Source organism: Macaca thibetana, chromosome 7 (genome assembly GCF_024542745.1).
Source record: "Macaca thibetana thibetana isolate TM-01 chromosome 7, ASM2454274v1, whole genome shotgun sequence".
NCBI classification, from domain to species: Eukaryota; Metazoa; Chordata; class Mammalia; order Primates; family Cercopithecidae; genus Macaca; species Macaca thibetana.
Window position 1 is genome coordinate 78,878,913 of NC_065584.1, and position 118,151 is coordinate 78,997,063.

Genomic DNA, 118,151 nt, shown 5'->3' on the forward strand with positions numbered 1-118,151 from the left:
CCTGTCTTGTATTCCCCAGTTTCTATTGTTTCCATCTTTACGTCTATGGGTACCCAATGTTAAGCTCCCACTTATAAGTGAGAAGAGATGATATTTGATTTTCTGTTTTTCCATTAGTTTGCTTAGGATAATGGTCTCTAGCTGCATCCATGTTGCTGCAAAAGACGTGATTTTATTCTTTTTTTATGGCTGCATAGTATTCCAGGGTGTATATGTACCACAATTTCTTGGGGTTTTGTTGTTTGTTTGTTTGTTTAGATAGCGTCTCACTCAGTCACCCAGGCTGGAGTGCAGTGGCATGATCTCGGCTCACTGCAACCTCCGCCTCCTGGGTTCCAGCGATTCTCCCGCCTCAGTCTCTGGAGAAGCTGGCATTACAAGCTCGTGCCCTACGCCCAGCTAATTTTGTTTTTTGGGGGTTTTTTTTTGTTTGTATTTTTAGTAGACATGGGGTTTCACCATGTTAGCCAGGCTAGTCTTGAACTCCTGACCTGAAGTGATCCACCCATCTCAGCCTCCCAAAGTGCTGGGATTACAGGCGTGAGCCACAGCACCCAGTCTATGTACCACAATTCCTTAATTCACTCCACCACTGATGGGCACCTGGATTGATTCCATGTCTCTGCTATTGCCCCACATTTCTTTAATACTATACTCAATGATTTGTGGTGAATGTACTTCAAATCATCACCATAATATGCATTGACTAGTTGGTGTTTGTTACTATGTTATGGGGATACAAATGATGTATAACATATCAAACTTGCCTCCAATGTAAGCAGGAAAAAAAAAGTTAAACTTCTGGGAACAAAGTTGAAAGGATAGTCAGGTATTAAAATATCTTCAGCTGTCTGTAAGTGTTCCAGGAATAATATTTTTAAGTGCCTGTGCATCTTGAGTTAGTAATCATCTGAATGTTTTGCCCTTCCCCACTTCTGGTATTTTATTCCCAGTAAAGGTTAAAGTTATGCTGCTTGAGGAGGGAGAAGGGTACAAACGGTATCAGTTCCTTCCAGATGGGGAAATAGAAATCTCTTTCACCCATAGGGGAAGAAACTACAAAGGACAGACAGAATTAACGGAATGGCATGAGGTCAATCATCAGTGTCCTTTCTTAACATTCTCCCTTCTCCAAAGAATGGAAAGCTGAGAATGATACATTATGCAGTGTGTGTGTGTGTGTGTGTGTGTGTGTGTGTGTGTGTGTGTGTGTGTGGCGGGGTGAGGGGTGCATAGAGTATTTATTTGATTATATTCAGAACACTAGTTTGAAATTATTAATGACTTCAATTGATACAATATATTTTTTCATTGGAACTAACTAACCTTGATACAAATTGAATTGTATTCTTAAAACATTTGAGTTATTTTAGACAGGCAAATTCATTCGAGTTCCACTTTTGCCAAGTTTTTTTTTTTTTCAATTTTTTAAAATTATACTTTAAGTTCTAGGGTACATGTGCACAACGTGCAGGTTTGTTACATATGTATACATGTGCCATGTTGGTGTGCTGCACCCATTAACTTGTCATTTACATTATGTATATCCCCTAATGCTATCCCTCCCCTCTTCCCCTACCCCACAACAGGCCCCAGTGTGTGATGTTCCCTACTCTGTGTCCAAGTGTTCTCATTGTTCAATTCCCATCTATGGGTGAGAACATGCGGTGTTTGGTTTTTTGACCTTGCGATAGTTTGCTGGGAATGATGGCTTTCAGCTTCATCCATGCCCCTGCAAAGGACATGAACTCATCCTTTTTTGTGGCTGCATAGTATTCCATGGTGTATACATGCCACATTTTCTTAATCCAGTCTATCACTGATGGACATTTGGGTTGGTTCCAAGTCTTTGCTATTGTGAATAGCGCTGCAATAAACATGTGTGCATGTGTTTCAATTTTCTAAGAACAATTTTGGACTTACGGAAGAGTTGCAAAACACTACAGATAATTCTTGTACCTCCTTCACCTGCTTCCCATAATGCTCACATCTTTTGTAACTGTAGTGCAATTATTAAAACCAGGGGATTAAGCTAGGTGTGGTGGCTCACACCTGTACTCCTAGCACTTTGAGAGGCTAAGGCGGGCAGATCACTTAAGTTCAGGAGTTTGAGACCAGCCTGGGCAACATGGCGATACCCGTCTCTACTAAAAATACAAAAATTAGCCAGGCATGGGGGCATGTGCCTGTGGTCCCAGTTACTTAGGAGACTAAGATGGGAGGATCACTCAAACCTGGGAGGTCAAGGCTGCAGTGAGCCATGACTGTGTCACTGCAGTCTAGCCTGGGATATAGAGTGAGACCCTCTCTGAAAATTGAATAAATAAAACTAGGAGATTAACAATGATACCATATCATCAACTAATATATAGACCATATTAGAATTGTGCCAGTTTTCCACTCATATCCTTTCTTATGATCTAAGATCTGATCCAAGATTTCATATTGCATTTAGTTATCATGTCCCTTTAGGGCCCTTGATCTGTGTCAGTTCCTTAGTGTTGTTTTGTCTTTCATGCTTCTGACACTTTTGAAGAGTTCATACCAGATATTTTTTAGAATATCCCTCGATTTGTGTCAATCTGATGTTTTCTCATAATTAGATTGTGGTTATTCTTTTTTGGCAAAAATAAAACTGAAGTGATGTAATGCCATTCTCAGTACATCATATCATGAGACATATGATGTCATAATATCTCATTGCTAGTAATGTTAATGCTAATCACTTGACTAAATATTGTCTACCAGGTTTCTCTATTGTAATGCTAATATTTTCCCTTCACAATTAATAAATATCTTGTGAGAAAATACTTTGAAACTGTGTAAATATCCTGTTTCTCGTCACTCATAAATTTTACCATCTGCTGATGGTTTGAACAATATATATACAGACAGATAGATATGATATGTATTTCTGTGGTATTTGCTCAGTAGTGATTTTATTTTCGGTATTCCTTCCACATTATTAATTTATATTCTACTACAAAAGGGGCCTGTGCCTTCTCTCCCACTAATTTACTTTTTCATTTATATATTTATATCTATATGAAGTAATGATCTTTATTTTATTCTATGAGTCATAATCCAAATCTAGCATTATTTAAGTTGTTCCAAATTGGTCCAGCTATTACCATTGGGAGCTCTTTAAATTTTGTTCTTGTGGGCTTTTGAGATTCCTCTATCACTCAAACAAGTAAGTAAATATAATGTAAATAACAAGAGCCCTGTTTCTGACTGTCAGAGAATGAGGTTACAAATGAGAATGGGAAGAGACTAAAATGAACCCTGTAATGTTAAACTGGGGGAGAGTACAAGGGGGAGTAGTATGTGAGGTAATACCATGGTTTTAAAATAAGAGCTATACAGACATACATTCACAAAATGTTGTTTCTCCTCCAACCCTGTACCGTGTTTCCATTTCCCCTTACGTTCACCTCTTTCCCATCCGCCCCGATATGTGACTAACTTCATTGGTTTCTCTTTTATCCTTCTTATAGTTCTTTTCCACAAATGAGCAATACATATTATGTTCTACCTCCTTCTTTCTTAGATGAACACTCACATAGTATAGATGGTTTTGGATTTTGCTTTTTTCATATAACAATATATTCTGAAAATATACATAGCACTCAATTGTGTGCCATAGCTTATTTAATGACTTTTCTATATATGGATATTTAGGCTGCTTCCAATATTTTGTAATTATAATAAAGAAAATTTTGAGAGATTCCCAGTGAACGAATTTGTTCCTTGGTCCTCAGGTAGCCAAGGAAAACTATAAAGACCTTAGAGAAACTCCACATAAAACACAGCACCGAAGAGTATGGTGCCTCAAGAGCCACAAATTAATAATAATCTGTGGTGGTGGTGGAGCATCGGATTCCTTGGGGCCCATACCTGTTATGAATGACATCCAAAGTTCCACATGCACAACTGCTGGAAACACAAGTCGATAAAAGGAGAAGTGGGGCCACAGCAAAGACTATAGGTTGCAAGTATTTTATGACCGGAAGCAATGGCCACGTTAATAATCAACAGGTGCAGATTCCAGGATGATGTTCAAATGAGAGCAATCCCTCAGTGGACTTCAGTGAAAAAAGAAAAGAGTCCAAGTGGAATGCGGGTCCTCTCATTCCATGAAGAATAACCAGAAGACAGTTCAAAACACCTCCATCATAAGCTTTCCTCTGTAGCCATATACCAAATTGAAAAGGAGGTGAGAAAAGAAAGACCCTCTGAGGAATATTGGAAGAACTAACCCTGTTAGGGATTTCGATTTTGGAATTGACTGGATATTAGCTGACAAAGACTACTGTATTAATTACGTGTTCCTGTGCAACAAATTACCTCCAAACTCAGTGACTTATAACAACAACATTTATTTTCTCCAATATCTATAGGTCAGGAATTCAGGAACGGCTTAGCTTAGTGGTTCTGGCTCTGGGTTTTACATGGAATGGCAGGTAAGATTTTAGCCAGGGCTTCTATCATCTGAAGGCTTAATTGAGGCTTCAACATCTGCTTTAAAACTCATTCACATGGCTGTTGGCAGGAGGCCTCACTTCCTCACTAGTTATTGGGTAGAGGCCTCAGTTCCTTGCCACATGGGCCTCTCTATAGGGCTTTTTGAGTATGCTCATGACATGGCACTTGGCTTTCTTCAAAGTGAATGATACAGAGAAAGCGCAAAGAGGAAACTACAGTGCTTTTCTGTTTTAATTTCAGAAGATACACATTGTCAATTTCACCACATTCCTTTTGTTCGAAGCAAGTCACTAAGCCTACCTCAAGGGAAGAGAATCAGGCTCCATATTCTGAAGAAATAAGTATCAAAGAATATAGTAAATACTTTACACTCTCCACAACTGTTTTATACTGGAAGAGATGAACTATCTATAGCTGAAAAACTAAAACTTCTTTTGTTCATTAACAGTACTTGGACTCCAAAGCAAAATCAGTCCATAGTGAAAGAAATTACTTTTTAAAAAATGTGTTATGTATACATTGTCACCCTTAATACGAGGTAGATATGGAGCACTATGAGTTGAAGTGCTGAAAAAGACCACACACATTCTCAAATAACTTCTTCAAAGACTGAATTTATGCAACCTCCATAGGACCACGAATAGCATAACTTATTCCATTTTTTCCCACAAATAATATTGTAGAAAGATTTAAATTTTTATTTTCACAATTTTTGATTTCTACAGTAGAAAATAAGTTAGGTTTTGAAATAAACCTTCAGAGAAAGATACGGATTTAGGTACACCTTGGTTAGAATCTCATTTCTAGTTACTTACTACTTTTTTGTGAAAGTTTCTTTACACCTCAGTCTCCTTATTTGCAAATAGAGATGCGATTCTCCTGCCTCAGCCTCCCCAGTAGCTGGGATTACAGGAATGTGCCACCACACCCAGCTAATTTTTTTGTATTTTTAGTAGAGACGGGGTTTCACCATGTTGCCCAGGCTGGTCTTGAACTCCTGACCTCAGATGATCCACCCACCTTGGTCTCCCAAAGTGCTGGGATTACAGGCGTGAGCCACCGCACCCGGCCAAAGAGTTTTTATTTGGAAGTAAGATAGCCTGGGTTAAACTACTGGTTCTAAACTTCTTAGAAGTGTAAAATCAAGCAAATCAGTAAGTTTTCTGTGCCTCAGTCTTACCATCTGTATAATACAAATAATAGTACTTATCTTTCAGGGTTGTTGAGAAGATTAAATAAATTAAAACAGCAAAACAAATGCGAACCTGGAATATAGTATTAAACAGACATTTGCTTTTTTCACTAACATGATTATTACTATTACTATTACCATTATTGCTACATTCTTTTTGTTTTTGTTCTTTGGAGAAAAAAGAGTTCTGAAAGTTAAAAGAAAATACCATTATTAAAATTATACATATTTTAAAGTAATTTCCTGTGCTTTTTATGTGTTATTCTTTCTGAGTTATTTTAGTGTATTAGACACGAGGTCTTGCCCTGTCACTCGGGCTGGAGTGCAGTGGCATGATCATCGCTCAGTGCAGCCTCAAACTCCTGGGCTCAGCGGATCCTCCCCTCATCCTCCCAAGTAGCTAGAACAATGGGGACATGCCACAACCCCTGGCTGTAAGAAAAGATTTTATTTTCAACCCCTAGACACTTAAAAGGAAGAAGAATGTCAGGAAGAAGCCCAATGTTGTGGGTAGGTAAATTTCAGAGCTAGATGTCAAAAACGGACTTCAATATCTCTGAACCTGTATGTGGATGTGTAATTGTTACTCTGTTATTCATGCTGCGGCCAATTTGAATAGAATAGAAAGCCTTCGGGGGGAAAAAGAGAGACTTATAGTAACTACTGTGGCCTTGCCCAGAGGGATCACACACCCTGTGTCTCTAGTTTTCTCCCTTCAGTGTTCCCCACCCTCCTGTCATCTCTGGCAGGATCACTCCAAATGTGCTATGCCTTGCCTGGATTTTCGATTCGTTGCCCCATCACTTAGTTCCAGTGATCTGTGCAACCTTCCACAGGGGTTGAAGCTTCTGTTCTTAAGAGAACCTGCCAGGAGGCTGAGGAGCACTATGTAGCCATGAAAACTTGGAGACATCCTAGGAGCAATTACTCTACACTAGGGGAAAATAACACTTTTTTTTCATACTTTTTTTTTTTTTTTTTTTAGAAAGCTTGGTTCAACTGAGAACTTTACACAAAAACAAAATCAGCTTAAAATATGCATTGTCACTGAGAAAATATGGAACTTAAGCAGGGAAATTTTTAAAGTCACAACTTTTGGCAATGTAGTAGTAGTCTCTTCTGGTTGATGGAGGTCCAGTAATCTAAATATCAGCCCAGTCCGACTACAGCTTAGGGAAAAATCAGTCAAACTCTAAACAACACCTTTGCACCTGCCTGTGACCATAAGATGGTCACACGTACACAAATACTCAAATTGTTGCAAGAGCTTATTTAATTTTACACTTCATCTTTTCCTCAAAGTTCATCTTCTGGCGTTCTCAAGGAAGAGCTTCAGTTGTTTCCAGGAAGGGGTTTCACTTTATCTCTGCTCACCTCACAGAAATCAGAGACTCGTAAGCCATTTGAGGGCGATGGCACACCACCATTATGGATGCCATTCTCTTCTTTCTCAGGAAGATTCCCCCAGATCCCTCATGATATGAATTTTGTGCAGAAGTCTATGGCCAAGCGGGGATTCAGACATAGCCCTCTGTCCAATTCCAAGTAGAACTTTGGTAATATTATCAAGATGATAATGCTAGAAACTAATTTGTACTAAAATGTTAATGACTTCCATATAATAGTTCCATTGTAAATGAAGTAATGTAGTACTTTAATTCCATCTCAATAAGGGTATGATGAGATGTTTTCACTGAAAAGCCACTGCAGGAGATGCTATGGATGGTGTAGCTTTATGGAGCCCTTCAAAATGGAGAATTGATTTTAATGTGACAGAAATAATAAAGTATTACATGTCTTGACAAATAAAAAAATTATAAATATGGGAAGTTTTTTAAAAAGGAAAGGTTAAGACTCATGTTTGCCTCTTTTAATAATTTGACAACTTCTTGAGTAATCCCATAAACTCATGGTTTCTCTTTTATTCTAAGCTGTAACATGGGGTTATCAGTATTTGACTATTTTAGATGATAAATAATAACTTCAAATAATGGGTGTAAAGCAAAATGTTTCACAAAGGCATGGCAGCCTCCCATTTTTGCTGAAATTTTCTTTAGTAATGGAATAAATACCCTTTCTTATTTGCTTTCAGTTCTTACACAAGAAGGAAAATACTTGCACCTTCAACTATAATTTTCTTATACTCTGGAAAATCGTCATTGAACTAATATAAAGCACCCTGACTTTCACCTCTGTTCTATGGTGACTTAAAGTATTCCTTTGCTTTCAGGTATAGCTCTTTAAACTCCAAAGTAGTTACTATTTATCACATTCTAAGCTTGAGTCCCTTGAATAAAAAGGAGTTTCAATGAATTCAAAGGCAGAATCCCTCATCTCCGTTCTCCTAATCTGTAGTCTTGATACTCAGAAGAAAACTGAGACTCCACATTATCATTGAAAATATATGCTTTTCCTTAACTTCAAATGATATTAAAATAGCATATGACTCAGTTAAGCTCCCTGAAGGGTAGGGGAAAAGTTATATTCTTCAAGGAAATAGAAGGAGCAAAGGTTTCTCTGGTGTAACACGAGCTAACAACAGGAAAGTGACAGGCATAGAGGTACCCAATAAAGAAGGCTAATTTCACAATTAAAATAGAATTAGAAGCGAAGACCTGGTAGCCCAGTGACTAAAAGCTATTTTGTGAAAAATTATTAATGTTAATATCGAATAAAGTTTTCTTGGCGGTGATTCCTAGGTTATTAATTTTGGTACACTATAACTCTGCAATAGGTTTTTTACATCCTAGTCTAGAAGATGTTCTTTATGCAGTGAGCACAATGTTCCCAATTCATTTCTTACCCTTGCCGTGTTTGCCACTCATCATAGAAGACATTGTTCTCACTTTGAGACCTGTTTATGAAAATAAATAGATCTCTCAAACTAGAAATGGGCCTGCTTTAGGAATCGCACCATCTAGACATAAATCATCGTATATGATTTTGATGATTTTTTTTAAAAAGGCAATGTGGACGATGGTCTATTCTACTGTCTCAAATCAAGGACACCAATTTGAAGTGCTTCAAAATTTAAATAAGTATTTGAAATAAGTATTTCAAAATAAAAAAAAAAAAAAAAAAAAAGCAGAACTCTGTGGTTGGTGAGATGTGGTCCAGATGAGTGTGCTAACGGAATCATGTGTACCCTTTCCGTGAGGCCAAGCACTAGCTAAAATCTTCTTACCATCAACTTAACAACCTTCCACCAGTTCTGAGCCTTCTAAAAATATCAAGTTTTATCTTCGAGACATAACACAGATGTTTTTGAAAGTACAAAATAATATGTTTCATGACAACCTATAAAATCTATATTCTATAATTAGTGAGGTTGTCCTGCAAAATAGTTCATTTTTTAAATGTCTGCCTGTAAAATGGAATTCAGATTTTTAAAAATAATAATTCACTTTTCATTGGAATTTTTTTATTATTTTAATTTTTTAAAAGATATATCCCTTCTAAGCAAAAACTAAAAGTTTGGTATAAAATGATCTTGAAAACACAATGCCTTTGACTGCTTAAAGAGTCCTAAATTTTATTAGTAGGCTTTTAATCATTTAAAATGATAAAGAGAGTATCTTCTATTCATTTTCAATAGGACAAGGCAATATTAAAACGAGACCATTCCATCAGAGAAGCTTGATTATTTTCTCAGTGTTTTAAATTATGCATATGATTGGTGACACAAATACATGTTTAAGTGGTTGCAAATTTAAAAAATCAATATTCCCAAAGAACTAAAATTATGCCCAATCATAAATAACAAATTAATTCACCTGCATATTTTGATTTACAACTTACCCTATGAACATGAACATTTTATAAAAGAGAAATATCTTTTCACATCAACTTGTATTCATTATATTTCATACCAATATAGCTCAAATCAAACACAAGACTTTTCAAAGAGAAAAAAACTAGAACTATTCCTTGTTTTTTCTTTCCCAGATGATCTAGTGTGCGATGTGGACTGCCATGTTGCACCAAACCCACAGCAACCAGGACCCATTGTTCCCAAGGGAAGCATAGCCTATGCGGGAATGCAATGGTGTGCTCTGCAAGGAACGTGGAAAATAGCATGTCACTACTGTACGGTACACAACAGACAATTATGATTCAACTGTCCAAATTATAATCAGTTTGACAAATGTCCACAAGCGTCTTCATTCTATTTTATATTTTCCCTAAGACAAGGCAATCACACAACCAGACAATTCCATCAGGGAAGCTTGTTAGCTGCTTAGTCTGTTAAACCCTGGTTGCCATAGCATCTAGAGTTGAAAAAGCTGCAGATTGGCATGAAAAAGCATGTCGACAATTGCCCTGTCACAGCATGCAAGCCAGGTCTGCTCAAAGGCAGCACACTACAAGTTTTCTTTCCCAGTTTGCACTACCCCATGCTGTTTAATAATATCCATTTACTGGTATTGGGATTGATCTAGCGCAGTGTAAAATTCATGTCTAGTGAGACTTTGCTTTTCCCATGGAGTGAAATTCTTTAACAAATGGGAGTATGGCAATTAATTTAAAAATGTAATACTGTATATAATATAAGAAGTATATTTAGATTTAATTGAGAAACTGTCCAAAATTTTAATGCACAGTTCTTTAAAGAGCCAGTCTTACTTGGCAATTTTTCAGTTGACTTTGTAGTCATTTCTGAAGCCTAGTTAGTCATACTTTGGAGATGACAGACAGCATTCAAAATTCAGTAGTATATTTTTAAACATGTTTCAATCGTGACATAGTCATTTCTTCTTTATATGCATGGTATAATTTAATTAAGGATATACATTTCTAAAATAACTATAATTTAATTAAAGATTAATATCATGAACATTGAAATTATAGTCTAGAGAGCAATGTGCATCAGCTTTTTTTCCCAGAGGGATCATATACTTAATGGTGATAAATTACCATGTATTAATAAGAAAAAGTGGGTTTCTACCAAAGAGTATTCAAACCCCTGCCAACTCTCAGAATTATAGAGTGTATAGATTTTCAGTAAAGTATGTTTACAAACAACCAATGTTAAGTTATTAAACTATAAAAATATAAAAATATGTACATCTATTGTAAGACTTAAAAAATAATTTTTGCTTGGAAGTTTATACTCACATTATTCAGCCTTTCCTTCTTCCATTATCTCCTTCTATTCCAATATGTCACTTCAATTTAGGTTTTCTTTGATGCCACAAAGAAAAAAATCTGAAAGTACATCCACAAGAACACAATTAACCTAGCAAACATATAAGAATTTAAAATACAGATATTTTTCTACATTTTCTAAACCATTTTTTAATTTCCATTGATATCCATTGCTTTACCCTTCTAGTGTTACAAAACACTATTTTATTAAGTATGAGTGATCTCTTTTTTTTAATCTTACATGTGAAAAAACTTGATAGTTTATCATAATACAAGAAAGTGATGATATTATTTTTAAAATACTGAAATAATGATTATTTTTCAGGTTCCTGAACTATTGAAGACCTAGTCCAGTTTTTCTTCCTAAACAAGATTAACAAGTATTTTATATAGAATAATCAAAGCATAACACCTTGAGATTTATATATACATATACAGTACCTATATTCATATATACACATACAGATAGATACATATGAAAATAGTGTTACTGACTGGACCTCTTAAGACTATAAATTTAAATCCCTCATTTTCTAGGAATTCTCAAAAATCTCAAAATCTTGGTATGAAACTTGGTTCACATATGGTGTCCATGAATGTGTTTTCTTATACCACATCTTCCAGTTTAAAAAAAAAAAAAGGAGAAAAGCTGTTTACTTGTTAAAGGTCTTTTTATAAGCTTTGATGACTCAAAAACACCTTCGTTTTAACACATGAAATTTGGCAAAGAACTTAACCATGTTACCATTTGAAAGACTTTGATATTTGGAAAAAGAGAGAATTAAAAACAACAGAGATTGAGACTTAAGTTGGCTCTTGTGTATAGAACATAATTTTCTCAAGTATTTTTTTTTAGTAGAAGAATTTACTACGAAAACTTATCTGCCAGAATACCATAACATATCAAAGTCTTAGTTATCTTGAATGAACAATGATAAATATAGCTGCAAACTTTCCTTCAGTGTATTAAGTTAAAAAACAAAACAAAACACAAAACTCTTGGTAAAGAGATAACACATAAATGGATAAATATTTTTGTCAAGTAAAAAGCTTAATGAGATGTTGAGATAAAAATTACTCTTATTGTATTTTTTTAAAAAATTGTGTTTAAACTTTTTTGTTGTTTTTCCTTATTTCACACTCAGTACAATGCAATGCAGTCCTTCAAGTTGGACTGAAGGAGGTACCACCTCTTAACCAGCTTCAGGACATGTTCATTTTCCTACCGTTCTCAAAGCATTAAGTTTGAAGAACCTAAGAACTGGGTAGCATGGAAATGAGAGTTTATGCTTTAACTCAGAGTACCTTTGCTTTAGCCAGGATACCTCAAATCATCCTTGTAACCCAAATGCTTGTCTTTGTCTGTGATTCAGAAAACAAATGTTTGTCTTTATAACTGTGCTGTGTTAATATTATGCATTCCCAGCACATTTTTTAAAAAAATTAATTATGCATGAACTACGTTTTCTTTTTATACCTGATTTATTTCATGTTCATTTTTCTACTCTAAAATGGGAAATAAAATGATTCTTTCTGAGTTTCTTAGATTATTTTCATTGGCTATCATGATTACTTTTGGATATCCTCTACAAACATTCTTTCAGTCATTTTGACTATTCCCAAATTGTCAAATAGAAATTATACAAGAAAATGTTGATAAACCTAAGATTCCATAAAAAGATAAAACAACTTGACTTGTGGTACCAAATAGAAATGATTTTGCAATGTTGTTGTTTTCTTTCACAATACTCAGGGTAAACGACATAATAAAGATATAACACCATTTTATTTCTTAAAATAAATGTATCCCGTTAATTCCTCATGTGGAATGCTACCTTATACAAAACGTAGGTTTCATATAAACACATGCATTCTTGTGTAAGGTAGTTCTTGTTTTTCTGGGTGATCTTGCCTTATTCTGAAATTTTCTTCACCTGACTGAAAGCACATTAACTGCTAGATAGGCATCACACTGATGTCTCCATGCTGTAGCATACAGCCGTGAATTTGCTACGATCTGTTTAATCAGCAGTGTATTGATTTTCCGCAGCTTTCCTTCATTTTAGCCCCATAGCAGGCTTCTGTAATTTCCTTTGGACAAAGTGTAACCAAACTGTGCTAAGTGATGTTGATTTGCAGGCAAAAGTAAAGGGGTAAATATAAATTAACAAGCTATAAACATTTTACAAGTGGGGAGTCAATAAAAACAGTGTCTGCAGTTTCTTTTAAAAAAAATGATTTGAAGCAGATTGTTAACAAAGGTGTCCAAAGAAACTGACATGAGTCTGAGAATAATTTTTGCGCTTTGTGATTAAGAATTGATCAGTCTAAAAGCCTCGGATGCAACTGAATCACCCATAAGCTGCTGGCCTGAAAAGGCTCAGCAGGGGCTGGTATTTGTTTGTTAAACTCCCATGATTCCAAGTAGATAATTGGTCTGTGAAGTTCATGGCAGAATCTGAATTTGCTTTCTTGCTTCCCAGCTGGCTGAGCACTGGTTTATAGACTTCTGTGTACAAATTTAGCCAGCAGCAAACCTCACATCTTTAATATAAAAGGTGTTTTGTTGTGTTTTTCAGGTGCTGAGTGGAAAGCCCACACTCCAGAAGCTCATTAAAAGGGCCAAGTTACAGTACAGGTTTATTTCTGTCACAGCGTTTCTGAAAACAGTGACAAGGATTAATATGTTTCTTTAGTACTGGAAAAAGCCTGACACAATCCCTTGTGAATTTGATCATCTGTTTCATTGCCTGTATAAGATTCAATCTCCTATTATATCCTAAAGTTACAGCTGTAAACTAAGGCTGGTAAGAATTCATAAGCTGCTGCAGAAGCCTGCGGCAAAACTAATTGTTTTATTCAACAGTCGCTTGTTTATTTATTATTTATTTCATACTCCCCTCCTATAATTCTTTTCCACTCTTCTTCCTCTAAGTCAAGATTGTCTTGGTTCTTTGTCTGAATGCACAGAGAAAATACAGAAACGGGGAGCCCTGTTCCAGGAGCTCTCAAAAAAGTTGCTACAGATTAGTGTTTTGTGGAAATACTCACTCTAAATGTTTTATAAAAGTATTCTTACTCTCCTTTGATTGGCATGAAAATTCCTTGCTAAAAAGCAATATTTGCACAAATATTATAACCTTTGTTTTCTGTGTCATCATGTGACATTAAGCTTTATTTGCTAGTGGTTGCTATGTGTCTGACACATGATTTGCCATGTGCTACATGTAAATCACAGTGAAGTGCAAAGTATATTATAAAACAATTCTGTTTCACATCAAATTAGATAGGCAAATATCTATTTGCTATTTTCAAAAATTAAAGTGCAATATGCTATCCAGATACCATAAAACAAATAATATTTAACATTGAGAAACCTCTTTCTCTTTCCTTCTCCTCTCCCTCTTCCTTCTTCTCTCAAGTTAATTGTGGAGTAATGTTTATTCATTATCTTCCAGTTTTTGTTATTATGGGGAATTATATGCTGTATTAGAATTTTAGATACAAATATGTATATAAATGTGTACATTCAAAATTTCAAACTTTATGTAATTATAAAATAAGACACAAACAGAAAAATCCCTAATAATCCATAATATATTCTTTATGAATACTGGAAATTATTGCAAGAGTAGGCTGAAGAAGTACATGTTTGCCCCATTGGAAATTAGGCATTAAGCTTCCTTTACTCTTAACAGAAGTTGTGTGCCTAATTCCCTATGCACCACAGACATTTTAACTCATAATAACTGATTGTAAATACAGTATGAAACAAGCTAGAGTCTTATTTGCACCTGCCAATTTGCTGCCCTCAAGCAGTAAAAACAAAAACAAAATGGTAGCAAAAGAACTGCCAAGCAAAACACACTCTGCCCCTCATGTACACTCCGTTCTATTTCCACAAACAGAACCTTTTGCCTCATGTTTTCCATCAACAAAGTTAACTATGGAATTTCAAATAAACTTAAGGAAAAAGATATTTGCATGATAGGACTATAACAAAATAATTGTTAATATGGCCATCTCCTTCCAATGTGTCCCCTTAAAATAATGTTAGTGCTGTAAGTGCTTTATGGCACTTTTAATTATGAAGTAACACATACTCCATGAAATGTGTATGTTGCAATGGCAGCCACTTATTTTTACTGAATAGCCACAACATTTGCGCTCAATTCTGATCATACAATAAAAGCCATGTTATTCATTAAAAACAATATATCATAGATATTTTAAGGTTGGTTAAGTTGCATTCCCTGCTGTTTTTTCATTCCTTGAGCTTTCCTATCATACCACATTTACAGAAATAATGGCAGCCTAATTATGTTTCTATTTTTTTTTTAGAGCTTAAAGTCTTTGTTAACTTTTTAGTGAGGATTTCCCCACTACCTTGATTTAATAAAAATAATTTTTGCCAAATGGTAGACAGTCTTCTAGTCCTCTACTGTGGGTAGCAGTGATTTGCATTATTATTGCATATATTAGTTAACTTGCATCATTAAAATAGTAACATAAGGCATATAATAATGACTTGTAAACATAATGATATGCATAATTTGTGAATCAATAGCATTTTTTTCCAGTGAGCTCAATATATGTTATTTGATGTTGACCCCTATTCTTTTTTTATTTTCTTTTGAGAGGGAGTGTCACTCTGGTGCCCAGGCTGGAATGCAAATGCACGATCTCGGCTCACTGCTACCTCCGCCTCCCGGGTTCAAGAGATTGTCCTGCCTCAGCCTCTTTAGTAGCTGTGATTACAGGCACGCGCCACCACGTCTGGCCAATTTTTGGATTTTTAGTAGAGACGGGCTGTCAGTCACCATGGTGGTCAGACTGGTCTCAAAATTCTGACCTTGTGATCTGCCCGCCTCGGCCTCCCAAAGTGCTGGGATTACGGTGTGAGTAACCGCGCCCGGCCTGATGTTGACCCCTATTCTTAAAATATTCAGTGTACTAAGTACAAGAACCTTATACATCTTGATTAATATTTTAAGGTTTTTGAGAACAAATATTATTTTTATCACATAGAATAAAATTGAGGAAAACTTCATGGACAAATAATTGATGGCTAAGTCAAAATAAGAATTCGATACTCTTTAGACTTTACACCTTGATATTTCTTGCCAAAGTCTTGTGATTTCAAGAGCTGGTAGACTTGTGGAGATTTATGTTTTACTGGCTAGATGGTAGCATCCTGAGGACAGGGTGTCTTGTTTAACTTTTAACCCACATTAAACACATATTGAGTGTTCAGTAAATATGCACTAAAATAAATTAACTGAAACTTTCAGGACATAAATAGCCAATATATGGCATCTTAGCAGATTATACTAATTCTTGGCACTTATGGCAATGATGTTGATAGCTTTTCAGATTAGTATCACATTGCAGTCACAAATTCTTGCACATACTATATTGTGCCTTTAATGAAATATAAGATGAATAAGAATAAAAAACAGAATAGTAAGCAATGTCACATTACTCCTATATATATAAGGTTAGATATTTTAGGGGGGAAAGGATAAAAGTCTAAGCCTTTTGTGTGGTAAATATGTAAAGTTTAGAATCCTATGAAACATTCGTGAACATGAATATGGATATAAAAAGAATGCTATGTGATTGCTATAGATTTATGAGACAGTATTAATCAATTCATATCATTCCTTAAAGATTGCATGTGAAAATAAAAAGTTTCAATCATGTAACTATTTGATTTGAGTAAGTATGCAGCATGGCGTTATATTTACCACAGAAATGTATACTAAGAAAGAGACCAAGGCAGATACAGTTTGTTTAAACAAACTTTGAAGCTACCTCTATGTAGCTTTAGTCAGTTAAAAATAACCAAATGTTTCAAATTGCTAAGAGCCTCTTAAAGGACAAAATAACATTTTTTTTCACATTCAAACTAGAGCATCCACAAAACATCCTCATGGTTACTTTCGACTCTTCTTAGGGCTAGAAAATGTTTCCTATCAATGTCTGCTCTCAGATGTTAAATTCTAGAGTGGTAGGTATTAAATTATATTATGTAGGTGTATGATAAAAATCAGAGGCATATTTTTAAAAGAAGGACACAATTTATGCTAACAGTGTCAATCAAACACTTAAAACTACTGTTTATTTAGGATGATTAATGACTATCAAACATCTTTGTTGACTTCACTTTGCAGTTAAGTGGTGGTCTCAAGTTTATTTTGGTAATAAAGCACTGTTCTGGGAAATGAATTCAAGTCTTTAGTTCTCATCTGTTTAACCTTTAGATTTTTGTTAAGTGGAAATGATGCTTTGTTCCCTCAATTTCCTTTATTCTGCATTGTACTACACCTTTTCATTGAAACACATTCAAACCAGTGAATTGGATATGTACTGTAATGTACTAAAAGCTGTAGCTGCCCTTAGTTCAAGTAACTTCAGAAAGTTAAAATAAGTTAATGATTAATTGTCTGTGAATAAAGACTATTGCCGATCATAGTGTATTTTGCACATACCCTGAACAAAATGAACTATTTTTGCTTTTTCAGCTTGTTCTCATTCTTCCACTGTTTTTAAAGTTCTTTTATTCAATATCAAATACATAATGCTATACAGTTATTTTAGTCTTCATCCAAAGAATATACATTCCAATTAATATAAATGTCATCAGTATAGGTGATGAGCCTTGGGATTTATTTATTTATTTATTTATTTATTTATTTATTTTTATGTATTTTTTATTTTTTGAGGCGGGAGTTTAGTTCTTGTCATCCAGCTGGAGTGCAATGGCATGATCTCAGCTTATTGCAACCTTCGCCTCCCGGTTCAAGCGATTCTCCTGCCTCAGCTTCCCAAGTAGCTGGGATTACAGGCGTCGGCCACCATGCCTGGCTAAGTTTGTATTTTTAGTAGAGACAGGGTTTCACCATGTTGGTCAGGCTGGTCTCGAACTGCTGACCTCAGGTGATCCACCCGCCTTGGCAATATTTACATGGGTATACTTATACATTTTTTTTTTAAATGAAATATTGCACCATTGCCCGGGCTGGAGTGCAATGGTGTGATCTCAGCTTACTGCAACCTCCACCTCCCGGGTTTAAGTGATTCTCCTGCCTCAGCCTCCCAACTAGCTGGGATTACAGGCGCCCACCACCATGCCTGGCTAATTTCTTGTATTTTTAGGAGAGACAGGCTTTCACTGTGTTGGCCAGGCTGGTCTCAAACTCCTGACCTCATGATCCGCCCACCTTGGCCTCCCAAAGTGCTGGGATTACAGGTGTGAGCCACCGCACCCAGCCTACGTATACATTTATCTTGTAATAACAAATAATAATACCATGGATATGGTACTTACTTAGAATGAAACTATCCCATTATGTCCAAATCACAGATTGTTATTTTTGTTGAACTATTTGTTTATAAATTAAAAATGTGTTTATCTAATTGAGTCTTCTTACAGGAAGCTATTCCTTTGGGGAGAACATTATAACATCAGGTAGGAGATTTGCCCAAGTAACTTTCTCTCAGTTTTATGTAATCAACAATATTTATTATGCTCCTATTTCATAATAGGATACTATGTAGATATTATATAGAAATTGTCCATAAAAGGTGGGTGCAGTGCCAGATACCTGCCCACAAAGCATTTTAGTACGTATTGGAGAATGAGAATATACATCAAGACTTAGCTGAACACTTTTACTAACCGGAGTTATATGAGTACCAATAAAATACCAAGTGGAAGCACAATTAGAATCAGGTGGGATTAATCATGGAAAACTCTCCAGGAAAAAAAAAAAAAGTTTTAAGCCAGATTTTGAAGTAATTACTATTTGATGGGAAGGATAGGGACTAAATAAGCTCACCAGAAGGGAATTAAACGTCATTCAACAAATTTTGAATGTCTCCAATGTGCAAGGCACTATCCTCAGAGGCTCAGGGCTTCTTTGATACACAAAAGATACACACACTGTGCCTGCCCTCCTGATTTCTCCATCTAGCGATGGAAACGTACAGGCAAACAACAATGGCATATGTCAAGGCTCACAAGCAGAAACACAGGTAGTATTCTCAGAGAATGAAAAAAACTTGTTTGCCTACTCTAATGATTCCATATAGAAGAGTAAGAATCCATTTATGAAATGAGCAGGAGCAGATCACCAGATGACAGATGATGTTTAAAGCACACACATCAGCTAGAAACAGTTTCAGCCCTGAGAGCTATGAATCAAGAATTCCAAAATATCATCAATGTCCCAGGTTCCTTCCCTCTTTCTGCTCCATGATTCATAATGTAAAGCTCTAGAACTCATAATCACAATATGTCTTCAACCCACAATACAGTGCTGGGACTGAATTCCAGGCAAAAAAAAAAGGAAAGAGCAAGATATGACTGTGTTATTTTCTCATTCCCTTTTGAGGAGCTTTTATGAAAGGCACCCTGTGACTTCCTTTTATACCTCCTTGAACCATACTGTGCCACCTAACTGCAGGAAATACTGCCCTTGTTGTTTTTCACGGTCATATTGCCACACCTAACAAATTAGACTTACCTAGTAAGGAAGATGAGAATGAATATGAGATTGTGTTTACCAGGGTAGGGTTGAGAAGTTCTTATTTAGAAAGCACTGAAAGTAAGCAAGAAAGTGCTAAAGAAGCATTATGAACAGAATAATGGACAGAGTTTACGTTAATACTTGTATATAAGCTTTGGAAAAAAATGATTGGGCACAAGATTGGTTTTAGACTATTGAATTAAACAACAGAGGTATTTTTGATTCAAATAGTTGTGTATTGACTCTGAAAACGGCAAACCTGAGAGATGATCTGAGGAAACAATCCTCAATACTTGTGAATGAAGACATATGGAAGAATCAAAGGATATGTCTGTGCGTGTGTGTGTGTGTGTGTGTGTGTTTATAAGAGAGAGAAAGAAACAGAGACAGAGACAGATTACTTAAATTTTTGTTTAGTTAACAATCAACCAGTTTGAATCACAAAGACTGTAGTACAATTGTAGAGATAAAGAAATCAGACATCTTTGAAACAGAAAAAAGGTGAAAATGCTTGAATGGGAAAAAACACATGGGTAGTAGATTCCTTTTTTTTTTTTTTTTTTTTTTTTTGAGATGGAGTCTCACTCTGTTGCCCAGGCTGGAGTGCAGTGGCGAGATCTTGGCTCACTGCAACCTCCACCTCCCAAGTTCAAGTGATTCTCCTGCCTCCGCCTCCCAAGTAGCTGGGACTACAGGCCCATACCACTATGCCCAGATAATATTTGTATTTTTAGTAGAGACGGGGTTTTACTATGTTGGCCAGGCTGATCTCAAACTCCTGACTTCATGATGCGCCCGCCTCAGCCTCCCAAAATCCTGGGATTACAGGCGTGAGCCACCCCGGCCAGCCAATTCTCCTCTTTTATATTAAGTTTTGTAAGAGACTAGGATGGAAACATCTCCTCTGAGACTATAAAGATGGGTGTAGAAGTGGAAATATATTCTAAGAGGCCTGGACTTCCCTCCGGCAGACATGCATGCGCATGCACAGTCATACATCCTTCCCCATCTTAGCTGCCACTGCAGTCACTCGAACTAAAAATTTGAGTCCTCATTTCTTCCTTTCCTCAATACTCACATCCAATCAGCAGCAGTTCCTGTAAGCATTATTTGCAAAATATGTCTTGAATGTGACCACTTGTTATCCTCTGCACTGCTACCAACCTAGTTCAAGCCTTTTGCTAGGGTTACTACAACAGTATCTCACCTAATCACCCTATACTCTTATCCCTTACAATGTATTCTCCCCCTGACAACTAGAGTGATTTTCTTAGAGACTGTAAATCAGATTCTGATACTCACATGCTTAAAACTGTTAGACAGATTTCTACTGCAATTCGAGTTAAAACCTTCAGATTCCATATCATGGCCTACATAGTCATACAAGATCTGACCCCTCAGCACTGTTCCACACGTTCTCTTCTATTTATTTAGTACATTGAGATCACTCCTACCCGAGTACCTTTGCACTTACTGTTTGCCCTTCCTACAACACTCTTTTCCCAGACAATTATACCTATATAACTGGTTCCTTCTTTCTCAGGCCTTCAGAGACCAGCCCATCTCAAGTGGTTTCCTTCCCCCAAGTCATCATCCCTGTGTTATTGTCGACATCATAATTTTCACTAGCCAAAATGTGTTTTATCTATATCGTAGATTATGTCTACCCACTAGAATGTAAGCTCCATAAAGCGAGCACACTATCAGTCATTTGCACTATTGTTTCCCTGCACGTAAAGCAGCTCTTGCCTCATAATAAGCACTCAGTAAATACTTGTGGAATAAATAAATGCTTAGGATTGCTACTGGAAGATGTTCATAGCACTGTTTTTAAAATGAGGGAACTCTTTTGACTAGCTGATGAGAACCATGAACTGTTAATACTCTTTTGCAATAGCAAAACTAAGGCCGTAGCAGGAAAGCAATAACTAATTATAGGCTATTGGGACATGCATTCTTGCACAGAAAACAGAAGGTAGAGGAACAGGGCTACTGAAGTTTGAAATAGAAGGTCTATATAAAGGAATAATCAGATCAGGAACTGTAGTCTAGTAGAGTGACCATATAATCTGATTGTCTCAAGACAAAGTCTCGGTTTAAATCTATTGTCCCAACTTAATTATCAACCATGGCCCCTGGCATTCTCAACAGTGCTCCTGAGATGAAAAACTATATAGTCAATTTTAATCTAGGATGCTACAGAGCTATCCGTGGAGTTCCTACAAGCCAGTGAAAACGAAAGAAGATTCGCTGGTAGTTTTCTACCATGTTACTTGCTCCTCTGAAATACAGAAAAACTCAGAATGTTTTGCAAAGGCACAGGTCTCAAAGGGCTCAGCGTGGACATTTCCACCAGCTGCTTCGATGACTTTGCAATAAGCTATCATCTAGGGAACTCAGCCTGAGCTCCTGCTAAAGTATCTGGCATAAAAAAAAATTAACACTGCTACTTCTGATGCAAGAACAGCATGTACTTCCCTGAATCATCAAGTCAAACCAAAGATGGAAGGAGTCCCAGAATGCCAGCTGGGCTAAGCTCCTGCTTTAGGAAGCTAAATACGAAAAGTTGATCTGGTCTCTAAGGGCATTTCCTTAACACGCAGGTAAAATGGGCCATGTGAAGACTACATTATGGAAACAAACTATATAACTGTATGGCAGCTGTTTTACTGAATTTGTAAATATGGATCTAATAATTTTCCATTCAATTTCTGCAGCTTTCTTCAAACTCTGACTTTGGAGAGCAATATTTTGAAAACTAACATTTGACAGGTTGTCTCTGATAAACTCTATTAAAATTTCTGCTATTAGCAGAATTAGTGTTGTAGATAAAATGAACATGTACTTCCTTGGAGCTTTATGAATGTTAAATCACTTAATTTTTAAAAAGGTTCTAGGAAGTAGAGTCTTTTGCTATTCCAATTTTATAGATGAGAAATGTGGGCCTCAGTGAGATTTCAAAGATTAGGTAAATAGTAGAGTTAAAATCTAGGATTGGCAAACTACAAACCTGTGCGGAGTTGTTGTGCTCTATTCTTTAAATTATACTATCCACAGTGCTGTAAACAGGATGCCTTAAGTAACTGAAATAAAGAAAATATGAGCGCCGTACCCAGAGGGATTTTAGTCTGAATTCTTCCTACTAGTTAAAATAAACCAAATTTATACAATAAAAGATTAAAGAGATGTCTCACAATTTTTAATAGCATCATTTTAAAAAATCCCTTTAGCTTGTTTTAGCATTTAGCTGTCACAATTAGTAATCCCTCAAATCCCTTGTTACGTTATGACAGCAATAGTAATAATCATTGCAAACATGGACACACACACACACACACACACAGAGAGAGAGAGAGAGAGAGAGAGAGAGAGATGTTCCTCAACTTACGATGGAGTTATATCCCAATAAACCCAATTGTAAGTTGAAAATACTTAAGGCAAAAATACATTTAATACACCTGACCTACAAAACCTGAAAGCTTGGCCTAGCCTACCTTAAACGTGCTCAGAAAACTTACAATAGCCAATAGTCGGGCAAAATAATCTAACACAAAGCCTTTTATATTACAGGAGATATTCAACATTTAATTTATTTTATAAGAAATATTTATTATTATAAAATGTTTATTTTATCGTAAAATGCTGAATATCTCATGTAATTTATTGACTACTGTACTGAAAGTGAAAAACAAAATGGTTATGTGGGTGCTCAAAGTAAAGTTTCTACTGCATGAATATTGCTTTTGTACCGTCGTAACTTTGGAAAATTAAGTCAACCATTGTAAGTTGAAGATGCTCTGTCTGTGTATATGAGTGTGTGTGTGTCTGTGTGTGTGCATACACACTTATGTGCCAGGCTGTGTTCTAAGTGTGTCACATAAATTAAGCTCATTTAATTTTCTCAACTTGTCTCAATTTTTCAGATGAGAAAACTGAAGTACAAACAGAGAAAATAACTTGTCTAAGGTGACACATTTTGTGAGTGGCAAAGCTAAGATTCAAACCCAAATCTTCTGTCTCCATAATGTGTTTGTAACCACTATGTCTGCTCCCATGTTCCATATAAATTGATTGACAAGTGGCTTTCTTTCCCTTTCTGAGTTTTTTTGTTTGTTTGTTTCTGTTTTTTAAGAGAAATCGTTTAGAGATGGTGTTTAATAAATGGTGTTAGCAAAACTGACTAGCCATATGCAGAAAACTGAAACTGGACCCCTCCCTTACCCCTTATACAAAAATTAACTCAAGATGGATTAAAGACTTAAACATAAGACCTAAAACCATAAAAAAGTCATAGAAGAAAACCTAGGTAATACCATTCAGACCACAGGCATGGGCAAAGACTTCATGTGTAAAACACCAAAAGCAATGGCAACAAAAGCCAAAATTGACAAATGGTACGTAATTAAACTAAAGAGCTTCTGCACGGCAAAAGAAACTACCATCAGAGTGAACAGGCAACCTACGGAATGGGAGAAAAAGTGGAGGCTAATTTCCAGAATCCACAAAGAACTTAAATTTACAAGAAAAAAAAAAACAACAACAAAACACAACCCCATCAAAAAGTAGGCAAAGGATATGAACAGACACTTTTCAAAAGAAGACATTTATGCAGCCAACAAACATGAAAAAAGCTCATCATCAGTAGTCATTAGAGAAATGCAAATCAAAACCACAATGAGATACCATCTCATGCCAGTTAGAATGGCGATCATTAAAAAGTCAGGAAACAACAGATGCTGGAGAGGATGTGGAGAAATACGAACGCGTTACACTGTTGGTGGGAGTGTAAATTAGTTCAACCATTGTGGAAGACCGTGTGGCAATTTCTCAAGGATCTAGAACTAAAAATACCATTTGACCCCGCAATCCCATTATGGGTCCACTGGGTATATACCCAAAGGATTATAAATTGTTCTACTATAAAGACACATGCACACATATGTTTATTGAAGCACTGTTCACGATAGCAAAGACTTGGAACCAACTTAAATGCCTATCAATGATAGACTGGGTAAGGAAAATGTGGCACATACACACATGGAATACTACGCAGCCATAAAAAAGGATGAGTTCATGTCCTTTGCAGGGACATGGATGAAGCCGGAAACCATCATTCTCAGCAAACTAACACAAATACAGAAAACCAAACACCACATGTCCTCACTCATTAAGTGGGAGCTGAACAATGAGAACACATGGACACAGGGAGGGTAACATCACACACTAGGATCTGTTGTGGGTTGGAGTGGGGCCTAGGGGAGGGATAGCATTAGGAGAAATACCTAATGTAGGTGATGAGTTGATGGGTGCAGCAAACCACCATGGCACATGTATACCTATGTAACAAAACTGCACGTTCTGCACATGTACCCCAGAACTTAAAATATAATAAAAAAAGAAGGAAAAACCTAATGCTGCTCTTAATCTTGCAGCCCATTCGTCTATGTCATTATTTCCTTTGTTTTCTAACATAAAGCATGGTGGGTCACTGTGAGATAATCTAAGTCTATGCTACAGAATAAAATCATTAGTTCACCACATAAAAATATATGATGACATGTCCAAAACTTCTCTTTTCCTCTCACTCTCTCTATAGAATGTTTAGGGGACCAATGACATCCAGAGAACATAAATTTTATTATTTTGCCTGCTTAAACTACGGGGTTGTTTTTTTAAAAATATATTTTAATATGCTCTTTTCTTTTGTACTTTTCTGCAGATGATCTCTTTCCAGTAGAATCAAGGCAGCCATCTGCAGGAAGGAGAAAAGAGAGATAAACAGAAAAATAGCAATGAGAAATAAAAGCTTTAATAACAGAAATGCATAGAGAAAGAGCTTCAGCTGATGATATCTAAAATAAAATTTTAATTTCAAAATGTGTTTAAAAGCTATTTTCAAGTTTTAAAGTAGGTTTGAAATGAATACAGTAAGAGAAAGAGAAGGTTTTATCAATTTTTCAATTTTCTCTCTTGGCTTTTTAAAAGACAGGCCTGCCTACTTGGCCATATAAGTTAATATAAGGAGATCTTCATAGGAGGATTATGAATAAATCATCCTCTTCCCACACAAATGAATTGTGAGATGAAGAAGAAAGTGCAAGAGAAAGCAGGTACTCAGACATGTGTCCTCTTCTTTCCTCTTTGGGCAAGATTAGAAATACTACATAAACTGAGAAACATACAGTAGGACATTTAAAAATATTACATACTCTGTAGCATCATTATACAAAATACTGAAATATAGGTTATATAGATGTCATTAGCCACCTTAACTATCTGGAGTTTCTATCCAGTGTCTTGTCTAAAAAATGGAAGTATGCCAGTATTAAGATGGCTCCAACAAAGAAATCTTGCTAGCATTACATAGAAGTAAAGACCTGAGCTAATACCTCAGAGCTGTTCTGAGCTGCTGCATAACATAGAAAGTACTCAGGGTTTCCTTTAACCTTTCCTTTCGTTTAACCCTTTAGGGACAAAGAAAACAGCTAAATTGATACTTAGACACCTACAAGTGGGCCTATGTGGTGAGACTCAAAGTAACTCCACAACACAGATTATGGTGCAGCTATCATAGGCCAGGAGAAGAATGGAGACTTTGACACAGAATTGGAAAGGTCCACAGGACTAGCAAAAACTGAAATGAAACTTGGTGCAGTCAAGGAGAAACACTAAGTCCTGATCAAGCTAAGAGACTAGATTTTAAGTTATACTAGTGGCAGGATTCAATAACACAGGCTGAAGGAATGCCCAAGAATGACACCGCTTGAGACTCAGCAGGACCTAGTCCACAAAGATTAGACCAGTGAATCCGGGCCAAATCTAATGAAGATCCAAATAATTCCAAGTCAGAAAGGCCTGGCTATACTTGTACTAATAATCCTAGACTCCATCATAAGGAGGAAGGCTTGTCTCCAAGATCACACACACACACACACAAATAGTATTTACCAGATTCCACCAACCAGAAACAATGCATATACCTATAAAAATGAATTAAATTATTGGAGTAGACTACACTTATATATTTGAATAAAATATAGGAGTTTTTTAAAAATTCAACACCCAGCAAAGGCAGGACCACATAATAAAATCAGATCAGCTCTAGAAATACAATTTTTAAATGTCTGAACTTTCTTAGCATACATGAATACAGTAAAATTAAATCAAATATGAAAATAAAAATACAACTAACAGAAATTCTTGGATTTCAGCAAAAGCAATGCTTAGAAGGAAATTTGTGGCACTGAATGCATGCATTGGAAGAGAAGAAATATCTAAAATCAATAACCTAAGCTTCCACATAATAAAACTAGAAAAAGAGGAGCAAATTAAATCCAAAGCAGGTAGAAGGAAACAACAAAAATTAGAGCATAAATCAACAAAAATTTAAAAACAAAATTAATACAGAAAATCAGCAAAACAAAATTTTTGTTTGGTTCTTTGAAAAATATAAACAAAATTGATAAATTTCTAGCCAGGCTAAGCAAGAAAAAAAGAATGGACCATCATTATTTATACCATGGATACAGATACAAAGAAATATTATGAGCAACTCTGAGCCCACAAATTTGATAACTTAGATAAAATGAACCAATTCCTGGACAGACAGAATCTATCAAAATTTACAGAAGGAAAAAAATAAATAAATGGAATGTTCTATATCTATTAAAGAAATTGAATCAACAATTAGTAACCTTCCTTAACAAAAATCATCAGGTTCAGCTGGTTTCATCAGTGAATTCTACCGAACATTTAAGGAAGAAATAATGCCAGTTCTCTAAAATCTCTTCCCAAAAAAAATACAAGTAGAGGAAACTTCCTAACTCACTCTATGAGACCAGCATTATTCTAACACCAAAACAAGACAAAGACATTGCAAGAAAGGAAAACTATAGAGCATTAACTCTCATGAACATAAATACAAAAATTGTCAAATATTAACAAATCAAATCCAATAATATGTAAAGAGAATCATACACTACAAACAAGTGGGATTTCTTTCATGTATGCAAGGCTGGTTCAACATTTGAAAATCAATTACTGTAATCTACCTTAATAAGCTAGAGAAGAAAAAGCCTATTATAATCTTATTAATACATTCAGAACATGTTCCCACATATAAGGGAACTCAATAATGTGTACATACGGACATGAAAAGTGGAATTATAGGCACTGGAGACTCAGAAAGGTGGGAGGAAGATGAAGGATGAGAAATTGCCTAACGGGTACAATGTATACTATCCAGGTGACAGTTACACTAATAGCCTAGACTGCAGCACTACACAATACACTCATGTTAGAAAAAACTACACTTATAACCCACACTATTTCAAAAATTTTAAATACATGTAGAAAAAGCATTTTTTGAAGGCCAACACCCATTCATGATTTTTTTAAGTCTTAGCAAAACAGAAATAGAGGGGTAACTTCCTCCACTTTATAAGGAACGTAGACAGATGCACACAAAAAAAACTATGGCTAACAGCACAGTGGTAAGAAATGAGTTGTCTTCTTCCAAAGATAGGAACAAAACAAGTATGTCTTCTCTCACTAATCTTAAAACATCAGACTGGAAATGCTAGCTAAACTCACACAATGAAAAACAGATAAACTGAGTAGGACTATGTTTCTTGAGAGAGAAGGGGAATTACAAAGTTCTCCCCAAGATAATCAAGTCATGATTGAAGTGTTAAACATAGTCCAGGCATAAGAAAATCTTTTTATCTTTTCTTTAATTTTTTTTTTATTTTTTTGAGATGGAATCTTGCTCTGTTGCCCAGGCTGGAATGCAGTGGACGATCTCGGCTCACTGCAACCTCCGCCTCCCAAGTTCATACAATTCTCCTGCCTCAGCCTCCCGAGTAGCTGGGATTACAGGCATGTGCCACCACACCTGGCTAATTTTTTTGTATTTTTAGTAGATATGAGGTTTCACCATGTTAGCCAGAATGGTCTCCATCTCCTGACCTCGTGATCCAGTAATCCACCTGCTTTGGCCTCCGAAAGTGCTGAGATTACAAGTGTGAGCCACCACACCTTGCTTGATAACAGCTTTACTGTATGAGCTTGGAGCCATCTTTAACTTATCCTGCCCTCTCATGTGTAATCAGTCACAAAGTCCTGTTCATGCTTCCTCAGTGTGCCTCACTTCTCGGTTCTCGCTGCCATGTTCCTCATCAAATCTCATGTAGACTTTTAGCTCAGTGGTTCACAACCATTGTTGCACAATACAATCACTGATTTAGTTCCGCGCCCTGAAATCAGTATTTTTTAAAGTTTGCAAGGTAATTTTAACATGAAGCCAAAGTTAAGAAACACTTCAAACTGGTTTCTATGCCTTTAGTCTCTATTTTCTTTAAGCCAACTTATCTTTCTAGAACACAAATTTTAAATATAATTACTCTGTTTACAACACTTCAGTTACTTTCCATAGCCAGAAAAATTTCAAATTCCTTAGGATTACATTTAAAGTCCATCAAGCCTCTGAATCTAATCAACATTTTCAATTTAATGTACTCCTACACAGGCTGGGGCTCTGTCAGACTGGAACATTCACCATTGCTGGAAGAGGCCATTCATTTTCATGCCTAGTCTATACCACTGATTCTCATATTTTGGTATGCATATGTAAGATATGGAGAAGAACTTACTTAAAATGCAAAATCCAAGTCCATGTACAGTATCATGGCCCCAAAATAGCCCAAAGAACCTTCCTTCTACAAAGCAACCAGATCCATCATAAAAACTTAAGTTTTCTATATATTGCAAGGTCACAGTATACGTAAGGGAAATTACCAAGGCCATTCTTCTGTGGGAAAAAAAAATCTGTTTGCTAAACTTGGATTGGGTTCAAATGAGAACTGAGGAGCTTTCTGAAGGTAAATGCCAATATTAGCATTTTTATCAGGAAAGTCTTGAGCAAGTCTTAAGGAAGCAGTACTGAACCCAGGGCTCTTGTATTAGCCAGAGGCTCTAGAGAAAAGTTTAAGTAGTTTCAGACTGATACTTTTCCTTGCATCAGGAAACAATCTTGATTTAACTTCAAGGAAGGGGACCCGAAACTTAGACTCTTATATTATAAAAGAAGTCTAGGAATAACCTAGAGTAGTCTCAGGTCAGTAATCTTCTCCTAAATAATGAAATGCTTATTTAATGAAGGAAAGAAGAGGTTGGTAATGTGAAGAGTCTTAGGTTTCAACAGCAGAGAGACATGAATACAATCTGCTCTAATAGGAGAAGCTGAACACTCACAACATGTTATGGTTGCATAGAGGTATCCAAGATTCTCACAAATTAAGATCAAACAGACATGAGCTCTCAATCAAAGATCCCCAGACATGCAAAAAAAAAAAAAAAAAAAAAAAACACAAGCCATCATGAGTGAGTCTACAGAAAAAACAAGTAACTGATTTATTTCAAAATATTTCAGATATTGACATTACGAGAATCAAAATCTGAAATTTCTACAAATGAAATGTTTAAGAAAATAGAAGACGCAATTACAAAATTGCAGGAGAGTAATAAAAACATGAGCATAGATTTGAAAGGGGGGGCAAATAGAAATTTTAGAAATAGAAAATACAATTTAATAGTTAAAAACCCAAATATGTTTAATAGCACATTAGATAAAGCTAAAGTGAGAATTAGTGAGTGCAAGGATAGATCAGAAGAAATTATCTAAAATGCAGTACAGAGAAAACTATGAAAAATATGAATGAAAGATTTCAAATATGGATAGAATGAGACTACATCACTTATCTAATTGAAATCCTAGAAAAAGACAGAATGGATGAGAGGCAATTTGCAGAGATAACAGCTGAGATTTCTCAAAAATTTATGAAAAATATGAATTCACCAGTTCATCAACAGGTGTACGGATAAAAAAATTTTGTTAGGTTCACACAATGTATTTGTAGTGAAAATAAATGAACTACACAAATCAACATAAACAACCCGGAGTAACATAATGTTGAATTTTTAAAAACAAATAGCAGATGATATACATAATTATTTCATTGTTATAAAGCTCAAGGCAGGAGAAACCAAATAGGGACATATGAATTCTGATGAAACAACTTTTATAAAAAAAGGAAGAGTGGCGCCAGGCGCGGGTGCTCACGCCTGTAATCCCAGCACTTTAGGAGGCTGAGGCGGGCAGATCACAAGGTCAATAGATCGAGACCATCCTGGCCAACGTAGTGAAACCCCATCTCTACTAAAAATACAAAAATTAGCTGGGCATGGTGGTGCACACCTGTAGTCCCATCTACTCACGAGGCTGAGGCAGAAGAATCGCTTGTCTTGGGAGGCAGAGGTTGCAGTGAGCCAAGATCGTACCACTGCACTCCAGCCTGGTGACAGAGTGAAACTTCGTCTAAAAAAAAAAAAGGAAGAGAGACTGGGGACTCACAGAGGAAGATGGAAGCTGTTGCTGAGAGGGATTGCGGGTGTGCTGTGAGCTGACACCATGAACTCGGAGAAAGACTTCACACCAATCACACCCAACATCATGTGAGTCCTCATTGACAAGCTGTACGAAAAGAAGAAGGTAGCAGCACTGGAGATCTAAAAGGTCGTCTAGGAGTTCATGGCCCAGAACACAGGGCAGATCACCTCTGCCCCAGGAGTTTGCCCTGTCTTAGCATCCCCACAGCTAGAAGGGGCCCATTGTTTTGATCACCAGCTCTATGCCACTGAATAGGAACTCAGGGTTCTACATGAAGCTGACCTGCTTCAATGACATAGACAGCAGACTGCACTACTAAACTGGAGCTTAGTACATCTACAACTTCATCAAGGTCGCCCCAGGCACCATGCAGCCACACTCAACATTCTTTTTGATGGGCTAAGTTGGCTGCTGATCACACACAATATGAAAAGCAAATCTGAGCTCCTACACTTCCTTTTTAAAAGAACATTGTGATTGAGAAAAACAAGTTTGACATAGTAGGCTCCAATCTTTTGTTGCCGGAGAGGATTTGGTCCAACAACCAGTAGGCCTGGCAGTTCATCATCTCTTGGATCCTGGTTCTGGAGCCTGTGCCAGATTTTAACCTGCTGGATTACCTAACAGAGATACCAGATGAACTCTTCCAAATTCTGGGAAACAAAGACAAAGAAATTCCAAAACTGTTTGAGGTGGTGTTTGGATAATTCTTGAAAGAAATCAGAAAGAACCTCGTGTTAAGATGAGACGATCAGCATCCTGGTGATGCACTGCCAGAACACAGACAATCTGATCCAGCTGACAGCCATGTGCTAAATGCGAGAGTTCATTCAACACCGGCAGTACCATGCTGCCTCACTCTTCTGGCATCCTGACTGCAATCTTGCCTGTTTGTCCTGCGATGGGCTCAAGAAAAGCATCAAGGAGTGGCTAATGTGTGCAGCCAGAACTTGATGAAGCTGGTCACTGCCAAACAGGATGGAGCTGGACAAGTCAAAGCCATTGCAGAGGCAGGCAGAACCCAACCCCGATAACTCCCTAGCAAAACAGGAAGACACAGACAGTGGTGGTCCACACAATTCTTATGACCCTAGTTTCAGTAAAGGCATCTGTGTCTTCACTCCAGCCAGCACTGAAAGGATCCCAGTGACACAGTGACTTGTTTAATCCCTTCACCACCATGGGGTTGGGCAAGTTCTGCATATCGCCTCTGTGACATGGCCACTGGGATAATGATCAAGATTGCATTCTGAACTAGCTCTATCATGTCCACAGCAAGACTTCCTGGAAGATGCTCCAGTACATAGCAGCCTCTTCCCCATTCTGAGGTAGTAGGGGTTAGGACTTCAACATATGAAATTTTTGAGGGTACACAATTCAGCCCACAGTAAATGACTGTGAACATGTTTGAAGGTGTGAATACATTTAATCAAATAGCCCCTATAAATTGTAAATAATAGTTCTACCTAGATTCAGGACAGGAATACAATTCCGAAATGTGGGGAGGCCTCAAATAAAGCAAAGTTACTCCTATAGTATTTTCATTTAAAGGAATGTGTAGAAGGTAATTCCAAGAAATTTCTCTACCTTGAAACTGGAGATGAAGTCTATACTGGGCACTTGTTATGGTCTGTATTTGCATAGAGTGTATTTGAGGGCAAAATTTATTTATTAAATGTGTAATTTAGAAGGAAATCTTGCAGAAATACTGCCTAGTTTACACCTGTATTCTGAGGAACATAGAGGAAAATCATATTATCCTAATGTTTATATTAATTTATCTTACATACATAATATACTTTATTAATATGTTATTTTAACAGATAAAACACTTTCGATTGACTTTTCAAATGTTTCTTCTGTCATATTTTGAAATGCTGCTTGTAATCAGGCAATATATTGAAATGCAACTTAAGAAAGGAAACACAGCTGAAAGCTACAGTGGCTTTCAGCTTCCTTTTCTTTCTAATACGAACTTCTGAATATTTGCTACAAGGTTTGGAAAATTCAAACCCACCTGCAAAGATTATTGTTTCCTTTGTGTGATGGTTCACAATCAAGTTCCTACTGTTGACTTTTGGTTCAACTGTCGCTACCAACCAAAACCTTTTTTCCATAAGCTAAACATTTTCTGTTCACTAAAATTCATTTATAAAACTTGCCCACAACACAATTTCCTTTTTTTCTAAACAAAAAACAAAATGAAACAAACCAAAACAATGAAAAACCAAAGCATTTAGGTATTTTATTATTGTTATTATTATTATTTTTCAGACAGAGTCTCGCTCTGTGGCCCAGGCTGGAGTGCAGTGGCGCGATCTCGGCTCACTGCAAGCTCCGCCTCCTGGGTTCAGGCCATTCTCCTGCCTCAGCCTCCTGAGTAGCTGGGACTATAAGCGCCTCCCCACCACGCCCGGCTAATTTTTTTGTTTGTTTGTTTTTATGTATGTTTAGTAGAGACAGGGTTTCACCGTGTTAGCCAGGATGGTCTCAATCTCCTGACCTCACTATCCGCCCGCCTTGGCCTCCTGAAGTGCTGGGATTACAGGTGGGAGCCACCGCGTCCGGCTGCATTTAGGTATGTTTTAAGACCTCCGAGTAGAAATGTTTGCCCAGGTCTCATCTGCCTTTTCAAAAATGTAATGCTTGTTAAAGTGAAGTAGCTGCCTGGCTTGCTTTTGTAAATAATTGAAACATTTTCTTCTATTCAAAATATTTTATCTTAATGGAAATTATTATGATGCACCCACCATATGTAGTTCAATATTTTTTGAAATGAGGGAAAACTGCATATTCTTTACAAATATTGTTAGAGTACACATTTGTACAACATTTTTGAGAGAAAATCTGCCATATCGATAAGGAATATATAATATTTCAACTTTAATTCAAGAGGGGTTTGAATTGGATACAATAGATATATGCATACAAAGATATGTGTTTAATATATTAGTAGCAGCTTTGTTTAATGCAAAAAGCTATTTGACACAAAATTGATTAACATTATTCAGCTATTTTAAAATTAGAAATGACATAGCTGTATTTATTGTGACAAACATAAGTGTACAAGATATTGTGAAACAAGCAAGGTTTGTTGCAGAACTGTGTGTAGAGAATGACGCGATTTGTTCAAAATAGTATTAGGAGTGCTTGTTTCTGGGAAGCATGGTACTTTTAATTTATCTTTTGAAAACAGATTTGAGCACCTACTGTTCTTACAGTATAAAATATATGTATTAGTCAATTCTGCCACTGCTATAAAGAAATACCTGGGAATGGGTAATTTACAAAGCAAAGAGGTTTAATTGGCTCACTGTTCTGCAGGCTATACAGGAAGCATTGCTGGGGAGGCCTCAGGAAGCTTTCAATCATGGCAGAAGGCAAAGGGAAAACAGGTACATCTTACACGTCTGGAGCAGGAGGAAGAGAGAATGAAGGCGGGGTGCGGGGGGGCTACACACTTTTAAACAACCAGATCTCATGAGAACTCACTATCACAAGAACAGCAAGGGGGAAATCTGGCCTCATGATCCAGTCACCCCACACCGGGCCCCTCCTCCAACACTGGAGATTAAAATTTGATATGAAAATTGGGCAGGGACACAAATCCAAACTATGTCAATATAGAAAGAGGTTTGGTTTGTTGTTCTGGAGATAGCCAGGCTGAAGGTGTAGTGAATGGACGGTGGACAGGCAAAAGGCCAGGATGGGAGGTGGGCAGAGAAGATAGAGAAAGAAAAAGTGGAAAAAGAAGAAGAGGGGAGAAGAAGAGGAAGAAGAAACAGTGGAAGAGAAGGATGAGAAAGTGAAGAACAACAAAATTAAGAACAAGAATGAGAACAAGAAAGAAGAAAGGGCAAAAGAGAAGATAAAGAGTCCAAGTTAAGTAAAGGAAGATGCTGTTGGCAGAATGAGTTCTGCTAAATCTACCTACCTCCATCAGAATTGTGCCATTTGATCTATTAAGACTTTCTTGGATAATGTAGACTTACATGAGAAATTATAGAGGTTGATTATTCCATCTCTGAAAAGTTAAAGAACAAACAATTAGATTCAAAAATGGCATGAGGAAATGTTTAGAGTGATGTTTCCTCCCTCACATGGTGTTGGATATGTTTATTATTCTGACTGTGGTGATAGTTTCATGGATGCAGACCAATGTTAAAACTTATTAAATCGGCCAGGAGTGGTGGCTCACGCTTGTAATCCCAGCACTCTGGGAGGCCGAGGCCAGCAGATCCCGAGGTCAAGAGATCGAGACCATCCTGGTCAACATGGTGAAACTCCGTCTCTACTAAAAATACAAAAATTAGCTGGGCATGGTGGTGGGCGTCTGTAGTCCCAGTTACTTGGGAGGCTGAGGCAGGAGAATCGCTTGAACCCAGGAGGTGGAGGTTGCAGTGAGCCGAGATCGCTCCACTGCACTCCACTCCAGCCTGGGGCAGCGAGAGACTGAGACTCCATCTAAAAAAAAAAAAAAACCTTAAATCAACATCAACCATGGTAAATATGTGTCAATTGTTTATCAGTTATAACTCAATCATGTTGGGAGGTTTTTTGTCTTGTTTTTTAATGTTATAAAGGCCAGCACAGAACTCCTGGGTTCAAGCGATCCTTCCACTTCCGCTTCCTGAGTAGCTGGAAATACAGTCAGTCACCAGCAAGCCTGGCTACTAAAGTTGTTTTTAAAATCCTCAAGGACAGGCAGGGTGGCTCACGCTTATGGTTCCAGCACTTTGGGAGGCTGAGGCAGACAGATCATGAGGTCAGGAGATCGAGATCATCCTGGTTAACACAGTGAAAAGAATTTCTACTAAAAATACAAAAAATTAGCCGGGCATGGTGGCGGGTGCCTGTAGTCCCAGCTACTCGGGAGGCTGAGGCAGGAGAATCACTTGAACCCAGGAGGCGGGGGTTGCAGTGACCCGAGATCACGCCATTGCACTCCAGCCTGGGTGACAGAGTGAGACTCCGTCTCAAAAAAACAAAACAAAAAAGAAACAAACAAACAAATTTTCTTTACTTGAATTAGGACATGTTGCATGGACTCTTGCAATGGCTTTCAATGCAATAAACAATGTCAATCAAATCTGTACCAATACAGAAATTGTCATTGGTATTATAATATATGCAACAGATAAAAAATAAAAAGTATACCTTGAAAAGCAAAGATTTTATCAGTTTTGGAACTAGTCTGTCAAGATTTCTTACATCTTGGGTAAAACGCTCCTTTCTAGTATGAAGGCCACACCTGAAGCAAGATCATATTCCTGGAGGACTTTATTCCAAACAGATTTCTTTGCCCAGTAGATCACTGGTCCCCAACCTTTTGGGCACAGGGTGTAGGGGATGGTTTCAGGATGAAACCGTCCCACCTCAGATCATCAGGCATTAGTTAGATTCTCATAAGGAGCACACAACCTAGATCCCTCGCATGCACCGTTCACAATAGGGTTTGCACTCCTAGGAGAATCTAACGTTGTCACTGATCTGACAGGAGGTGAAGCTCAGGTGGTAATATTCACTTGCCCACCGCTCACCTCCTGCTGTGTGGCCTGATTCCTAACAGACCATAGCCCGGCACTACCAGTCCATGCCCAGGGGTTTGAGACCCCTTCTGTAGATCATGGACCCCACAGAGTGGTTGTTGCAATCATCAGAAAGCGGGACTTGATGAAAAAGGTTAGTATTAAACAAACCTGTCTTGGATTAGCATCTATAGAAATGAGAATTCTGAGATTTAGGAAACCCTGTCTGTATCCATGGTTATGGTGAAACTATCACCTCAGGTGGAACCTCTGATGTATGCCTTACAATTCTTGAAATCATGCAGAAAGGAAGTGATGAGACCAAACCAACTGCAAAAATTCCTCTGAAAATATTATCCTACAGATGCTTGTCCAAAGATATATCAAAAAAAGAGAAAGATGCTTGAAGAAAATTGAACATGATGCCAGGACAAGATAAAAACCACACTGTTTCAGGATTCAAACATTTTGAACCCTGAAAAAAATCCTTGAGTCCCACACCAATGATGAGGCAGAGAGTATTAAGAAGCTGCATAAAACCTCTGTAAGCTATGTGCTACTTGTTATCAACAGGTCAATCTGATCCCAGGGTTGAATCTCATGCCTTTGGTATTCAAACTCTGTGACTGGAGTAACCTCATACACTACACTATGTATGTGTGTATATATATACAGGTACATCTTACATGCCTGGAGCAGGAGGAAGAGAGTATATATACATATATATACACACACACACACACACACACACACACACACATATATATATGCTAAAACTTCTACATTCCATTTTCCCCTCATTTCCTCATCATCACTACTATCCAGAATGGGATATTGGAATCTCTCCATCTCATCTGGGCTGTGGGAGACATCATGGGAAAAAATGGGTCAACACATTAAAATATTTAAAAAGATTTGTTGAGCTTCTATCAACATTGTCACAGCAGAAGTTCTGGATGTCAGAGAGAAAATAGTCATCATCACAGTTTCACCTGCTCGAGGGCCAGAGGCATATTTTAAAATACTAAAAAAACAGAACATATTTAACCCTCCCTCCAATACTTCTGCTGAAGCAGAAATATTTTCAGGAACTCTCCTCATATCACAGCAACTGAGATTCCCAGAAAGTACCAACAAAACCAAAGAGAAATGTAGTCTTTCTATGCTGACAGAATAAGATCAAGTACTAGAATAGGGAATAAACCAAAGACCTTCCTAAGCAATGATCAGTTGACCATGGGCATACGGGAATTTTAAAGAAGCCCTGAGAACACCACAGTAAGTTAAGAAGAGCGGAAAGAGAATCCAGCTAGTTTCACCAGATCAACATAGCATGAGGCAGAGGTCTGCCCAGCCACGTGACTCTCACCAGAGAATCTGCAGGCTTCCAGCCGAATGCACTTCCACCCATGCAGTATACTACATAACTCTCATGACACCACCGTATTTAGTTGGATTGATATAAATGACCATGTTCAAAGCAAAGAAAAATTTACACTCTTTTTGTTCTTATACAAAATAGTCTCTGTGCATGTGTGTAAGTATTAAAGGGAGAAATATGTTTCAATGTGTGGTCTTAAGAATACATAAAGTATCCAAAGCACTAATACATTTTTAAATAGTAATTCCTACAATCTGAGTAACTTCAATTTTTAATCATTCTCTTTTTTTACCTTTTAACATTTTAAATGATAAACATTTTTTATGTTTGTTTTCAAAACAGGTATTCTTTTTTTTCAACATTTTTTAAATTACACTTTAAGTTCAAGGGTACAGGTGCACAACATGTAGGTCTGTTACATAGGTATACATGTGCTATGTTGGCCACACCGATCAACTCATCATTTACATTAGGTATTTCTCCTAATTCTACCCCTCCCCCAGCCCCCACCTCCCGACAGGCCCCAGTGTGTGATGTTCCCCACCCTGTGTCCAAGTGTTCTCATTGTTCAATTCCCACCTATGAGTGAGAAGATGTGGTGTGTGGTTTTCTGTCCTTGTGATAGTTTGCTGAGAATGATGGTTTCCGGCTTCAACCATATCCCTGCAGAGGACATGAAATCAAACTTTTTATGGCTGCATAGTATTTCATGGTATATATGTGCCTAATTTTCTTAATCCAGTCTTTCATTGATGGACATTTGGGTTGGTTCCAAGTCTTTGCTGTCATGAATAGTGATGCAATAAACATACATGTGCATGTGTCTTTATAGTAGCATGATTTATAATCCTTTGGGTATATACCCAGTAATGGAATCACTGAATCAAATGGTATTTCTGATTCTAGATCCTTGGGGAATCACTGCACTGTCTTCCACAATGGTTGAACTAATTTACACTCCCATCAACAATGTAAAAGTGTTCCTATTTTTACACATCTTCTCCAGCATCTGTTGTCTCCTGACTTTTTAATGATCACCATTCTAACTGGCATGAGATCGTATCTCATTGTGGTTTTGAGTTGCATTTCTCTGACGACCAGTGATGATGAGGATTTTTTCACGTGTCTGTTGGCTGCATAAATGTCTTCTTTTGAGAAGTGTCTGTCATATCCTTTGCTCACTTTTTGATGGGGCTGTTTTCTTCTTGCAAATTTGTTTAAGTTCTCTGTAGATTCTGGATATTAGCGCTTTGTCAGATGGGTAGATTGCAAAAAATTTCTCCCATTCCGTAGGTTGCCTGTTCACTCTGATGATAGTTTCTTTTGCTGTGCAGAAGCTCTTTGGTTTAATTAGATCCCTTTTGATTATTTTGGCTTTTGTTGCCATTGCTTTTGGTGTTTTAGTCATGAAGTCTTTGCCCATGCCTATGTCCTGAATGGTACTGCCTAGATTTTCTTCTAGGGGTTTTATGATTTTAGGTTTAACATTTAAGTCTTTAATCCATCTTGAATTCATTTTTGTATAAGGCGTAAAGAAGGGATCCAGTTTCAGGTTTCTACATATGGTTAGCTAGTTTTCCCAGCACCATTTATTAAATAGGGAATCCTTTCCCCATTTCTTGTTTTTGTCAGGTTTGTCAAAGATTAGATGGTTGTAGATGTGTGGTGTTATTTCTGAGGCCTCTGTTCTATTCTGTTACGGGAAGTCAGGGACCCCAAATGGAGGGACCAGCTGGAGCCGTGGCAGAGGAACACAAATTGTGAAGATTTCATGGACATTTATCAGTTCCCAAATAATACTTTTATAATTTCTTACGCCTGTCTTTACTTTAATCTCTGAATCCTGTTATCTTTGTAAGCTGAGGATGCATGTCACCTCAGGACTATTATGGTAATTTTGTTAACTGTACAAATTGATTGTAAAACATGTGTGTTTGAACAATATGAAATCAGTGCACCTTGAAAAAGAACAGAATAACATGATTTTTAGGGAGCAAGGGAAGACAACCATAAGGTCTGACTTCCTGTGAGCTCAGGCAAAAAGAGCCATATTTTTCTTCTTGTAGAGAGCCTATAAACGAACATGTAAGTGGAAGAAATATCACTAAATTCTTTTCCTAGCAAAGAATATTAATATTAATACCCTGGGAAAGGAATGCATTCCTGGGGGGGGGGGCATCTATAAATGGCCGCTCTGGGAATGTCTGTCTTATGTGGTTGAGATAACGACTGAGATAAGCCCTGGTCTCCTGCAGTAAGCCTCAGGCTTACTAGGGTGGAGAAACTCCACCCTGGTAAACTTGTGGTCAGACCAGTTCTCTGCTCTCCAACCCTGTTTTCTGTTTTTTAAGATGTTTATCAAGACAATACATGCACCACTGAACATAAACCCTTATCAGTAGTTCTGCTTTTGCCCTTTGTCCTGTTCCTTCAGAAGCATGTGATCTTTGTTAGACCCTTATAAGTAGTTCTGCTTTTTGCCCTTTGAAGTATGTGATCTTTGTACCTATTCCCTGTTCTTACACCAACTCCTCTTTTTGAAACCCTTAATAAAAACTTGCTGGTTTGAGGCTCAGGTGGGCATCACAGTACTACCGATATGTGATGACACCCCCAGCAGCCCAGATGTAAAATTCCTCTCTTTGTACTGTCTCTCTTTATTTCTCAGTCAGCTGACACTTATGGAAGATTTCATGGACATTTATCAGTTCCCAAATACTGTTCCATTGGTCTATATCTCTGTTTCGGTACCAGCACCATGCTGTTTTGATTACAGTAGCCTTGTAGTACAGTTTGAAGTCAGGTAGTGTGATGCCTCCAGCTTTGTTCTTTTTGCTTAGGATTGGCCAGAACCTCCAACACTAAGTTGAATAGGAGTGGTGAGAGAGGGCATCCTTGTCTTGTGTTGGTTTCAAAGGGAATGTTTTGCCCATTCAGTATGATATCAGGTGTGGGTTTATCATAAACAGCTCTTAATCTTTTGAGATATATTCCATCAGTATCTAGTTTATTGAGAGTTTTTAGCATGAATGGCTGTTGAATTTTGTTGAAGGCCTTTTCTGCATCTCTTGAGATAATCATGTGGTTTTTGTTGTTGGTTCTGTTTATGTGATGGATTACGTTTTTGATTTGCATATGTTGAACCAGCCTTCCCTCCCAGGGATGAAGTCCACTTGATCTTGGTTGGTAAATTTTTTGATGTGCTGCTGGATACAGTTTGCTAGTATTTTATTGAGGATTTTTGCATCGATATTCTTCAGGGATATTGGTCTAAAATTCTTTTTTTGTTGTGTCTCTGCCAGGCTTTGGTATCAGAATGATTCTGGCCTGATAAAATGAGTTAGGGAGGATTCCTTCTTTTTCTATTGATTAGAATAGTTTCAGAAGGAATGGTACCAGCTCCTCTTTGTACCTCTGGTAGAATTTGGCTGTAAATCTGTCTGGTCCTGGACTTTTTTTGATTGGTAGGCTATTAATTACTGCCTCAATTTCAGAGCCTGTTATTGGTGTATTCAGAGATTCAACTTCTTCCTGATTTAGGCTTGGGAGGGTGTATGTGTCCAGGAATGTATCCATTTCTTCTCGATTTTCTAGTTTATTTGTGTAGAGGTGTTTATAGTATTCTCTGATGGTAGTTTGAATTTATGTGGGATCAGTGGTAATATCCCCTTTATCATTTTTTATTGAGTCTATTTGATTCTCTTCTCTTTTCTTCTTTATTAGTCTCGCTAGTGGTCTATCAATTTTGTTAAGCTTTTCAAAAAACCAGCTCCTGGATTCATTGAGTTTTTGAAGGGATTTCTGTGTCTCTATCTCCTTCAGCTCTGCTCTGATCTTAGTTATTTTTAGCCTTCTGCTAGCTTTTGAATTTGTGTGCTCTTGCTTCTTTAGTTCTTTTAATTGTGATGTTAGGATGTCAATTTTAGATCTTTCCTGCTTTCTCTTGTGGGCATTTAGTGCTATAAATTTCCCTCTACACACTGCTTTAAATGTGTCACAGAGATTCTGGCATGGTGTGTCTTTCTTTGTTCTCATTGGTTTCAAAGAACATCTTTATTTCTGCCTTCATTTCATTATGTACCCAGTAGTCATTCAGGAGCAGGTTGTTCAATTTCCATGTAGTTGTGCGGGTTTGAGTGAGTTTCTTAATCCTGAGTTCTAATTTGATTGCACTGTGGTCTGAGAAAGTTTGTTGTGATTTCTGTTCTTTTACTTTTGCTGAGGAGTGCTTTACTTCCAATTATATGGTCAATTTTGGAATAAGCACGATGTGGTGCTGAGAAGAATGTATATTCTGTTGGTTTGGGGTAGAGAGTTCTGTAGATGTCTATTAGGTCTGCTTGGTGCCACGCTGAGCTCAAGTCCTGGATATCCTTGTTAACATTCTGTCTTGTTGATCTGTCTAATATTGATAGTGGGGTGTTAAAGTCTCCCATTATTATTGTGTGGGAGTCTAAATCTATTTGTAAGTCTCTAAGGACTTGCTTTATGAATCAGGGGGCTCCTGTATTGGTTGCATACATATTTAGGATAGTTATCTCTTTTTGTTGAATTGATGCCTTTGCCATTATATAATGGCCTTCTTTGTCTCTTTTGATCTTTGTTGGTTTAAAGTCAGTTTTATCAGAGACTAGGATTGCAACCCTTGCTTTTTTTTTTTTTTTTTTTTTTTTTTGCTTTCCATTTTCTTGGTAGATCTTCCTCCATCCCTTTATTTTGAGACTATGTGTGTCCATGAGATGGGTCTCCTGAATACAGCATACTGATGGGTCTTAACTGTATCCAATTTGCCCATCTGTGCCTTTTAATTGGGGCATTTAGCCCATTTACATTTAAAGTTTATATTGTTATGTGTGAATTTGATCCTGTCATTATGATGTTAGCTGGTTATTTTACCCATTAATTGACACAGTTTCTTCCTAGCAGCAAAGGTCTTTACAATTTGGCATATTTTTGCAGTGGCTGGTACCAGTTGTTCCTTTCCACGTTTAGCACTGCCTTCAGGAGCTCTTGTAAGGCAGGTCTAGTGGTGACAAAATCTCTCAGCATTTGCTTGTCTGTAAAGGATTTTATTTCTCCTTCACTTACGAAGCTTAGTTTGGATGGATATGATATTCTGGTTTGAACATTCTTTTCTTTAAGAATGTTGAATGTTGACCCCCACTCTCTTCTGGCTTGTAGGGTTTCTGCCATGAGATCCTCTGTTAGTCTGATGGGCTTCCCTTTGTGAGTAACCCGGCCTTTCTCTCTGGCTGCCCTTAACATTTTCACCTTCATTTCAACCTTGGTGAATATGACAATTATGTGTCTTGGGATTGCTCTTCTTGAGTATATTTGTGGTGTTCTCTGTATTTCCTGAATTTGAATGTTGGCCTGCCTTGCTAGGTTGGGGAAGTTCTCCTGGATAACATCCTGAAGAATGTTTTCCATCTTGGTTCCATTCTCCCCAACACTTTCAGGTATACCAATCAAACGTAGAGTTGGTCTTTTCACATAGTCCCATATTTCTTGGAGACTTTGTTTCTTTTTACTCATTTTTCTCTAAACTTCTCTTCTTGCTTTATTTCATTAATTTGATCTTCAATCACTGATACCCTTTCTTCCACTTGATTGAATCAGCTATATGAATCAGCTTGTGTATGCGTCATGAAGTTCTCGTGCCATAGTTTTCAGCCCCATCAGGTCATTTAAGGTCTTCTCTACACTGTTTATTCTAGTTAGCCATTCGTCTAACCTTTTTTCAAGGTTTTTAGCTTCCTTGTGATGGGTTAGAACATGCTCCTTCAGCTCAGAGAAGTTTGTTATTACCGACCTTCTGAAGACTACTTCTGTCAACTTGTCAAAGTCATTCTACATCCAGCTTTGTTCTGTTGCTGGTGAGGAGCTGGGATCCTTTGGAGAAGAGGTGCTCTGGTTTTTAGAATTGTCAGCTTTTCTTCTCTTGTTTCTCCCCATCTTTGTGGTTTTATCTACTTTTGGTCTTTGATGTTGGTGACCTAGAGATGGGGTTTTGGTGTGGATGTCCTTTTTGTTATGTTGATGCTATTCCTTTCTATTTGTTAGTTTTCCTTCTAACAGTCAGGTCCCTCAGCTGCAGTTCTGTTGGAGTTTGCTGGAGGTCCACTGCAGACCCGCTTTGCATGGGTATCACCAGGAGAGGCTCTGTTGGAAATGCAGAAATCACCCGTCTCCTGTGTCAATCACGCTGGGAGCTGCAGACCGGAGCTGTTCCTATTTGGCCATCTTGGAACGGACCTCGATATACACTTTAAATATCAAGTTATTTGGGGGCAATCTAATGGTATGCAAAAAACCTCAAAGAATTTACACATCATAAAATTTGACTAAATTAAAATTTTAATCATTATTCATATTTTTTCTTTCAACACTGAAGGATAAACGCTTTAATGGATAAAGTCATTTTGAGGTGGTTATATAGTATAGAAAAAACTTCAAAGGCATCTATGAAAAAGTCTATGGTATTGGGAAGGAGGTCTGGGATGGGGCTTTATTCAAGTGGATACTCATGGCAATTCTGGATAGCCTGCACATGTCTACAAAAGGGATACCCTCTCTTAGAAAAATAAACTGTCTCTCTTCATCTCTAACTCACATACCCTTTTTTTGCTTCATAGATTTCAAACTTGTTTTTGTTTATAATTGCCTGCTTGTCTATCTCTTCCTAACTCTTCTCTCTTCCTTTCTTCTTTGCCCACATTCTTCATATTCCCTCATCCTCCTGTCTATATGCACCCCAGGCAAAGCAGTATCTCATCACACAAATAAAAACACAAAAATTTGTTTCAGTCTATTTTGAATTCAGGTAATTCAAAATCATGAATGAGTCCAAGGCATTTGTCCTAAAGTTTTGAAGAAGAAAACAAAGATGTATGAGGCAGGAAGTAAAAGGAGGCACATACTTAGAATATATTTTGTCTATATACATTATTATATATAAGCTATCAATACCCACTAAAATGATTTCTTTCTGTAGAAAAAAAAGGGTAATAGAAAATTAATAAGACCTTGTCATCTCAGAGTGCTAAATAAAAACAAACTAAAACAACTAAATCAGAAGGAAGTTAGAAAGGGAAGAAGGAAAGAAGGGATGGAGGGAGGAAGGGAGGGAGGAAGGAAGGAAGGAAGGAAGGAAGGAAGGAAGGAAGGAAGGAAGGAAGGAAGGAAGGAAGGAAGGGAGGGAGGGAGGGAGGAAGGGAGGAAGGGAGGGAGGGAGGGAGGGAGGGAGGGAGGGAGGGAGGGGAAGGAAGGGTTTTTTGTTTTTTTTTTTTTTGACCTCAGAACATTACTCTTGTATTTATCATAGAGGTTTTGGAAGGCTGATGCCTGGAGCATTAAAAATAATAAAAGGAAAACTTGAGGAAGAAAAACATCAATTGCCAACCTCAAGAAGGTGATGATCATAATGGGCAAAAATTGCTCTGAATTGTCTTCTAGTCAAGAACCTATATGACCTTCCTTATTAAACAGAGTTCTCCAGAGAAACAGGAACAACAGGGTATATGTGCGTGTTTGTGTGTATGTGTGTAAGAGTATTATAAGGAATTGGTTCACACTATTATGGAGGCTGGTAAATCCATAATATGCTATGTGGGCCAGATTTCAGATTTTAAATTAAGAATTCTTAACCTGTATTGAGAAATACCATCAGGGCTTTTTGTTTCAAAGAATGAAGTTGCACTGATTTATGTCAACAGTACATACCATTGTACCAACAGACTGTGCTATATTTCCTCTATTGCAAACAGCAACTTTTTCATTTGAAATTATTGCTTCTTATTTTAGAGAAGTTATAAGCCAAAAGAAAAGAAGAAAAAAAAAGGAAAAATGGTTAGTGCCATGAATACTTTAAAAATAATTCAAGGGTTTAGTTTTTAAATGAATTTATTTTTCTTTTTTTCAAATACCAGTGTTTATCTCATTCACCAACATAATCAGTTTCCAGCTTCAACCTCAACTGAAGCAAATGAGATTGCCCTTTTCTTAACCTTCCTAATCCCATACACTCACGTGCCAAGTGGCTTTATGATCACTCAAGGAGAGTTCATGCACAAGCAGTTTCCTTTCATTCCTAAATCAGATACTGATAATTCTGTAAGCATTTTAAATCACACAATAATGTTATTTTAATTTTATCAACACTTTTTCATACTAACCAAAATATTTCTTTCCTCTAATTGGAGTTTCAATCTAGAAATGTGAAGCTTTCAAAGCAAAGCCCCTACCAGAATTAGTAAATTCCTTAACTTATGCCATGTGTTTTCATCCTCTGTATTATTGATTCTGACATTGAACAAACTCTAATTTACTTTTAGTTTATCAATTTTATTAAATTTTATCAATATCAGTGGCCTAATTAAATTCTCACAATCGGCCAGATGTGGTGGCCCATGCCTCTAATCCCAGCACTTTGGGAGGCCGAGGCAGATGGATCACATGAAGCCAGGAGTTTGAGACCAGACTGACCAACATGGTGAAACCCCATCTCTACTAAAAATACCAAAAAATTAGATGGGTGTGGTAGCACACACCTGTAATCCTAGCTAATAGAGTAGGGAGGGTGAGTCATGAGACTCACTTGAACCTAGGAGGCAGAGGTTGCATTAAGCCAAGACCATGCCACTGCACTCCAGTCTGGGTGATGGAGTTGGACTCCAAAAGAAAAAAAAAACTCACAATCTTCCTAGAAAGACAACAAACAATAACATTTATCATTTATTATGTTTTAAAATCAGATTACACATATATAAGTATAATCATATTACATATATTAAAATGTAGAAGTGTTCTAAACTTCATATATACAATTGTGCATGCTAATATATCGTAACACATTATTCACTATAGTACCACATAGTTCAATTTTATCTATAGAAATACATTTAGGTCACTATGAGGCTACTACTCAAAGTAGCATATTTCAAACATCAGGATTGAATAATTTTTCTACATATTCATCAATTGCTCAAAATCATAATATATTGTATTTTGCTGCATATTGATGTCCCCAGAATTGGTTCCTTCCGGTGGGTTCTTGGTCTTGCTGACTTCAAGAATGAAGCTGCGGACCCTTGCAGTGAGTGTTACAGTTCTTAAAGATGGTGTGTCCGGAGTTTGTTCCTTCAGACGTTCAGATGTGTCCGGAGTTTCTTCCTTCCAGTGGGTTCATGGTCTCACTGACTTCCAGAGTGAAGCCACAGACCTTTGCAGTGAGTGTTACAGCTCTTAGTCCAGAGTTGTTTGTTCCTCTCAGTGGGTTCATGGTCTCACTGACCTCAGGAGTGAAGCTGCAGACCCTCGCTGTGAGCGTTAGGAGTGTTACAGCTCATAAAGGCAGTGCGGACCCAAAGAGCGAGCAGTGGCAAGATTTATTGTGAAGAGCAAAAGAACAAAGCTTCCACAGCGTGGAAGGGGACCTGAGCAGGTTGTGCTGTTGGCTCGGGTGGCCAGCCTTTATTCCCTTATTTGGCCCCACCTACGTCCTGCTGATTGGTCCATTTTACAGAGCACTGATTGGTCCATTTTACAGAGGGCTGATTGTTGCATTTTGCAGAGTGCTGATTCCTGCCTCTACAAACCTTTAGCTAGACACAGAATGTTGATTGGTGCATTTTTACAGAGTGCTGATTGGCACATCTACAAACCTTTAGCTAGACACAGAGCGCTGATTGGTGCGTTTTCACAGAGTGCTGATTGGTGTGTTCACAAACCTTTAGCTAGACACAGAGTTTTACAGAGTGCTGATGGATGTGTTTTTACAGACTGCTGACTGGTGAGTTTACAATCCTTTAGCTAGACACAGAGCACTGATTGGTGTGTTTACAATCCTTTAGCTAGACAGAAAAGTTCTCCAAGTCCCCACCCAACCCAGGAAGTCCAGCTGGCTTCACCTCTCGTTTAGATAATTACTTCTTACAGAGCATTTTGTCTTTTCTACAGTTTACTGGAGTTTCCAATTCATTTTCTTCTTTTTTGAAATTGTCAAAAGAAATATGTGTCTTCACATTATTACTAAAATCATACAGAGTTTTGTACTCATATTATTTGGTGTAGTACATCTTTTTGAAAATGTGCTTCTCATATCAATCTGACTACCATTCTAATTTGGACTGATTGTAAATTTAATATATAGTTGTCAAACTTTGTGGCTTTTCTTCATTACATTTCTGGAATAGGTCTGTTGTTTCTTTCACATTTTTATGTTTCTCTTTCATTCTTTTGTTGTTGTTTTGCTGGAGTAAATCCTCAAGTAACTCCACCAACCCAAAGTCTGTATACTATTAAGCTTTTAGTCTGTTGCAAAATACAATAATTTTTGCCATGTGGTTAAAAGTTTGGCTTTACTCCCTTGCCATATGCCTTTGCAAACAGAAAAAACGTACACATTATGTAAATCACTGATCAAATTGCAAGTTATACATTATTTTAGAGGTGGCTTATAAGCACCTAGTCCAAGTGGCAGGACAAATAACGGTCCCAGGAAGATATCAATGCCCCAATCTCCAGAACCTATGAAAATGTTAATTTACATGCAAAAGAGATTGTTTTCAGATGTAATTAAGGTTACAGACTTCGACATAGAGAGATTATCCTAAATTACTCCAGTAGGTCGAATCTAATCACATGAGTCCTTAAAAGTAAAGAACTTGCTCTGGCTAAAGTCAGAGGAAATGCAACAGGACAAATCAGAATATGAAGATGGAGAAGGCAACATGACAAGGAATGCTGGTAGCCTTAATAAGAGACTTCCTGCTGATAGTCACAAAGGAAATAGGACTTCGTTACTAGAAACGCAAAGAACTGAATTATGCCAACATCCCAAATGAGCATGGAAGTGGATTCTTAGTGGGAAGAGTCTCCAGTTAAGGAGTGACTTCCACCTTGATTTCAGCTTTGTGAATTCCAAGAAATTGGTTGAGCCCACTAGACCTCTGACCTATGGAACTGTGAGGTGATAAATGCATACTGTTTTAATCCATTAAATGTGTGGTAATGTGTTATGGCAATGATCGAAAACCAATACACCAAGGCTTGTTAAGAAGATTCTTTGGAAACTTCAAGGATCTAGAGCAGAAGCAAAGAATCTACAACGATAACAACAAAAACACAATGGCCAGGAAAATGGAAAATAATTCACAAGAAGATACACTAATTCTGTCAATTAGCAGTTTTCTCTGTAAGGGTTTGTTGCAAGTTGTCTCTAGAAAGAGATGGAGAATAGTGGCCAGGCACAGTGGCTCACGCCTATAATCCCAGCACTTTGGGAGGCCGAGGCAGGCGGATCACAAGGTCAGGAGATCAAGACCACCCTGGGTAACACGGTGAAACCCCATCTCTACTAAAAATACAAAAAAAATTAACTGGGCGTGGTGGCGGGCACCTGTAGTCCCAGCTACTCAGGAGGCTGAGCCAAGAGAATGGCGTGAACCCAGGAGGCAGAGCATGCAGTGAGCCAAGATCGCACCACTGCACTCCAGTGTGGGTGACAGCAAGACTCTGTCTCAAAAAAAAAAAAGAAAGAAAGAATGAAAGAGATGGAGATTATTGTACAAGAGGTTTATTAGGAGTACTCTTGGTAACCACACTGCAGAAGGCAATTGAAGCAAGTAGAATTGATCAGTAGGAGAAACTGAACTCTAATGGAGTCTAAATGGAAGCCTCAGTGAAAACTACAGGGAGTTCTGAAGCTGAATGACCCATCTGAATTATTCTGAGACAGGGTGAAGGGTTAGGATCTTTAAACCCAAACAGTCACTTCAAATAGTCATTGAGTTTATCAGAATTTGAACAAGACTACTCTCTACAGTGGAGGTGATCTCTTGAGGGATTTTTTTTTTTTTTCCTGGCAGCGTTTATAGCAGCAGAGGGACTAAGGCCTTCATTCCAGAAGGGGGATCTTGGCATCACTTCATACCATCCACTACATGGCTGCTATTACCAAATCTCCCACAGTTTATATTGTGTCTTTATATTGTGCCAAAAGGTTAATTAACATAACCAAGATCCTTGATCTATTCATGCATAAATTCACTCAATCAACAGATTTTTTAAAATTAAGTACCAAAATGTTCTAGGCACTATGCTTACATAGTTCCTTATTTACATACTTGGTAAGATTTTTATCCTTTTCAGTTTATTAACACTTTTTTTTATATCCCAGCATTGGGTCTGCCTTGGTGAACATATTCTGTACAGTAGTAAGAATGTGTATTACACCCCTGTTTTGTAGCAATTAGATAAAGGCAATTGATAGAGTTGTTCCAATTTTCTAGGTCTTCACTAATTTTTATCTTTTTATCAATTGCTGAGAGAGAGTTAAAATCTCTACCTATGATTATGAAATTGTCTATTTCTTCCTTTAGTCATGTCTCCTTTTGCTTGGAATTTGCCCTGTGCTTGGATCAGCCAAAGATTTATGCAAATTTTATGCAAAATTCGATTTGGGGTTACCCTCTCCAGCTGCCTTCTTTCTAGTACATTCTCTCCTTACTTTCCAGTGGCCATGGTTGCCCTAAACTCTGTCCTCTGGTTCTTGAAATATGTAACCTTTGAGTTTTCTAAAGGGATTTTTGCTGCTGGTCCCTTTGGAGAAAACTCGGAGGGATATTTACAGTATGTACTTGTAGCAGTGGTGCAGGGTCCTTCCTCAAAGGGAGCAGGCTTATCTTTCAATTAAGGGCTTCTGAATCCGTTAACTGACTTCTTTCTTGAAACTGGGTGAGAAACTATGACTCAAATCAGATGTTTGGATACCAGACTTAGAACCTTTCCCATTACATAGCTCAAGAAATAGTCTGATAGGATGCCTATCTATTTGTTTCCTAGGAACTCTGTGATCAATTAGTCACTACCAAAGATCTCTATGGGCAAAGACATTTTAATTTTTTTTTAAGTCTCTGCTTCCCTTTATGAGTTGACATCCACACCTTGTCTTTGACAATTGTGTGGCCCCTTAGGCTTTGCTATTCTGGGCCCACATCATCCCCATTAAAATTAGGGAGCCCATCCCAATGTTAAAATTCCTTCCAGTCATATCGGGTCTAAAAACAACACCAAGCACAAAGCTTTTCAAGGCTGTAGGTACTCCTCTCACTACTGTTAATGCCTGAGTGAGAATAAGCATCCCCTCCCAAGGCATCTAAGTGTGGTTATCACATGATGTTTCAAGCAGGAAAAAGTTAGTCTCCTTGGACACCGGAGGACAAGCCACTTTCACTGAAAAGAGAGGCTCGGGATGGTATGTGGATTCAAGATTGTCAGTTTCATTTGGTTCCAACCAAATGTCCCCATTGCAAATGTTGGAATCCCATTCTTTTCCTGTAGATGTTCTAACTTTTACATGAGAAAGTTAGCAGTAGTGTAGATTTACCTATCGTTATAATTTAACAATGTAATTTTGCACACAATTAAATTTTGTGTTTGGTGTCACCAATATCAGTCCTGTGGCTATAAGAAATAAGATGCTTTTAGAAATATCATTAAAGCATTCTAGTTCTCAGGCTGTGATTTAAGCTGAAAAATAATGGATTTGGGATTGGCGTTTTCACTCTATAAGCACTCAAGTGCACACAAAACAAAATTTCATCCCACATTCCTGTCATTATCGGATTCAGTCCTGCCATTCGGTCATGTTTAATAACCACTTGAATTCACAAAGCATGAGCTTCAGTTGGTGTTTTATCTCAATCCACAGCTAGTAGCTTAAGTAACTGTGATGCCATTGCACCCACTTCCCATTGGCAAAGGAAGCTCAGCACCATACTAAAGCTCAAGGGCATGGCCAAACAATCTCAAAATGCCATTCTCAAAGGTCTACCTCTTGCAACCCAACCACTTCTGATACCAAATGTGAATCAGTTTGGATCTATTCAGGAGATTATAACAACAGCCAGGCATATTGGCTCACATCTGTAATCCAAGCACTTTGGGAGCCTAATGTGGGAGGATTGCTTGAGTCCAGGGATTCAAACCAGGCTGGACAACATAGTGCGACTCTATTACTACCAAAATAATAATAATAATAATAATTTAGCTGGATGCTGTGGTGCATGCCTGTGGTCCCAGCTACTTGGGAAACTGAGGCAGGAGGATCCCTTGAGTCTAGGAGTTGGAGGCTGCAGTGAGCTATGACTGAGGCCACTGCATACCAGCCTGGATGACAGAGCCAGACCCTGTCTCAGGAAAAAAAAATGCCTGCAGTGATTTAAACATAAGTTTAATATAAATAATTACTGAGGTATGACAAACGAGTAACTATAAGATTTTTTAAAATATCGTAAGTCTCCCTAGGCCTGACAGAGAGGACCAAAATAAGGAAAAGCATGGAAAGGAGCTCTATCCACAAAAATACACTTCACACTTTACTGGAAAAGGCATAGAAGCATCCCAATGGAAGGCACGGAAGTTTTCTGATTTCCCAAAGACAGAACTGATCTATAGTTACTAGACAACCAGGAATCATTCATGAGGCACAGACGAATCAGTCAGGTATGAGGACATACAGAGTGAGAGGGTGCCATGTGGGCGTGAGGCCTGGAGCAATGTGTTGATAAGGCTACAGGAGAGTGATTGCCAAGCCTAATTGGGCAATGAGATTGCTGAGGAACTATACTTCATAGACACATGGCTATTGCAAAGAGCCATTGGATGTTCTCCCACCTAAAATGATGGTACAACCTCTCGGTCCAACAGGGGAAGTCCCTTCTTCCTGCAATGTCCATCTAGGGTCCTCCACTGAGGAAGCTTAACATTGTGCTGAATGTAAAAGAGAAATGCTGACAGGAATTCTATCGATTGGTGTAGAAAAGGTATTGAAGGGTGAATTTTGAGCTGAGAGGCATTAAGTTGCTATCAGGTACATCTCCTATATCCTTCACTGTCTCCCCTTTCCAATTCATTTATTATTCTTTTATCGAGCCAATCGTATGAGCACTTATCAGGACTCAGGTGTTTTTATTCAGTCTGTAAATAACACATTAGGCAGGACAAAGCCTCTGGCCTCACGACATTATATTCTATAATAGGAAATAATAAATAAGCAAAGAAATCCATAATATATTCTCAGATTATGATATAAAAATTAAAGCAAATAAAATATGTTTCTTGAGATTATCTTCTTTTTATTTGTGTTTTTTTAGACGGAGTTTCACTCTTGTCGCCTAGGCTGAAGTACATTGGTGCCATCTCGGCTCACTGCAACCTCCGCCTCCCAAGTTCAAGCGATTCTCCTGCCTCAGCTTCTCTAGTAGCTGGGATTACAGGCTCCCACCACCAGGCCCAGCTAATTTTTGTATTTTTGGTAGATATGGGGTTTCACTATGTTGGCCAGGCTGGTCTCGAACTCCTGACCTCGGGTGATCCACCCACCTTGGCCTCCCAAAGTGCTGAGATTACAGGTATGAGCCACCACACCCGGCAGAGAATATCTTCTTAAAAAGAAAAGAAAACAGAGCATGCAGGTAGACTGTGATTTAAGATGTAGAGCTTTTATAGATAGGATGTTCATAAATGCCTTTCTGAAGAGATAACTTCTGAATAGAGACCTACTACTCACCATCAGCATCTACCAGCTACCACTTTTCCAGTTCATCATAATTCAACATCACAGTTGAATTATGTCATCTCCTCCTCAAAACTATTTTCTAACTATCCACAGATATGGAGATTAAGAAGATCAAGATCACATTAAATAACAAATCTACCAGGACAAATAATTTTAGAATGGAAATCATGTGCTAAACAAGATACAAAACAGAAGCTTAATTGTCTAAATTGGGTAAACCCAAGGAAGGTGAGAAAAAGCTGTTTATTAGTTGGAACTTTGGTGCCTAGGGTGTACATTAGAGAGATCAGATGCCAGATATATGGAAAACTACAAAATTCTGGACACTACACTTAAATTTACTAATGGCTTCTAACCTACTTTCTGTAACACTTCAGTATTTGATGAGTGGGACTTAGTTTGAAGGCTTCGAGTTCTTCAATTTGTACCTAGAGAGGTATTTGAATGTGTAAAATCAGAAGGAAAGGGAACTGATGCTTACAAAGTAGCCTCTGTTAAGTATTCCAGGTCCTCTACATAAATTACCTACTCTTCAGAACAGGTATGATAGGGTAGTTTCAACATTGTACACATAAGAAAACAGAATAGGATGTCTCTTCCCCATTAGTAAGTTTCTTTCCTTGCAATGGTGTAAAACGTTTCACTTGGGCTGGAGTTTCCCATGGGCAATATTCTCCAGCCACAGATAGAATACTTCATAAATGAAAAAATTGTGCGCAGCCTGAAATAGTCCATCAATACCTGTCTCTGGGGTCCAGTTTGCAGGTTCATTTATCTTTCACGCTAAGCTCTGTCCTCTCACTGACATTCATTAGAAATAAAATGTTTTAATTTCTATCTGGCACTTATTTTATTTATTATTTTTTCCAGAAACCTGGAAAAATAAAAGAGGATTCTGCTGATCTCTGTCAGAGGCACAAACAGGAGATTGTGAGAGATTAAGTGTCTTGCCGGAGATTACATCAATTAGTTGGTGGCAGCCAGGATTCAAATGTGATTTTTCACTCTGCCATAATTCCTAAAGTCTCTACATGATAAATTGCCCTTAGAGATTTGCATGAAAAAAACTATGGTCAAATAAATTTGGGAGTCATTACATACTATATCATTCTCTTAGAAATTTAGCTTGTCTAGTTACATACTAAAAGTTCTGTGAAGTCCTGGATTTAAAGGGAGAAAATTATGTTTAAATTGATTGATTCCTTCATTCATTCAACAAATATGCATTAAACTCTCAGCAAATTCAGGGTCTTCTAGGCCAAAGAAAAAGCACATGCAAAAGCCTCAAGTCAAGAAAAAGCTGGCTTGTTAGAAGAATTTACAAAAGGCTAATAGTCCTGAAGTGTAGTAGTGGCATAAGAACAGTAAGAGATGAGGTTGTAGAAGGTGACAAAGGCCTTATCAAACAGGAATTAATAGATCACCAAAAGAAATTTGGATTTTTGTTCTAAATAGAAACAGAAGCCATTGAAATAGTCGGCCTGACAATAAATGTATTTGGCCACAATCCTATTTATTCTCATAATATTTAAATAAACATGTTATGCTGCTTTACACTCTACTGAGCCCCTTGCATTAGACCAGAAGGTGGGAACTGTTAGTGACCAAGATGGACTTCTCCAGGGTTCGAATCATTTTATGGTCATTATAGACCTAACACCTAGCATAGACCCTTCAAATAGTAGCTACTCAATGAAGGACTTGTTGAATGAATTGAAATCATGAAGGGATAGACAGCTATTACATTTGACAAATGTTTAAAATAAATAGAAATGTTTTACCCTGACATGTAGAAAACATACGATCAGAGAAGACGTAAGCCTTCAAATTCACAGTGGTGCCAGAAGACAAATTAGACTCACCAAGTAAGCCTCAAGAAGGTGGTCCTAGGAGCACTAAGAGGTAGTTATTGAGAAGCCGACAATAAAATGCACATGTCATGAAGCAGTGCATTTCTCATCACTTGATGTTGTCCAACAGAGAATAGAAAACAGTTATGGAGAATATCATAGGAAGGATTTCTTCATCGGTTGAAAGCTAGATTGTATACTTTAAAAATGTCTTTCAACCCTAAGATCTGGGGTTTCATTTGGAAAGCATTTAAGAGAGAAAAGAGTAAGTGAGTTGAGTATAGCTAGAGAGAACTTCTGAACAACAAAAATGTGTAATTTGGCAAACTTTTATCCAAGAAAATAAAGGTAATTATTAAGTGTAAGATGTCAGTATGAAGATATTATTCTACTCCCATCTGACACTAATATAAAACAAACAAAAATAATAAAATGATAGAAAAACAATACCATCCATAAAGTCCATAAAACTTCCAGAACTGCAAGTCAAAAACCTGTAAAATCTGTCAGTAAAATTAAGGGAGAATTTCAAGAGTTGATACATACATCCCCTGATTCCATGTAGATGGAGAGATAACCAGCCGACCTTTACTACAAGGACTCATTCTAAAACACAAGGAAGCCTGGGAAAATGAGGCATGGAAACTAATTCAGGGAAAACAGGATGTGAGGAAATGATCATGAGAATAAGCTCCTTGACAATCCACAGAATTCTGAAAATATTTCTGAAATAATACACAAGAAAGTGTTAATAGTTGAAAATTTTAGGAGATGGGTTAGGTGTGTAGAAAAGGGAGTACTTCTAATTTCACTTCATACCTTTCTCTACTCTTTGAGCTTTTTTCAGTAAAGATTCATACAGTTTACATTTTAAAAATAATTTCAGAAGGATAAAAATGAAAGTAATTTTATGCTCAATATATGGAAAAGGATTTAAAGGAGACGTATCTTCAGAGTTATTATAAATTTGAGTAAATGAGCAAATTAACAGTTCTCTAAGGAGGAGGTAACAGAATAGACAATATAAAATGTATTCCACTTCTAGACTCTACAATCCTATTAAAAAAACAAGTTCCATTAACCTGAACTTTAAATTTCAAAGGAATCATTAGATTCTCACCACTCTGTAGGAACATCTGGTAACTAGTCAGAAATAACTTGTACTCATTAATGAAAGTCTAGCCCTCCCATAAACAATAAGCGTGAGTACATGTACTAGGTTTAGGTCTAGGCTGAGCAACAGCAGAGACTCTAAGTGCATGTTCTTCCGCTTCTCTAGAGTTTAGGTATGTTGCCCATGAGTAGTACCTTAAGAGAGAGAGTTCAGTGGAAAAAAATTATGAGTGAGCGAGAAGATACGTTTTCCAGATTCTAAAGTGCCGGTGGATTTCAGCTGATGAGCCTATTTTGTTTTATGCTAAATGTATTACTTTGAAAATATTATTGTGATTGCAAAGTTATGTTTTAAAGGGACATGTTCTTTTAATGCCATTTAAAGAAAATGACCTGGAGTTTTGCTGAAGTAATTCCGTTGGCCTTTCTCTTTTAAGAAATCTACATTCCACCCAAAGCATCTGTAGGCTACAGAATATTATCAGACAACTAATACATCCCAATCAGACTGAATTTATTTATAGACAACGTTCTTTTTGCAATGTTAGATGCCTCATTAACTTGATTCAGCTTGTGCATAGCAAAAATATTCCCTCCCTCTTCAGATTTTTGATAGAGTGAATTATAATTTCTTGTCTCACTCATTATAAACCTTTAGTTTGGAGGACATTTCAGAAATGTGGAGTGCCACTTATGTTAATCCTGGATTACTTGTCCTGGATTAATTATGTTCTGTATTTGTTTTTCTTTGGAAGAAAAATGAAGTGGCATAGTGACCATTCTTACTTTTTACTTCACATGAAAAATAAGTTAAAATTTAATTTTGCCATAAACATTCCAGGAAAAAACGGAATGTGAATTTGTATTGGAGTAGATTTCATTATTGTCATGATAGTGGAGGTAGGAGTGGGAAACATCCTGGAGCCTTAATAATTCAGCTTACTTTTAAAATCTGTCTCTCTGAGAGCAAAGCTAAGGAGATACTGTGAAAAATGAACACATATACTCCGGTATTATGATCCACATCTTCAAATTTTGAAATTTCCTTTTGAATATATCACTATGCAACTTTGGGTTACATGCTCTTTTAATTTGGTTTGCATTTCTTTGTAAGTGTGGGAGGAAAAGGATTTTTCTTTCCAAATCCTCCATTACAATTATTTTAAATGTATCAGTTTTAAATGAGGTTTAACAGGTTAAATTGAGCTCAGGAAAAAGATAATTATTTAAAATATTAACTTCTATTTATCTTAAATTCAACATTGCATTTTTTCAACTAATTTTCCACAAATAAGTGTATTTGTTTGTTAATAGGAAGTCATACTGGGAAATGTTTCCACATTTTGTTTTAAATAAGATGATAACTTCGTGAAGAAGAAATTTTTTTCTTTAATCACAGCCTGCAATGTTTTAAATCTACAATTTATAATTTTAGTAAACTGTTGTATATACTGAGATATACCTAATATAAAAATATCCCATATCTATTGTTTTTAATTGTCTGCCAGCTGAGAGAGAACACACTGTCTTGTGGTTCTGATACTATCACAATTATTTTAATCAAAGTTGATCACAGAATAAAAAAAGTTATTTCATAGCTGCATCTAAATACCTGAAAATGTGCAACATAACTGGGAATACCTTGTTTCAGGACTTCTGCTTCTAGTCAAGGAAAGATGTAGAAAATCTTTTCACCCTGCAAACAGAAATTTTAAATTACAGGTATTATAAATAAACTTCTGTTCAAATGGAAGAATTAAAAGGATATCTCTAAGTATTAAATCCCTTGTGTTATTAAAGAAGAAAAAAATAAGAAAAAATCATTTTTACAAGCACCTCCGCTCGGGGCTTTGTAATCAAAGACAATAACATTAACTAGGACTTTTTTTGTCCTCTTTCAGACCATAAGTAGTCCTGAATCCATACTGTTTGATAAAAATTCTGATTCTCACAAGAGTCTGGGGATTTGTACGAAACAGTATGACCTACGTTCATCAGATGGAATACTTTTCTTTGTGATGGGAAAAGGATTGGAGAACTGAAGTGGTTTAAAATTAAGATGGAGTTTCTAAACTTGTAAAATTGCTCTAGTGCATGCCAAATGGTTTGGAGTATGGTTTAAGCATATGTGACCGGCCTGTTGATGAGCTGTCTTTTTCAGGATACATATATGAAAAGTTATTTGTAAGCTGGTCCTAGAGAAACTTCAAGTTTACCTGATGATCAGGCTTTGAGACTTCAGGGCACATATGGCATGCCCAAACTAACGACCATCCTCTATTCTAATCACAGTTAAAGTCAGCTGTGGGAGGCTGCCGCCCTTGAATGGTTTATAATCAGCTTGAGACATGAAACTGACTCATTTCTGGAAGTGTGGGGGCTGTTCTTTCACTCTTTTCAGTACATGAATGCCACCATAAAATAAGATTAAATGCTCTGGGGTTTTCCCCGCTGTTTCCCTTCCCTATTTGTTAACTTTTCATGGTATGTGGGCTCATACTGTATTTATGTTTTCTTAGCTTCAAATTATCTCACTCACAATTTTGCATTGAACAGCCTGCTTTGCCATACTTCTAAAATAGGGCATATATTCCTATTATGCTACATTTTCATCACATTGTTTTAAAGAAATGAACACCTTGAAAGTAAATATGTATAATACTTAAACTCGTTAAAGTTAAGTATCTTCCTTGGTGTCCCAATCTATTCAATGTCACCTCCTGGGAGATTACTTGTGAGCTTCTTTTGTGTTGTCTAAAGGTAGCTGTAAACTGGTTCTCTAAAATACTATTATTAAGAAATCACATTGAAATTATAGACTTTCTTCCTGAGGCTTCCAAACTTTATAGAGTTTCATTTCCTTCTTTTAAAAGTGTCTTTGGCCTCCTAAATTATGGACACACATCTTCTAGAATTTTATAAAGATTTACCTTACTTGAGTTATTGTTCCTACGGGTTTTGAAAAAATCTTTCAAAGAACTGTCCTACTTAAGTTGTTCCTGCCTTGAACTTCAGCTAATCTTCCTGAGCAATATCATAAAGGTAAGAATCTGATATGACTGTATTAGTCTGACAATTAGACCAAAAAGCAACTGACATGTACCTATTAAGTATACAGCTTATTGTTACGATAGAGTGAAATAAATATATGAAAAGATAAATAAAAAGGTTCTTTTAAAAATGTTTTCCTACCATGGACACAGGAACTTTCTGAAGTCCCCCAAGTTCTTAGCACAAGACTGTTGCCAAGAGTGTTGACCGGGCGCGGTGGCTCCCGCTTGTAATCCCACCACTTTGGGAGGCCGAGGCGGGGGAATCACGCCGTCAGGAGTTCGAGAACAGCCAGGCCAACACGGTGAAATCCTGTCTCTACTAACAATGCAAAAACATTAGCCAGTCGTGGTGGCAGGCTCTTGTAATCCCAGTTACTCCGGAGGCTAAGGCAGGAAAATGGCGTGAACCCGGGAGGCGGAGCTTGCAGGGAGCCGAGATCGCGATATTGCACTCCAGCCTGGGCGAGAGAGCGACTCCCTCTGAAAAAAAAAAAAAAAGGAGTGTCAGATATATATTAATGTGTGTGTGTGTGTGTGTGTATACACATATGTGTGTGTATATATATAAAGGCTGACCTGTGTTGGTCTCATACTGGGTAAAGTGCTGTTAGTTCTTGCCATGGTAGAAAGATGTATCAGGCTTTCAGCCAGGCACGGTGGCTCACACCTGTAATCCCAGCACTTTGGGAGGCTGAAGCGGGCGGATCACAAGGTCAGGAGATCGAGACCATCCTGGCTAACATGGTGAAACCCCATTTCTACTAAAAATATAAAAAGAAAAATTAGCCGGGTGTGGTGGTCCAGGGCTATAGTCCCAACTACTCGGGAGGCTGAGGCAGGAGAATCGCTTAAACCGGGCAGGCGGAAGTTGCAGTGAGATGAGATCGTGCCACTGCACTTTAGCCTAGTGACAGAGCGAGATAGCTGTTCAAAGAAAAAGAATATATATATACACACATATATGTATACACACACATATATATATATGGAGAGAGAGAGAGAGAGACCAGGCGTTCTCTTGGTTTTAAGATTCTCTTGTCTTTTTTTTTTTTTTTTTTTTTTTTTCCCGAGTTTCACTCTTGTCCCCCAGGCTGGAATGCAGTGGTGCGACTTCAGCTCACTGCAACTTCCACCTCCCGGGTTCAAGCGATTCTCCTGCAATAGCCTCCTGAGTAACTGGGATTACAGGCATGCACCACCACGCCCGGCTAATTTTGTATTTTTAGTAGAGACAGGGTTTCTCCATGTTGGTCATGTCTGCTCTCCAACTCCCGACCTCAGATGATACGCCCACCTCAGCCTCCCAAAGTGCTGGGATTACAGGCGTGAGCCACCGCGTCTGGCCAAGATTCTCTCGTCTTTAGCATAGTGTCTCGGTCTCTTACCTGCCCTGGATTAATTGCTCGATCCGAATAACTGGTTTCTCTGCATGTTTCTCAGTCTCTAAGCAGTCACTCAACTCTGACACGTCTGCTTCCTCTTTAATCAGTATCCCTGACATTCTCCCTCATTTTTGACAATGTACTCATCCTGATTATACAAATGATTACAAATCTCTATCTGGGATATTTGACTCTATAGTTTTAATCTCACAGCACTGATCATCCAGTACCTATAGTATATTCAAGTTATAAGTTCCACGGAGGTAAAAATCCTCCAAGTTGCAACTGTATAAAGGCATTAAAGCATGACACTCTAAAGGCATTAAAGAATCAATAAAATAATGTTACTTCTGGTAATAATATAGCTGCAGAAATCAGGATTCTGCATTTCTTTTCTCAAAAATAATTGAAACTCAATAGGAAAAAGTTTTTAATAATCATGCAGAACTCCAATTTTTGGCAAATTGGAAGACATTTACAATCTATAGCTTCCAAATTGATGAAAGAGATCACAAAAGCTATATGGGATAAAGCAAAAATTAAAAACTGTAGAGAGGAATATAAGCAAAGAGGGTGGTTTATAATAACAAATATCAAAATTTTCTGGCAAAAGATACACTTCCTGAAGAGGAGGGATAGGCCCAGAAATGCAAAAAAGCAAAAAATCTATCATATTAATTTTGCTATAGGTGCATGAATTGGGGTAAGATAAGCTGGCAACAACAGCATTACTGGCCCCAGTCTGGTTCCACGAATAGAGGAAGCAATAATATACAAATAATGACACAGACACTGCACATGTTCTAAAGGCATTTTTCTGTGGTATTTGAGTAGAAAGGAGACTTTATGTTGTGAAAGCCAGAAAACTTATATATCGATTCCCACTGTTCTCCAGCACAAAAATCTCTTGCACATAGTTTAAGAAATACAAAATCATTCAACAATAGATACTGAAAAATAGCAAGACATTAAAGGAGGAAGAAAGTAAAGTATAGGCAACAAAAGAGAAGAATACTCAACAGGAAAAAGTGATACAGAGAAAGTAAAATCATAGCAAATATTTTAGCAAGCATTTTAAAATATTTTATAAAGCAAACTCCACTGTGAAGGAAGACACAAAGCAGAAAGAACTCAAAGAATAGACAGCAAAACAATAAAAGAAAATAAATTGCAAACTGGCAGGATTTGGAAAGGAATTAGAAGAAAAAATGCTGTCACTGATTATGACAGAATTCAGTACAGTACAAGGGGTTTATGCTTCTGTCATGATAGGGTGAATGGAGCAAGACTTAATTGTGCACTATAACCAACTAGAAAACTAGAAAAAAATGCAAATAAAGGGTTTGCAGACATCCTACAAGTACTATATGATTATAGTCAGTAAGAGAAGAAGAAAAAATTAGGTGAGTCTTATAATCAAACTGGATTTCTCCACAGAAGAACTTTCTGAACCACATTGTCAGGAGGTAGATTCCAAGCAGAACTAGGTGGTCACGCTGAGTTGTGTAGACAGAGATCAGAGTGCTTAGAGTTTTCGAGGCTGAGATTTTGTATGGAAGAGTACAGGAAAGGAGAGAACACATAAATAAGTAAATCAGGAAATCTTTACAATCATCTCTGAGTCACCTGTTAAACACTAAGTCATGCATATATAGGCCAAGGCAAAAAGGAAGCTGTGTGTCAACAAATTTCAGCTTTACGCAGGTCTGGGAAAAGTTCAAGTTCCCAGAAGCCAGAGTATAGATTATTCACTGAATACTCGGAACTTTCTATAGAAATACCAAGAGGACTATAGTAACATACGGTAAAGATTGTTCTTTAACCTCAGAGAAAGGCTAGAATGGACAAAACTGGACTGGAAGTAACTTAACTGCCTGCCAGAACAAAGTGCAACATATTTTGAAGGAAGACAAAAAATATGACACTCAACAGCATGAAATTCGTAATGTCCAGCATTCAATCAACTACTGTTATAGACGTGGAAAAGCAAGAAAATTAAATCCACACCTAGGAGAAAAATCAGTCACTACAAATAGATTACAAGTGACAGAAATGAGGAAATTAGCAGACACCAACTTTTAAAAAAAACTACCAAAAAACCGCTCAAGCATTTAAAGAGTAACATGAACACAATGAAGAAAAACATAGAATGTGGGACAAAAAGTGTCAAACTTCTAGAGAAATAAATGTATTAAAGAATAAATTCACTGGATGAAATTAACAGTGGATTAGACATGATAGGAAAAATATCAATGAACTTGAAGACAGTGGTAGAAACTATCCTAAATACAGACCAGAAAGAAAAAAGTCTAAAAAAGAATAGGTACTGAAGTCCCAATGACTTGGGAAATGATATTAACTGCTGTAACATGAGTATAATTGGAATTCATGGAAGAGGTGAGACACTGAGGGTCAGAAAAACATATTGGAAGAAATAATAGCCAAAATATTTACAAATTTAATAAAAATAAGAAATCTTCGGGAACAAAATTAATAAACTCCAGTAGGATAAACACAAAGAAAAACATACAAAGTACAACAGGAGGAAGTTGTTAAAACCGGTAATAAAAAGAAAATCTTAAAAGCACCCAGAGGAAAATAGACACATTGCATACAAAAGAACAAAGATAAACACGAATGCAGACTTCCAGTCAGAAACTATTCAAAACAGAAGGCAGTGAAACATTTTAAATTGCTGAAAGAAAAAACAATCATTTCTATTTAGAATTCTATATCCCCAGAAAAAAAAAATCCTTCAAAATTAACGGGAAAATGGATATTTCTTCAGGCAAAGAGTTAATGTATATTTTTTTCAGTTAATAAAAGATTTCAGCCGGGCGCGGTGACTCAAGCCTGTAATCCCAGCACTTTGGGAGGCCGAGACGGGCGCATCACGAGGTCAGAAGATCGAGACCATCCTGGCTAACACGGTGAAACCCCGTCTCTACTAAAAAATACAAAAAAACTAGCCGGGCGAGGTGGCGGGCGCCTGTAGTCCCAGCTACTCGGGAGGCTGAGGCAGGAGAATGGCGTAAACCCAGGAGGCGGAGCTTGCAGTGAGCCGAGATCCGGCCACTGCACCCCAGCCTGGGTGACACAGCGAGATTCCGTATCAAAAAATAAAAATTAAAAAAAATAATTTCAGAGAGCAAATATATACATATCTATATATATACACACACACACACACACCAAATGGAAACTTGTACCTATGTAAAAGAATGGTGAGTACTTGAAAGGGTAAATATTTTGATGAATGTCTTTTCTTTTTAAAGATTTATTTAATTTCTTTAAACTTGAGTATGTAAGGCAAATATTGAAACAAAATTGATTGAAATTTTATGTAGAAATAAAATGTGAGACAAAAATGGCACAAGAAAGGGTAGGTGGGAAATAGTATAATATTATTTGAAGATACTCTGCGATGAAAGCATATCAGTCAGGGTTCAGTCATGTCAAAGAAACCATATAGAGTAAGTATAAGATAAAGTTTGAACAGCGTAAGTATAATATAAAGAAAACATTAAAATCTGTTGTGTTTAGTTGTGTAAAGAAGCAGATGGAAGGGATATGAAAGGAAGTAACACTGTTCTGACTATGTCTTTTTGAATCATTTTCATTTTGGGAGTATTCTTCATATTCAAAAACTTAAACTAAATCAATATTTAACAAGAATGGGTAAAAGATCTAAAACTAATGCAAACAAAAACAAATGAACCCAACTGTAATTCCAAATAAAAAATATTAAATACACTGAAAAAAAAATAAAAGAACTAATACAAGTAACTTTTGATCACAAGTATTTTGATTATATACTCTCAATCCATGTTAAAAAAAAAAAAAAAAAAAACTGTTAAGAAATCTTGAACTCTTGTTAGTAGGTTTGTTATTCATGTTGTACAGATGATTGAACAATGAGTTGATGTCATTGCGAGTGAGGGTTTCCACTGTGGAGGCAGGGAGATAGAAATACAGAAAAATCTTGTAGGTTTGGTTTGCAATTGAAAGCATTAGTATGAACTTTTACTTTACTTAGATATATACATACACACATGTATATAAATATCATAGCTCTGTTTGTTGGAGAGATCGAGAAGTAATAACACACCAATAATGAACATGATTTCTGCCCAGATCTTGTTTTCTAAATGCTATTTTCCACTAAAGATACCAGGGGAGGGTCAGGGGAAGTACAAAATGAGTCTGGATAATCTTGTTGTGTCAGGGGGATAGTGCTTAAAAAGTGATGTCAACAACCCATAGAAGCCAGACTATAGGGTTTTCCTTTGAATAAATCCAGGAAAATTTGAGCATCAAAACAAATAAGGTGGTAATAGAGTGTAACCCAAAGATTAAAATAGGAATCCATAAGTCTATACTGAAGAAAGATAGAAGGAAGGAAAGAGGAAGAAATGGATCTTCATTATAGTAAGCTTTGACTAAGAAATATGAAGAGAGTGATTGATAGAGTTAGAAAATCATTATTTTTCAAGTATCACAGTTAAAATTGGGTCAGACAAGAATCATCATGGATGCTGAACCTAGGGGTAAAAGTTTAATGAAAAGCAGGTTATTTACATGGTTTTTAAATGTTTCTCTACAGAATGCATATTAGCTGCATGAGGGGAAAGAGTAACCAGAAAGTAGAGGACTGGACAACATCTGGACCAAGGGATCAAAATTAATATCAATAATATTTTATGGACATGATGGACATATTTATGGACATGATGCCATAAAAATAATATCACTTTTGCGTTAGTCAAGCCAAGTGTGTTTAACCTGAGTCTAATCATAAAAAGTATCTAAACTGAGGAACACGCTATAAAATAACTGACCTGCACTCTTCAAATAAGTCAATGTTGCCAGTCGCGGTGGCTCTGTAATCCCAGCACTTTGGGAGGCCAAGGAGGGCAGATCACAAGGTCAGGAGATTGAGACCATTCTGGCCAAAATGGTGAAACCCTGTCTCTACTAAAAATACAAAAATTAGCTGGACGTGGTGGCGCGTACCTGTACTCACAGCTACTCAGGAGGCTGTGGCAGGAGGATCGCTTGAACCAGGGAGTCGGAGGTTGCAGTGAGCTGAGATCGCACCACTGCACTCTAGCCTGGTGACAAAGTAAGACTCCATCTCTAAATAAATAAATAAATAGATAAATCCATGTTATGAAAGATTTGTGTAAGTTTGAGAAAGTTTCCAGCTTAAAATAAAGAAATGATAATTAAATGTAATACATAATTCTGGATTAGATACTGTACTTGTATTTAAAAAAAACTACAAAATACATTATTGGGAACATTTTGTTAAAAGTCATAGGAATTTTCTATCAAAGTTAAATTTTCTGAATTTGATAGCTACACCTTGATTACATAAGAGAATATCTTTTTCTCAGGATATCAACTGTAACTACTGAAGTTTTAAGTGGAGAAAAAGGGTTAATATATGCAACTGACTCTCAAATTAGTTAGAAAATTAAATCACAACTATTTGTTGGACTTACACAGATAAACAATCTTGCCACAAGAATATTCATAAATGGTTTTCAAATTTTGAAGCAATCAGGACAAAAAACGCTTCCACCTCTTTTCACAAAACTATACTTTACCAAATTGCTGTAACTATACATAGCTTAAAAGAGAATATTTTCTTAAATTGGAAAACAAAAGTTTTAAGTAAAGATCAACAATGTTTCAAATAAAAGTTATAAAAACAAAAAAGAAAACTAAATCACATATAAATACAATTTATACATACACATATATCTCTACAGATAGAGAAAGCAGTGTTACTCATTGTACAAATACTAATGCATGTTCTAAGATTATATTTAATAGTTTAATAAATGTACTAAAATGTTAAAATGTATTTTTCTTTTTTTCCAGTTTTATTGAGGTATAATTGACAAGACTGCATATATTTAAGATGTATAATGTGATAATTTGATATATCTATATATTATGAAATGATTACCACAGTCAAACTAATAAATACATTCATCATCTCACAGTTACCTTGTGTATGAACACTCAAGATATACTGTATATGTAAACAATACAGTATTATTAATTATAATTATCACACAATACATTAGATCCCTTTTATTACTGAAAGTTTGTACACTTGGACCAATATCTTCACTTTTTCCACCTCTGACCCAAACAAATTCTGGCAACCACCATTCTATTCTCTGCTTCTGTGAGTTTGAGTTTTTTAAATTCAATATATAAATGAGAAAATACAATTTGTCTTTCTCTGACTGGTTTATTTCACACAGCATAATGTCCTCCAGTTTCATCTATGGTGTCACAAATGGCAAGATTTCCTTTTTTATGGCTCAATAATGTTCAATTGTATATACAATATGTACCATAATATATTTTTCCATTTATCCATCAATAGACATTTAGGTAGCTTGCATATGTTGGCAATTGTAAATATTGCTGCAATGAACACAGGAGTCAGATATCTTTTTGAGATACTGATTTCAGTTTATCTGGATATATACTCAGTAGTGAAATTGCTGGACCATATGATAGTTTTATTTTAAATTTTAGAGGTATTGCCATAGTGTTTTCCACAATGACTATGCCAATATATGTTTTCATCAAAGTGTACAAGGGAAACATACCATCTCTACACCATCACCAACACTTTTGATCTCTTGTCTTGTTTATAATAGCCATCCTAACAAGTGTGAGGTGATATGCATTTCCCTAATGCTCATTGATGTTGAGAACCTTTTCATATACCTGTTTGTCACTTGTATTTTTTCTTTGAGAAGATGTATATTCATGCTCTTCACTCATTTTCTAAATGAGTTGTTTTTGTGCTATTGAATTGTATAAGCTCCTTGTATTTTTTAATATTAACTCTTTGTTATATACATGGTTTGCAAATATTATTTTCCATTCTGTAGGTGTCCTTTTCATCCCATTGTTTGTTTCACTTGCTGTGCAAAAGCTTTTTAATTTGATGTAATCTCACCTATTTTTGCCTTTCTTGCATGTGCTTTTGTTGTCCTGTCCAAAAAAATTATTACCAAGACCAATGTCAAGAAACTTTGTCCTTATGTTTTCTTCTAGAAGTTTGTAGTTTCAGGTCTTATATGCAAATCTGTAATCCATTTTGAGCTCCTTTTTGTGGATAGTGTAAGATGAGAGAGTCCAGTTTCACTCTTGTGGATATCCAGTTTTCCCAACACTATTACTTGAAGAGACTATTCTTTCTCCATTGTGTATTCTTTGAACTGTGGCAAGAATTAGTTGATCATATACGTGTCAGTTTATTTCTGAGCTGTCAATTCAATTTCATTGGTCTGTGTATCTGTTTGAGGGAAGTACCATACTGTTTTGATTAGTATAGTTTTGTAATGTAGTTTGAATTCAGGAAGTATAACGTCTCCAGCTTTTTTATTCTTTCTCAAGATTGCTTTGGCTATTTGGGGCCTTTTGTGGTTTCATTAGAATTTTAGAATTGTTTTCTCTATATCTATGAAAAGTGGCATTGAAATTTTGATAAGGATTACATTGAATCTGTAGATCACTTTGGGTAGTAAGTACATTTAACAATAGTAGTTCTTCCACGCCATTAACATAGGATAGCTTTCCATTTTATTTACGTCTTCTTCAATATCTTATAGTTTTCAGTGTTCAGATCTTTCACCTCCTTGATTAAATTAATTCCTAACCAATGTATTCTTTTTGACGCAATTATTAAAATTTCTTAAATCAGTAAGGCTTGGTAAAGAATATCTAGGAATTTTCTGTAATATTCTTGCAACACTGCTGTAAATTTGAAGTTATTTCCAAATGAAAAAATTAAAAATATATTGGTATCAAGTCATTTACAAATATGTGACAAATAGCAACAGTCAATGTAGTAAATAATACTGTGATAATAATAATAACATAATAAAACTAAAAAATATAATGTGAAGTGAAACAATATTTGGGGCAGACAGTACTTGCATTAAATTTCTTCTCTTTCATATCAAAAATTTAATAAACTATAGCATAAAGTTTTATATGAAAACACAGAGTGATACAAATCTATTTGGCAAAGTTGAGATGATAAAAAATAGAACAAAATATTTCAAATTGTTGGTGGGGGTTTGTCATGGAGCGAGGTTGGAGAGAGACCTACTTTAAATAAATAAAGCACTGGAAATATCTTGGAACCAGATAATCAAATACCTCACGTTCTTACTTATAAGTGGAAACTAAACAAAGGGTACACATGGACATACAGAGGAAAATAATAGACACTGGTGACTCCAAAAGGAGGAAGGGCGGAAAGAAGGTGAGGGTTGAAAAATTACTGTTGGATACAATATTCACTATTTGGGTGATGAGTATACCAGAAACCCAAACCTCACCGTTCTATAATATATCCTTATAAAAAATCTGCATAAGCACTTCCTGAATCTATAAAAACAAAAATTAAAATAAAATATTGGCAAAATGCTCATGTGTGTGCATCTGTGCATACACACACAAACACACACACATACACTCCTACTTAAATAAAACTTATGATGCATTTGAAGTCTGCAAATAGTCACTATTTGAGCTGTAGATGTAGATCTTGGCAAATATTCTATGACAAGTAAATAAGCAATAAGAAGTTATATAGCAGCTGAGGTAGACAAATAGGACAGACAGGGCAGATACATAACACCAGGGATTTTTGCAAAGACAACCTGAAGCAATTGCTTCTGTCAGCTTAAGTTGCTCTCACATTATTCTTAAGCCAGTGAGAGTTGATTCTGACTGAGTCAGACCTGTAGTAATAGAGGTTTGCTGAAAATAAAAATTGGAAAACTCAGTCTGGCATTGTAGAATGCAGGAATTGTAGCAAGTAGAGTGCTTAGTAAGGAATTGTTTAAATAAACTATTTATTTTAGAATAGTTTAAAAATTTACTAAAGAGTTGTAATACAGAGACTCCCCATATACTTCATACTGTTTCTCCTACTATAAGCATCTTATTAGTAGGATACATTTATCACAATTAATAAATAAATGGTGATATATTATTATTAACTAAAATCCATATTTTATTCACGTTTCCTTAGTTTTCATCAAATGATCTTTTTGGGACTGAGAGTCCATCGAAGAAATTTGTCACATGTTCTCAGGCGCCTCTTGGCTGCGGCAATTACTCAGACTCCTTGTTTTCAATGACCCTGACAGTTTGGAGCAGTACTGGTTAGGTATTTTTTCAATGTCTGCCTTTGGGGATTTGCTTTATATTTTTCTTACAGTTGTACTGGAGTTATGTGTTTTGGAGAGGAAGAGCATAGAACTGCCTTTTTCATTACATCATATCAAGAGTAGGTATTATCAACATGAGTTGTCCCTGTTAATGTTAATCTTGATCACGTGGCTGTTAATCTTGATCACTTGGCTGTTTGTCAGGTTTCTTGGCTATAAAGTTACTCTTTTGCTCCTGTTTACATACTGTACCCCTTGGAAGGAAGTCGCTATGCACAGTTCACACTTAAGGACTGAGAAAGGGTTGTGTTCCATCTCCTTGAAGGTAGAGTATCTGCATAAATTATTAGCACAGGAGATTTGTTTATTCTTCATTTGTTTGTTTACTCATTTATTTATATCAATATGGACTCCTGGATATTTATCTTATACTTTTGGCTATAATCCAATGCTATTTTATTTGTTTTTGTCGCTGAAATCATTCCAGCTTTGGCCATGGGGAACTCTTATGTTTCCTTTTAACTTACCCCCATCATTGACTGACTGACTCTGTGAGTGTGTGTGTGTGTGTGTGTCTGTGTGTCTGTGTGTGTGTGTCTTGAGCACTTTCTTAGTTTCTGATACTACAAGGTTCTCTAGGTTCATCTTGTATGTTTTCTGCTTCAGTCCTAGAATCAGGCCTTTCTTTAAGAAGCCCTGTATCCTCTAATTGGATAATTCTAGAAACCAGTATTTGAATATGAGGTATGTTTGTTGCTATTGAGTATCCTTGTTTCTAGACCCTCTCAGCTAACAGAATAAGGAAATATATGTGAGTATATTGACATTTGTATACATATATATCTGTAAATATTTATATGTGTATCCATATGAATCTATATTAAGCTAAAAATGAGTTTATGCTGATGTTTATATCACCCAATGGATCATTTTAGCCTTCTCTCATTTGTCTGTATCCTCTAGCTTCAACAACAAGAAAATGACTTCCATCATTCAAACGTCCATTGACTTAAATGTTCAATTCTAATATACACATGTAGTGGTTTTAGAATTGTTAACCCATTCTACCACGGAAAACAAATACCAACTAAAGTTCAATACTTATGTGAAGATTCTTTGCTGTTAGTCTTACAGACTCCACTCATTTTCAAACTTTCTTAAGCGAGAACTTTTCTCCTTATTTTTTCAGTGAGATTGTTTTGTACATGTTATGCAGTTAGATTCTTTTGTCACAGTATGCATTTCATTCTGAGAACTCCCAACCTTTCAAATAATTTTTTAAATTTGCATATATTAAATTCAGTCTTTGTGCTATGAAGTTGTATGGGTCTTGACAAATGCATGCTGTTGTGTATCCATCACTTGAGTATCATACAAATAGCTTCATCATCCTTTAGAAAAAAATTCCTAAAATTGATAGTATAATGCATTCACTAACTAACTGGCTCTGTAGAGTCCTACTAACTCAGGGAATTCTGTACACATATAACAAATATTTCAACATGTCTTTGCCTATACATTGAAAATATGAACAATTTTTCTCTTAATAGTTTAGTTTTCCTTATTTAAAATGCTGTAGGAGATTTTGAATAAGAAAATTATACATTTTTTGCCAGGCTCAGTGGCTTACACCTGTAATCCTATCACCTTGGGAGGCCAAGGTGGGTGGATCACCTGAGCTTGGGAGTTCGAGACCAGTCTGACCAACATGGAGAAACCCTGTCTCTACTAAAAATACAAAATTAGCTGGACATGGTGGCGCATGCCTGTAATCCCAGTTACTTGGGAGGTAAAGGCAAGAGAATCACTTGAACCTGGGAGGTGGAGGTTGCAGTGAGCCGAGATCGCGCCATAGCACTCCAGCCTGGGCAACAAGAGTGAAACTTCATCTCAAAAAAAAAAAAGAAAGGAAAAAAAAAAGGAAAAGAAAATTATACATTTTTTGCCCAAAACAAATATACGTTCACAAATTTCATTTTCCACAATTTGGAAATGCGTCTATAGGCAAACGAGGTCAAGCTTATAATTTTCATAAGTGTAATTTTGCAAATCTCATAAAAACTAAAACTCCTTTTACATAATGTAATGAATAGGTGATGGTGGCATGCATAATGCAATTTTCACAAATGAAGTTAAATGTGAGTTCATATTTCTGTATTCAAGAAAAATATGAACTAACTCAATAAAGATGAGCAATATTAACCTTAAGGAGTTAATCATCAGAGTGAATGAGGGAAAATAGTATAATTAGCAATATATGAAGGTAGTCATTAAGGTGAACCAAGGCACATAATATAGTTTCCCATATAATATAAACAAAAACCAAAGTTCCCATAGCAACACAAACTTTTCTCCAACGTACACATACTGTACATTGGATTACTGGTTAGAGCTTTAATTTACTGTTTCTTGTTCATTTGTGTAATAAGGGCATATTAACATGTTTCTGAGAACAATAAGATTTATATAGTCACATGCAGCTGTGTTTAGATTTGCTACCTTCAAACTTAATTTTCTAGTTAGACATTCCCTAAAAAAAAGCTGGCATTTTAGATCAATTTCATTAAAAGTCACACTGATCTTATTTGTGGCAATGTTTGTAAGCATTTTTATTCTTTAGCTTGCATGTTTTAGGATACGCATGTCATGTGGATGTGAAATTTAATTTTTAAAACTTTGATGACTAAATATGGTGATGTTAAAATATAAACTTATTTGAAAATTAGGAAATTTAGTAGCCAGTCCCAAATTTTTTCACATAAACAGTAAAATAATAGATGCCACACAATCATATTCTCTGTTCAAGATGGACAATTATTTTTTGCAAGGAAAATTTTTCTCTCCTCTAATTCTAGCTCAAATAATCAATCCCATTATATCTATATTTTTATTTTAAATCTCTTCTCTATAAGCAAAAGAGGGCTTCTTAAACATTTAAATTTGCAAAGAATTTTACAATCATTTGTATACTAATATTCATAAGATTTTTGTGAATGTGCTAGATGGGTGATAACTACAATTGTATTTTACATATGGAAAAGGATGCAAACACATAAGGTCACACAACAATGATAAACTGGCAATATAGTAGTCACCCAGGATATTAACATTAAAGTCCTACATTATTTGCAGTAGATGAAGACGACAAGGGGAGAAATCTTATGTTTTATTTCATATTCACACATTTTATTCATCTAGATGTAAACACCTATGCATTTTTATTGAGAACTGACAACTGAATGCTTAGGATATGCTGAAGAATTTTATTGGTTATTTCAAAGAGAAATGGAACTTTTTGAGATTTAAATTATTGATATATTTTGCTCATCGTAAAATGGAAAGAGTTTAAAAGAGGCTTTTTTTTTTTTTTTACTAACCTGTCTGTCCTCAAATGCAATGCTGTCTAAGATTTGTCTGTTTTGGAATTATATTATGACAGGGACAGAAGAATCAATCTTTAAGTGAAATTCAGTGTGAAGTCTCCAAAGTAAACTATTTTGGAATTTAAATTCTCAATGGCATATAATTGAGCATCTGATATGGGTTATAATTTAAATAGGCAGAATAAAAATACAAAATTCATAGCAAACTTTCCAGAAAACATAGATTTACATTCTTCTATTAGTTAAAATATCTTACTTAATAAGTGTGTGTGTATATATATATAAGAAACTGAAAATAAACTTCAGAAGCTGAAGTTTAGGGTAAAGTCTCAAAACTAAATTATTTTGGAATTCAAATTCTCAGTGGCATATAGTTGAGCATCTGATATGGCTTATAATTTAAATAGGCAGAATAAAAATATAAAATCCTTAGCAAACTTTCCAGAAAACATAGATTTACATTATTCCATTAGTTAACATATCTTAATAAGTATTAATATATACATGTGAAATAAGAGAAGCTGAAAATAAGCGTATGCCATCTATATTTGTTTTTACCAATATTTATTTTGTTTTATTTTATAGATGGCATTAATATTTTAATATTTTTTAGCACTTAAAGATGTTCTCATTTGGTACCAATATAAATGGTTTCATTCATGTTCCTGTGAAAATGAAAACACAGTGTCAGAATGTAATTTTTTGTTTTTTGTTTTTTGTTTTTTTGAGACAGAGTCTTTCTCTGTTGCCCAGGCGGAAGTGCAATGGTGTGATCTTGGCTCACAGCACCCTCTGTCTCCTGGGTTCCAGGAGTTCTCCTGCCTCAGCTTCCCAGGTAACTGGGGTTACAGGCATGCACCAGGACACCCGCCTAATTTGGTTTCACCATTTTGGCCAGGCTGGTCTCAAACTCCTGACCTCAGGTGATCTGCCTGCCTCGGCCTCCCAAAGTGCTGGGATTACAGGCATAAGCCACTGTGCCCAACCCCAAAATGTAAATTTTTAAACCCAGATGTCCAATTTCAGGAAGATAAATCATCCCTTTTGAAGACAATTATAAATATTCAAGTTTTCCTTCATGAAGGTAATGTTTTTTGTCTAAGTCAACATACTTTACCATTTTTAAACTTTTCTCATCATATTTTTGACAGCAGGTTTTCCAATTTTGACAGCTCTTTAAAAGTAATTTTAACAGCCGAGTGATTTCTCTTCTAAGCAAAGTCAGATTATGTGAAATGTCAATGTAAAAACTATACACTTTGACACATAATCATTTTTAGTTGAATTTACTTATTAATTTTGCTTGCTATTACTAATAAAACATAAGTGCTTAGCTAATTGTATTGCTTTTTGAAATGTTTTAAAGGTATTTAAAACTGTATCCTTTTTACTACAAAATGTCTCATTTCATTACAATCACTTGCCCTTCCAAAAATGAAGAAGTGGGGGGAGTAGCAGTGCTAGGTTGATATAAGGCAATTGAAAAACTGAGAAAAACGGCTACTGTAAAAGTAAAAGTGAAGCTGGCATTGGCTGTAACCAGGATTATGATAAGGACAGAAGAATCTGAATCCCCTGGGGACCTTTTACAAAATATATGCATGCCCCATCTCCCCATACCCACACAAAGCTATGGTCTCAACATTATAGCTGAGGTGCTCATATACTCCCAGGGCTGGAGGACAAATAATGTCTTTTCACCCACCCCCCCTTTCACCCGGTAGAAAACCTTTGGAAACAATTTAAATAAAAATTGGCAACTACCTTGACCGAATTAATCCAATTAATTTCTTCAATCCTTTATTTCACAACGTGTTGCAGGAGGTGAGGTAATTACATGATAAATATAAACAAATGGATTGTCAGTTAAAAAATCATCTTCTCTTTATCATATTTGCTCTACTTGGCCTGGCGCGTGGCTCATGCCTGTAATCCCAGCACTTTGGGAGGCTGAGGCGGGCAGATCACCTGAGGTCAGGAGTTTGAGACCAGCCTGGCCAACATGGTGAAACCCTGTCTCTACTAAAAACACAAAAACTAGCCAGGTGTCCTTGTGCATGCCTGTAATCCCAGCTACCCGGGAGCCTGAGGTAGGAGAATCGCTTGAACCCAAGAGGCTGAGGTTGAAGTTAGCTGAGATCTACTCTTCTGTTTCACGATCATTTTACTTTGGTGATTGAAAGCTTGTTTTTTCACAGAATGACACTGTCGTAATTGCAAAGAAAATAGTTTTACAGAAGAGGACTTCATTTTAGTTGATGATCCACCACTATGTGTTAAATATCATCTGACTATTCTTTCCCCCACTCTTTTTAACCTTTATTTTAGATTCTGGGGGTACATACGCAGGTTTATTCCAAAGGTATATTGCATGAGATAATGGTTTGGAGTACAATTGAACCTGTCACCCAGGAAGTGCGTATAGTACCCAATAGGCAGTTTTGCAACCCTTGCCCCCCTCCTTCCATCTCCCTTCTAGTATTCCCCAGTGTTTGTTGTTTCCATTTCTATGTCCACATGTACTCAACATTTAGCTCCTACTTATAAGTGAGAACATGTGGTATTTGGTTTTCTGTTTCTATGTTAGTTTGTTTAGGGTAATGGTCTCAAGCTACATCACGTTTTTAAAGGACATGATTTTCTTCTTTTCATGACTGTGTAGTATTCCATGGTGTATGTATATCTGCTTTTCTTTATCCAATCTACCATTGACAGGCACTTGAATTGATTTTATGTCTTTGCTATTGTGACTAGAGCTGCAATAAACATATAGGTGCAGGTGTCTTTTTAGTAGAATAATTTATTTTCCTTTGGGTACAAACCTGGTAATAGGATTGCTGGGTTGAATGGTAGTTCAACTATTAGTTCTTTGAAAAAACTCCATACTGCTCTCCACAATGGCTGAACTAATTTACATTCCCACCAACAGTGTATAAGCACCCTCTGCAGCTCTGCCAATACTTATTACTTTTTTAACTTTTTAACAGCATCCATTATGACTAGTGTGAGATGGTATCTTATTGTGGTTTTGATTTACATTTCTCTGAGGATTAGTAATGTTGAGCATTTTTTTCATATGTTTGTTGGCCATTTGTGTGTCTTCTTGTGAAAAGTGCCTGTTCATGTCTTTTGTCCACTTTTTAATGAGATTATTTGGTTTTGGCTTGTTGATTTAAGTTCTTTATGGATTCTGGATAGTAGGCCTTTGTCAGATGGATAGTTTGTGAATATTTTTTCTCATTCTGTAGGTTGTCTGTTTACTGCTCTGAAAGTATCTCTGGCTGTGCAGAAGTTATTTAGTTTAATTAGGCCCCACTTGTCAATTTTTGTTTTCATTGCTTTTGAGGATTTAGCGATAAATCCTTTGCCAAGGCTGATGTCAAAAAGACTATTTCCTAGTTTTTCTTCTAAGATTTTTGTAGTTTGAGGATAAGACCACAATTCTAAGAATAAGAATTGTATCTAATGTATAGCATAAGAAATTATATTAGTAATGAACTAAGCAAAATTTAGTAAAGTCAGATTATTTTTATTGGATAAATTTATTCAGAAATGTACACTGTCTCAAGTATTAAACTGGATTCTAAATCATCCTATGTCCCCAATTATTTCAGAAATACTCCATCTCACTTTAAATGAGTAGACTTGCCCTAGAAGAATTAGGAACATTAATTACATTTGCAATATTAACAAGTAAACAAACAAACAAAAAAATGGGCATGGTGCGGTGGTTCACACCTGTAATCCCAGCACTTTGGGAGGCTGATGCGGGCAGATCACAAGGTCAAGAGATCCAGACCATCCTGGCTAACACAGTGAAACCCTGTCTCTACTAAAAATACAAAAAAATTAGCCACGCGTGGTGGCACACACCTGTAGTCTCAGCTACTCAGGAGGCTGAGGCAGGAGAATGATGTGAACCAGGGAGGCGGAGCTTGCAGTGAGCCGAGATGGCACCACTGCACTCCAGCCTGGTGACAGAACAAGACTCCATCTCAAAAAAAAAGAAAGAAAGAAAATAAGAAAATCTGGGAATTGTAAGTTCATTTAAGCTATTTAGTCCCACTTCCTAGTACCTAACATCACTGAGAAGTTGTACCCCATTGTCTGTCTGATTCCTTCTAATCATGGGGAAGATATTACCACCATGTAAATTTTCCATTTTTCTCTGCATCTCTTGGTTTTAGAAAATTCGTCCTTATAGTACAGAATGACAATTTACCACCAACCAGTTTTAATTTTTTGGCCTTAGTGGTTCTAGCCAATTAAGCTATTTACTTTTCATGTTGCTTTGTTCAAGTCTCTATGCTTCTCTGGGTTCATGCTTCATCCTTCATGTAGTCAACTAGCATTCTTCATCCTTAAAGCCAATATCTCTGACTCCAGTTCTTTTATCACTCTAATTTATCCTGAAGCCTGTGTCATCTTGCCTCCCTTCTCAGAAACCTTCAATGGCTCCCAATTTTCCAAATGAATTAGGTACAAATTCCTTAATTTGAGTGAAAATTCACAGATGAAGCTGGAGACTTGTATTGCCTCTGGAGGAGAACAGGTCACTTGGTGGGGAGTATGGGTAGACATTTTTACTAGATTCTCTGTTTCAAACATTTTGGAAGGTTTCTAAAAAGCTTATAGGACCTACGACCTGTGCCTTATAGGGCTAATATAGTCAAAAATACTTTGCTCAACTTAATTTATTTTCAACAACCAGACGTGTCCCTCGCTTCTCACTACCACTCCAATGAAATTTCTCTCATTTTGGTCAGCTAAATCATTCTAGACCTCACTTTTCTTGATCTCATCATGGTTAGGCTAACTAAGCTCTTATTTTTGAAATTCTCCATTGGCCTTGGATTGCATGTTTCTCCTGCCTTTCCTCCTACTACTCTAACTGCTTTTTCCTAGCCTTCTTCATAGTCCCTTCTTTCTTTGCTCATCCTGCAATTGGTACTTGCTATAGTTCCATCTTAGGTTTTCTTGCTTATTACTTCATTCATTCTTCTTTTATGTCTTAATTTTCACCATTGCAGACTCTAAGTCAGCTACTTAAAGGCAAACAAATTGTTTGGTTAGTAATGCCAGAAAGCACAAATTTAAAAAAATGGATAAAGCAAAACATAAAAGAATATGTTCATGAATGGGTTCCCACTGTGGGAAACTGAAGCTGAATCCATTAAAAACTCTTCAATGTATCATTTACAGTATGTCTCAGAATTGTTCAACTGAGAGAGAACCTGAGCGTTTATCCCCTGCCTCACATCCTTCTTGCCTAAGGTTTCCCCTAAGGACATTAAATTCCGGCTACCCTGTATGATATCGGAGCAAGCTCTTATGGCATTGGAAAAAGCTCTTGGTCAGAGAAGCAGAGATTACGGAGTTTGAAGTAGAAACCTGCCAGTGATAATAAAAACTATCCATTGAGACTACAAATGAATTCAGAGAATATGAAGTTGAGTGTTACAAAGCTATATTGAATCATCTTATCTGTACTCATAGCTTCATATACTACCTATTTACTAATCGCTACCAAACAATTTATCTTCAGTCTAGATCTCTCTTTTGAGTTCAAAGGCTTATTGGGCTTTGACACCTGAATATCATAAGAGCATCTCAAAATCATCTTCACAAAACTAAGTTCATCATCTTTTATTTAGTTTTTTTCTTATCTCTAGAAGTCATCCTACACCTCTTCCTTTCTCTACCCACAACGCAAAAAGTCAAAAATGTTATCAAATCAACCTCTAAATTTATTTTAAAGTGACTTTAAATACCCCCATTGCCAGCACCATACTTTAGGCCCTTGTCAAAAATGTTTAGCCTGGCCTACTACAAAAGCTATCTAGATGTTTTTCTGCTTTGAATCACCTCCTAGAAAACATTCTCACAGTTGCCAGAATTATTTCTATCAAGCATGTAAATTTGATCTTCTGACTTTGGCTGAAAATACTTCAATGGCTCATCATCCCATCCAAGAAAAGTCCAAACCTTTTAAAATGGCCTCTGAGGGTTTTCATGATACTGCATTTGGCTACTTCTCCAGCTTCATCTTCTGCCAAACACTCTTACACTTCTGCCACTTCTGCCACTTTGCATGTTCAGTCCCTACATCTGGAGCTTTCTTACTCCTCTTGTCTATTTCACTAACGTCTCCTCAGACATTAAGACCTAGTTCACTTCATCCTCTTTGGGAAGCACTCTCTGGTTCTACCAAGTAGAATTCAGTTTGACAAACACAAGAACAAAAATGGCATGTTAAGAAAGGCTGAATAGAAAAATTTCAAATCCAAAGGAGCCTGGATACAAAATCCAACATTTCAGTCAAGCAGAAGGGAAGAGAAACAGAAGAAAGCACTTGCCAGCAGAACCCTCCTGCTTTGATAAACTTTACTAGAAGCCTTGCCTAGTGACTTTTACTGAAATTTATTTGGCCACAACTGTGTCATAAGGTCGTAGCTAGCTGTAAGGGACAAGGAGGTTATACAGATTTTTTTTTAGCTGTGTACCTATCCATAACAAAATTAGGACTCTGTTAACAAGGAATATGAGAATAATGGATTTTTTTATTGTTAACTATTGGTGTCCTTAGCAATAGATGGCATTAATACATTCTCATTATGAATGAGGAAATTAAGATGTAAAGAGCTTATGTAATCTGTCCAAGGTCACAATTAATAATTAAAGATTAAACCTAAACAGTCTAACTCTAGTATCATTGCTCTTAACACTCATACATTTACTTATTGTAAGTATTTAGGTTCTAATACTTTGGGCATCCTAACTCTTAAAATAGGGATATGTTTGTTCCTTAGCATGACTACATTGCCCAGAATAGGATTTTACACACAGAAAATTTTCAATATATATTTCTGGATGATGATGATGCTTAAAAATGGTTTCATTTCTTAAAATAACTGTCAGCTTTCATGTTAACACATGCACGTTTCTTTGATTGAATTCATGTGTGTATTTCTGCTCCCTTCCAAAACCTTATTAATGACAAGAAAAATGGGATGGGAGAAGAAATAAGATAAAACATAACAATGAAATTCAGAAACTGCAGATAGAATAGGATGGTTGAAACTGGCTTAGTAGACTACATGCAAGGACATCCAACAGAGCCAAAGGCAAAATGTGTTGCTGAACTAAAAAGAGAGTGGTTAATTAAAACTTTGCATACCTGCTTCCTCTTCCTTGCTGACAACCCAGGTTGGCCCCCTCTTGTAGGAGACTGCAAGCTTCCTCCATAAAGAATACTAAAATTTGGGACCTCCCACAGAAGTGCCCAATCTCTACATTATCAACTGATGTGAAACTCACTACACAGTACTCCCCAAGCATACAGTTTGCAAACAGCATTTCGATGCTCTTTAGTTCTCAAATATTAATGAAAAGCCTCTGATATTAAATATAACAATTGCAACAAAAAGAAAAAAGTTTTACTGAGAGGAAACAAAATCAAGGAGAAAAAATTTTTACTATAATTAATATCCTGAGAAAGATGAGGAGTATTTGCACCAATGAACCAAAAATGAAACATTCAGAGACCAAGAAAGAGTTCTTTGAAATATTAAGTAAGAGAGTCAAAATAGACTATCATAAATTAAAGTTGGGCTGTATGTGAAAGAAGAAAAAGTCTTTCAGAAAGCATAACAAAAAGGCAAAGAGATAGAAAATTGTTTTTAAAAAATCGTAAAATCAAAGAGTCAGCTCAGGAAAGTAAAGAAACAAATAAACAAGATTTCCAAAACAGGAAAAAAAGACATGAGAGAGGGAACTATCAGGGCAATAATACAAAAATATTTCCCAGACCCGAAACACATGAGGTTCCAGAATGAAAGCCACAACAAAGAATTCAGCAAAATTAATGAAAAAGTCCCACACCAAAGACGCATAGCATTATAGAATTTTAAAATGGGAACAATAGACGCTATGGACTACTAGAAGGTGGGTGGGGGAGCTGTGTTAAAAACTCCCTATAGGGTACTATGCTGATTCTCTGGGTGACGGGATCGGTACTCCAGACCTCAATATCATGCAATATTCCCATGTAACAAATGTGCACGTGTACCCCCGTGTCCAAAATAAAAGTTAAAAAGAAAAAAAAGGCTGAATAGAAAAATTTCAAATCCAAAGGAGCCTGGATACAAAATCTAACATTTCAGTCAAGCAGAAGGGAAGGGAAACAGAAGAAAGCACTTGCCAGCAGAACCCTCCTGCTTTAATAAACTTTACTAGAAGCCTCGCCTAGTGAATTTTGCTGTAATTTATTTGGCCACAACTGTGTCACAAGGTCGTAGCTAAAATTTTTTTTAAATAAAAAATTTTTAGAATAAAAAATATTCTAAAAAAAAAAGAGAAAGGAATCAACCCTGAGAAAGAAAAAGAGAGAAAATAGACCATATACAAAGAATCAAGAAAGATAATAGTATGTAACATCGCAGTAGCATCATTCTTAACAGAAGGTGGAAAACAATGGAACAATAATTTTCAAATTCTGTGAGAAAATTATTTCCAACTAGACTATCAATCAAGGGTAAGAGTAGAATACAATCATTTTTAAGTAATTCCTAAAATAGTTTTTCTTCTAGGTAGCCATTCATTCTCAGGAAGGTATTAAAGGATATACTCCACCAAATCAAATAAATAAGTCAACGAATATCAAATCCGGGAAAAAGGGAATCACACGTAGGAAAGTGAAAAAAGTAATTTCCAGGATGATGAAAAAATGTTTGAGCAAAACAGCTACACAGTAGGTCTTGACTAAACTAAACAAAACTGCCTTAGAGCAGTCTGGGCCAGAAGAATAGATATATTCAGACAACAATAATAATAAAAGGAAATACATATATTATATATGTATTTGGTATAAAAAGATTTACAATTTTGGTAGAAAGTTGGCTCTGAAATAACAATGGTCACATAAAAAAAAAACCTAAACAAATGTAAAGTAATCTAATTATGAACCAAGCTCTAGGAAAAACAAACAGTTGTATTAGAAAGTAAATGCAATTAAGGGGGCATACACTTCAAAGCTATACACAGTATTTCTAGTCAAAAATATATAACCACATAATGTTGTTTTTTAATAGCTTTATTGGGATATAATTCATGTATCATAAAATTCATCCTTTTGAACTGTAGAGTTTTGTGTTTCTAGCATACAAATAAAGATGTGTGCAACCATCATCACTATCTAAATTTAGAATATTTTCATCACTCCACAAAGAAACCCACACCCACTAGCAGTCAATCCTTATTCCCTCCTCTTCCAACTCCTAGTAGCCAATAATATATTCAGTATCTCTACAGATTTACCTATTCTTGACATTTCTCATGAATGGAATTTTATAGTATGTGGTCATTTGTGGCTGGCTTGTTTAAGCACAATGCCTTCATGTTAATACATGTTGAACATTGAGACACTGGTACATAGCATATATCAGTATTTCATTTATTTTCATTGCCAAATGTTGTTTCTTTGTGTGGCTATACCATGTTTTGTTTATCCGTTCATCTGTTAATTAACATTTGTGCTGTTTCCACCTTTTGGCTATTACAAATAATGTTTTTGCATGAGCATATATTTTTATTTCTTTTGGGTAAAATCTGTGAGTGGAAATGCTGAGTCACATGATAATTCTATTTTTAGTATTTTGAGACATTATCAAGCTGTTCTACAAAGTAGTTGTATGAATTTACAATCTCACCATTGATGTGTGAGTTTCAGTCTCTACATCCTTCTCAATATTGTTATTGTTTGTTGTTATTGTTGTGTTATTTTAGCCATCCTTGTATGTGTGAGGTGATAATTCATTATGGTTTGATTTGCATTTCCCTAATGACTATTGATGTTGAAGATTGAGTATTTTTTCATATGCTTATTGGCCATTTGAATATCTTCTTTGGAAAGAGGTCTGTTCAAATCTTTTGCCCATTTTAAACTTGACTTACTTGTTATTGTTGAGTTGTAAAAATTTTTTACATGTTATGGATGCATATTCCTTAACATATATGTAATTGATAAATATTTTCTCCTAACCTATGAGTCAGAATATATTTTTAACCTAAAAATACAATTATATTAAATTTTTAATTTATATTTAAATTTTTAAATTATATTTAATTTTATTTATATTTTTAGGTTAGAGTTGTAGGAAGTGATTGTTGTATGTTTGTGTGTGTGTAATGTTTGTATGAATTTAGGGAGGATGTTTGTTCATCCAGCAACTACTTGCACTTGAGAACAGAACAACAGCAAATCCAATTCCTGCAATTGAGTGCTATGATGGTTTTCATATTATAGCACAAATAATAGGAAGTTGGTGAAAAGAAATTTTCAATGCCCCTTAGTGTCTCCACATTCTCTACTCCATCTCCTCTACTCCTTACCCCTTACTCTACAGATGTATAGAAGGGAGCTGAGAGAGATAAAAAGTTGGATATTTCTTAAAATGCTACAGTAATGACAAAGTAAAAAATTGTCTACTAAAACTGAAGAATTAAACAAGTAAATTTGACAAATCAGGCTTTTTCAGATTAGCTTTTGGAAAAAGGATTTTCCTCAAAATGTCCTAGAGGAATACAACTTTTTCATGAAAAACATTCTCAGGCTCTTAAGAGGAAACAAGAATCCAAAAAAATAAATAAATAAAGATTTTTATGATGGAAACTACCAAAAATCTAGGACAATGTCCATAGTCTAATATCAGTAATCTAGGACAGTATCCATAATCTAGGATATTCTTATTTTATGTTAACAGAATATGTTCATCAGATGATGGTTATTGAAATCCTCTTGAATCTTACCATTAAAGATCATAGGAAGAAATGTTATGTTTTTATGTGCCTATATTCATTTTTAATTTTACAATGTAAAATTGCATTTGTTAAACATCCATGTATAAAGTATTTATTATGCACAAGCACAAAATGTAAGTATGAACAAAGTAGATACAGTCCTTGTTCAAGTCCCATCCCTGGGGTCATGCCTAGTAGAGTAGACCCTTGTTAATGTTCATACCTTGGGGACTAAATTATATGATGTGTATGCAAAACAGAATAGGACAAACGCCCTGTCTGCAATAAGTTTAAAGTGTGTTTGTAATAAGAGGCTGAAAAACAAAAAGATACTTTTACAAAGCCTGGTAAGTGTCAGAGTACGGGTAAGTGTATCACTTAACAAAGCCCACAGCTGACAGAAGTGGTCAGAAAACTATTAAGAAAGTATCTGTGCTGAGACTTCAAGAACAGGTTGAAAAGTTGAAAAAGGAGTAAAAGTACACAGCACCAGTGGAAAAGTAGGTGCAAAGGTTAGAGGGGAAAGAATATTCACACATTCCTTCCAACTATATATATATATATATATATATATATATATATATATGGTTTTTTCTTTTCTTTTTTCTGAGATGGAGTCTCGCTCTGTCACCAGCCTGGAGTACCTTGGTGCGATCTCGGCTCACTGCAACCTCCACCTCCTGGATTCAAGCAATTCTCCTGCCTCAGCCTCCTGAGTAGCTGGGAATACAGGCGAGCACCACCATGTCTGGCTAATTTTTGTACTTTTAGTAGAGACAGGGTTTCACCATGTTGGCCAGGATGGTATAGATCTCTTGGCCTCGTGATCTGTCCACCTCAGCCTCCCAAAGTGCTGGGATTACAGGCGTGAGCCACCGTGCCTGGCCTCAATTATAATTTTAACTATTTCAAACAAGGAAGTTTATCACTGACAAAATAAGATTAAAAAAACAAAATTATTGACATCATGGAGCATGCATTCTAGTGAGAGAGACAAAAATAAACAAGATAAATAAATAAAATATATGTTAGTTAAATGGTAAGAAGAAAAATGAAACAGGAAAGGTCATAAGAAGTACGAAGGAGTGGTTGAATATTTGATAGTGGTTAGGAAAGATGCATTTCTGCATAAAGGAAAGGAGGAGTGTGTGTATTGTTAGTATGTCTGCAGAAGGGGAAGTGTTCCCAGCAGAGAGAAAAGGAAATGCAAATTTCCTGATGCGTGAACAGTTTGGGTACACTTGAGAAAAGGAGGCAAAAGTGGCCAGACAGAGTAGTGAAGAGACACAGCCCTTGTTCAAGTCCCATCCCTGGGGCCATGCCTAGTAGAGTAGACCCTTGTTAATGTATATGTCTAAACAAACTTAAATTCAGACAGCCAATAATATTAAATTATCTCTGAGTGCACATTATTTAGTTCCTCGTCAGCTTAATTGTTTTCCAGTAAAAGTGAAACGCACAATATGAAAATTAAATAATATTACATGTCAGAGTTTAAAAGAAATATTCATTTTACATTGGAATCGTTTTTTTCCCCCAGGAAATCTTGTTCATTTCTATTGTGAGAATTTTTGTTTGTCGCTATTTGTTCAAAACATAATACAATTGTGAGACCCATACCATCGCGAGATTGTGTGGTTTTATAAAGGGGAGTTCCCCTCCACAAGCTTTCTTGCCTGCCACCATGTAACATGTGACTTTGCTCCTCATTCACCTTCTACCATGATTGTGAGGCCACCCCAGCTGTGTGGAACTGAGTCAATTAAACCTCTTTCCTTTCTAAATTACCCAGTCTCGGATATGTCTTTATTAGCAATGTGAGAACAGACTAATACACATCTTTTTTCAATAACTTTTGTTGTAAAAGAAGTTAGTGAATAGGAAAGATTGTAAAGGGAATAAGCTAGAAAGGGAAGTGGAATCAAAAGGGAGGCCTTTGGAAAAGGGAGTGACAGCAACATGTTTAATGTGCTATGTGAATCATCCAGTAGTAAGGGCACTACATGTAGTGCGAGAAAGAAAAATATGTGTGGTGCAAGAAAGAGAGGTGCTGGATTTACATCTTAAAGTAGGTGGGAAGGGAACTGAATCTAGCACAAAAATTGAGGGCTATGCTTTGTTAGGAGTATGGAAATAAAAGTTCAAGTAAATTAACACAAATACACTTAGGTCAATAGATGTCGATATAGAAGCTTATGTGAAATCTCTTTTGTTTACTTCAAATTTCTTAGTAAAGTGGAAATCATGGTGAACCCACTTAGGATAAGGATGGGGAAAGACATGTGGGATATTTGATGACAGAAGGTATAAAATAATCATCTAAGTTTTAGGAAGGAGCTAGAAAAATATAGTGTGATTGCTAGACAGCATAAAGGAGCCACTTGAGATGAGTGATTCTAAATTTAAGGTGAGGTCAGCATTGTTTTGTACTTTTTCTCCAACTGCATTCAGTTGCAAGTAGGCAAATGCAGAGTAGGTTGAGGGTTTTATTTAACAAAAGTTGTATTTTATCCAATTAATTATAATGAAGCAAGAGTAGAGCAAAGAGGTAGGTGGTGTTTTCAGGGAAGTGATTATCATTGACAGAAGGTCTTTAGAAGGTCACACCAGTTTAAAACCAAGACACATTTTAAGCATCTTTGGATTTCATCAGTTGCTATATTTTATGGTATTCCTTGACAGCACAGGGGAAACAGCATAGGGGAAAAAACACAGTTTTCTGTGAACCTTTTCATTTTGTGGTTCTAAAATAGTTGCTTTTATTCTCTGCAGGTCTTTAAATTGATTCATTTGAAAATCAGAGTCCTCCATTATCAATAAAAGTATTACGATGTGGGCTGCTGTAGAATAGCAGAAAGTTAAAAAACCAACTTAAAATCAGACAACCAGTAATATTAAATTATCTCTGAGTGCACATTATTTAGTTCCTCATTAGCTTAATTGTTTTCCAGTAAAAGTGAAATGCACAATATGAAAATTAAATAATATTACATGTCAGAGTTTAAAAGAAATATTCATTTAACATTGGAATAGTTTTTTTCCCCAGGAAATCTTGTTCATTTATTTTGTGAGAATTTTTGTTTGTCGCTATTTGTTCAAAACATAATACAATTGTGAGACCCAGTGCCTGCTGGCAAAGTTGGAATAGCTGTCAGCAGGAAATGGCAAACTAATAATAAGTGCTGGTAAAATATTTATATTATAGTTTACTGGGAAGCTGAGTGTAGTTTTGTATTTCATTAGTGCTTGAGGCAGTACATAGTAACATTTTTTTTGCTCCAAAATAAGTGGATAGAATTCTAAATGCTGTAGTAACTTATCTTTCAACTATCAGCGGGGGAAAGAAATAACTAATAATAATAAGTCCTTTACTAGTTGAAATTTAAGAAATTTTAAACGAGGTCTATAGGGCAGTAATTAGCAGCATCTCACATTTAGTGTTATAGGACACTAGACTGCTGGATCAGCCACTTCTGTATGCGGACTAGTAATTTAGCTCTGGTTCATAATTTTCAATAACAGAGCTATTCCAGAGGGAGGGGTGGTCTTAAACTACCAGAGAACTCAGAAGTATGGTGACGTTCAAGTACAACACTGTTTATGTACTCCCCAAAGTGTATCAAAGCTCAGATCCAGAGAAATAAAAGAAAAGTCAAACAAAACAAGCATTAGACTGCGTAAAATAAGGTATGGACAAGGCAAACAGGTGAGGCATTGTTTAGGTGGCTAAGGTAGATCAATATCTATTCTTACAAGCCAGGAATCCTGCCTGCTTTCCTCTGGCGCTCTGCAGATCATCTTACGGCTTGCAGACAGACTGTCGCCTAACCCCAACTGACAGACAACCTATTTCACCCCTGTACAAATCATACCCATCTTCTTTCTTTGTGGTTCACTGAGGAGAGAAAAAATATAACTGCCAACATAAAATAATACCAGATTGGTTTTACTACACTTGAACATCCCTGTTTATTAACTTAATTTCAAAAGGATTAGTCCCCAATTTCTCTTTTATATATAATTTTAACCTACTTAATGAAATGCAAGTATATTGCGAATATAACTCTGTGTGTGTGTGTGTGTGTGTGTGTGTGTGTGTGTGTGTGTGTGTTTGGGGTAAAGGGAAAAGTGACCAAATTTATCCAAATAGTAAACATATGTAAGTGTCTGGCACATAATAATTGCTAAATAAATAATAGTTTAAAATAAATAAACATTAGTTATATCAATATTTCTATCATAATAATTTTGAAAACCTAACAGAGGAATGCACAGACAATCAATTAGAAACTGAGGGAATAAGTGTTTATACACACCTTGTATTTCATAGAACAGGGAGGCAATATTTCAGCAATTTTGAACACATGTTTAACAAGCTCATGATAGCCAAAAAACATGAGAAAGTCAGATTGTTGGCCGGGTGCAGTGACTCATGCCTGTAATCATCCCAGCAGTTTGGGAGGCCGAGGTGGGCGGATCATGGGCTCAGGAGTTCGAGACCAATCTGGCCAAGGTGGTGAAACCCCGTCTCTACTAAAAATACCAAAATCAGCCAGGTGTGGTGGGGAGCGCCTGTAATCCCAGCTACTTGGGAGGTTGTAGCAGAAGAATTGCTTGAACCCGGGAGGTAGAGGTTGCAGTTAGTTGAGATCGTGCCACTGCACTCCAGCCTGGGTGACAGAGCAAGACTCTGTCTCGGTGGGGGCATCGGGGGAGGAAAGAATGTCTAATTGTTTACATTTTGTGACGTAACATCAATTTGTCTTGTTCTGATAAAGTACAAATTTATGTACAACTTTTTGTAACCTTTTAGCTTTTCTATATAATGTTCTAATTCCAATGGGAAAACCAAATACAGGAAATTGTTCTCTAAAAATGTATAACAGTTTTGTTATATCAAAAATAGTCAAAATATAAAATCTGTTATCTAATTCTGTCAAATTTAGATTATCCAGACTTCAATGCAAATTAGTCATTATATAAATATTTTACTTTACATGTATAATTCTTATTGAGTTTTCTTTTCACTTTATAGGTTTAACTAAAGAGAATACCTTCTACTGATGTAACAGCAATGGTAATTGGTATAAAAGCAAAAGCATGTGGAAAGGAGAAATCACAACAAAGGTCACGTATTGAAATAAAACCTATTAAAAATGTACATTATCCTCTTGATTCTGCTTTGGCAAATGGGAGGCATTTTGTATGTTTCATTCTTGAGCATAGAATTTACTGAGACTTACAATTTTTCATATTTGTGTAATAACTTAGATTTCAGTATATTCAGATTTTCGTGTAGAAACCCATCCTGTTCTTTTTTTGTCCTCAGAGTTGACTAATAAAAGGAATGGCAGTTTTAACATCATGTTAAAAGTACTAAAAGCCAAAACTAAGATCCTTATTTTAGTAGTTGTAGAAACTTTGGCTGAATCTTGAAAGTGGAAAAGGTCATGTTTTGCAGACTAGTGCATATCATATCACTGGATAGTAAGAATATGTCTTTTCATCTCTGTTACAGTTTTCTGCTTACCTTTTTATGGTGGAAGAAATGTAATTTACTTGTCAGATTGAAACATTTGATATAAATCCTTATCCTATCTTTTGAACTAGTATTTCTGGAACACTACATTATAAACAAATATCATGTTTAATTAAACAACTACTTTACCCCTAACTGAACAAGAGGGTATGATTATATTAATTCAATAAAAAACCTTTGACTAGAATTTTAAAAAAATTTCAACTCAGCAAGAAATATGATTATACTACTTTAAAATTGAGCCACATGATCAGAATGTAAACAGAATATTTTAAGTTCCTGTCTTTAGGATATAAAAAATACTTTTAAGAGAGAAAACTAATATGATTTAGAAAGTATTCATTTACATTAAAATTTCTTCTTCAACCTACTAATCTACATGCAAAACTAAATTTAAAAGTCAATTAACAGTTTACTATAATGCTAAAAACCTATTTTAAATATAAACAATTGTGATTTTACCAAGAGATTCATTTTTCTTTTGTGTGTGTGACTGATTTTTCACAGCTAAAGCTTAGCAATTCTGAAACATGTTAGTGCAATTCTAATAAGAATAAAAATAAGGTGAGGTAAATTGAAGTTAATAATTAGGCATACTATACTGTATATGATTATGTGTGTGTGTTTATGTGTGTATGCATAAAAATATATATTTAAATATATAATGTACATGATTCTTTGAATTCCAGGAATTAATTTTATCTTTAGACTTCAACATAGAAAATAATAGATTTACTGTAATCACTCAAAGCTACCTAATACTGAAGGTCAATTCATTTTTACAAATTTGTGGGAAAAAAGGAAAACCAAAAACTGGGTTCTGACCTAATCAAAGCCATAAGTTGTTTGTTAAAATATGCATTGCTAGCATCCTAATTATCTCTATTTGTATTTGTTTAGTTAGATAAACAAATGAAACATTTCTGATCCAGATGTGACTATCTCAGTGCTGTCATTTACCTTTCAAGGATCATAGAATTTTTGCTTTTAACACATTCCCTTGAGTACCTACATGTTTTCATTATAAACTAGAGTTGAGAAAACATGTCAGATGCTAAATTCAAAATCCAACATGCAGGAAACATGGAGAAATATAACAACTGTTTTAGAAGAAAATGTCTTGAAGTCAACTTACATAAAATCCTAAATGATGTGCCAATGAATTTTAATTAACATTTACATTACACACAACTTCAAATGCTAAAATAATTTCTGCATAACTACTATAGAATTGAAATTATTTTTGTCAAATATGCATAAAACCTTAAGCTAAAATGTCTATGTTCTATAATATAAAAGTTTAATGATAAAAATGTAGAATGTGTAATGCCGATTTAAGATATGAAACAAAAGGAATAAAATAGTTTGAAGTCTAGAGCACTTAAACCCTTTTAATACTTAACACATGATATAAAATCTCATACAGAACATGCAGCACTCAAGGTAATAATTTTGTATATGAATATTCAATAACTTGTATGTCCAAGTAGACTGAAAACTTTAAAATTCTTTTACAGGCTCACATTCACTAGAGTAGATGAAAATGAAAATTTTAGGATGGTTGTGTAAAGGGTAAAATAACTCAAATTGTTTTCTCAGTAAATGCTACCACATCTTCATCAATCAACTACTATTCTTAAATATCAAAAAAATTACTTGTATAATACAAAAAATATAGTCAACAAAAAGTATATACAAAGATAGCTAATGCAAGATCACTGAGCTTATAATTCATAAGGTCAAAAATATTTCATCCCAGTTCTTTTTATATTTTATTTTATCTATTTATTTATTTGAGATGGAGTCCCAGTGTGTCACCCAGGCTGGAGCGCAGTGGCACAATCTTGGCTCACTGCAAGCTCCACCTTCTGGGTTCAAGTAATTCTCCTGTCTCAGCCTCCCAAGTAGCTGGGACTACAGCTGTGAGCCACCTTGCCTGGCTAATTTTTTGTGCGTTTATTTTTAGTAGAGACGGGGTTTCACCACGTTAGCCAGGATGGTCTCAATCTCCTGACCGTGTGATCTGCCCGCTTCGGCCTCCCAAAGTGCTGGGATTACAGGCATGCGCCACCACACCCAACCTTACCCCAGTTCTTATGTGGCTACATACTTAATATATTTCTACTTAACAAAATAGTAAAATGCCATTTTTTACTATTTAATGTATATTTGCAAACATTTTCTCTCACATAATTGTTCAATTAAAAATATGCATTTCTAAGTAAATAATGTATTTATGAACATTAATTTTCAACTTTTATTTATTTAATAAAGGCTAAAGTTGGTTAGGCATAAAAACCAAAATTATGATGTTACTTTCAACTCTCTAACCTCCTTTAATTTGCAAACAGGTAATTATATGAAAAATTATAAAATGCATGCACTAAAAAACAGTTGGAAAACAACAAATATTTTATATAAGAATTAATAGTTAGTGTTATAATCACTAGAAGTAGAAGTATGTACATGAATGTATAATCATCTAAAGAATGTCAGTCTTTTGTTTCTTTTATTTCAGGAGGCCATAATCCTAAACAGATTAATGCAGTGATAGAAAACCAAATACCTCACGTATTCGCTTCTATGTGGGAGCTAAACATTGAACACACATGGCAACAATAGATACTGCAGACTACTAGAGTGGGGAGGTCGAGACAGGACTGCGGATGGGAAAACTACCTATTGGATACAATGCTCACTTACTGGAGGCAATGTACTCATGTAATAAGCCTGCACATGTACCCTGTACCGAAAATAAAAGTTGAAAAAAAAGCCAGTCTTTTAACTTCACTTAATAACTAAAATGGCCATTTAAAACTGTATCAAAGTATGTATAATAAACATATCTTTTTATTAAATATGGATAATAAAGGATATTTTGATCTGTAATAAAAATATCAAAATATAATGCCAGTTTCATATATGCATATTAATTATGAGAAAATAATTAAAGTAGTGATTTCTTATAAAATAGTATCAATAGAGTTGAAAATACTCTCAGTGGAAGGGAAACCATTATACACAACCAGTCTCCAACAGATTATTGGTAATAATAAATAAATTGTTTAGAGTGCTATTTGTTATTATTTGGAATTTCTTTGGTAAACTGTCAAATAAGCAGGCAATATGAATCTCTTTCCTTAACCATAATGAGTAAACACCATCATGGAAACACTAAAAGTCTTTCATTTGGAAAGACCCCAAAAATTCATGTGCTGAAAGGGTTTTAATATAGGGAACTCTCATCAGTAAAGTGGAACTTTAGAAAAAGCATATTTTGGAGTATCATAGCAAAGTTTACATTGTGTGTAAAGTTTAACGTCACAGCAATTCTTCCTAGAAAAAAATCTTAAATCTAAGATTGTCAATCCACTTCTTTTCAACTATTGTAGTCACTTAGAAATAGCAGTTAAAATTGAAAAAAAAAAAAAAAAAAACAACTCTTAAAAGCATTGACTTTTAGACTTCATTCAAGTAAACAATTCACTATTTACCTATTTCACAGTTAATCTCCATGCTAAATCTGAAAGTGTGTTCTCAATAACAACTATAATAAAAGAATGTTGGGATAATGACACAAGATGATAAAAGCAAGGAAAGGCACATTTAAGGATATAATCTCTGTCATATATACGAGCTTTAAGTAGAAATGAAGTAGGATAAATGCCTTACAAAAAGTTATCCAGAGAATTCCTATAGAACAAAGACTTATCAAAAGGTGATACTTTCCAATCCTTGCTGACAAAGACTTTCTAATATAAGATATATTGTTCTATTAAACTATGTGCAAATTAATTTCCTAGGCAAGAGTTCCTCACCATCTTTAGGTAACTGAAAATTTATAGAAGAAACGTAAGATTAATTTTGTTAGTGGCAGTGTTTAGTTGATCAGTAGGGCAGAAGTAATGCTCTGCGTTCAGCAATCCCAATTTTTTTTTCCTTCAGATAGGGTCTCACTCTGTCACCCAGGCTGAAGTGCAGTGGCACCATCATGGCTCACTGCAGCCTTAACCTTCCGTGCTCAAGCAATTTTCTCGCCTCAACCTCCTGAGTAGCTGGGACTACAGACGCATGCCACCATGTCTGACTAGTCTTTAATTTTTATTTTTTGTAGACACACGATCCCCCTATGTTGCTCAGGCTGGTTTCAAACTCTTGGATGCAAGGTATCCTCCCATCTTTTCCTCTCAAAGTGCTGGGATTACAGGCGTGAGCTACTTTGCCAGCCCATTTCTTTTTCCTCCAAAATACACAGCTAAATTATATTCCCATACCTCCCCTGCAATTAGGTTGGGCCATGTGGTTGATTTCAAGCCAATGGGATTAAGGAATTATTCTGCTGGCTCTCCAATAACTTTCTTCCCTCCTTACCCAATGTTGAGTATCCATTGGAAGACTCCGAAGCCCTAAAGAATGGCAGAGTTACTTCCGGGTTCCTGAATGACTAAATGGAACTGAATGAAACAGATTCATCCCACTCTTCACCCCAGCTTGCACTGGAATGTGACATGAGGGAGTAATAAATCTTGATAGTATTAAGCCATTGAGAGAGATTTGGGAGAGTTTAGAAGATTATTCATTCATTAATTTATTCCTCAAATATTATAAATGATAAAGAATTATATAGAATAAATATAAGATCAGATACTTCAGAGGATGGCAAAGGTGGGACCATACTTTATCTAAATATTACAGTAGAAGTAATTTCTAGAAACTATATGATCTTGAGTATTCTGCAATTTGTCCCTGTCAACATTTTGTTTCCCAAATCATATCCTGAATCAACATCATCTTATTATGATAATAATATGGTTACTCTTAGGGATAAACGTTAAGGCATTATTTAACATTCATGTCCATACTCTGCGCACAGTGCTAAGCATTTATGTGAATTATTTATTTTAATTTTGAAGTGACCCTACGAGGGAATTTTAATAATATACTCTTTACACTGAGGAAATTGATGGTATAAAAGTAAAGGTGATCTCACATCAAATAAATGGTGAATCCAGGATTCAAAAGAAGTTTTTTGCCTCTATGGCCATTCTTTTATTATGGCCACATTTTATTGTGGGTGATATTTGGTTCCAACAAATTACTGTTTGAAGAATGGTAACTTACTTCAACGATTCTCCTGCCCATGTAGTTGTATATGCACTTTGTATATCACAGAGAAGGCTAACAAGAAAACCTGAAGTTGACAAATGTATTATAATCCTGGCTTTTCCCCTCCTACTGGATACTTTACACCCTGATTTTTATCAACATGCCAAAAAATTATCCTTGTATTAAAGGTGGATACACAGCAAAGAAATCACAGGTTGGGCTCCATGGTTCATGCCTGTAGTTCTAGCACTTTGGGAAGCCGAAGCAGGCTGATTGTTTGAGCCCAGGAGTTCAAGACAAGCCTGGACAACATGGCACAACCCCTTCTCAACAAAAAATACAAAAATTAGCCAACTGTGGTGGAGTATGCCTGTAGTCCCAGCTACTCAAGAGGCTGAAGCTGGAGGATCACTTGAACCCGGGAGGTGGAGGTTGCAGTGAGCCATGATGGTGCCACTGCACTCCAGCCTGGACAGCAAAACAAGATTCTGTTTCAAAAAATAATAATAATAATAAAAGAAAGAAAGAAAGAAAAAATGAAATTATAATGTTTTACTCAGAAATTATTCACTCATGACAAATTAACTGTTATGAGAAAAACCTCACTAAAGGCCAGGATCATTGCTCACTAAAATGTTTCTACCATTATAAATAGTATATTTGAAATTTGTGTTATTAGTTTATTTTCTTTTCATCTTTTCTTTTCTGAGACAGGGTCTTCCTATCTTGCATGAGCCAGAGTGCAGTAGTGCGATCAGTCACCGCTACCTTGAACTCTTGGGCTCAAGCAATCCTCCCACTTCAGCCTCCCAAGTAGCTAGGACTACAGGCACGTGTTACCATGCCTGGCTACGTTTTGGGGGGCAGGGTGGGGTAGAGACAGGGTCCTGCCATATTGACTTAGTTGGTCGCAAACTCCTGGCCTCATGTGATCCTCCTGTCTTGGTCTCCCAAAGCACTAGGATTACAGGTATGAGCCACTGTACCCAGCCCTGATTGATGTATTTTCTAAGAACACAGATACTTTGACAGCTAAATAATAATGCAGAATGTTGTTTGAAAAACGTGAATTCAGAATGAAAATATTTTTATGGACAGAACATTTAATAACATCAAGTTTAATTAGCCTGATATTAATTCACAATAATAGTGGCCTTATCACTGGGACTGAAGTCCAGTGGAATAAAGTCCCCACCCTTGTCTCTGAACCATATTTGAAGAGGGTATTCTTATGCTGTTCCTGGCTTTCCCTTAATAGCTTTCATGGCTAAAATTTTTTTCTGTAAATATGTAATACCTTCTATTAGTTTTAGTCAAAGTCTGCTGGATAGGAATTAATCTGTTAAGATAACTTTGCGCATATTTTGCTAATTTATTTTGTGCTAATCTGCAATTTTAACAATCAAAGGGCAATCTCATTTTGTGTTCTTTATTTCAAATTTCTTGCTGGTGGCTTTCTCACTATAATCTATAAGAACCAACAAGAACTGAAAATAATTTCAGGACAAGAGAATGTAAACTGAAAGATCCTGACTATCTATGAGAAATGAGTGAAGATAAGTAATTGCAGCTGTTCTCTTTTTCTTTCACTTAAGGTAGAAACAGTGTGTTCACAGAATTCAGTTAATTATTACAATACACATCTTGATTACCATACTAAAACTCTCCAAATTCTTCCTATAAGAGGTACAATGTGTCTTTATAATGGTGCCGAACTGGTATGGTAGGCAAGAACTGCTGCACTGGAAGCAAGTAGTTCATAATAACTAAAAGCTATTATACAGTGTCAGAGAAAGGTAATGCTATATCAGTTGCACTCCATCAATAAAAAAGCTAGGTCTCTTCAAGCTTTATGCTGCCACGGTGCCATGAACTTCAAGAGCATTATCCAGTGGCTACAGTCTCAGTGTTCCTTTTTCCAACTAGGCAAATGCCAAGAGAAGTGCCTTCTCACAAACAAGTGTGTAGATGACAGTAAATGCAATAATAAGACTAATTAATCCACTGGGTGCTTCAAAAGTGGAGTAAGTCAGCCCAACAGAAACATATGATTTGTGTTCCTTTATTATTATTTCTTCTTTACCTGTGGAGCCAGAGGCAAGGAAGATGACCAAGAATTCAGACATGGGAGAAATCTGGATAAAGTTAGGAGCCTGTCTAATAGTTTAGAGCCTGGAAGATACTGTAGAGGAAAGTTGTTAATTGTTGTTTGTTTGTTTAGTGCTGAAGTAACTTTCTCTGGAGACACATCCTGAGCACTGTAAAGAACGTTGTTCCTCCCCAAATGCCTTTCTTCCTGGATCCAGCTACTTTTCTTTGAGTTGGAGAACTCATGCTTGAAAATCTCTGATTGATAACAGCACACTGATGGGTAGATATTATTTGATGGGAAGCTGATGATCATGCCAGCCTTCACTGTATTGACTAATGAAAAACCTCTGAAAATAACAACATGAAAAGGACAAGGAAAAAGATTATCAGTATAGAAAAGTCAAAATTTCTTAATAAGAGAAATAAAGACAAAAACCAGGTTACCAAAGCAAAAACAATTTTAAAGTATATTAATACCATATTTGTAATTTTAAAATTGTTATGGTGATTTGCTATGTTGTCAAGTTCACCGTTTTATTTTTTTATTATGGAGTTAATTTAATTGATAATAAAATGAAGAAAATTCCATTTAAATAAGTCTTGTCTATCATGTCACCATAAAAATTTGGTAAGGTTTGAATACTCAAGCTATTTCAGTAAAGCAAAGAAAGGTGAACAACTTGTGCATAACTGAGTATGTGCAATGTTATCCTACAAAAAATGATTAAATAAATAAACGGGGCCAGGTGCAGTGGCTCACAGTACTTTGGGAGGCTGAGGTGGGCGGATCACCTGAGGTCAGGAGTTTGAGACCAGCCTGGCCAACATGGTGAAAACCCATCTCTACAAAAATACACACACACACACACACACACACACACGCGCGCGCGCGCGCGCGCCAGGCCTGATGGCAGGTGCCTGTAATCGCAGCTACTTGGGAGGCTGAGGCAAGAGCATCGCTTGAGCCCAGGAGATAGAGGTTGCAGTGAGTCAAGAGTGTGCCACTGCACACCAGCCTGGGTGACAGAGCGAGATTCCATCTCAAATAAATAAATAAATACATAAATAAAAATAAAAGGAATTTAAAAGAGAAAATTCTAAGTGAGTTTTGGAAAAAAACAATCTTACAGATCCTACATATCTAATTGTATTACTGTATTTGATTATTAGCAACTGTACAACTATAAAAGATATGACACTACAAACCAAACTCAGCAACTATATGGTTTCATTTGATTCTGCTTTAAAAGTTTCTGTAGTCAGCAACAAGACGAACCATATTAATGGAGAGAAATCAGAAGAAACACAAAATTCTAAAAGAAAAAATATATATACTCCAAAGAAAAACTAGAAGAAACAGCTGATAAAATATTCAAGAGGTCATTGCTATCTGGCAAAACTAATGAGTGGGAAAATAACTCAAAGAAGAATGAAAACTTTATCATGTCTCCACTACTAATGGACAATAGCTTGGGATACTTGTCTAAAAACTGTACTTTTTTTTTTTAGAGACAGGATCTCTCTCTGTTGCCTAGGCTTGAGTGGAGTGGCACAATCATAGCTCATTGCAGCCTTGACTTCCAGGGCTCAAGTGATCCTCTTACCTCAGCCTCTGGAGTAGCTGGGATCGCAAGTGCACACCACCTCAAAAAACTGTACTTTTGGACAATGACTTTTGGTTAGTGTTTGTTTTGAACTCTGTAACTTAATAGTATGTGCATAATAAATAAATAAATAAATAAATAATAGGCCATTAAACTTTTCCTGATTACTTTCAAGAAAGAATCTCAAGCTTGATTATAATGGTGGAGGAAGCTTCCATTTTAGAGAATAACTTGTTAGTCCTATGTAATTACATTCTGAGAGACAAGATTTGACTTTCAAGTCCTAAAAAGTCATTACCATGATGCTCTACTTTAGTCATGTAACTGCAAATTTGTAAGGGTTTTATTTTCTAAAAACAGGAAATCAAAAGGAATAAAGTACTAGCCAAATTGACAATGATTTCTTTAAATTTATGGGAAACACAGTGCCTATAGTTCATTATTTCAGTGAAACATTTGGTTTGTCTTGTCAATAACTATTAAATGGGGGTAATATATAAAGATGAAGAAGCATTTCATCTTTTTCAATCAGAAAAAGAAAATGCATTTATCTTGTGAATTACCTGTACTGTTTCATGCATAGCAGCTGTATTGCTGCCACACATCTGTGGAAACACAATATCAGCCAACTGTTAATCAAGGATCACTTCCCTTCAAAGTGACTGATGATCCACTGTTAAAACAGCTTATAAAAATAACTTCTTTGAAAAGGTGCTTTAGGGTTTTCAGATACATCTTACCAGTCCTGCTAGCTTAATGCATGTTTGAAAGCTAATTTCTCATTAATATTTAAAGAAGAAATGGCTTTCGAACAAAATTTAAATAATCAATTTTATTTTAGAAATACAACATTATTGGCATTATTTTCATTTCGATTACAAGGAGTGATAATGTCCAAGATTGGCTTTTAAAACTGTTAATGAGCCCTGGCAATGCGAAAAAGATATGGATTAGGTAGATGTAATGAGATATGATTAAAGGGTGCAGGCACTGAAGGGTGTTGGAGAAATTCTATTCAGAAAGCATATAATTAGTGTCTGATAAAAGTACTTAGTAGATAAGATTTTTGAAGAAGAAAGGTTAAGATAAACACATACTTTATGACAAATCTGCTTAATTTTTCCCCTTTGGTTCTCTTACATACTCAATATTATGTTGAAGTTTCATACATAAATAATGTTTGTCGAATACTTGATGCAATTCTACCAGACAATTAGAGTGTTTTAATTGCCAGACAGGAGAGAAGAAAATGTGTTGAAACATCTTATTCCATTTTCAGTGTACATTTCTTTGTTGATTTATGTAATGTAGCTAATAATATACAACCTATCCAGGTTTTAAACAAACAAATGAACTTCTAAAAAGCAAGCTTTCCATAAGTTGCTAAGCAACTCCAAAGGCACATTTTATTAGTTTAATAAATAACATTTAGATGAAGACAAATCCTTAAGAAGATTTCTAACTTTATTTTGTAAAAAGTAGAAAATCCAAGCAGGTACCCTTCTGATTTTCTTGTTTCTAAGGCCTCAGGGGTAGGCAAAGTTACTGGCATATTCAGAGTTATGTTTGTCTCACTAAGCAAAACATTTCTTACATTGAAATTGTTGCCATGATAGAAGTTAAGACCTGGGACTCACAGTGCAGCTCTCCAGAGTTGGAGCTCATGCTTCATTCCCATGACTGAGGGTTTTCCAAGCTCAGAAAAGCTGACATTTTGGGCATAGTAGTTTGTGGTTGTGGGGGTCCGTCCTGTGAATTTAACATGTTCAGCAATACACTGGTCCTCTATCTACCAGATGTCAGTAGTGGCCCCAGAGGTGCTGTAACTAAAAAATGTCTCCAGACATTGTGAAAAGTCTCCCAGGGGAGGGAAGGGACAAAAATCACCCCAGTTGAGAACGACTGCAATTGCATAAAGGGTAGATACGCTAAATGGAAAAAAAAAAAAAAAAATCTAGAGCTTAACTGGTGATGAAGATATTTTGGGGTTAGTTGCCTTCTCTCAATGTCTAACATCCCCTATCACTATCAATAATGAAAAATAAGGGGTAGTACTGATTCCAGTGGTACTCTGGCTTTTGTTCTATGCAAGATTCATTCCTGATTTCATCATTTCAATGCAATCAATTGTATAAAAATTGAGAAGGGACGTAATGATAGCTCTGACTATAGCCATTCTCTAACAGTACTGCATTCCAGAACTGCACCAAAATCTTTTCTCCTGCAGTTTTCCCTATATTCAGTAGCTGGCTAGAATATGTATGTGTATACATATGTATGTATGTATGTATGTATGTTATTGAGACAAAGTTTTGCTCTGTCGCCCAGGCTAGAGGGCAGTGGCGCGATCTCGGCTGGCTGTAGCCTCTGCCTCCCAGGTTCCAGCAATTCTCCTGCCTCAGCCTTCTGGGTAACTGGGATTACAGACACAAGCCACCATGCCCGGCTAATTTTTGTATTTTAAGTAGAGACAGGGTTTCGCCATGTTGGCCAGGCTAGTCTCGGACTCCTGACTTCAGGTGATCCGCCCACCTCTGCCTCCCAAACTGCTGGGATTACAGGCATGAGCCAGTGCGCCCAACCTATAATCATTTTTAAAATAAAACTCAATTTTAGTAATGTCATCCTCTGCTCATAGGGCCACCATGGGTCTTTATTACCTCTACTATCAAATAGAAACTCCTCTGAATGGTCTTTAAGTTTTCCTTCAATTTACCACCAAACTCCATCTCATCAAACATCTTTCTCATCTTTACTTATGCCCCCTTTACTCTTCTTACACACAATCAACTTGCATATTCCAATCTCCATGTGTGACATGTACAGGACAAATTCATTTCCTAAAGTTTTAATAATTATTCCTTCCTTTACTTCTTATCAATATCATACTCTATTCTAAGAATGACAGGACTGCAATTATTGTGAGGTAATTATTTACTGAATGCCTTCAATATGCCAGACACCGAATATGGTTTAGTAGCTGTTTCTATCAATTTACATTTCATTATTTTGCCCAACCAGATTGTAAGTTCCCAGAGGGTAGGAGCAGGTCTTATTTGTATCCCTCTGACACCTCTTAATAATGATGCTAATAAATATGCTTTATATTGACTTGCAACTATAACATTTCAAATTACTGTCACGATTACTAGCTCACTGGTTATATATTTTCAGTATTTCACAGTCAATGAACATGGGTCATTAAATGCTCTAGGGAACAGACTGTGGATTACACAACGGGTGCTCAGTAGATATGCATTTAATACATGATGAGCGATTGAATTCAGTCTCACAACTTCACAACTCTTAACTGGTTACAAAAAATTCTTTTGGCATTTAAAAACAAAAGTTATTATAGAGAACAAGAACTGCCGAATGAGGCAGAAGACACAACACGGAAGTGAATTAAACTATAATATAGCAGCAGGAAAAACAAAAGAGGAGTCTTAGTTTCTGCCTCAAATTCACTACGAGAATTTAAATTCATTTCATAAGGTCTTGACCTCTTATCAAATAAAGCTGTTTTAAAAGAAAGCAAAATGCTGGGCACAGTGGCTTATGCCTTTAATCCCAGCACTTTGGGAGGCTGAGGTGGGAGAGTCACTTGAGGTCAGGAGTTCAAAACCAGCCTGGCCAAAATGGCAAAAGCCAGTTTTTACTAAAAATACAAAAATCATCTGGGCATGGTGGTGCACACATATAAGCCCAGCTACTCAGGAGGCTGAGGCAGGAGAATGGCTTGAACCTGTGAGGCAGAGGTTGCAGTATGCCAAGATGGCACCACTGCACTCCAGCGTGGGTGAGAGTTGGTAAAACCCAAAAACCTAAGAATCACAGCATTTTACCTCGTATGTATAAAGAAGTTCAAGAAAATATTTTCAGCACAGGTGTGTTGGCTCAGGCCCGTAATCCCAACACTTTGGGAGGTCCAGGCAGGCATATCACCTGAGGTCAGGAATTCCAAACCAGTCTAGGCAACATAGTGAGAACCCCTCTGACAAATAATTAGCTGGGCGTGGTGGCAGGCGGCTGTAATCCCAGCTACTTGGGAGGTTGAGGCAGGAGAATTGCTTGAGCTAGGTAGGCAGAGGTTGCAGTGAAGTGAGATCGTGCCATTGCATTCCAGTCTGGGTAACAGGGCAAGACCCTGTTTCAGAAAAAACAAACAAACAACAAGCAAACAAAACTCTACATAGTTTTTTCAACAATTTTTGGTGATTTGCCCCACACCTGTTTGGGGGAGTCCCTAAATAAATAACACTTAAGTGCCTGTAAAAACCATGTATTTATTAACTTTTCAACTGAATTCAGCCAAACACAGAAGTCAACTGATTTGAGGATACCCGTTAACCCTAGGCACAATATGCCTAAAGACAGAATATCATTTATCCAGTAATTCTTTCAATATGTATTGCGTGCCTACTAAGTGCAGACACTGGCCTAGGACCTGGAGGCCTAAATCTCAGCTGCTGGTATGAATTTGTACAGGGAATTCAGAAAGGGGAAAGTGATTTGAAAAGCCAAAAAAGATTTGTCTTCAATGAGCCTTTTCTCTCCACCTCTAGCTTTCTCGACCCTCAAATCTATGGAAGTGAAAAAAACTAAAGGACGTTCAAATTTTAAAGAGAAATTAAAGAAACAAGTTTAGGATCCCAGCAGCCACCTGGAAGATAGTGAAAACAGCTCCCAACGCTATCCATCATCCATGTGACTGGGCGGAAGTGCAGGAGAGCAAGGGGGCCGGAAATGCAGGGCCCGGCGCGGGGGAGGGGAAGAGTCACGGCCCGCGAGGGTTGGAGACCGGAAGTGCAGGTTCTCCCGTGCGCGGGAGAATGTCCCTGGACAGGGCGTGACGCTAAACCTAGGTCGCACGAGGCCTCTCAGAGATTCCTCCCACCACAAAGCCCCATCACAGTACAGAAGGCTTTTTGCAAAATAGGAATTTCTCAGCTTTTCCGAAGAGGTTCCTAAATGTGGCTGTAACCCTGACGTGAGGTTTGTAGTGAAGGGTCCGCGCTCTTCTCGCAGGGTTTTCTTAGACGAATTGGCGTCCCCCAAACCGGACGGGGAAGGGAAGGGACCCCTGGGCCTGGAGCCACGCGGGTGGGGCCGGGAGTGCTGAACTGCCCGGCTAAATGCGGAGCGGCGCCCCCTCCCTGAAGACTAGGGGAAAGAGGGACGGGGTCCGGGCGGACGCGATCGCAGAAAGCGGTCATTCGGGGGCACCGGAGCTCCGGCGGAGGCACCGAAAATGTGGCTGTTGGAGTGGTTGGCAGTGGCGTTTATTGAAAGAGGGGCGCTTTATTCTCTCCTCCCTCCTTCCCCGAAGCCGGGGCGACTGGCGGCGATCAGGGCCGAGAACTGGCTCCGGCCTCTGCGGACGCCCGAGGCGCGGGTGGCGCTTTGTGAGAGGCCGCTGGGGCGAAAGGGGTGCGGGGACGTACGCAGGGGGGCTCTTTTCAAATTGAGTTGTTCAGAATAAGGCTGTCTTCAGTTTTTTATCTGGGGTATAGAAAAGAAGCTAGAAACTCGGAGTCTCTCTGTCTCTGCCCCAAATTAATTGAGAAATTGTCAGCTTGCCCTGCAAATGCACTTCTCTTTACCTCTCTCAATCTTTTTCTCCATTCTCTACCACAGAGTCGCTCCCGCCCCTACCTTCATCCCACACATTTCAAGAGTCCCCTATGTATTCTACAAAACACAAAACGACCATTTGAGCCACTTTAGTCCTTCTCAGCATTAGGTGACTGATTTACATCAGAATAAAACTAGAGTTTCTTGCAGGTCTTAATGTAATTAAAATGCACCATCCCTGTATGTTCCCAAAGGAGTAGGAGGAAAAGTGTTTGGACAGGGGACTGATCTTCAATAGGTCTTCACAGCTTGGTTTATACCATCACTTTTAAGCTTTCTTCCACCTAGTTGTCACTGAGAATTCGGTTTGAGAGGAAATGGCTTTCTAGACGATTTTTCATCTAGATGATTTTTCATCATATTCAACTAAGAGTCTTTCTCATCCTCTAGCTCTCTGAATGTCGAAAAATATAATAGAAACTCTGCATTGATTTCCAAAGTTCTGATTTCCAAAGGAGCCCTAACTGTCCTGTCCTGCCTACACTGCCTGCCCTCTAACATCCTGGGAATGGGAAATAACACTGGGATCGGTGGCGGCAGAACTGCGCACCCTAACAACTTCTGATTGTTGAAAGGGGGAGGGGAGAATGGAAGAGAGGAATGGAAAGGCAAAAGAAAAAACATTTGTGTTCATTTACACATTTCCTGTGCAGAACAAAAAAGTCCCACCATCAGCAAAAGAAGTCTCTTCCTCCAAAATAGCAGCCAAAGAGAGAAAATTAGAATATGCATAAAGTCTTTCATTTTCATTCGCACAGAGCACGATTTCCAATTTCCGGCAGATTTGTATTTAAACTGCTCGATTAATCCCAATTTCTGAACAGCATTTTACTTAGCATTTTCCCAAAACTCACCTAAAGAGTTATTACTCCCTTCCCATCACCCTGTTTGGGAGCCTCCCTTTTCCCTATTCTCTGACTGAGAATAAGAATTTCATTGATAAGACTGTAACTTTATTTTTCCTGTCCATTGTTTTCCTTTTAAAACTAGGCTGATGCATTGGACCACACTTGAATGCAAGCTGGTTGTTGTCTGTGAAGTCGCGACTGCAAACGAGAGCCTGTTGGAAAGGATATGTTTTTGAAATGTGTACCTAAAAGAGAATAAACATGATAGGGCCAATAGACTCTTGCAGATCCACTCATATCATCAAAACCTTTCCTATTCTACCCAGGTCATCTTTTCACCACTAGAAATAGCTGAGATGCTTGGACATAATCCACCCTCCAAACCTGTCCTTCCCTCACTCCTTTTGAGGAGCTTGATAGACAATCATAGAATCCTCTTCAAAGGAATATTCCTCTTCTTAAATATTCAGAGTGTCAGTCCATTAAATCTCCCTACAGCCCATTACTAAAATATTTTGCTTTGCCACTTGTGTAACAGATCTGGCTGTATCTGCCTTGAAATTTTCTTTGTTGGAAAAAATGTTATTGAGCTTCATTTGAATATCTTTTCTGAAATATCATCTCTTGACTTGGGCTTACGGCTCCTTCTTTTGAAACTGTATATGTTTATTTTACTTAGTAGTAGAATGTTAAAAGAATAAAATTACTACATATTGACTTACTGAAAAAAATAGATATCTTAATTCCATCAACCCCTACATTCCTTACTCTTGCACACCCCAAGACAGAAAGAACCCTTTATTTGATTCGTAATGTAATCTAAGCAAAATGTAGTGGTTCTGGCTTTCCTTCAGTGTTTGTAGATCACATATAAACCCCAATTATGATAGTCAAAAACTTAGAAATACTAATATTTGTTCCAGCTTTTCAGTTTCTGTAAAAAACATACATATTTGAACCATATGCAGCATGGTATATGTAATATAGGTGCATAAGCATTTAAATATATGGTTTAAGTATCTGGTTACCTAAACAGCCATTAAGATATTGGGATGTAGAAGCATATTAATTTTGTTAAATGGGTGCATAAACTGCATGTGTAATAGTGTCTGCATGACTTACTACTTTGAAATAACTGCTTTTATTGTTTCTTTCTGTCATGACAAAAGTATTACACAATTTATTTTAGTTGTGCATTTTTCTGTTGAGTTGGAGGTTCTCAGTTATATACCATTAAAACCAAAATGTTGGAAAATAAATTCTCAAAAGCCTGTTGGGAGTACATGTAACAGGATTGAAGGCCACATTTACTGGCAGTGCTGATTTCTTTTAATTTTCTTATTGAAACATATGATTGTTTCTTAACCACAGGAACAATTCAGACAAATAAGAAACTATCATAATAACAGAGTATTTTTCTTAAAATATTATTTTAATTAGAATTTTATTTTATATGGAAAGCTCCTATTTGATTTCAGGTTGCAGAACTGTACTTCCAGAAGAGTTGGAGTGAATTTAGTAGTTATGATTAGTGCAGTGAGAAGACTGGGGGTCTCACTGAAGAATAGATTGATATATAGTTACAGCCAGAGCTGTATTTCTCCCATTGCAGGCTTAGGCGAGATAAGCCTGAACATCACCTCAGAGAATTTATCATCAGAAATGAAAGCTCCTCATTCTTTGCTGATCTTTAGTGAAATAATATTCTCATGAACTGGAATTTTTTTCATACTTTTTACAATGAAAAGACTAGGAAGAAATGAAATGAACTAGGATTGTTCAGCCTCCCTGCCGTGAAAGGTGAAGAGACAGATGCATGGTACTACAGCAGGGAAGTTGCATTCTTTTTTTTTCCTTTTTTTTTTTTCTATCCCTCCCTTTCTTCCTTCAACTACTGCTTGGTTTTGGGATAGTGTGTATATGATTTTGAAGACAATATCTTCATTAAAATTTTCTAAAGGATAAAACTTGCTATTAATATTTATGCCTTTCTCTGTAATTTTTAAGGTGTATAGATCTTGCTTTTACATACATTACTAGGCTCTATTACTTTTCAAGAAAACAGAACAAAGAAAATATGTTCAACGGTTACTCTTCCTTGATCTAAAATTGTCCTTCTACAGCTAAGATCCTTCTCCATTTGGCCATAGCTGCTGGACTGCCAAAGAATTTCTGTCTCAGTCTCTGTTCTCTTCCATAATCACCCTTCTTCTCCTAACCAGCTTTCCTTCCCCCCTCACAAAAGAAGGAAGTTATAAAACAACCTGCTTTCACCTCAATATCTTCCTGATAAATATTGAATCTAATTCCCTCCCAATCCGTTTTTTAATTTCATTCATTTTCTTTTTGGGGGGATAATGGTGCCTGGGGGTTCATGAGATGGGAAGAACATGGGACTGAGAGGAGAGTTGGATTACTGCAGACACAGACTCACTGGCAGACACTTTCAAGCCTAGTCCTAGGAACTGGTGGCTGTGCTTTCACCTAAGCAATAAACCTTGGCAAGTTTACAGCTCACAAAAGCATTTTTCCCTTCTTCTGAAGAAATGGGCTGAGCTTTACTTGCCAGACCACCACCAGTTACGAACATCTTTAACCTGCTCTCTTCCCTCCAGGTATACTCCCTTCACTTCATTATCCTCTTTATGTCTCTCTATCCCTAAAGGAATCAAGAGTTCATCCTGGGGGGTCTAATTCCTACTTCTTATGTCTTGCCCTATGGGCTGGCTTCCTTAGGGCCAGTGATCCCTTTGGACTCATAGGAACCTCAGTGACTCAGCCCTTCTCAAACTCCTCAGCTTTGTAAACTTGCTTCCCAAATAGGACAGCTTGCCCACTCACCAGCAGGGCTCCAGCCAGAAGGCACCTGGTCCTTTTACCCAAGAATCCCTTCACACGTCTGCCTCCGCACCCAGTTTCCCGCCCCCACCCGCCGGCCAAGGTTGGTTTATTTGGGAATGTCATCTGCAGGGCAGCATGTCTATAGCAATAAAGGGGAGTGGATACAAAAATTCTCAGGGCCATTAAAAAGACCTACCATATTAGACCAAGGGAGTCTCTATTAGGAAACTTGGGTTGGAATAGATCATCCATTTAACCAGTGAAACAAGAAATCAGAGAAATGCCTGACTGCAGCTGTGAACCACAAATTTCAGATAGAAATGGATTACATCTTCATCCTGTCAGCCAGATAAATTATTTTAAAATTGTTTCTGCTATTATTTGCATTATTATTATTAAGTTTATTTTTGTCATTATTGTAATTTTTGTTATTTATTTTTGTTGTTGTTGCAGCTATTATACTATTCAACAGAAGTTTAGAAAGATTAGTCAGATTAATTAGTTTATTGGTAATTTAAAGCTGAAAACCAGTAATTAAGCCAAAAACTAAAAATGATCAGGGATGATTCATACTAATGTAGGATTTGGGAAGAAGAGAACCTAAGTTTTGGACATAAAATTTGGCAGCTGTGAAATAAATAGGACTTGGGGATAAAAAAAATAACTGAAATTTTCTTAGTCATTCAATCACTCCCCCTCCCCCAAATGCAGCTAAGATTATTCTGTATTTGCTTGGTAGAGGAAAAAAAATTCTATTTGTTTTTGTTGACAGGGAACAAAGATCCCATGTATGTTCTTCATGTGATTTGCATTTTCATGTGGATTCCCTCTGCTCAGGACCAACCAAACATTTAAGATCACTCCCCTCCAAGTTTGACTCTTTTATCTCTTTGCTCTTGTTAGGCACCTCTCTGAAGAGGGTGCATCATATAAGACAGGTATACAATTTCAGCCCTCTCAGACATTCTGTGGAATACAAATTCAATAATGCAATTTTCTTCACAACATGCTCTGTTCTCTTTCAAATATAATTAATGTTTTGATAGTATAGTTCTTTAACTACATACATACACACAAAAACAGACATACCCTCTAGCTTTGCTGTTTGTGTATCTAAAGCAGAAGTGGATGCAGGCCTTTGAGTGACTCCTAAAATTCCTCAACTCCAGCCCACAGAGAAGAAATCTGTTTAGGTAAAAACTGCACAGTCTGTTGCCTATCCAAAAATACGTAAAACAATTAAAAATTGTAAGCTCCTAGGATTTAATACTAATTTTTCTGTTAAATTTCCTAGAAAATAAAGGATATTCTGAATTGATAATTTGATACAGACATTTACTAGAGAACAGTTAAAATAAACAAAAACACTGTCCTAAAACCCTGGTTGTCTTTTCCAAGTTTTGATGATGGAAATTGAATTTCAAACTCTTCCAAATTGACAGATGTATAAAAACTAGCAACCACAATAACATAACTACAATGACTTACATTAAAAAATTGCTTACTCTATCAAATACCTCAGCTGTATATTTTAGTTGAATTAACTCTCTTAATTGCTATCAGTTGTATATAGACATATTTGTATGTGAAATAGATGGTCCCAACAGACAGACACAGATATGTAGATCACATTATGGCCAATAGGAGTTAAGTGAGTAAATCCTGAGCTTCCACATTCAAGTGTACTATATCCCTAAAATTTCATTTCTTCAAATGGATTACAATTAAAAGAGAACAAATAACCTTGCAGATTGCAGGGAATCACATATTTTCTGTCTTTCATATAGAAAATATGTATTATGTAATGCTTAATCCAATAAAAATATAAGCTTTGGTCTCCCTATGTTGTTACTGAGTTGAAGAAGGTAGATCTGTGGCACTAGAATACTGATTTCCAAGCATCATGGCCATTTTGTTTGAATTATGAATATATAAAAAATGCTGGTAGGGGAAATATGTGACACATTTCTTTCCACAGATTTTTTAGAGGGAATGTGTGAAAGATTTTATAAAAATCTTTTAAAGTTTTTTCTTAATCTTCATGTGATATTTAATGTTTGGAATTATTAAAGAAGATAAAAGAATCAATAAGGAAGGGAGAACACGCAACTGATTTCAAATAGGTCTTACTGAATGAGAACGAAAATATTTTCCAGTGCAGTTTTGCAAAAAAAGAGGGAGGGTATAATCAGTGAAAATCTCATTTGTATTTTTTTGTTATGATTTTAGATAATAGCCAACTAGGGTTCCTTTTCCATTACTTTGCTCCAAACTCTTTTCCTTGAAAGCATGAATGTGTAAACGACTTACACCTTTATTCTCTCACAGGCTAATACACAAACAACAAATATTTTCGTTAAATACTTGATAGAAAAAGCCCTTACAGGTCTACAAATTCAGTCTTAGTACAAGACTACATTACCAGTCCAGTTGTTTAGATACAAGTGACCTGACATTCGCCTTTAGTGAGCTATAAAGCAATATATAAAAGGAAGATTTTTACAGCATTGATCAGCAGTGATGTGTGAGCTATCAAGAAGAAATTATCCCTTAGACATTTTATATTTGTTCTGATTCTTCCTCCTTATTCCTTTCTTCCAATTTGTTCTTTGAGAGAGACACGACTAATTCTCTGATTTTCCAAATGAGGTTTTGTTTGGCTCAGATTAATATTAAAGAAGATCACATACACGGTCGAAAAATATTGTTATTTTTCTTTAATGGGGAAAATTGGACTCCCGCGTGTCAGATCTGTGGATTTCCGAAAGGCAATGGAAATGGTACTGACATCACTTTGCACTTTAACAATCGGATTTGGTCAGGGTACAAGTTGTTTGTTTAACCCGACAGCTCGGTGCACCCTGTCGCACGCTTTGCACACTCATTAAAACGATTATTCACGACCTGTCGAGTGTTTTCGGGTTCATTCACAGGAAAGGCTTGGAGCGAGGGAGAGCAATTCAAGTCAACACTGTCCACTACCCCTATGCACGTGAGGACGAGTAGCTGCGTGCGTAAAAAGACGGAGGGAGGGGTGGGTGAGTACGCCTTAGCTATAAGTCCTGTTCATCCCATGCTCTGGAATCTCAGTCTGGACAGAATGCCAAGAACGCTTGGTCCTACAAGGACCACGTCGTTGCTACGTTAACTTCGAGGGCTTGGCACAAGACAGAAAAAAAAAAAAAAAAAAAAAAAAAAAAAAAAAAAAAAGGAAAATAAAATAAATAAACTCAAAACTCTCCCTCTGCTCCTCTTTTCAACCTTCTGCAAAACTTTTTAAGTCCCAGGACTCGCCCACCTTCGGTCTGCAGCCACCCGCCGGACTGAGAGCAGCTCCACCTCTCACAGCGCGGACGCTAAGGATAAGTAGTTTCAGGAAAGCTCGCCAGGGTGAGAAGATTAATTCCTTTTCCATCTCCCAAGGCCCTATCGTTCTAAAAATAAAAAATAATAAATAAATAAATAAATAAATAAAACATTGCTATATTCCTTGCACAGACTGGGGGTGGTTGGTTGGCCCGAAAGATGAAGAATAGGGCTGTTAACAGTATTTGGTATATGTATTACAAACTGTTAACAAGGAAGAATTAATCCTCCAAACTTCAATAAAAGTCCTACAAAATGATCATTAAATAGCCCTCAATAAATTAGGTCACTTTTTTTCTCTCAATTTTAAAGTCATCTTTAAATATTTTGTAATGGTGATAAGAGAGGCACAGACATTAACGCATCTCAATATCCCACTGTTGCTCTGTGCTTATAAAAGGCACACTACGGGTCTTTAGTTTTCCTATTTGTTCAAATGAATTCTGATATGTAACATTCCTGTGAGATATTAGTTCAAGAGATGTCTATCTTTGTAAGTTATAATCACACATAATGTTAAATAATACAAAATATGTGTGTGTGTGTTTGTGTATATATATATACTATATACTCAAGAACTCCAGATTGTCTCATTCAGCCTAAGTACCCCTGGCATAATTCAGAGTTAATAGATGTTTTAAAACACATGTATTATGTCTATATTCAAATGATTGCTACTTGATTTTTCGTAAACAGCATTAATAAACTCAATGGCCAGCTTATTGTTATGAGGGTAACTTTATCATGCCAATGGAAAAAGACAACAAAGCTCATTTAGCAGTTTCATTCTATTATATCTGGCATCACAAAATCATCTATTTTTCTATTTTATTGAAGCACATCAATACAATGTATGAAGAAAAGAATGGAAGTTTTCAAGCAGCATGAGGTTTTAATCAGAAACAGATTCCTAATTGCTAAAAAGCAAGTATGAATAAGTAATTTCATAATCTCCTTGGGTTGCCATAATTCACTATCAGGTTTACTTAAAATGGATCTGTCAAGTGTGTTTCGCTTCCTATATAAGCTCTTTCATTAAAAGCAACCCACGATAATAATCAAGAGGCAGATGCTGAAATATGTAAGTAAATAACTGAAAGTCTCTGCATAAATAAACACAAATCAATGTAGTAATAGACAACACTATTGATGTAGGAATGATCGATTTTAGTTTTCTAACCTGCAAGCAGAGATTGCAATGTATAATTAAAAGTATATTTTTCAACTCCATTAATACTACTACTGGAAAAAAAATTCTTTCTGCCAGTTCTACCTGAATCTACTTTATTCCTTCTAGTGTATTTCTGATGGGATGGGAGGAGTACTCTGTTTTTTCTACAAAAGCTTTGCCAAACTTTAAAATGACATCATTAATTATATAAATTATAAAAGTATCAAATAATAAAATTACCACCTAATTCTTGCTCTGAATTTTTCAACCTTTATCCCAGCCTCTAATTATTCATTCAGCACATTTTAATAGGAAAAACACACAATAGTGCTTATTATTTTTAAAGATCTTTTTCAACTACTGTAGTACATTTTGGTTTAAATATTCTTCGGGCCTTTTGTTGAAACAAATAAGATGTCATTTCCTCAGTACACTATGGAAGCTCTCACACCTATACTTGCATATGGAAGCACCATGAAACAAGCAAGGAGAAAAAAAAAACTGCGTTGTTTCAATATTGTTTCATATAATGATTGCAAAACAAACTAGTATCTGACTTAAAGAAATAAATATAATTTGGATTTCTAGAAATTCACATCTAAAACAATGTTTTAGATTTTGCTAAAAGTTAAATTTTCTTTTTGAGAATATGTATCCCTGGAAGGCCGAATTGACTTAGATTAGCAAGCACCAGTATGTGATGAGTTTGAATATTTAGATTCTGGAGAGTAATGAAAATACAGTGTTCATATTTTTTCTTCATCAACAAAGATGCTTATTTACATTCATTCTTGAATCCAGGCTTCTCCAGCACAAGCCTTCAAAAGAATGTCTTCTTTATGAAATTCAGCTACTTTGAAAGGGATTTTTTTTCCTATGTGATATCACTGGTACACAAATATTGATTTTCATTGTCTTTATAATATTGTATCACAAAACACTCTCTCAGACTTCTCTCCCATCCAGGGCCAAGAATTCAAGGGCAACCGAATCCAAAAGGAAAATATCATCAGTTATTATTTAGGGCTAATTTAACAGATAATTTAACTTCAAACAACAATGATCAGGTCATTAAATTTCAGAGCAATGAGAAAATGAAAGAACTGAGAGACAACTCTCCATAACCCCATTACAGATTTTAGTCTTCGTGCTCAATCAACGGAATCAAAAACGTCTACGCAGGAAGATATGTTTTCACCTTAAACGCATTGATTCAAAGAATGAGACAATAGGAAGAGATGAGGAGGAATAAAGTTGAAGACGAGGACTCCAGTTTCTGAGAGTGCCAGCGGAGTAGGCAAATTCAACCTAAGCCGAAAATGAACCCAAAAATGTTTGTTAATTAAATATTCCCTTTCATTCCAACACGAATCTCAAATCTGTAAATGTCCAACATGCTTTCCTCCTATGCGGCTTTTCTACAAGATAGGGAAGATAGGACCGAAGATACGGAAAAAGATTACCTGTGCTAAGCAACAGACCACGAAACAAAACGTGTGGCATTTTATTTTCCCTCTCACCCTCACAAACATAATTTGTGAGTTATTTGTTATCATTTTAAATGCCTTTTCTGATCACAACACTTTCAGAATGTCTGCCTACCTCAGGGTATGATAGAGGAGCTGGTGAAGAAGGTGTTGAATCATAGAAATTGAGTCTTACTTGCAGGGGAGGGCGGGTGAGGGGGGAGTCGGAAGTGGACCACCTCTGTTCTGCGTAGCCCTTCCTTCCCATCGCCTTTCCCAGACTGAAGATTACCGCCTGAGAATCTCCGCACTCGCGGGATACTCTGCCCACCGGAGTCCTGGCCTCCCTTTCACCAACAACTGGCCGCCTTCAGTGCTCTTGGAATTCCCACCCCGAGGCTACCTCTTTCCCTGTGAGACCCCTCCACCTTGGACCACAGGCTTGGGCAGAGGGAAGCAAAATGGGATAGAAGGCGAAGGGGGAGTGGGGTAACAAGTGGAGAGGAGAAGAGATGTCCATTACAGAGCAAATAATTTTATCTACTAGCTGAGAAGTGCTGAGATCTGAAACCGCATCGGGTAAACAAAAGGCAACAACTTTGGGAGGCGAAAAAAGGTTGGGGGGAGGTGGTGGCACAGAGAAGATTAAGAAGAAAGGGAAAAGGTAGGGAAGCGCGCCAGCCAAGGTTCTGAAGTCACTATTCTTGGCATCAGCCAATATGAGCTACCAAACGTACAGCTCTGCTTGTCCTGGGCAAGAGCGCCCTCACGTTGCTGCTCCCTGCGCAGCGCCCGGCTTCACCCTCTGCGGGGATCTCCGCCGCAACGTCCCGAGAGCTCCTCTCCTCCTCGGCCACCGCGCAGCCAGGGCGGCCCCAACTCAGCAGCTTAAGTTACTTCTCCACACCGGTTCAAAACCCGAGAAAACAACGCTGCCGCGTCCCTGCCACAACGACTTCAAGTCCCGCCATTATGCCACCTCTCCATCTTCACCCGGGAGTCCCTGAGGCGCCGGGAAGGCTAATTAATAGGACACCGCGACGAGAGTCCCAAATTCGCTTCGGGCCGAGCCAACCTGTGTCTGGCGCGTGCTCTCAGCCACTCTGGAACAGAGAGGCTCTCGAGCGTACTACCGAAGTCTCCTAAGTGTGCATTATGAATCAATTATTTGCCTGAGATTTCCAAAGCCAGGAACTGAGATATTCCCAGCAGGGACAAAGTCAAGCCCAGAACGGTGTTCATTTCCCTAGTCTTTCGAAGAGACAGAAGAGGAGACTCCCATACGCACCCAGTGCCTCGCCCGACCCGGAGCAGCCGGGCTAAATCCGACTGAGACCCTGGTGTGACCCAGGCCAAGGAGCTGGGGGCGGAGGGCCAGCTCCGGGGAAGGTTGGCGATGTTAGTGTACAAATAGAGAGAGAAGGGCGATCCAAAGAAGAAGAAGAACTTTAGAGAGAAGCAGGTTCTTGGCTCTGGAGGAAAGAGCTTTAACTGAAACAGGGATAGCTAATAACCCTGTGTTTGAGCGTTAAGAGCGTCCCGGAAGTTCCTGTAGCAACCATAAGACTCAGAAATCATATTTCCACGAAATGAATTAATTTACACTTTAGGACCTATTTCAGTGTCCCACTACCACTTCTCCGTATAATTTTTTCTCGTTTTCTCTCCGTGTTCCTTTTGCCGTGTCTACATCCTTTTGAACTGGGGATTCACCGTGATTTCTGTCAACGTGGAAAAAAATGTGCATCCTTTCAGCTACGTCTGTTGGTAGTGAGCCTGCTAACATTTTCTAAGAAAAGATGAACACTTAAGGCCAGGACCCCAAAGTCAGGCGTTAAAACTCAGTCAAAAGCAGTCAGTTACACATAATCCCTACCCCACCCCTTCCCCTCTGAAAAGCACTTTCACTTACGGATCTTTGCTGTAAGAGCGCTTCCAGTCCTGATATCCTTTTTCTCGGCATCCTTCGGACAACCTCAGGCAGAGCCTTAGGTGGTGGGGAAAAACAAAAACAAAACACAGTAGAAATCTGGAGGGAGACAAGAGGCACAAAACATAACAATACATCGTCTATTTGCCAGCCTGGAGCCCTCTTGGCCTACATACTAAGGATAAGGTCCCTAGAACTGACCGCTAGGGTGGGGAATGGGTGCCTTTGGGAGCCAAAATCTGAGGCTGATTATTTTAACTGCTGGTGATTGAGGGGAAAGGGCCCTGAAGGGAGGATAGAAAGGGGGAATGAATGGTATAGAGAAAAGAAATCCTTTACAAAAAGAAAAAAAAAAAAAAAAAGCACACAAAAGAAAATCTAGCATGAAGTACTAACTGGGAAAGATCTCTAGCACCTTTTAACTCTTACAGGTAGGTAGTTCTTAGGAAGAATGCAGATGTGTGTGCCCAAAAGACAGAATCTAGATGACCTCTATTCTATCCGTATCTCCAGGATCTGGCCTTAAGTAGAAAAATAAAGAGGGGAAAATTTTAATTCAAGTTTCACCTACCCTGCTTGTTGGAATGGCTGTGCAGATTTTCATGCTGGAGAGTTCCATCTGTCTGGCAGAAGCTGAAGTGGTGTTGGGGGCAGGTTATCTGGTGAAGTAGGAATGTACAGGAACCCCGCCCTCTAGGCACAGTTACACAACCCCAGCAACCCATCTCAGCCAGTTCTAAAACCTCTAATGATCTTCACCTTCCCCCTTTGTTAGTCTAATTCTCCAACAGGCTTTTAGTCTCAAACACAACCAGCCACTTTAGCTATTCATAAAATTAATTTCTCAAAAGCAAAATTTTCCCAATGCATGCAATTTCCTCAACAATGTTGTAGAAAATACACTTTTTTTAGAAACCACACTTCTATAGACTTCTAAATATATTGAATTTATCCACGTATTTGGGTGAAATATGCACCAACTTAAATATATATTAAAATCAATACACTATGAGACTAAATTTTTGCCTCTCTGCCTTTGATTTTATGCAAGTCACATAAACTACCTGAAGGCTTCCCACAAATACCATAAGGATATTTGTATTAAACCTTGTTAGTTCTAGACTTTATGTTCATTTGGTTCCCAGTTTTGTAACAGGCTGAAGAAACATACTTGAAATAATACTTTAACTCCTCTAGTTCAATTACATCACTTTCTCAGTGTTTTACATATTAATATTTTTTGTTAACTTTACAACAGACAAATTCAAGTAAAATACTTTAAACCTGGAAATAAACTTTAATTTGGGATTTCAAGCTTTAAGTTGTGATGAGTTTCAGTTCCAAAATCTCACAAAGGACAACCTTCGTCTTATTAAAAACAATGATAAATATGAAAGAAAATAATCCTCAAAAGTTTTGAAGTGTATTTCTGACATAAACTAATTTTAACGGTCAAAGTTGGACACAACAAATAACACAAGATTACAACCCGTTCGATGCAAAACTGTATTATATGCCACACCAGACTGTCATGTGTTTTTTGAGAAGATAAGTTGAGGGATGATAGGATAGGTCAAGGGAAATGAGATGTTCATACTAGGCTTCAGGAAGCCTTTACAAAGTTCTCTCTCCATATATCCACCTTCATGTCTAGTATACCTAACAAACTTCTAATCATATCCATTATATATAATTTGGACATGGGTCCAAGCAGAACTTCCACTCCAGTACTTTGTTTCTATGAATTAAAAGAAATCAGTTTTACTCTTGACTTCAAAGTATGATGTTCGTCATTAAAATTCTATTTATCTGTCACCCAAATAAACACTTATAAACACAAATAAGTATACTTATTTAATGTGGCCAAAAAAATACTCATGCAGGAAAACTTTCTTCTATATCTATATCCCTTTACCTTAGCACAAGAGTTCAAATTTCTTTTGAACGTTTGGTAAGCAAAATTCTATATTTCCCCTGTGTTAATACATTCTTAATCCACAAATAAAATCCATGGCAAAAGCAAACAATAAATCATCACCTTTTTTTTCAGCTTGGACACATGCTCTCTTTGAGATATTTTGATTCAAAATGTGTAATGGGGATTTCCTTTGCCTAAAACCATTCACTTGGACTTTATTACTATTTTTAATATCAGCCATAAATTTGGCTTTTAACACAATAATTTTTTGTGAAATGTTTTTATGCTTCATTCTGAATAACTTAAATTTCAAGAAAACTTGGACCTCTGGTGAAACTGTTTTTATACTAAGAAAATAAAATCATGTCTAATTGCTTAAAGGAGATAATTAAACTAGCTGTCTTGGTCTATTTTTGTCCATTCCCCATTTGTGTATATTTGGTTCCAGCTCTTTTAATTTTCCTGGCCCTTATACATCTTTCTTAGGCCTCTCTCTATCACTCGCCTTATCTCTCTCTCTCTCACGCATTCTTTTTGGTGGTAATTATTTTTTACC

General features: G+C 36.7%; 1 protein-coding gene and 1 long non-coding RNA gene across 5 annotated transcripts; one reads left to right on the plus strand and one right to left on the minus strand.

The window, feature by feature from the left end:
* Positions 1-10,846: 10,846 nt before the first annotated feature.
* On the minus strand, positions 10,847-116,320 carry LOC126959391 (uncharacterized protein encoded by LINC01551-like). Of its 4 annotated transcripts, none has more exons than XR_007727520.1 (3): positions 116,249-116,320; positions 115,660-115,776; positions 10,847-10,882 (listed from the first exon to the last, which is right to left on the minus strand). XR_007727520.1 is itself a non-coding variant. In XM_050798348.1 (3 exons), exons 1-3 carry the CDS (start codon positions 116,294-116,296, stop codon positions 59,689-59,691), a joined length of 261 nt encoding a protein of 86 aa, XP_050654305.1. In that variant the 5' UTR covers positions 116,297-116,314; the 3' UTR covers positions 59,674-59,688. The 4 variants fall into 4 exon arrangements, 2 of the variants coding, with proteins under 2 accessions (XP_050654305.1, XP_050654306.1); XM_050798348.1 differs by lacking the exon at positions 10,847-10,882 and adding an exon at positions 59,674-59,784 and having other exon boundaries at positions 116,249-116,314; XR_007727521.1 differs by lacking the exon at positions 10,847-10,882 and adding an exon at positions 94,534-97,164.
* On the plus strand, positions 103,163-105,536 carry LOC126959392 (uncharacterized). The gene is made up of 2 exons (XR_007727522.1): positions 103,163-103,416; positions 105,046-105,536. It is a non-coding gene; the product is annotated as an uncharacterized LOC126959392 (long non-coding RNA).
* Positions 116,321-118,151: the final 1,831 nt, after the last annotated feature.

Excerpts from the sequence above, each read along its gene's own strand:
- LOC126959391 (XM_050798348.1), bottom strand. The coding sequence starts at position 116,296 with ATGGAACTCTCCAGCATGAAAATCTGCACAGCCATTCCAACAAGCAGG. Across the intron at positions 115,777-116,248 it reads CAGCCATTCCAACAAGCAGG|ATTTCTACTGTGTTTTGTTT; the intron begins GTAGGTGAAACT and ends GTCTCCCTCCAG. Across the intron at positions 59,785-115,659 it reads CGCTCTTACAGCAAAGATCC|AGGGAGTCGCTCTCTCGCCC; the intron begins GTAAGTGAAAGT and ends TTTTTTTTTCAG.